General features: G+C 48.1%; 2 protein-coding genes and 1 pseudogene across 2 annotated transcripts; 1 reads left to right on the plus strand and 2 right to left on the minus strand.

The window, feature by feature from the left end:
• Positions 1 to 763: 763 nt before the first annotated feature.
• Positions 764 to 53346, minus strand: CHST13 (carbohydrate sulfotransferase 13). Its single transcript, XM_066246256.1, has 4 exons — positions 53266 to 53346; positions 41037 to 41289; positions 7145 to 7227; positions 764 to 2271 (listed from the first exon to the last, which is right to left on the minus strand). Exons 1-4 carry the CDS (start codon positions 53344 to 53346, stop codon positions 1426 to 1428), a joined length of 1263 nt encoding a protein of 420 aa, XP_066102353.1. The 3' UTR covers positions 764 to 1425.
• Positions 51217 to 51280, minus strand: LOC136315802 (U6 spliceosomal RNA; annotated as a pseudogene).
• A 5850-nt stretch (positions 53347 to 59196) lies between the features above and the next one.
• UROC1 (urocanate hydratase 1) lies at positions 59197 to 114830 on the plus strand. The gene is made up of 21 exons (XM_066246416.1): positions 59197 to 59291; positions 60096 to 60351; positions 67084 to 67214; positions 69412 to 69505; positions 70706 to 70765; positions 71099 to 71227; positions 71363 to 71424; positions 80296 to 80362; positions 80452 to 80595; positions 81710 to 81798; positions 84943 to 85005; positions 85377 to 85556; positions 85864 to 85961; positions 87050 to 87122; positions 88654 to 88775; positions 90843 to 90913; positions 94238 to 94336; positions 96611 to 96710; positions 100169 to 100250; positions 109627 to 109726; positions 110912 to 114830. Exons 2-21 carry the CDS (start codon positions 60226 to 60228, stop codon positions 111050 to 111052), a joined length of 2031 nt encoding a protein of 676 aa, XP_066102513.1. The 5' UTR covers positions 59197 to 59291; positions 60096 to 60225; the 3' UTR covers positions 111053 to 114830.
• Positions 114831 to 123582: the final 8752 nt, after the last annotated feature.

A 123582-nucleotide genomic window follows, 5' to 3' on the forward strand; every position in this document is an offset into this window, starting at 1 on the left:
TAAGCTGCCAGTCTCTGCCCAGCTCAGCATGGCACTCATGAGTCCCCACCATAGGGTATGGAGGCACCACAGCTGGTCTGGCCTCACCCTGCCAAGCTGCCTTTCTGAGTTGTGTTCTGATTTCAGTTTTTCAAAACCTCAAGCATGCCCTGCCCTGTTCTTTCCAAAGTTCTGGTATTTTTATTTATCAGCCAAGGACACTGAGAAAGGACCCCATATATATAACCAGTCACTAAGGAGACATTCAGTTCCTCCTAAGGGACCCCCATGGCTGGCTGTCTCCCCAAAGCTGGAGGGGTGGATCCTCATTGCCAAGCACCCAACACATGCTGCAACACACACACACACACACACACACACACACACACACACACACACACACGGAAAGTGGCCCAGGGCACAGGGCTTCACTGCACTGCTTTGGGCTTTAATCTCTGGCCCAGGCAGAGTGAAAGGTTAGATTTTCCCCAGGCTGAGACTGTTTTCCCCACAACCCCACAATTTAGCACCTCCCACATGATGCGCTCCCTCCATACCCCTGTCCCCATGTCGCCCCTCACACTTGTGCTGTGCTGTGGAGGTAAGCCAGGCTCTCTACCGATCCTATCTGATTTTCATAAGCACCTGGCATTCTTAGGCCATGTGGCAGCAGGGGACACTGAGGCTCAGAGACTCAGTGAGATGTCAAGATCAGACAGTCCCACACCCCAGAGCAAATGGCAAAATGAAGTGGAAAAACTCCAAACTGTCAGAAAGTAACAAAACACATTTATTTCAATAACATGAGTCCAATAAAACCTGCCTTCATAGTGCACCTTGGGCTCTGTGCACACAAAGGCAACCTAGCATCCTGCCAGACTAAGGTTGGGGTCAAGGCTGGGCCAGCAACAGGAAAGGTGGCCTGCTCTGTGACAGGCAGAGTGAAGGCAGCTCACAGCTGGCTCCTGTGCCATGCCCGTGGACAAGGACAGCCCCAGCCCGTCCTGCAGGGGAGGGCCCGTCTCCTTGGCCAGGACTGCCCTTACCAGAGTGGGTAGGGTGGGAAGGGTAGGCCGCCTTGAGCCAGCATTCTGCTCTGCAGCACCACGGCCAGGATCAGGAACAGAGCTGACAAAAAATGGCCTCTCTGCAAGTTAAAACGCTATGGCCCAGTCTTCACCCACGCAGATTCTAGGGAAGCACCTGCCAGCTAGAGTAGTTAGAGGAAGCAAGCATCAATCCACAGACAGGGCACGTGGTAGGCACAGATGTACAATGCCTGAGAGGGCTGCACCCAAACCCAGCCAGGTGTGGTATCAGCTCAGTCACACACAGTGGTTGTAAGAGTGGGGTTCCCTGGATCCGTCAGCAATGCCCACTCTCGGGCCACCCACCCCTGAGCCTGAAGCCTCGGCAGTGTGCCGGGCCCTGCAGGGGCGCCGCAGGCTAGTGCAGCCGCAGGTAGGCGGGGGCAGAGTAGTTGAAGAGCAGGTAGTCCATCCTGTAGAGGTCAAAGAGGCGCTGCTGGTAGAAGGGGCTGATGTCCTGGAAGAGGCGCACGGCCAGATCGCGCGTGGTGGCGGCCTTGGCCCGGGGCGGTGGCGCTGGGAAGCGCAGACCCGGCGCGCCCACCAGGCCCAGCACGAAGGCCGCATCCTCTGCCAGGGTCTCGAACTTACCCACGACGTCGTAGCGCAGGCGACACGGGTGGCAGAGCGCGTGGGCGCGCTCCCAATGCTCGTTGAAGGGCTCCTCGCGGCGCGTGCGCGGGTCCAGCAGGTAGGCCAGGAACTCGGCGAAGCGCACGTCGTGGCCGCGGGCCAGCGCGTCGGGGCGCGGGCGCGGCCGCAGGCGCCGCACGATGCGCGTGCCGTAGCGGCGCTGGAAGACGGCGCTGGCGGGCCGCGCCAGCTTGTTGTGGTAGGCGGAGGCCAGGCGCTCGAAGGGCTCGCGCACGAACAGGAAGGCCAGGTAGGCGCGCAGGCGCCGGTTGATTTCCGCGGGGCTGAAGTCGGCCAGGGAGCGCAGGCGGCCGGGCGCGTGCGCCTCGGGAGCCGGGATGGCCTGAGGGTCCCCGCCCCCGGGGCGGCTCAGAGCCAGCAGCACGCGCTTCCAGTTGGTGCAGGCCACCTTGGGCACGTAGCAGTAGAGCAGGCCGTGCGTGTCGTCCACCAGCACGTGGCGCAGGTCCTCCGGCTGCAGCAGGCGCTGCCGGCGTGTGTGGCGGCTGCAGGCGCGGCGCAGCAGATCGCGCCGCTGCCGGTGCACCTCAGCCAGGGCCGAGCTTGGACCCTGGGGACGACAGGGTTTGGGGAACGGGCTGCTGCTGGACGTAGGCGGCCAGCAGCCTGTGTGAGCCAGGGCTCAGCAGCAAGTAGGGAACCTGGCCTAGAGCCCCAGAGCTGCCACGCATCACTGTATGATTTGGGGCCTAGGCCTTTGGCCTGGATCTGGATTGGGGGGGAAGGAATCTAACTGCAGAGGCAGGTGGAATGATGTGACTAGTCACTTGTTGGATACTCAGGATTGAGAAGGTCCTGATAACGAATATGACAGGATCAGAGTAAGACTGATAAAGAAGTCTGACTTCAAAAGACTCACCTTGGGAGCAAACTGAATATCTGCTGTTTACGAGAAGTAGTATAGTGTATATAAGAATGGTAGTGATAATCCCATATAAATAGAGTTGAAAATGCAGCCACTTGCAAGCTATTAGGATTTTTTTTTGTTTAATAATAAAACTAGCTAATTCTGTATTTATGAATTAGCATGTTCCTTTGGGTCTTGATTTCTTCACCCACCCAGTCCTCCCCCCAACAGATTCTAATCTCAGTACTTTGGGAGGAAGCTTGCTCTCTCTAAGCCTGTTCCTCTGTGAAACAATAACATCTAGCATTTATCTAGCACTGTTGTGTACCAGGCACCGTGCCGTGCCCTTTATGGCTCTATGAATTAGATAATATTAGGAGCAGTACACTTGGGTGCCGCCCTTCCTACCTACCCTGCTCAGCTATAGCAACACCCAGGCCAGTACCTCCAGCAATTCACCCGCGTTTCTTCAAGTCCTTCCTGCCCTAAACAGGATCTTCACCTCCAAGACTAACCCGACAAACCCCTGCCCCCCTCTTTGGTAGTTTTTTTGTCTAAGATTTCTTAGAAGAAAGTATATTTAATTTCTAAATATTGCATGAAAAACCTTTAGATAATAAGATGAATATTGGTAAGGGTGTGGGAAACCAGAACCCTCATTCATTGCTTGTGAGAAGGTGAAATGGAATGATGTGGAAAGCAGTTTGGCAGCTCCTCAGAAGAGGTAAATGGCCAGCAGTTCCACTCTGAGGTACGAGGTACGTACCCGAGGTAACTTAAAGCATAAGTTACACCCAAACCTGTACACAAATGTTTACAGCACCATTATTCATAATAGCCAAGGAATGGAAACAACCCAAATGCCCATCCATTGGGTGAATAGATAAACAGTATCTATGTGGTCAATCCATACAATGGAATACTATTCAGTTACAAAAAGGAACAAAGTTCTGATACATATGCGAAAACATGGATAAACCCTGAAAACATCGTTCACATTAAGTAAAAGAAGCCAGACCTGCAAGGCCACATGGATGATTCCATTTATATACCGTATTTCCCCATGTATAAGATGCTCCCATGTATGAGACACACACCTTAATTTGGGGGCCCAAAATTTGAAAAAGAATGTATTACATAAAGTTATTGAACTCAAGTTGTATTCATCATAACATTCATACAACTCCTCATCACTGTCAAATGCAAGTAAAAACAAAAACAAAAACAAAAAAACTACAACCACTGTGTAAGACACACCTAGTTATTAGACCCCAGTTTTTTTGGGAAAAGGTGCGTCTTATACATGGGGAAATATGGTACGTGTCCAGAATAAATTCATAGAGACAGAAAGTAAATTGGTGGTTATCATGGACTAGGGGTGGAGAAAATGGAGAGTGACTGCTAATGGGTAGTGGGTTTCTTTTTGGAGTGATGAAAATGTTCTGAAATTAGATGGGGGTGAATTTTGTGGTATGTGAGTTATATCTCAGTTAAGAAAAAGCCTTCATAATGTTTCCATTTCAGAGAAGGCCAAAGCAGCATCTGCAGTCGTGGGACTATCCACGCAGTGCCTGCACGAGGAAATCTGACACTGTGGGAGGGAGTGGGGATAGTGTGGGCAGGCGTGGGCGTGTGTGGATGCGCCTTTACAGGTATCCCACAGACATCCAACATACATTAAGAGCAAAAGCTACAGTAAAGAATGGGACTTAACATGACACACACTTTGGATTTAAAAAGGGTAAGGAAGGAAATAAAACAGTTTCAAAAAAGGATGAATTGTGGGGACTCTCTTTTAGATATATGCTGAAATAATCACAGAATCAACTAGGCTGGGATTTGCTTCAAAATAATACCAGGTAGGAGGGGGACTGGGAGTGTGAAGATGGACAGGAGTTGATCGTTGTTTAGACGGGGTGATAGAAATGTGTGTGTTCATTATACTATTCTCTCTACTTCTGCATATGTTTGAATTTTTCAAAATGAAAAGTTAAAGAGAAGAAGGATAATGTACCTGTAAGTGAGATTTTGAAAAGGAGCATAAGCACATGCTAGAGCATATGATGCTACATACATGCCCAGAACGTGTCTGGAAGGCCTCACAGGGAACTGGGCACTTCCACGGGTACCTGGGGACCAGTGTGAGAAGGAGAGGTGCCCTGCACTGTGCACTCTTTGGGGATGTCGAATGCCCTATAGTGCTTATATCACTTTTTAAAAAGTCTCACTGTGGGGGTGGCTGCCAAGGTCAGCCATGGCTGCAGGGGGTCTGAAGGCACTTGGAGGGTTGCATTCTGAGCCTGTGAGGCACAGTCTGGCTCCCTGTGGGTGCCAGAAGAGGACTGTCCCCAGGGGCTCCACAGCCAAGGTCTGCTTTCAGCTTCCAGATGACCCAGCGTGTTTCCTGTGGCAGGGAATGGTGGCCATCTGTCCACCTGTGAGTCTCCCTGCTCCCTTGCCAGCAGACCCCAACTGTGTTAGACCAGATACCCAGCCTGAGTTACACCTTCATTAAAGGGACAGGTCCAGGGGTGGGCATGTGGTTTGTTTCTGGCCGGGGCAATGTAAGGGGAAGTCTGCTGGATGGCTCCCAGGAAAGACTCCTTCAGGAGAAAAAGTGAGGGCTCCTGAAGGAAGAAAATCCTTTGCCTCACTCCTTCCCCTTCTGCTAATCTGTGAGGAGATATCAGCGCCGGGCTGGCATTCAGCTTACAACCATGAGGCGGCAAGGCTGTGGCAGAAGCCAACATCCACTGGATGTTGGTGGGCAAAGTGTTGCCACTGTCAATGGGGATGCTGCTCTCTGAGTATCTTGAGAAGTACACACAAACTATTCTAATGGCTTAATGTAGTCTCAGTCGGCTTTTATGTTATTTGCAGTCCCCTGAATACCTACATAGTCAATGCTATCTCCAGTTTACAGGTTAAAACACTGAGGCTTAGAGGAAATGAGTTCTCTGGTAGTGAAGCTCCAGCTCAGGTCCCTCAGGACTCAAAAGCCAGAGCTGTGTCTGCTGGCCTGGAGCTGCATCCAGCAGCGACACCTTCATCCTTCCCAGCCTGGCTACACTCAGCTGCTTGGATCTTTAGCCTGGCTTTAGTCTCTGTGACCCCTACGATCTTCTGAGGGTCCTTAGCTTCCCTGTGCCTCAGTCTCCTCATCTGTAAACAGGGATAACAACAGCCACACCTTACAGGGTTGCTGTGAGGACTGAGTTCACTGAACTAGAAAGCCTGGTACACAGTTAGCACTGGTCGGCCAGGGTGTTTTTCTTACTAGTATTTCTCTAGCTGCAAGGTGCTGTTTCCAGGTCTTGACACCCCAAGGTCACTGGGTCCTTAAGATGTGAGGGGTCTGAGCCAGCCCATCTGCCTCTCAAAAGTCTGTGGAGCTAGTGGAACTGGGGACCTGATAAGAGCCTAGCCTGCCCTTGACTCGCTGTGTGGCCCAGAGCAACCCAGTCACCCTCTCTGAACAAAGGCCTGCCTACCTGTAACCCAAGGGCATAGTCCAGATGAGCTCCACGTGCCCCTTCAGTTCAGTCCTTGGGGATTCAGTGAGAAGCCACTTTCCCAAACCCAGTTTGATCATTGTCCCTGGTTTAAAACCTTCCATGGCTCCCTATTATCTTTGCCTTCCCCACTAGACCACCCCAGGCCATTGCCCACCCCTGGTTTGCCTCGCGCCCCTTCTCTCTTCTGCTCACTTCCAGCTACTCTGTCCCTACTGTTTGCTTCCCAGCTCTTCCTCTGCAGGTCCCAGCTGCACTGTCCCTTTCTCAGAGAGGGCCTCTCTCCACTTATCTGGACTAGGACCGTTGTACCACATACTTCCCCTTTAGACATGAATCAGTCACAGGTCAGCGGAAGTGGTGATAAGATAGTATCTTCCCCCCCACTGGAATGTCAGTTGCACAAGGGCAGGAAACCAGCCTATCTTGTGGCCAGCTTCCTGAGCAGTCTGCATACAGTAGGTGCTCAATACTTGCTGCCTGAATCAGTGCCTCTGAGTGTGGCTATTTGGGGGGGGGTAAGCCAGGGGGTATTGCTCTCAGTAGGAAACAACTGTATGTGTTTGGGGCACTGTGTGGTCCTGGTGGGTCCAACAACAGAAGTGAGGTTCATGGCCCAGTAATCCAGTTGGTCCATTGCTTAAGGACATGGCAGGGGGTGCTCCTTCTTGTTTCCCTATTGTAGATGGTACTAAACTTGAGGGTTCACTTAGTTTCTCCCCACTGGCCTGTCAATTCCCTGAGGGTAGGCTAAGTATCTGTTTCACTCTCTTTCATATCCATAACTCAGAAAAGTACCTTGCAGAGTGGGCCAGTCTATTATTATTCAGTAGATGATAGATGGATGAGGGGGAGACAACAGTTAGCTCAGTTTGCCCCCAAAATTTGCCCTTGTCACCTCCCCAGGAATTCTAGTCTCTGAAAAGATCCTGTATTTGCAGAGGATGACTTTCTGTGCCCAGTGCGGGTACCAGACCCATGACAGCTGGTCTACACTGGAGCTCTCAGGTTCCTTTGTCTGGAAGCAAAGGGCAAAGTCCCAGGGTGGATGTCTGTCCACCTACCTGGTCCAAGTCATAGAGCATCTGCAGAGGACTCCTCCTCTTCCCACCAAGCCAGATGGAGCCCAGGGCCCTGTTTTCAGTTTCTGTGGAGCATAAAAAAATAGGGGTGTCATTGCTTCATCAGACGAACTGGTTTTGGCACTAGGAGGCTCAGCCAGCTCATCTAGGGCACCATTAATCCATTTCTGAGACTTAATTCCCCTCCTGTCCCACCTGCCTTGGGATGGGTGGGAAGTTGATGGAGTGTGAAGAAGCACTGACAGGGTGTTAATTGACCAGGGCAGAATGTTATGCTGCTTCCATATTCTACCCTGTAGAGTTGGAGGGTGGCAGGTAGGAGGGGATGAGAGGAAAGGTAGTACCGAGCCCATAGACCTCTGGGAAAGGCCTGACCACTCAACCTCATCTACCTCAATCTGCCCTCATTTCATGCCCCACCCCTACAATCCCCATGACCAAGGATCCCTGGAGGTTCAATTAGCTACCTGTCTGTCCAGAGAGAACTGGGAAGTAGTTGAGGGAGCACAACCTAACTGCAGGTTCTCCATCTCATCCAATGTGGACTCCTACAGCAATCTGTACTTTTATTAGCAGTGTGCTTGCTTCCTCATGGTAGGTAATAGGTTTAGGTGTCTCTCAGACTGGATTTCCCTGAGGGCATAAGTACTATCTGTTTCAGTGCCAAATTCCTCAATCTTCCTAAAACTATCAAAAACACAGCTTGCTAATTTTATTCTTCACTCAAAATGTGTTTTAAAGACTATCTTCTTAAACATATTCAAGTAGTATGAATTAATGATATTTTTAGGACTATAATCAATATAGGTGAGGAAAGGTTCAAGACCTTCTTGATCATATTTTTCTTATATATGATCATGCTTATTAATAAACTAATAAAGTGTAACACAATCTTTACAAAAATCACCAATATTGGAAAATCTTTAGACCAAGAAGAATAAATGAAGACCCAAATTAATAAAAACAAGAATGAAAGAGGACACATTAGTACCAGACCTTATAAAAATAAGAGGGGAATATAAGAGTATAATATGAGGGAGGCAGCAAGATGGTGATGGAGTAGGTGGACATACCAACTTCTACCTCCCAGAACCAAAGAGGGTTACAACTTAATTTTAAGAGCCATCATCTGGAAAAACCAACTTTAGACTAAACTAAGAGGACTCTTTAACCAAGGAACACTGAAGAAGCCACACTGAGACTGGTAGGAAAAGCAGAAATGCTGAGAGGGCTGTCCAGCTCCCAGGAGCAAATGGTAGCCTGGAGAGACTCCTATGGCGAGAAGTGAGCTTAGCGGAGAGGGGAGAGCCCTGGGCCCCAGGAACAAAGCCCCAGCCTGCAGCCCCAGAGCCTAGAAGAAGTGTATGGATAGTATTTAGCTGCAAAACAAGTCAAGATACTGTTTGTGAGAAAGAGACAGATTTCTCAGACCCAGGATTCTTCTTAAAGGGATTACACAGAAAATCTCTTTCACAACCATTCACCCGGGGGATGGGGAGAGATGAGAGGACCGGAGTAGCAGGAAGAGAGTGTAATCTAGGAGGTACAGGGAGAAACACTTTGAGAGACAGCCACCCTAAACCCTGGGCTCAGTCACCCCCCAAAATCTAAAGTGAATATTTCCCCTGGAACTAGCAATACCAGCAAAAGGAAGCAGGACACCAGCCAAAAAAGCTCTTCTGAGGCACTCAGAGCAGAGTTGCTAAGAAGAAGGGAGCCTTCAGGAATATAGTATTGAGTGCTAGGGTCTGAGCTGCATTGCCCCCACCCACACTGCTGAGGGCTTGCAGGAGGGCTGGTGGTGGTGGGACGTGGAAGTGCACTCCCATGGGTGGGGGTGGAAGCCAGGCCAGCCATGACTGAGGCCCAGTTTGAGCTCAGCCTCGCTGGGCAGGGGCGAAGGGAATGCACAAAAGTGGTCTGGGCCAGCTGCAGGGCAGGGCAAACAAGAGTGGTCCTGCCTGCATTCCCACCCACAGGGGAAAGGTGAAAGCCGTGAAACTACAGAGACCCACAGCTGAGCACGGGCGCGCAGCCCCACCTGGCACATGGAGCAGGGGCTTGTGGCCACGCACGTGCACAGCTCCACCTGCAGAGGCGGGGCGAAAGCCAGGGAACAGGCAGAGACCCGCAGCTGAGCAAGAGTATGCAGCCCTGCCCCGTGGTGCTGAGGCTTGCAACCCCGAAAGAGCACACAGGAGCAGCACCACCCATGGGGGTGGGGTGAAGGCCGAGGCCAGCCAAGGCTTGGAGCCCGGGCATGTGAACACAGCCCTTCCTGTGGAGGAGAGCTGGAAACTGCAGCAACAGCCACAGTGGGCTGGGGCAGGCGCCGGCAACGCCCATACCCAAACGCCCAAGGCAGCAGCAGAAGGGGTAGTGGTCCTGCAGACATACCATACCTAGGGAACACAGAGCCCATACCCATTGGACTCCAGTGGCCACACCCTTCTTGTACACAGACAAAATGGGAAGGCAGAGAAATGCAACTAAAATAAATCAAGAGAAATCCCCAGAAAAGGGCTTGAATGAGACAGATATAACCAAATTACAAGGTGCAGAATTTACAATGATGATTGTTAGGATGCTCAAAGATCTTAGAATAACAATAGATGGACATAACAAAAACCTAAATAAAAAAATAGTAAGTATAAAAAAGGACATTGAAATAATAAAAAAGTCAGAAATGACAAATACACTATCAGAAATGAGGACCACAGTTGAAGGAATTAAAAACAGGATGGATGAAGCTGAAGATCAAATCAGCAAGTTAAAGGACAAGATAAACGAAGGCACAGAAGCAGAGCAGCAAAAAGTAAAAAGACTCAAAAAATTCTGAGGGAACTCTAAGAGAGCTCTGTGACAACATGAAGAAAAATAATATCTGCATCATAATATCTGAAAAAGAAGAAAAAGAACAAGGGATAGAGACTTTCTTCAAACAAATCATAGCTAAAAACTTCCCTAAATTGATGCAGGAAAAAGTCACACAAGTTCAAGAAACACAGAGAACTCCATTAAAGAGAAACCCAAAGAAATCTACACCAAGACACATGATAATTAAAATACCAAAGCTAAGAGATAAAGAGAAAATATTAAAAGCTGCTAGAGAAAAAAAGGCTATCACCTACAAAGGAGCCCCCATAAGGATGACATCCAACTTCTCAACAGAAACACTTGAGGCCAGAAGGGAATAGCAAGAAATATTCAAAGTAATGCAGAACAAGAGCCTCCAACCAAGACTATTTTATCCAGCAAGGCTATTATTTAAAATTGAAGGAGAAATAAAAAGCTTCCCAGACAAAAAAATCCCCCAAAACTCGAGGAATTTATTACAACCAAATCAATGCTGCAAGAAATGTTAAGGGGCTGTTTTAAACAGGTCAAAGGGGGAAAACAATATAGCAAAAGAGGAATACAGCTTTAAAGAATAAAATGGCAATAAACAACTACATAGCAATAATAACCTTAAATGTAAATGGATTAAATGGTCCAATCTAAAGACATAGGGTAGCTGCATGGAGAAGAAAACAGGACCCATACATATGCTGTCTATAAGAGACACACCTTAAAACAAAAGATGCACATAAACTGAAGGTAAAAGGATGGAAAAAGATATTTCATGCAAATGGAAATGAAAAAAAGCTGGGGTAGCAATACTTATACCAACCAAAATGGACTTTAAAACAAAGGCTATAGTAAGAGATAAAGAAGGTCACTACATAATGATAAAGAGAGCAATCCAACAGGAAGATATAACCATTATAAATATCTACGTACCTAATATAGGAGCACCTGAATATATAAAGCAGACTTTGATGGATATAAAGGGTGAGATCAACAGCAATATTATAATAGTTGGGGATTTCAATACCACACTAATATCATTAGATACAGCCTCAAGAAAGAAAATTAACAAAGAAACAGCAGACTTAAAGGACACACTAGATCAACTGGATTTAATAGATATCTTCAGAACTATTCACCCTAAAGGAGCAGAATATACATTCTTTTCAAGTGCTCATGGTACATTCGCTAGGATAGACTATATGTTAGGGCATAAAAGTGGTCTCAACAAATTTAAGAAGATTGAAATTGTATCAGGCATTTTCTCTGATGACAATGGCATGAAACTAGAAATCAACCACAACAGAAAAACTGAAAAATACTCAAACACCTGGAAACTAAATAGCATGTTATTAAGTAATGAATGGGTTAATAATGAGATCAAAGAAGAAATAAAAAATTCCTAGAAATTAATGATAATGAGCATACAACAACTCAAAATTTATGTGGCACAGCAAAAGCAGTACTGAGAGGGAAGTTCATTGCATTACAGGCATACCTAAAGAAGCTAGAAAAAGCTCAAATAAACAACTTGACCCTGAATCTAAAAGAACTAGAAGAAGAACAGCAAGTAAAAGCCAGAGGTAGTAGAAGGAAGGAAATAATAAAGATCAGAGCAGAAATAAATGACTTAGAGGCTAAAGAAACAATACAGAGGATCAATGAAACCAGGAGCTGGTTCTTTGAAAAGGTAAACAAGATCAATGAACCTTTAACCAGACTCATCAAGAAAAAAAGAGAGAGGTCTAAAATAAATAAAATTAGAAATGAGAGTGGAGAAATAACAACTGACACACCAGAAATACAAAGGATTATAAGAAAATACTATGAAGAACTGTATGCCAAAAAAAATTAGACATCCTAGGTGAAATGAACAAATTCCTTGAAACATATAATCTTTAAAAAATCAATCTGGAGGAATCAGAAAACCTAAACAGACTGATTGCAACAAATGAGATTGAAACAGTTATCAAAAAACACCCAACAAACAAAAGCCCTGGGCCTGATGGCTTCACAAGTGAATTCTACCAAATATTCAAAGAAGAACTAACTCCTATCCTTCTCAAGCTATTTCAAAAAATTCAAGAGGAAGGAAGACTTCCAAGCTTCTTTTATGAGGCGAGTATAATTCTGATTCCAAAACCAGGCAAAGACAACACAAAGAAAGAAAATTATAGGCCAATATTCCTGATGAATTTAGATGCTAAAATCCTCAACAAAATATTAGCAAACTGGATCCAGCAATAAATGAAGAAAATCATACACCATGATCAAGTGGGATTTATTCTGGGGAGGCCAGGCTGGTACAATATTTGCAAATCAATCAGTGTGATTCATCACATAAACAAAAGGAAGGACAAAAACCACATTATAATTTCAATAGATGCAGAAAAAGCATTTGATAAAGATCCAGCACCCATTCATGATCAAAACTCTCAGCAAAGTGGGAATACAGGGAACATACCTCAAATGATAAAGGCCATCTATGACAAACCCACAGCCAACATCATACTTAATGGGCAAAAATTAAAAGCAATCCCCTTAAGATCAGGAACAAGGCAGGTGTGCCCCCTTTCACCACTCTTATTCAACATAGTTCTGGAAGTCCTAGCCACAGCAATCAGACAAGAAGAAGAAATAAAAGGCATCCAAATTGGAAAAGAAGAAGTAAAACTATCATTATTTGCTGATGATATGATATCGTATATAGAAAACCCTAAAGTCTCAGTCAAAAAACTACTAGCCCTGATAAGTGAATTCAGCAAGGTGGCAGGATATAAAATTAATACTCAGAAATCAGAGGCATTTTTATACACCATCAATGAACTGTCAGAAAGAGAAATTAAGGAAACAATCCCCTTCACTATTGCAACCAAAAAAAATAAATTACCTACGAGTAAATTTAACCAAGGAGATTAAAGACTTGTACTCAGAAAATTATAAAACATTGATAAAAGAAATCAAGGAAGATACAAACAAGTGGAAGCATATACCATGCACATGGTTAGGAAGAATAAACATAATTAAAATGTCTATATTACCCAAAGAAATTTATAAATTTAATGCAATATCAATTAAAATACCAATGACATACTTCAAAGATATAGAACACATATTCCAAAAATTTATATGGAACCAAAAAAGAAAACAAATAGCCTCAGCAATCTTGAAAAGGAAGAATAAAATAGGAGGTATCATACTTCCTGAAATCAGGTTATACTACAAGGCCATTGTGCTCAAAACAGCTTGGTACTGGCATAAGAACAGGCATATATATCAATGGAAAAGAACAGAGAACCCAGAAATAAACCCACACCTTTATAGACAACTGATATTTGACAAAGAGGGTAAGAGCATACAATGGAGCATGCTTCAACAAATGGTGTTGGGCAAATTGGACAGCTACCGGCAAAAAAAAATGAAACTAGACCACCAACTTACACCATTCACAACAATAAAAAAATGGATAAAAGACTTAAATGTAAGCCATGAAACTATAAGCATCTTAGAAGAAAACATAGGCAGTAAGCTCTCCGACATCTCTCGCAGCAATATATTTGCTGATTTATCTCCACGGGGAAGTGATATAAAAGACAGGATAAACAAATGGGACTATATCAAACTAAAAAGCTTCTGCACAGCTAAAGACAATAGAACAGAATAAAAAGACAAATACTACACAATGGGAGAACATATTTGACAATACATCTGATAAGGGGTTAATAACCAAAATTTATAAAGAACTTCTAAAACTCAACACCAGGAAGATAAACAATCCAGTCAAAAAATGGGCAAAAGAAATGAATAGACACTTTTCCAAAGAGGACATACAGATGACCAATAGGCATATGAAAAAATGCTCAACATCACTAATCATTAGAGAAATGCAAATTAAAACCACAATGAGATATCACCTCACACCAGTCAGAATGGCGCTCATCAACAAAACAACACAGAATAAGTGCTGGTGAGGATGTGGAGAAAAGGGAACCCTCCTGCACTGCTGGTGGGAATGCAGACTGGTGCAGCCACTGTGGAAAACAGTATGGAGATTCCTCAAAAAATTAAAAATCGAACTGCCTTTTGACCCACTTTTAGGAATATACCCCAAGAACACCATAGCAGTGTTTCAAAAGGGGAAATGCACCCCCATGTTTATGGCAGCATTGTTCACAATAGCGAAGATCTGGAAACAGCCCAAGTATCCGTCAGTGGACGAGTGGATTAAAAAGCTTTGGTACATTTACACAATGGAATACTATGGGGCCATGAAAAAGAAGGAAATCTTACCTTTTGTGACAACATGGATGGACCTGGAAGGTATTATGTTAAGTGAAATAAGCCAGGCAGAAAAAGAAAAATATCATATGACCTCACTCATTTGAGGAATCCAACAAACAATGTGAACTGAGGAACGGAATTGAGACAGAGGAGGGATCAAAGGGACCAGAAGAAAAGAGGAGAGAGAGATGGGGGATGATAGGATGGGATAAACCTGAAGGGAAGGGGGGACGGCGCTATGGAGAGGGGGGCAAGGGAGATGTTGAGGGGAATACAGGGGGTGGGGGGATGCATTTGGGGCAACTCTAGAATCTATGTAAACACAATAAATTAAAAAGTATAATATGAACAAGAGTAAATGACATAACCTATATGAATTGGAAAATTCCTAGAAAGACACAAATTCCTAAAATTGACTCAAGAAGAAATACAAAATCTCAACAGACTAATGACAAGTAAATAAACTGAATTAGTAATTTTTAAAAGGAAGCCACATTGAGACAGGTGGGGGGGGCAGAGATGTCTGGAGGCATATCTTGGCTGCAGAGGTCCCCAGTGAAAAGTGAAGATGTCCTAGATCCACATCAGTCCTCTTAGCCCAGAGCACCAGTGCTGGGAAGAAGAGTCACCATAAAATCTGGTAGGGACTCTGTTTGGGTGAGACAGAGGGCTGCTGTAGACACAGGCATCCTCTACAAAGGCCCAAGCACAGAACCACTCACTAGCAAACACTTGCCCTAAAACTCCAGAGAAGGGACAGCAGTTAGAAAAGCACCAGGGACATATAGAGCTTCAAGGTGAGAACAAGAGGGGCAGCTCCATGTGGCAGATTCCATTGTTACTTTGTTGAGGCCTTCTCTCACCCCTACACCTGGCAGGAGCTGGCAGGCACTATTGTTCTCTGTTGAGTCCTAAACCCCCTTCCACCAACCTACAGGAGCAGTCTGTAGCCAAATCTGAGTCTCTATCAACCTGCCTGTCAGCACTCAAAACACCCTAGTGATTCTCTAAGACCCCGCCCAGCCAACTCAGGCATCTACCTCTTCTAGCAGCTTTTCCTCACAAGCCACTCTCCTCAGACTGTGCTTAAAACTTTCCTAAAGTTTCTCAAAGGTCCACAAATCAAAAACAAGCATTGGCTTCCCTTGATAAGCCCTATACCTCTTTCTAAGCAGCTCCAATCCTGACACTTGAGGCAGCCAGCCTCATTTCTCAGCATAACCTTTCCCGGGCACCTTCAAACAAAATACAGGAAACTACCAACTGAAGATTACTCTGTAGCTCCTTCCAGGTGGCCCTCTGCCAGACACAGGCAGCAGCTGATCTGGTATGTGTGGGAGCCCCTCCCCAAAGGCTCTAGAACCAACATACCTTGTGTCTGGATTCAGACCACACTAGAGCACCACCCAATAAGCTTCAAAATTGACCCACCCATAGAGGAATTCAGCAGGCATCAGAGCCCCACTAAAAGTGAGTCTTGCTCCATGCAGTCAACACCACACAACAGCTCAACTGCTATAGTCTAAGGTCAGTCCTCACAGCAAGTTAGCGTGAGAGTCGATTCCTCCCACTGATGTGCCAACAAGCAGTCAAGGCTTGACTACAACAGGGGGGCACATACAAACCACTCAAGAAACACACCTGGACCACGTGGCTCAGGTGACTGAGAAGATCGCACCACTGGGCCCCACAGGACACCCATGACATAAAGCCACTCTACCAAGACCAGGAGATGTAGCAGAATTACCTAGTATATAGAAACAGACGCAGGGAGGCAGCCAAAATGAGGAGACAAAGAAACATGTTCCAAATAAAAGGACAGAACAAAACTCCAGAAAAAGAACTAAATAAAATGGAGACAACCTATCTACCAGATGCAGAGTTCAAAACACTCGATCTCAGTGAGAACTTCAACAAAAAGATAGGAGTCATAAAAATTGAGATAGAAAACATTAGAAATAATAAGTCAGAAGTCCTGGCCGGCTGGCTCAGTGGATTGAGTGTCAGCCCAGCCTATGGATGTCCCAGACTCAATTCCCAATCAGGGCACACAGGAGAAGCAATCATCTGCTTCTATCCCCTTCTTTCTCCCCCCTCTCTCCCTCTTCCCCTCCCATAGCCAGTGGTTTGATTGGTTTGAGCCTTGGCCCAGGTGAGGAGGATAGCTCAGTTGATTCTAGCATTGGCCTCAGATGGGGGTTGCCAGGTAATCCCAGTCAGGTCGGATGCCTGATTCTGTCTCACTATCTCCCCTCCTCTCACTTTAAAAAAAAGGAAAAACAAGCACCTGACAAGGCAGTGGTATAGTGGCTAGAGCATCAGACTGGGACTCAGATGACCCAGGTTCAAAACCCCAAGGTCGCTGGCTTGAATACGGGCTCATCTGGCTTGAGCAGGGGTCACTGGCTTAAACATGGGATCATAGACGTGACCCCATGGTCACAAGCTTGAGCCCAAAGGTCACTGGCTTGAAGCCCAAGGTTGCTGGCTTGAGCCCAAGGTTGCTGACTTAAGCAAGGGGTCACAAGCTCAGCTGCAGCCCCCTGGTAAAGGCACATATGAGAAAGCAATCAATGAACAACTAAGGAGCCACAATGAAGAATTGATGCTTCTCATCTCTCTCCCTTCCTGTCTGTCCCTATCTGTCCCCTACCCCCGTTTCTCTCACACAAAAAAATTTTTTTGAAGGAATCAACAATAGTTTAGATGAAGCAGAGGATTGAATCAGCAATTTGGAAGATAAGGTAGCAGAAAATACCCAATCAGAAGAAAACAGAAAAAATAAATTTTTTAAAATGAGAATGGTTTGAGGTGCTTCTGGAACAGCATCAAGTGTAACACTATTTCATCAGAGGGGTAGCAGAAGGAGAAGAGCAAGAGCAAGGTATTGAAAACCTATTGGAAGACATAATGACTAAAAACTTCCCTAACTAGGTAAAAGAAATAGACATGCAAACCCAGAAAGCACAGAGAATCTCAGATAATATGAACTGAAAGAGGATGCCACAGACACATGGTAATGAAAATGCCAAGGGTTAAAGACAAAGAGAGAATCTTAAAAGCATCAAGAGAAAAACAGTTATCTACAGGGGAGTTCCTCTAAGATTGACAGAGAATTATCAACAGAAACATTGCAGGCTAGAAGGGATTGGCACAAAATATTCAAAGTGGTGAACAGCAAGGATCTATAACCAAGATTACTCTACCCAGCAAGGCTATCATTTAAAATTGAAGGAGAGATAAAGAGCTTCTCAGGCAAGAAAAAGCTAAAGGAGTTCCTTGACATAAACCAGTATAACAATAAATGTTAAGAGACTTTTTGAAGAAGGATGAGGAGGAGGAGGAGGAGGAGAAGGGAATCTAAAATATAAATAAAAATATGATAATTACATTCATTCCTATCAATAATTAGTTTAAACATAATGAATTAAATACCCCAATCAAAAGACATGGGGGGCTGTATGGGTAAGAAAACAAGACCCATACATATGCTGCACATAAGTGGCTCACTTCAGATTGACACACACAGGCTGAAAGTAAACAGAAGGAAAAATATATTTTATGTGAATGGAAAGAAACAAAAAAAGCTGGGATAGCAAAACTTATATCAGACAAATAGACTTTAAAATGAAGACTATAACAAGACAGAGAAGGACACTTCATAATGGTAAAGGGGTCAAGCCAACAAGAGAATAAAACACGTGGTAAACATTTATGATTCAACATAGGAGCACCTAAATATATAAAACAAATATTGACTGACATATAAGGAGAGATAGACAGTAATATGGTCATAAGTGAGGACTTTAACACCCGTTGACATAGATCATCCAGACAAAAAACCAACAATGAAAACAGCAGCCTTAAATCACACATTAGACCAAATGGATGTAATCGATATTGTTAGAATATTTCACCCCAAAGCAGCAGAATATACATTCTTTTCAAGCACACATGGAAAGTTTCCAGGACATCTTGGTAGGCCACAAATAAATCAATAAATTTAAGAATATTGAAATCATATCAGGCATCTTCTCTGATCACAATGGTATAAAACTAGAAATCAATTACAAGATGAAAAATGAAAAACACTTGGAGGCTAAATAACATGCTTTGCTGTGCAGGAGGTGCAGTACAGAGTTGCAAGTACTCACGGATGGATTTTAGGGGGAAATTGATTATGATTAATAACAATAAAAAATTATCAAGGCAAAATCAAAAAGGAGTTTAAACTTATTTAACCTAAAGTAGAATAAAGAAAAAGAAATCAGTGAAACAATGAGCTACACAACATCACCAGGCAAAGAAACATCAGCCTGGACTCTAGCTCTATACAACATCACCAGATGAAGAAACATCAGCCTGGGTTACAGAGTAATAGCTAGTTAAAGCAATAGACTAAGAAAAAGAATTATGAGTATGTACAAATCTCACCAAACCATGGAGGAACACATCACCAGACCAGAAGTGTCAGCCTGGGCTCCAAAGTCAGCCACCTGCTATGCACATGATGAGGAAGAGTTGTCTAGAGCTTCAGGGGTGGTCCAAGACCCTACCTTTTTATGGGAAAATTTTAGCTGAAGGCTATTGCATGAAGGCCCTTTATGCATAGCCCATAGGAACAAAGAAAGGTTACCACATTCTGCAATAATTGACTAGGCCAGCAACCAAGTGATTAAGAGCATCCTTCCTGGTTTCCAGGGAAACTACAGTGGGATGTCTCATCCCACCCTGAGTAAATTACAGTCGTTCTTGCAGCCATTTTTGTAAGCATCATTGTTCATCTTCAATTGAGTTCAAATTCATATATTTTTTTTATACACTGTTCCTCCACACATGTTACTAAATAATAAATGAGTTAAGAAGGAAATCAAGATATTCAAATGGTGATGTAAGAGTAATGGCAGTTTGAGAGATACTCCTGATCTCTACCCTTGAAATTTTAACAAATCAACAAATCAACTATAATGCAGCAAAGCAACCCCAGCTAGGCTTGCAGGTTTGCCTGAAAGATCGCACTGAATGGGCTAGAGGCGGAAGGATTGAGAAGTGGAGAAGAAAATAAAACACATTTATGGTCTGCTCAGAGAGGAGAGGCACGGACCAACTTGGTTTGCCTGCAGTGGCTTCAGAGGGGAGAAACCCAAAGAGATGGGTTTTTCTCTGGCAGTGCTACAGACAGAGGAGAAGCCTGGAGTGACTGGGTCTCCTGCTGGGAGGAGTAGTGAAATTGAGGAGCAGGGGAGGAAATATTTATACTAAACCAAAGTGGCAACAGAATGAGGGATCATGGACTGTTCCCACAGTTTGACTGCATCCCGCACTAAACACAGGGACAGATAAGATCAAAGTGTGCCCCCTCCCAGTCTCCCAGATCTTGTCTTCTTCCCCTGAAGGGTACGGAGAGTGGCAGAGAAAGACCCCACAGCTAACTCAACAGAAGCACTCTCTCCCCTGAAGAACAGCGATATTCCGTGTCTGGTCCCCTGGTATGTTGAGATGTGGGAAGGAATGCCTGGAGACCTGAAATAACCATTGCTAAAGCTATAAAGCCTTCACAACACACCCCATTCTCCAACGTGACTTTAACCCCACCTACATCACTATGACAATAACGTCTCAGTGGAGGTCAGCCCAGGAATTTTACCAAGCTAAAACTTGTAATACAGGGATACCTACTAGAATAAAACAGACCAGCTTCTCAAAACTGAAATTTTTTTCTTTCTTTTTTTTCTTTTATGACTTTCATTTTCTTTATTTTTTATATTTTTATTCTTATATTTGTCAGTGTTTCGTTTTTTTATTTTTTTGTTTTTGTCTTTTTTTGTGTTTTTCTTGCATTATTATTAAAATTTTTTACATTGTATTTTTTCATTTTATTTTTTATTTCTTAGTTGTTTTTTGTTAGCAGTCTTAACAACACCACTTTCAAATGCCACCAGTGAAAAAGAATTTGAATACCATGGCTACACAAGACAGAGATGTAGTTCAGAAATAAAATGTAAAATGTACAGTAAAAATTTTTCAATCACATGGAAACCTTGGAGTTAAAATATAGAGAATTCAAAATTGAAGTTCTGAAAATACTAAATAAGATGCAAGAAAACACTAACAGTCAATTTAATAAGCTCAAAAAACAAATTATGAGCAAAATGAGTACTTCGCGAAGGAGATCAAAACTTTAAAAAAGAACAAAACAGCCTGACCTGTAGTGTAGCAGTGGATAAAGCATTGACCAGGAATGCTGAGGTTGCCGGTTTGAAACCCCAGGCTTGCCTGGTCAAGGCACATATGGGAGTTAATGCTTCCTGATCCTCCCCCTGTTCTCTCTGTCTCTCTCTTCTCTCTAATAAAAATGAATAAAAATAACAAAAAAAATTTTTTTTAAAAGAACAAAACAGAGATAAAGAACTCAATACATGAAAAATGAGTTAGCAGGTTAAAATAATAAAACAGGCTAGATAGAGGAAAGAATCAATGACATAAAAGACAGGCAACTGGCTTGAAGCCCAAGGTCGCTAACTTGAGCCCAAGGTTGCTGGCTTGAGCAAGGGGTCACTCAGTCTGCTGTAGCTCCCCCCCATTAATCAAGGCACATATGAGAAAGAAATCAATGAACAACTAAGGTACCACAATGAAGAATTGATGCTTTTCATCTCCTTTCCTGTCTGTCCCTATCTACCTCTTTCTCTGTCACAAAAAATAAATAAAAAGATTTAAAAAAAAATGAAGACATGCAACTAGAGATGCTAAGAGAGAGACTCATGAGTTAAAAAAAATGATAGAGGCCCTGGCCGGTTGGCTCAGTGGTAGAGCGTCGGCCTGGCGTGTGGGGGACCCAGGTTCGATTCCCGGCCAGGGCACATAGGAGAAGTACCCATTTGCTTCTCCACCCCCCCCCTCCTTCCTCTCTGTCTCTCTCTTCCCCTCCTGTAGCCAAGGCTCCATTGGAGCAAAGATGGCCCGGGCGCTGGGCATGGCTCCTTGGCCTCTGCCCCAGGCGCTAGAGTGGCTCTGGTCGCGGCAGAGCGATGCCCCAGAGGGGCAGAGCATCGCCCCCTGGTGGGCAGAGCGTTGCCCCTGGTGGGCGTGCCGGGTGGATCCCGGTCGGGCGCATGCGGGAGTCTGTCTGACTGTCTCTCCCCATTTCCAGCTTCAGAAAAATACCAAAAAAAAAATGATAGAGCTCTACAAGAATTATCTGACTTCATCAAAAAGAACAATATATGATTAGATATATTAGAAGAAGAAGAGAGGGAGAAGGGAATGCAGATCCTATTTAAACAAATAATGGAAGAGAATTTCCCAAGCCTATGGAAAGAGATGGAACCTGGAATCCAAGAAGCAAAAATAACACCAAGTTACCTCAATCCTAACAGAACTTCTCCAAGGCACACCATAATAAAATTGTCAAAAATCAATGTAGCCTGACCGGGTGGTGGTGCAGTGGATAGAGCGTGGAACTGGGATGCAGAGAACCCAGGTTCGAAACCTCGAGGTCACTGGCTTGAGCGTGGGCTCATTCAGCTTGAGCATGGGCTCACCAGCTTGAGCACCAGGTTGCTGGCTTGAGTGTGGGATCAGAGACATGAATCCATGCTTGCTGATTTGAGCCCAAAAGCTGTTGGCTTGAAGCCCAAGGTCACTGGCATGAGCCCAAGGTCGCTGGCTTGAGCAAAGGGTTACTCGGTCTGCTGTAGCCCATGGTCAAGGCACATATGAGAAAGCAATCAATGAACAACTAAGGTGTCGCAACGAAAAACTAATGATTGATGTTTCTCATCTCCCTCCGTTCCTGCCTGTCTGTCCCTATCTATCCCTCTCTCTGACTCTCTCTGTCTTTGTAAAAAAAAAAAAAAAAAAAGGAAAGAAAGAATCCTCAAGGCAGCTAGGGAAAAGAATAACATAACATATGAAGGAAGGCCCATTGGGTTATCATCAGACTTCTCAGAGGAAACTCTACAAGCCAGAAGAGAGTGGACCCAAATATTCAAAGTACAGAAAGAGAGGAATTACCAGCCAAGAATACTATATCAAAGTTATCCTTCAAATAGGAAGGAAAAATAAAAACTTTTGCAGATCTACAGAAGCTGAGGGAATTTATCACTAGAAAATCCTCACTGTAGGAAATACTCAAGGAAATTATTTGACCAGCTATAAAGAAAAAAACAAAACAAATCAAAACTACAAGTAAGAGTTCCAACAAGGTCACAATAAAAACAAGGATAATCTGTGATAACCAATAACATAAACGAGGAGAGGATAAAGATCTACAGTAGCAAAGGAGGATGGAGTGCAGAAGCACTCATAAGACAAAGGACTCTTATACATAAGAACATGTTTCTATTAATAACCAAATGTTAACCACCCATGAAAAAATGAAAAAGAAGAAACGGGAAAGAAGTATGGAATACTACCAAACAAAACAACTGATAGAAACACAAAATTAAAGACCCAAACAAGACACAGAGCTACCAGATAACAAAACATAAAATAGCTATAGGAAATCCTCAAGTCTCAATAATTAACCTAAATGTAAATGGACTAAACTCACCAATAAAGAGGCACAGTGTAACAGATAGGATCAAACAGCAAAACACAATCATATGCTGCCTACAAGAGACACATCTAAGCTGCAAGGACAAAAGTAGACTCAAAGTGAAAGGTTGGAAAACAATTCTCCAAGAAAATAATATCCAAAGGAAAGCAAGTGTAGCCATACTCATATCTGACAACACTGACTTCAAGACAACAAAGGTAACCAGAGACAAAGACGGACATTTGATAATGATAAAGGGGGCATTGTATCAAGAAGACATAACACTTCTTAATATATATGCACCAAACCAGGGAGCACCAAAATATATAAGACAGCTACTAACTTATTTAAACATAGAAGCAGACAAAAACACAATCATACTTGGAGATTTCAACACACCATTGACGGCTTTAGATAGATCATCCAAAAAGAAAATCAAAGAAATATCAGCTTTAAACAACACTCTGGATCAAATGGACATAATAGACATTTACAGGATATTTCATTCCAAAGTGTCAGATTATACATTCTTCTCCAGTGTGCATGGAACAGTCTCAAGGATAGACCATATGCTGGACCACAAAACTAATATCAACAAATTCAGGAAGGTTGAAATTATACCAAGTATATTTTCTGATCATAAGGCTTTGAAATTAGAATTCAACTGTAAAAAGGTAGTAAATAAACCCACAAAAAATGTGGAAATTAAACAACATACTTCTAAAAAATGACTGGGTCAAAGAAAAAATAAAGGCAGAGGTCAAAAGATATATACAGACAAATGAAAATGACAGCACAACAAATCAAAATTTCTGGGATGCAGCAAAGTAATAAGAAGAAATTTTACATCATTACAGCCTTATATCAAGAAACAAGAGAGATCCTAAGTAAACAACCTAACATCACATCTTAAGAAACTAGAAAAAGAAGAAGAAAGCCAATCCAAAGTCAGCAGAAGAAAGGAAACAGTAAAAACTAGAGCAGAACTAAATGAAATAGAGAATGAAAAAACTATAGAAAAAAAATAATACAAGAAAGAGCTGGTTCTTTGATAAGATCAATAAAATGGACAAACCCCTGGCTAGACTCACTAAGGAAAAAAGAGGAAGGACTCATATAGACATAATCTGAAATAAAAGAAGAGAAATTACTTTATACATCATAGATACACAAAGGATCATAGTAGAATATTATGAAAGATTATATGCCACCAAATTCAACAACCTGGAGGAAAGGGATAAATTCCTAGAACAATACAATCTTCCTAGATTGAATCATGAAGAAGTGGAAAACCTAAATAGATCTTTAAGCAGGGAGGAAATAGAAACAACTATCAAAAATCTCCCCAGAAACAACAGTCCAGGACCAGATGGCTACACTAGTGAATTCTACCAAACATTCAAAGAAGATTTGGTACCCATCCTTCTCAAAGTCTTCCAAAAAATTGAAGAAGCAATACTCCCCAACACATTTTATGAGGTCAACATAAACCTCGTACCAAAACCTGGCAAGGACACCCAAAAAAAGAAAACTATAAATCAGTATCTCTAATGAATACAAATGCAAAAATCCTCAACAAAATACTAGCAAATCTGAATACAACAATACATTAAAAAAATAATACATCACAATGAAGTGGGATTCATTTCAGGAGCACAAAGATGGTTCAACGAATGGAAATCAATCAATATAATACATTATATCAACAAAACAAAGAATAAAAATAATATAATCCTATTAATAGATGCTGAAAAGGCATTTGATAAGATACAACGTCCCTTTATGTTTAAAACACTCAATAAAATTAGAATAGAAGGAAAATACCTCAACATAATAAAGGCCATATATGACAAAACATTAGCTAATATCATACTACATGGTGAAAAAAATGAAGGCTTTTCCTCTAAAATCAGGAACAAAACAAAGTTTCCCACTCTCTCCACTCTTATTCAACATAGTTCTGGATGTTTTAGCCAGAGTGATCAGGCAAGAGAAAGAAATAAAAAGCATCCATAATGGGAAAGAAGAAGTAAAGGTATCACTTTTTGCAGACGACATGATCCTGGATATAGAAAACCCCCAAAGACTACCAAAAAACAATTAGAAACAATAACCCAATACAGTAAAGTCACAGGATACAAAATCAATGTACAAAAGCCTATTGCTTTTCTACATGCCAACAATGAAACTTTGAAAAATGAACTAGAAAAACCCCAATTCCTTTTATAATTGCAAAAACAAAAAAATACATAGGAACAAACTTAATAAAGGATGTAAAGTATCTATATACTGAAAATTAAAATACATTATTAAAAGAAATTGAAAAAGACAATGAAATGGAACAATATTCCATGTTCATGAATTGGAAGAATCAACATAGAATGGCCATATTACCCAAAGCAATATACAAATGTAATGTAATCCCCATCAAAATCTCAATGTCATTTTTTAAGAAAACAGGACAAAAAGATCACCAGGTTTGTATGGAACCATTAAAAAAACCCAAATAGCCAAAGCAATCCTGAGGAAAAAGAATGAAACAGAGTATCACACTACTTGACTTTAAATTATACTATAGAGCCACGATAATCAAAACGGCATGGTATTGGCCAGAAATCAGACATACAGACCAAGAGAACAGAATTAAGAACCCAGAAAAAAAAACATATCTATATGAGCAAACAATCTTTGACCAAAGAGCCAAAAACACACAATGGAGAAGAGAAAGCCTCTTTAAGTGCTGGGAAAATTAGAAAGCCACATGCAAGAGTGAAACTTGACTACAATTTGTCCCCATGCAGAAAAATCAATTCAAAATGAATCAAAGACCTAAATATAAGATCTGAAAGAATAAATTACATAGAAAACATAGGTACTAAACTTATGGACTTTGGCCATAGAGAACATTTTATTAATTTGACCCCAAAGGCAAGGGAAGTAAAAGCAAAAATAAATGAACGAGACTACATTAAACTCAAAAGCTTCTGCACAGCAAAAGAAACCGATAACAAAACAAAAAGACAGCCAATCAAATGGGAGATGATATTCACAAACAACAGTTCTGATAAGGGGTTAATATCCAAAATATATGAAGAACTCACAAAGTTCAGCAACAAACAAGCAAAGAATCCAATTAAAAAATGGGGAGAGGACCTGAACAGAAACTTCTCTAATGAAGCCATGCCAACAACAAATAGATATATGAAAAGATGGTCATTGTTGCTAGCTTTTTAGAGAAATGCAAATCAAAACTACAATGAGATACCATCTTACACCTGTTAGATTGGATGTTATTCACAAGACAGGTAATAACAAGTGTTGGAGAGGCTCTGGAGAAAAAGGAACTCTTATTCACTGCTACTGGGAATGCAAACTGGTACTACCATTATGGAAGACAGTATGGAAGTTCCTCAAAAAAACAAGTCTAGAACTACCATATTACCCAGCAATTCCTCTACAGAGTATCCAAAAAAACTCAAAAGCATTAGTACGCAAAGTCACATGCACTCCCATGTTCATCACAGCATTGTTCACAGTGGCCAAGGCATGGAAACAACCAAAGTGTCCCTTGATAAGAGGATTGGAAATGGAAGATGTGGTACATCTATACAATGGAATACTACTCAGTCATAAGAAATGGTGGTACATTGCCATTTATGACAACATGGATGGACCTTGAGAGCATTATACTAAGTGAAATAAGTTTAACAGAAAATGCTAAAAACTATGATTTCACACTTAGCTGAGATATAAAACTGAGACTCATGGACATAGATAAAAGTGAAGTGGTTACCAGGGGGAGTGAAGTGGGGGAGAGGAGTAAAGAGGGACAAATATATGATGACGAAAAATTATTTGACTTTGGGTGATGAGGACACATGCAATCAACAGTTCAAATTCTGTAGAGATATTTATCTGAAACCTATGTGTTCTAATGCAGTGGTCCCCAACCTTTTTTGGGCCACAGACCGGTTTAATGTCAGAAAATATTTTCACCGACCGGCCTTTAGGGTGGGACGGATAAATGCACAAAATAAAATTATGCGACCGGCGTAAAAACTGTGGTATTTTAAAATATAATTGTCAAACTTACGAGACAAGTGTCAAGAGTGAGTCTTAGACGGATGTAACAGAGGGAATCTGGTCATTTTTTAAAAAATAAAACATCGTTCAGACTTAAATATAAATAAAACAGAAATAATGTAAGTTATTTATTCTTTCTCTGTGGACTGGTACCAAATGGCCAACGGACCGGTACCGGTCCACGGCCTGGGGGTTGGGGACCACTGGTCTAATGGACCAAGATCACCCCATTAAATTTAATTTCTAAATTAAAAATTGGTGAAAAAGGTTAAGTAGTGCATATGTACAATGGAATATGACTCAGCCATAAATAAAAACAATGAAGTCTTGCCATATGCAACAGCATAGATGGACCTCTAGGGTAGGATATTGTGCTGAGTGAAATAAGTCAGACAGAGAAAGACAAATGCTGAATAATTTCACTTACACATGGAATCTAAAAAAAGAAAATAAATGAACAAGTAAAACAGGAACAAATGCATAGATACTGAGAACATATTGATGTTTGCCAGATGGGAGGGGGCTTAGAGTGATGGGTGAAAAGAGAAAGAGATTAAAATGTATGCATTGGTAGTTACAAAATAACCATAGGGATATAAATTACAGCATAAGGAATATAGTCGATAATATTGTAATAAGTTTGATGAGTACTAGATCTATCAGGGTGATCACTTCATAAGTTGTAGAAATGTCTAATCACTATGTTATACACTTGAAAGATATTATGAATTTTAACTGAAAAATAATAAATTTTTAATATAAAAGTTTATACATCATAAGCAAGTGGGATTTACTCCTTGGATGCACAGATGATTTTCCGTAAGAAAATCAACCAATTTAGTATACCACATTAACAGAAATAAGGGGAAAAAACCACTCAAGTGATGCCAAAAAGCATCTGACAAAATCCAACACACTTTCATGGTAAAAACACTTTAAAAACAAGGAGTAGAAGTAAACTTCCTTTGCCTGACCAGGCAGTAGTGCAGTGGATGGAGTGTCAAACTGGGATGCAGAGGACCCAGGTTGGAAACCCTGAGGTCGCCAGCTTGAACGTGAGCTCATCTGACTTGAGCGCGGGCTCACAAGCTTGAGTGCAGGGTCGCTGACTTGAGCATGGGATCATAGACATGTCCTCGTGGTCTCTGGCTTGAAGCCCAAGGTCTCTGCCTTGAACAACGGGTCACTGGCTCGACTATAGCCCCCGGGGTCAAGGCACAAATGTGAAAGCAATCAGTGAACAACTAAGGAGATTAAGGAGCCACAATGAAGAATTGATGCTTCTCATCTCTCTCCCTTCCTGTCTGTGCCTATCTGTCCCTCTCTCGGTCTCTCTCTCTCTGTCTCTGCCACACAAAAAAGTAAATTTCTTCAACATAATAAAAGTCATATATGAAAACCCACAGTGAACACCATAATCAATGGTGAACGACTGAAATCTTTCCTTCTAATATCAGGGACATGGTAACAATGTTCACTTTCACCATTTCTATTCAATATTCTAGCCAGAGTGATTAGGCAAGAAAAATAAATAAAGGGCATTCAAACTAGAAGGAAGTAGTAAAATGATCTCTGTTTGCAGATTATATGATCTAATATATAGAAAACCCTAAAGCTTCCAGAAATAAAGATCTGTGAGAACTAATAAGTTTACCAAATTAGGAGGCTACAAATCAACACATAAAAATCACTTGCATTTCTGTATACTAAAATAAAAAATCTGAAAAGGAAATTACAAACAATTCCATTTACAATAGCATCAAAAATAACTAGGAATAAATGTAACCAAATATGTCAAAGACAAATGAAAACTACAAAACACTTTTTAAGGAAATTAAAAGAAGATATAAATGGAAACACATTCTATGTTCATGGATTAAAGACTTAGTACTGTTAAACATCAATACTATGAAAATCATCTACAGATTTAATGCAATCTCTATCAAAATGCCAATGACATTTTGTGCAGAAATAGAAAAACCCATCCTAATATTCATATAGAATCACCAGGGACCCCTAATAGCCAAAAAGAAAAAGAAAAAAATTGGAGAACTCATGCTTCCTGATTTCAAAAGTTAATACAAGGCTACAGTGAACCAAACAGTGTCATACTGGCATAAAGACAGATGTACACACCAATGGAATAGAATATAAAGACCAGAAATAAAGCTCACATGGATATGATTTTTAGAAAGTGTGCCTAGACCTACAGTGCCAATGACAATCTTTTCAACAAATGGTGCTGGGAAAACTGGATACTCAAATACAAAAGAATAAAGTTGGACCCTTACCTAAACTCAAAATAGATCAATGACCTAACGGAAGACCTAAAAGCATAGAACTCGTAAAAGTACTATGGACAGTGGATATGGGGACGATTCCTTGGATATGACATCAAAGGCGCAAAAGAAAAACTAGGTAAGTTGTATTTTGTGAAAAAACTTTAAATTTGTAAACCAGCCTGACCAGGCAGTGGCACAGTAGTTAGAGTGTCGCACTGGGAAACAGAGAATCCAGGTTCAAGACCCCGAGGTCGCTGGCTTGAGCACGGGCTCATTTGGTTTGAGCAAGTCTCACCAGCTTGAGCCCAAGGTCACTGGCTTGAGCAAGGGGTCACTCGCTCTGCTGTAGCCCCCCGGACTAAGCACATATGAGAAAGCAATCAATGAACAACTAAGGTGCCACAATGAAGAATTGATGCTTCTCATCTCCCTTCCTGTCTGTCTGTCCCTTTCTATCCCTCTCACTGTCTCTGTCTCTGTCACACACACACACACACACACACAAATTGTAAACCAAAGGACACTATTCATGGAGTAAAAAGGCAACCCACAGAACAGGAGAAAATATTTGCAAATTGTATACCTGGTAAATAATATATAGAGAACTCTTAAAACTCAGCAATCTAAAAACAAACATTCAAAAGTGGGCAAAAGACTTGAAAACACATTTTTCCAAAGAATATATGGCTAATAAACAGATGAAAAGATGCTCAACATCACTAATAATTATGGAAATACAAGTCAAAACTATAAAGAGATACCTGACAGCTATTATTATGGCTTCTATTAAAATAACAAAAAATGTGTTGGCATGGATATGTAGAGATTGGAACTCCTGTGCGCTGCTTTTGGGAATGTAAAATGATGCAGCTGCTGTGGAGAACAGTATAGAGGGTTCTCAACAAGAATAAAATTACCACATAATTCAGCAATTCCACCTTTGGGTATACACCCCAAAGAATTGAAAGCAGGTGGCAAAGAGATATTTGTACACCCATGTTCATTGCAACATTACTCACAATAGCTAAAATGTGGAAGCAACCCAAGTTTCCATTAACTGATGAATGATAAACAAAATGTAGTCTATACATACAGTAGAACATTATCCACCTTTGAAAAGGAAGGGAATTCTGATAGATGGAGCACATGGATGAACCCTGAGAGCATTATGCTAAGGGAAATAAACTAGTCACACACACACACACACACAAAAAAAAACATTGTATTATTCCTGTTATGTGAATACCTAGAGTAGTCAAATTCATAGAGACACACAAGTGGATTGGTGGTTGCCAGGGGTTGGGGGTTGGGAACTGGGAAAATGGGGAGAGACTGATAATGGCTAACGTTCTGGAATTATACAGTGGTGATATTGCACAACTTTTGAATATGCTAAAAACCACTGAATTGTACTCTTTAAAATAGTAAATTTATGGAATAGTAAATTATATGGAATGAGAATTATATTGCAATGAAAATAAAAATATAGCTCATAAAAAATATGTCCAAGAAAATTTAATGTGAATCTAATTTAAAATTTTAAACATATCCAATGGCTATCTTGATATATTCTTTTAAAAATATATTCTTGACTTCATAAGAATATTAAATATAAGAATTTGGGAACATATAAGAAAAAAAATATATTCACAAGAAGAATGAATGTTTCCAGGAGCTATGGTTTCAACAAAATAGTTTAAAGTGCTGCTCAGAAGAATACATTCATTCAAAAGATTCAAGAGTTTTCTTTAAATTTTTGGTGAACAAATAAACTTGGATAATTTGATGAACTGCTCTGTTTACAAACTGACCATGAGCAATAGTTCTAACACTTTAGTCTCAGTGGACCTGTTAAAACACAGGTTGCTAGGCCCCATACCCAGAGTGTCTGCCCAACAGGTCTGGGGCATGGCCCGAGAACATGCATTTCTGCAGTTCCCAGGTGAGGCTGCAGCACTAGAGCAGTGCTTGTGAGAGCAGCACCTGGACCAAGGTGTACACTAACAGGCTCAGTGTGCACCTGGACCAAGGCGTGCACCGTAACAGGCTCAGTGTGCACCTGGACCAAGGCGTGCGCCGTCACAGGCTCAGGGTGCGCCTGGACCAAGGCGTGCGCCGTCACAGGCTCAGCGTGCGCCTGGACCAAGGCGTGCGCCGTAACAGGCTCAGTGTGCGCCTGGACCAAGGTGTACACTAACAGGCTCAGTGTGTGCCTGGACTAAGGTGTGCACCGTAACAGGCTCAGTGTGTGCCTGGACCAAGGTGTACACTAACAGGCTCAGTGTGCGCCTGGACCAAGGCGTGCACCGTAACAGGCTCAGTGTGCGCCTGGACCAAGGTGTGCACCGTAACAGGCTCAGTGTGCGCCTGGACCAAGGTGTACACTAACAGGCTCAGCGTGCGCCTGGACCAAGGTGTACACTAACAGGCTCAGTGTGCGCCTGGACCAAGGTGTGCACCGTAACAGGCTCAGGGTGCGCCTGGACCAAGGTGTGCACCGTAACAGGCTCAGTGTGCACCTGAAGCCTGCTGTCCAGGACCCTGACCACACTTCTGGCAGCCTTGGGCCCCTCTCTACTCCAGTGTCCCCAGGGCACATGAAAGAGATGAGACCCTCTGGGATGGCCTGCGTCTTGGGATTCATCAGTGGTCCCAGAACTTGAACTTCTGTCTCTAAACCCAGGTCCAGGGATCTCTGTGGCAGCTGGACATGTCCCAGGAATGCTACTGTCATCCAAGAATGAGCTGACAGAAGAGGGCAGCGATTGGCTAGTGCAGGCGTGGCCAACAGTTTTTGCCCCCGGGCCAGATTAGAAAGAAAACTTTTTTCATAGGCCAGATGAAATATTAAAATTTAAAAATGTTAAATACAAAAATGATTCATTTAAGTAAACAAAATTTTATTATGTAATTTGTTTATGAATAAATGTGAGTGAAAAAAATTTTAATATACAATATTATTTTAATAAAAATATAATTACATACCGTATAAACATCCAAACTATATCACAATCAATCAAAACAATATTTAATGAATAGAATGAGCTTGAGCGGGTTATAACACAAATAAAACAATTATTTTGTTTTACAAACAGCCTGGACACGTTTTCAGTTATCAACTGCAGCTATTGTCTATGCTACAGTGCCACTTGATTCAGCACACTTGACCACAAAAATAACGAATTGTTTGACCTTGGGTGCGCACTGGCAAACTCCACCTAAAAGAATGTGGATTTCACATCACCACTAAACATCAAACAGTTCACATCGAGTACAGACGAGTACAAAAGTTGTAAATATTTATAATGGAATTTTTTTTTAAATAAAGAAGTATAGCGAATCCATTCGACCAATTATTGAAAGTTAACCCTAGATTAGTCACAAGCGGAATTCTTTTCTGCGTATCACTATCTTCTTAAATATCTCTATTTCCAATAATCAAAGACACTTCCGCAACTGAGTAGCTGAGGTTTTAAAGTAGCGGAGAATATTAATAATTTAATCGCGGGCTGCATATACTCAGTACACTGGCCGGATCCGGCCTGTGGGCCGTATGTTGGCCACGCCTGAGCTAGTCCCTCAGAGGCTCCAAGGTAGGGGCTGGTAGGCCAGGCCACCACCGCTGACCCGAGTGTGGCCGCAGCCACTGGGAACTTCTGACCCCACAGTGCCACAGATTTCTCACAGCCCTGGGGGGGGGGGGAGCTTTCTCCGTGTTTCGTAGATGGAAAAGTGGAGGGACCAAGAGGAGCTACCTCTGGCGTGAGGTCACCCAGGGACAAGTTCCTCCTGGGGCCACAACTGGGAATTCAGGAAGGGCTGCTGCCCACCAGGGGTTGTGGGAAGAAGAACCCCAAATAACAGAGAAGAAACCTAGGTCCATCTTTACTCCAGGGCTCCCTAGCTCGGAGCCTTCCAGAAACACCAGCCCTTGGGTATGGCCTGTCATTTCCTGGGCAGACCACAGCCTGCAGGAAATTAGGTCCCATACCAAACCTCAGGGCCAGTGGGTGGAGGGCACAAGGAGGCAGACACCAGAGAGAGGCCCCGAGTAGCTGTGGCCAGTGATTACAGGGCGAAGCCACCCCCGCCCAGCTCCAGCACACAGATCAGAGACCACCGGGATGAGCCAACCAGCTACAGAGAGGGACTGATGGGTCTACTCTAGGGAGTCAGAAGGGAATGCTTTGAAGATCCCAGGGTCCAGTCGGAACTGGCCCCAAACAGGGCCACCTGGAAGCCTCCCCCGACCTCTGCTATCTTCACCCAGGCCCCCACCCCCACCCCCTGGCCTGTTTTTCTTCCCTGGCCCAGAACACTGTGGAGCAGACAGAGCAGGATCAGCCGGGTAGGCAGGCCCCAGTCTCATGGTCAGGGAGGGGCCTGGGCCTAAGCCAGCCAGAGACAGCCCAGAGCAACCACAGGCAGAAGCACATGGGCTTCTGCTTGGAACAAAGAAACGAAAATAGCAGGAGTTTATGGACAGAAAGGGAGAGAGAAGAGGGAGAGGGAAATAGGAGGGAGGGAAGGAGGGACCGGGGTGCCAAAGACACAGACAGACCGAGACAGAGAGAGAACGACACGGGGGACAGAAGCTAGGAGGAGAGGAGGAGGAACAGAGCAGAATCGTGGAGATAACAGCAGGATATTGAAACAGCTCCAACAAACGAGCTGGGTGTGAAGGGGAGGCAAGCAATGGGGAATGCACCCCATTATAACGCAGTCGGAGAGAGCCAGTGGTCTGTGCCCACAGGGTCCAGGCCATCGTCACCAGGCAGCCTAGACTGCGGAGAGGCTGTGGTCCCAACCCAGTGGGCAAACGTGAGGATCCATCCAACACCCTGTGGCGCCCACTGTGTGTGGGCCAGAGGCTCCTAGGATTGCACAGCAGTCGGCAACCCAGGTCAGGCTTTGGCCTGGATAGGGAAGCCAGGCCCAAAGAATTCTGGGTGGGCACCATGCAGTATACTCAGTGATTTATGCACATTAATGCTTTCTCCTACTGGGTAGGAACTATTATTATCCCCACCTGGCAGACGGGAAAACTGAGGATCAGAAAGGCAAAGAAACATGCCTGAGGCCTCACAGTAAGGAGTCAGGACTTGACGCCAGTCACACACAGCATGTGTGTCCTTCATGCGAGCTGTGTCATCCTGCCTCTCAAGTCCCACTCTGCCCTGCACAGGACCCGTTCGCGCAGCACCCACAGGCCAGTGGGCAGAACACCACACAGAGAAAGCACAGACACTTTGCACGCTCAACCCCAAGGAGAGGCTCAGCTGTCCCGCTGGGCGGGAGGGTACAGTCCTGCATGGGGTGAGGCTTCATCATTTTGGGAAACACTGATGACCCCCAGTCTGGTAAGCAAAGATTATGACACACGGCTTCTGGTTAATGAGTTCTAGCTGGGCTAGTGTTGCAAGACCAGCGAGGCGGGAACCCCAGGCCCGCCTGCCCGGGTCTGCCCTCCCCCCATGGGGACCTAGGCCTTCTAGGGTGACCTATGCCCCTAGGTCAGGGACATTTCCTCTGGTGATCAGGCTGACCAAGGAACATGTTTCAATCCCTTTGTAAGTAAAAAGCAATTCTGCCTCTTTTTCTTTCTTTCTTTTTTTCTGGAAAGAAAAAGAGACCTCTCCACTTATACTTAAAATTCAAACTCCACATGGAATAGATAGCTATCTGATCAGCTCATTCTTGAGTATTAGTCACATCAGCGCTGCCTCCAGAGCCATCAAGAAGTCCCAGTTCTGCTTCTTCCAAAGCAGCCAGCCCAGGGCACACCTGCCCACTATGCCCAGCAGAATCCCGGCTGGTTTCCTGTTTCCACTTGCTCCATCTTAGTGATCTTAAAACCTACATAGCTTCCCACTGACAGACAGAACATTTCCAGGTCCTTCCCAGGGCCCCCTGGGTGCATCTCCCACCCTCCCCAGCTCGCTTGCTCAGCACCAGCCACACTGCACATACTGTATTAGATCCATTTCTACGTCAGGGCCTTTGCACTAACTATTCCTTCCACCTGGGAAGCTCATCCGGGAAACTTGACACTGGGCATATGCTTTGTGTTCAGATCTCAATTCAAATGCCCCCCACACCCACACACACACACCAGGATTTTCCCCAGTCTCTCCTTTGAATGCGTTCACACTTATTACTGCTGAAATGACTGGGCTCTAACTTATAGTACCTTTTCAGCTTCTACCCCACCACTCCCTCTGCCCACCACCCATCCTTGAACACATCAGGCTATTTCACACCTTTAGATTTTTGCCTGTGCCGTTCCCTCTGTTCACAATTCTCTTTCTTCATTTTCCCACCTGGCAAACTCCTATGCAGCCTTAAAAACCCAACCCAAATACCCCGGCCCTGTAGAGTAGAAAGCATAAGGGTTTAGGATAGACTAGCATTTGTTCTGGTCCCACACTTCCTAGCTGAGCAAAGCACTTCATTTCTTCTGATCTTAGTTTCTACCCCTGCAAAATGGGACTACCAATCCCTACTCTGGTGAGCCCTCCCTCTTGCCAGCCTGCCTTTTTCAAGTAGTCTCGAGGTCTGAACCCTCTGGCAGTATGTGGGAATGGAGAGCAGGGTGGTGAGCATCTACTGATTAGACTCCCAGTGGCCTGTCCCCTGCCTTCTGCAAGCCTACACATTTCCCTCCAGGAGCAAACTTGCTTACATTCCGTCCACGGGGTTCTGATGGGCTGTCCTCCACCCTTACCTGCCGGAATAGGCATGTGACTAGTCCTGTCCATTCAGAGCATCCCATCCCTTTCTGTCACAGCGATTTTCTCAGCAGTGAGCATTATGTGACCCAATCCAGGCCAATGAGACATATCTTTGGGACCCTGGCTGGAGTTGTTACTAAGCACCCTCTTTTTGGCTGTGGGAGCTGAGAGAGAAATCACCATAGAGAAAAGTCAAACTCAGAGGTGGAGACCTGGTTTGAGACCCTGGATCCATCCATGCCTGAAGGCAGCCACATCTGGCTTCAATCAGTCTTAGTTGGCTTGTCCTCACTGAACCGCTGTCTTCTGGGTGGCTCCCAGTCTCTGATTCTTCTCTTGCCTGTGAGAAGGCAGAGGCCAAGACTGGGGAAGGCCTGAGCAAGGGCATTAAGGGCGAGCCTATGGGCTGGGTCCCTGCATGTGGTTGAGTGCAAGGCAGTGGACACAGAGCAGCTGGGGGCAAGATGTCTGCTCAGGCCTCCAGCTTCCGCTGCAACAGCCCCTGCAGGCTGACTCTGCCCCTAACTCTGCAACGAGGTGCTGCCGCTGAGTCCAAGGGGCCCTGCTCAGCTCCAGAGCCAAGCCAGTCTCGGTCCTCATTCACCTCCTCCGCACCAGCACCTTGGCTCCCACTAGTCACTGGGCGTTTCTGCAATTTATTCCGTAAAGGACCAAAATATTGGTATTTCATTATAAACGATGGATGACTGAGGGCCGCAATGCTGCAGAACTATGAGGAGCTGTGACGGTCGTGGACCCTGTGCTCAGCCTGTAGTTGTCCATATGGGACTATGTCTCCAGGTGCTATGGTACCAGAGGGATCAAGAGAGGGTAGAGGGATGGGGAATGGGATTGGGGAAAAGGGGCCAGGGTCCCAACCTGAGGTTCCTGGGTCATCCCCCCTGGAGACTCTCCCCCAGGAGGGAAGGTCTCTGTAAACACACATTAGCCCTGGACTTAGACAGGAAGCTCTGGGCTGTAAGAGAACAGGCGTGACCTGGAGGAAGGGGAGAGCAGGTAGACAGCCTGCAAGGAGGTGGTCGGCCCCTCTGGGAACAAGTCCTCTCCTCCCTCCAACCTCGTTCTGCACCCTTCCTTCTCCTCCCCCGCCCCACGGTTTTCCAGCAGCGGACAGAAGCCGGCCAGGCTCCAGCGGAACCACCGTTACTTCCTACATCAGGGAAGGTGCTCAAGCCCTGAGAAGCCAGGGAGGGGAAGGAGAGTCAGAACGGGCTGGGCTGGGGTGGCGGTGGGCCTTGTGGGCCAGCTGGTGGGGGTCTAGTGTACAGCTTGGTGGCACTCTTCAGGTGTGCCTCAGGGGTGGATGATGCAGGCTGGAGATGTGCATTTTTAATACAAAAAACGTAAGCTCTATGAGGTCAGGGGTATTATAGTTGTGTTTCCAGTGCTAGACAGAGGCCTGGCACAAGCAGGTGCCCGGCAAATATGCAGTCAACAAACAGTGTTACGAAGAAGCACAGTTGCAAAGAGTAGACGACAACGAGGGTGACAGTGGAGCCACCTCTGGGGTCCTGGAGGTGAAGGTGGGGTGCAGCAGAAGGTGGGCAGCTGTCAAACCTTCCCCCAACAGACTCCCCACCCCCAGGATCAGGAGGACCAGGCGGACGGTGGGGTCTTGGGGGCTGAGGGGTGCTGGGGTGAGCTGCTCCAGACCTCCGCACTGGCAGAGGGGCGGCAGGACCCCCAGCACTGAGCTGGCAGCCTTTCAGGAGTCCCACGCCCAACTGAGGCACTTTCTGCTTTGGAGGAGGGACAGCGCCAGACCTGGCTGCCTGAAATGAGATACTGGAATTGCTCCTGGCTTCTGGCCCTTTAAGAGGCCACAAACCACAGCCTTCACCCCCTTCCAACTCGGGCCACGACTGTAAGAAAACAGAGATGCTGAATGCCCTGTTGAGGCCACTCCCAAAGGTCCTGGACAGCGGGGTCCACTTCCAGCACAGTGGGCCGGCAGAAGGCCTTTCCCCCAGCTGTCTGCCCTCCCAGCCTGCCATGGCCGGCAGAAGGCCTTTCCCCCCAGCTGTCTGCCCTCCCAGCCTGCCACGGCCCTGCAGGTTCTCCATGAGCAGATACTCACTGGTTTCTGAGTTTATGGCTTTAGCTCTTGGCTTGGGAGGGAGAAGAGCCGGCAGGCTAGTGGGGGTAAGTTAGTTTGATTAATGCCTGCTTGTCCAGGGTCACCCTGAAAACTGTGATGGCTGGAAAACAGGCCATGGAGAAAGGTCTAGGACAGGGGTCCCCAAACTTTTTACACAGGGGGCCAGTTCACTGTCCCTCAGACCGTTGGAGGGCCGGACTATAAAAAAAAAACTATGAACAAATCCCTATGCACACTGCACATATCTTATTTTAAAGTAAAAAAAAAACAAAAACAAAAGCAGGAACAAATACAATATTTAAAATAAAGAACAAGTAAATTTAAATCAACAAACTGACCAGTATTTCAATGGGAACAATGGACCTGCTTTTGGCTAATGAGATGGTCAATGTGCTCCTCTCACTGACCACCAATGAAAGAGGTACCCCTTCCGGAAGTGCAGCGGGGCCGGATAAATGGCCTCAGGGGGCCGCATGTGTTTGGGGACCCCTGGTCTAGGATCCAGCAGGAGCAGAGAGGGACGTCGGGAGGCAGGAGGGGCTGTGCCCTGGCCCATTCCAGCCCGGGGTGTGTGAGAGCAGGGGTCAGGAAGTGTCTGCCTGAGCAGATCTGGTGAGGCCGGCCGCTGGGTGAGAGGATCGTGGCCAAGGGCATTCACACGGCAGAGTAGCCCAAGTGTGGGGGCACAGCCTAGGCAAGGGCAGGAGGGGGGGAGCCATCCTCTCTAACACCTGCTCTCCCAGGAGAGGGAGGAGAGGGCAGGAGGAACAAAGAGACTAGCACCTTGGCTTTTTTCTTCTGTCAACCCTGGGTGGAGGACAGGCAAAAGAGATGTGTCCAGGGGGAGACACAAGGCCACACAGACACTCACCTCACAGGTGAGAGTCAGCCAAACAGGCACCCTCTGCAGATACTGCCAGGGCACACACCCCACACACGGCACCTTCGATGCGGTGGCACCCTCTCTCTCACCAGCACCAGGGCTGAGCCCGGCGGCTGGGAGCCACTGTGCCTTGCCCGAGCCCAGTTCCTGGGCAGAGGTGTGTCTATAAACGATGACATGGACAGACACTGTCATGTCCACAGACACCGGCACTACAGCCCGTACTGTGCCAGCCCGAGCCCAGTTCCTGGGCAGAGGTGTGTCTATAAACGATGACATGGACAGACACTGTCATGTCCACAGACACCGGCACTACAGCCCGTACTGTGCCAGCCCGAGCCCAGTTCCTGGGCAGAGGTGTGTCTATAAATGACGGCATGGACAGACACTGTCATGTCCACAGGGGACACTCCACTCAGCTAGGACATAGGAGCACTGGCCATGAGCCAAGAGCACTACCCCCAGATGGCCAGCCAGGTCACGGAGAGGGGGAGGGGAGGGGATAGAAAGAATGACCGCAGCTCCCACCCGTGGGCTTCGGGAGGTGTCCAGGTCTGGCCAGCTGTATCTAAACATGGAGGGAATGGTGTGAGTGGCAGGGTGACTGGGGAGCCCTGAGGAGGCTTCTCCAAACCCGGGTCTCCAATCCAGAGGCAGTCAGGGAGGTTTGAGGGTGAGCAGGAAAAAGAAGACCCTCACCTCAGGAGGGAGGGAGCACGGTGCCACCTTCATCATGACGGTGCCATGAGGAAGAGTCCAGGGGCAGGACCTCTCTGTGTGCTATCTCATTCAGCGCACCAGAAGCCCCGCAGGAAAGAACTCGCGCCCCACGTCAGAGAGGGGAGTACTGAGGTCTTGAGAGGGGAGGGCATAGGGCGCCCAGCACAGAAGGCTTTGGGATGACCCTCTCCCACACCTCCCTAGACCCAGATGAGCCCCTCCATGGGTAAGTGCTGCCCCCAAACAGTCTCTTCAGCCTTATCGTTGGGCCACCCCAACTCCACTGCTCAGTGGTCCCCACCCGCCCTGGGGTGTTTTTACTTACTCTCTAGGACCCCTCTGAGAGTATTCTCACAGGGTATTCTCCAAGGATGTTCACAGAGCCCACATCGGGTGAGGAGGAGAGTGCAGCCCTCACCCCAAACACACACGCACACGCGCGCGCACACACATCAGAAAAGGCAAACAGGCCTGACCTGTGGCGGCGCAGTGGATAAAGCGTCAACCTGGAAACACTGAGGTCGCCGGTTCAAAACCCTAGGCTTGCCTGGTCAAGGCGCATATGGGAGTTGATGCTTCCTGCTTCTCCCCCCCTCCCCTCTCTATAATGAATAAATAAAATCTTTAAAAAAATAAAATAAAATAAAAGGCAAACAGAGACTGGGTCAGTAGACCAAGCCAGTGGCTCAGCGCCTCAAAGCCGGGGCGGGCTGTGCAGCCAGCAGGTTAGCCATCACCCCCAGTCCTCCACTTCTCTGGCTGTTCCTCCGAGAAACGGGCAGGTGAGGGGGTCTGAGCAGATGATGTGAATAGAGTCTCAGCATGCGTCTCGCCCGGAGCGGTTCTGACTGGCTGCCTCGGTTTCCCCAACCAGACCATGAAGCAGATGCAAAGGAGCCCCAAGTCCCCGGCAGTGTGACTCTGAGGGTGGAGCAGGTGCTCCAGGCAGCAGCGCTGATCGCTCAGAGGGACCACCCTGGGAACGCAGGGGCATCAAGCTTCCTCCCACGCGTGTACGGCTCACCCGGCGTGGGCTTCCAGCGCTAAGAGGATGGGGTGAGGTAAAGGAAGCTTGTCTTTCCAGGTGGGCCAAACGCGCTCCGCCACACACCACTGACCCGAGTCGCCAGGCACTGGCCGTGAAGCCAAACAGTCTCCCCTCCCCGGCGTTGGGAGACCTGCTCCTGAAGGGAGCAAGACCTTGGGGGTAGCAGGGCACAGGGGGCATCTAGAGACTTTCTAGGTCCATCCCTACCCCTACCCGACCGCTACTCCTACTCCTACCCCTACCCTTAGCCCTACCCCTAGCTCAGGAGCAGGCAGCAGGTGCCCCTGCTCTGTCCAAGGGTCTGGCCTCAATGGGGCGGCCCTGGCCCGGCTGGCACTCACCCGGCAGCAGGGCGCGGGTTGCGACTCCCAGGAGCAGGAGCGCAGCACTCAGACTCGATGCCGCCAAGATTCGCCGCCAGCAGCGCCTCCCCATCCTGTGCCGGCCCGGGGCACTGCAGTCCCGGTGTCCTGCGGGCGGCGGTGCTGGCCCAAGCCCGCCCCCACTGGCCCGCCGGCCGTACCAAGGCGCGCAGAGAAGGGGTGCCAGGGCCTTCTCGCGTGGCAGCAGGGACGCAGCGCTGGCCTCTGGGGACTGGAGAGGTGGGTAAGGGCGGGTCTGTGGGCTGAGTCCAGTCTCAACGCCCCTCCCCGCCCACACAAACGATCAAGCAGGGCAGCTGTCCGGAGTGGAAAGGGTGGAGGCTAGATAGAGGGAGCTCTGTCGCCCCTTCTCTTTGCTGTGCAAGCCGGGGGCTGTACAAGACTCCTCAGGAGTTCTCATCCTTGGGATGAGGTCTGAGAGGGTCCCTCCCTTCCCCCAAGACCACCGTGGAGTCTGTTTTCCACAGGTGTCTCCCGATCTTGCCTGAACTGTGGCTCATGCAGGTCCCAGCCAGACTCGGGGAAGAGAGGTAAAGGTCTCAGTTCACGTCCTGCATGGGCATCAGGACCACTGTGCCCCACTGGTCATCCACAACTGTTTCAGACTCCAGGTGAACACTCAGAATTCGCTGAGTGAAGAGATGCGAGTGAAGTCTGACCTTAGGAAGATAAACCCATCCAGTTGCCCTGTGGGATGAGGAGACCAGGACTGACCCCAGGGTCTTGCTGCCCAGAGGGCAGGCCAGCAGGGGACCAGAGGGCGCCACTGGTGCTGTACAGGTGTGTGCACGTGGACTGAGCCAACACTTAGCAGTTGAGTGTGTGGGCAAAGCTCCTACAGTAGTGTACAGCCAGTAGCCGCGGCCACCATCACAGCCGCCTGGCTTATGCAGGTTCGCTTTGGATTCGGACTTTCAGTAATGAAACAACGAAGCCAAGAACTGGCGAGCCATCATCATTATCCTAGCTTGCACCTGGTGGGCAAGAAATATACACAGTGGGAAAACACTTTCCTTTCCATTCAGGGCTCCCAAAGCCACTGACTTATCCGAGTTTCCTAGAATCAAAGTTTTCTACCTCACCAGCCTTATTCACCTCTGTTCCCCATCTCCTTCTCTCTGCACAAACTCTGCACAAACTGGCTTCTCCTTCAGCACTCTGCCATCTTGGCTGCTTCTCCTCTCCTCCATGTGGCCTTTCTCTGCTCTCTCCTCTAATGCTAATCTCAGGAACCAGAGAGAGGAAGCTCCTGGTCTGCCCCATTTTATAGTGTAGAAATCAAAACCTTTAATTCAATATACAAACAAAGAAGTCTCTGATACAAAGTCACTTAGGGTGGGAAAGCCTTAGTTAGTCTTAAAACTAAGCCTTAGGGTATAACGACCCTGCCTGCTTACAGCCTGTCTCCCACACCCAATGCAAACTATAAGTGAGGAAACCTATATATCATATAATATTTACAAACTTATTTGACCAACAAGTAGAGTCCAATTTTATTTTTTCTCTGTATTTTTCTGAAGTTGGAAACAGGGAGGCAGTCAGACAGACTCCCGCATGCACCCAACCAGGATCCACCTGGCATGCCTACCAGGGGACGATGCTCTGCCCATCTGGGGCATCGCTCTATTGCAACCAGAGCCATTCTAGTGCCTGAGGCAGAGGCCACAGAGCCATCCTCAACGCCCGGGCCAACTTTGCTCCAATGGAGCCTTGGGCTGCGGGAGGGGAAGAGAGAGACAGAGAGGAAGGAGAGGGGGAGGGGTGGAGAAGCAGATGGGTGCTTCTCCTGTGTGCCCTGGCTGGGAATCAAACCCGGGACTCCTGCACGCCAGGCCGATGCTCTACCACTGAGCCAACCAGCCAGGGTGAGTCCAATTTTTTAACGACTCTTTAAAAATCTGGTGATTGCAAACCCTGCTGGTGTCACTTACTCACCTACTGGTTGCGTGAAATCAGGAACTCACCCTAACCTCTCTGTGCTCCAGTTCACGGTTCGATAAGGCTAATACCAGGACACATCCAACAGTCTTGCAAGGACTAAATGAGGTACAGGACATTAGTGAGTGCCATCTAAGTATTAAATCTTAGTATTGCAGGAATCAAAAGAGGACAAAAATGTCCAGACAACTTGATGAAGGAGGTAGGATTTATTTAGCCGGCAGAGCAGCGTGACCCTCAAAGAGGCAACAAAACACGTGCTTCCGAAACTAGAGTTCTTACATCTTGTATACCTTTATAGCTTTAGCTGTCACGTGACAAATGCCTGATTTCTATGAATTCTTTATTTGCAGACCTACAGGACTTTCATATCTTAGGGAGGGGAAGGGGACAGGTGGCCAGAGGGTCTGTCCTTGATAATCCTATCACTCATTCTTCTTGCTGGAGCTGCAAGTTCATTTCAAGGAACTGATAACAAGCAAGGTCCACATCTGTGATTTGTTATTTTTCAAACTTCTCTGTCTGCCCTTGTTCCCTCCGTCCTGAACACTGAGATCACAGGCTGGAGCGTAAGACCCCAGACATTGCAGGCCCCCTCTCCTCTGCATTCTTCTGGCTTCTCCTCCTTCATTAGTGTTTGTTGACTTTATAGTTACAGCCTGTTTCTGGCAGGTTACAGTGGTAATAATAAAAATTCCTTCCTACTACATTTAAGTTTTTTGGGGGTGAAGTGTTTGGTTTTGTGTGTGTGTGTGTGTGTGTGTGTGTGTGTGACAGAGACAGAGAGAGGGACAGAGACAGACAAGAAGGAAGAGAGATAAGCATCAATTCTTTGTTGCGACACCTTAGTTGTTCATTGATTGCTTTCTCATATGTGCCTTGATGGGGGGAGGGGCTACAGCAGACCGAGTAACCCCTTGCTCGAGCCAGCGACCTTGGGCTCAAGCTGGTGAGCCTTGCTCAAACCAGATGAGCCTGCGCTCAAGCTGGCAACCTCAGTTTCTCGAACCTGGGTCCTCTGTGTCCCAGCCAGACACTCTATCCACTGTCGGGCTTTCAAACCCGGGTCCTCTGCATCCCAGTCAGTTGCTTTCTCCACTGTGCCACTGCCTGGTCAGGCTACATTTAAGTTTTAATTATTTTTATTTATTTATTCATTTTAGAGGAGAGAGACAGAGAGAGAGAGAGAGAGAGAGAGAGAAGGGAGGAGCAGGAAGCTTCAACTCCCATATGTGCCTTGACCAGGCAAGCCTAGGGTTTTGAACCGGCAACCTCAGCATTCTAGGTCGAGGCATTATCCACTGCGCCATCACAGGTCAGGCCTACATTTTAATTTTAAAGGTCTATTTAAGGAAGCATATTAAGTAAATAATAGTTCTTTTGGCTTAAAGATATAATTCCAAACGGTGATGATAGGTCTCAAATAGCAGAGGGGTGAAAAACCTAGCTCTCAGATAAAACTGGAAGCTCTTTATTATGCCTTTATAGGTGACTTGGACAGAGAGCAGGCCACAGTGAGGGCTGCTGCTGCTCTGGACCCAGGATCCAGGGTTCCAGGTCATTCGCACTCTCAGCAGGCCCCAATCTAATATACACCTGCATTGCTGAGCCTCCCCCACAAAGCAGCATTCTCTGTAAGCCCCAGCCACTCCAGATCCATAGAACAGGAGTCTCTGCCTCCTGGCCCGCCACCTGGTGGTCAGAGTTGAGAACATCTTTGCCTATTCCTGTACAGAAAAATCCGTTGAAACCCGTGGTAAAGCCCCAATATTGGGGTCTTGGGGTGGGATGGTGAATATGCCCCACCGGCAGCCCAGTGCCTTAGTAGCTTGCCTGAGAGGATGCCCTCTGCAGCCTCTGTCCTCTCACAGGGGCTCCAGTGCATTCATGCACTTACTCATTCAACACACACTGAATACTGGCTTTGTGCTAAGGCTCCAGTGGTGAGAACAAGGCAGATACGCTCTCCTCCCTGATGGGAGTTTTAATTATAGGTGGGAAAGGCAGAGAAAACAGGAATAAGTAGGTAGAATTATGGCAGGTGGCAAATGGTGCTGTGGAGGAAAGAACGCAGAATAAAGGGATGGGATATGTGCATGTGGCACACACAGGGACGTAGCTGGCAGGCCTCAGGGAGGAAGTGACTTTGAGCAGAGGTGTGAATTGGGGAGGAGGGCCAAGCAAATATGAGGATAGGGAGGAGGAGGAGCTTTCTAAGTAGAGTAACGGCCCTTGTGAGGACCCTGAGGAGGTGATTGGGTTGCTGTCACTAAGTAACAAACTGCCCTGAATTTTAGCAGCTTTAAACAACCGTTTACATTATCTTCACAATGTTGTGGGTCAGAAGTTAAGGAAGGGAATCAGTTGGGTGCTTTTCACTAGGGGTCTCATGCTGCTGCACCTGAAGGGCAGCTGGGACTGGTCATCTGGAGGCTGGCCACCTGGCTTTCCCTGAGGGCTCCCTTCACAGGAGTTCACTGGGGGTGGACCGGAGGAGCCTGGGGTCCTGGCTGCCTGGGCTTGGCTCGCAGCACCTGCCTGTCTTTCTTTAATCCTTACTAGTTGTTTGTTGGTCAAATAAGTTTGTAAATGTGATAGATATATTTGCTCGCTTGTGACTTATATTGGGTGTGGGGGACAGGCTATAAGCAGGCCAGGTCGTTGTAGCCTGAGGTTTGGTTTTGGGACTAAGCTTTTCCCCACACCCTTGACTGATTGTATGATCTGGGTGGTGCACTCTCATGAGGAATCCAATTATGCCTCAGATAAGTGACTTTGTATCAGAGACTTCCTTATTTGTATATTGAATTGAGGGTTTTTGGTTTTCTACACTATAAAGTGGGACAGACCAGGAGCTTGCTCACACAGTTTCTGCTATCACGATTGCAGGGGCTTCCCTGATCCCTTGCCCTTCATGGGAAAAGCTGGTTTTCTGCTTTTCCCTTGTCTTCTTTTGTGGCTTGCCTGTCTTGGTGAGACAGAAATAAACAGAATGGCCCACCATCCTCCAACTCCACCATTTCTTTACCGTCTGCCTGAATCCAATGGGAACTTGCATGTGAATGGCCACGATGGCGGCTCCTGGCCTTACAACTGGCGTAGTTGGCAGGATTCGGAGATCGGTATGGGGCCGCCACCCTTGATGGGTGGGGTAGAGTACTGGTTGCTGCTTTGGCTCCCCATGGCTGTCCTTTTAGGGGCCATGGGCTGCGTGTTTTTTACTCAAGAGGAAACCAGGAGTTCTGTGCAAGAAGCTGCCCAAGGTTGAAAGCTTCAGTATGAATTGCAAATAGAACGGCAGAAAAGGCTGGAATTGGAGTGAGCACTGGAGAAGGAATGACGGGCTCACGAGTTGCAGTTTACCCTGGAAGCTGAACGTTTGCACCGGCAGTTGTTGGAGAAACAGTTGCGGATTCAAGAGCTCGAGTCTCAGCTTCTGGCCAAAAGCCAGCAGCCACAGGAGCCTAAACGGTCGCCAAAGGAGCAGCAACATCCGTGCTGGTGGATTGGCTTTGAGTCAACGGGAGCAGGCGCTTGCAACTCCTCTTCTGAGGATGAGAAGGCTCAGTTTGAAGCTGCCGTATGCACACTGAGAGCCTGACCAGTGGTCGCCAAGAAGGTAAAAACCCAGCAGCAAAGAGTCACTCAGGGGCAGCCACAGCCTCCTGCCTAGGTAATGGAACACTCTGTGATCCAGCTCTATACCCAGGCCGAGTTGATGGAGTTGGGGGCACAATTTAGGCAGAAACCTACTGAATCCCTGGTAGCCTGGTTACTACAATTATGGGATATAGGGGTGGATGGCATCATGCTCTCCGGAACAAAGATGGAGAAATTGGCCGCCATTACCACACACTCTTCCTTGAGGCAGTGTCTTCAGAATTGCCATGGCAATCCAGGAGACCATACCCTCTTAGAATGGGTGATGGCTGCCATTCGTATGGTCTGGCAGAATGCTGGAGAATTGCTGGGGGCAATGAGTTGGTGGCAGTGCTACAGTGAGTTAGTAAAGGTCCTTTGGGAACTAGGTATGAAGAATGCTGTTTTCAACCCTAGGTCCCGTGGGCCAGACGAGGAAGTGTTTATGGCAAAAATGAGGGAATTTGTCCTTGCTAGCGCCCCATCAACTCTTTTGGGGTCACTTGTGGCTATCTTGGGCCGCTATGTGGGGCAGCCCATCAGTGCAGTTACACAGATGGTAGCAGATTTGGGAGAGCTGGAGGCTGCTCGGGATCATAAAGCAATGAGGGCTGCTGGATGTGTTGCCCCCCTCCCCCAACTAACAAGGGAAACGGGCCTCTAAAGGTTACCCGAACGCAGATGTGGGTAGATTTGATTGCGGCTGGAGCTGATAAGGGGAAATTGGATGACCAGTCTAATAAAATTCTTTTGGAGCTTTGGCAGCAGCTTAAACCAGAACAGAAGTTCCAGCCACTGAGACGAAAGGCCCCAGTAGTTACCAATAAAACGTTTGGTGCACGCACAGCTCGGTTACAAGATTATATGATAGAGACAGCTGAGGGAGAGGAGAACTCCCAAGACCCGTTGTACCAGTTTGAATAGGACAAGGGCCGAGGGATGGGTGGGGACTGGAGGCCACACGTGGAACTGGCTATCCACTGGTCCTCTTCCAATGTACAACGGGTGTTGGCCTTGGTGGATACAGGTGCAGAATGTTCCCTCCTCTATGGGAACCCAGAGCGGTTTGCTGGGACCCCAGTGGCCATTGACGGTTATGGGGGCCAAACTGTTCAAGTGAAGCCAATAACTATTCCATTGGGGATAGGAAGACTGCCTCCTAAGCCATATAAGGTGTATGTATCTCTTATTCCTGAATATATTTTGGGGGTGGATGTCTTGCAAGGACTGTGGTTGGAAACTACAGCTGGGGAGTTCCGGCTGTGGATCAGGGTTGTGAAGGCCGTATTGCGGGGACACACATCACATTCCCCTTTGCAATTACCCACACCTCTGCGTGTGACTAACACCAAGCAGTACCGCCTGCCAGGTGGTTATGAAGAAGTCACAGGGACAATCCTTGAACTAGAAAAGGTGGGGATCATCCAGCCAGCACACAGTCCTTACAACTCCCCAGTATGGCCTGTGCGCAAAGCAGATGGAACCTGGAGAATGACAGTAGATTACAGGGAACTTAATAAAGTTGTTCCCTCTTTGCACGCTGCTGTTCCCTCGATAGCTAACATGATAGATTGGCTAAGCCATGAGTTGGGGACATACCACTTTGTGGCAGACTTGGCCAATGCTTTTTTCTCTATTGATATAGCTGCAGAGAGTCAAGACCAATTTGCCTTCAGTTGGGAAGGGAGACAATGGACCTTTACAGTGTTACCCCAGGGCTACTCGCATAGCTCCATCTGTGTCATGGGCTGGTGGCTGCTGACCTGGCTAAATGGAAACAGCCAGAGGTAGTCCGCATGTACCATTATATTGATGATATTATGCTAACTAGTGATTCTCTTTCAGATTTGGAGCAAGCAGTTCCTACCCTGCTATCCCATTTGAAAGCATGTGGCTGGGTGGTCAATGAGAACAAATTACAAGGACCTGGGTTATCTGTTAAATTCTTGGGAGTTGTCTGGAAGGGTAAGACAAAAGTTATCCCTGACGCAGTTGTAGATAAGATTCAAGCATACCCCGTGCCCACTATGGTTACAGTAGTTATTAGGTTTGTTGGGGTATTGGCGAGCATTTATACCCCATTTGGCTCAGTTACTACGTCCCTTGTACAACCTTATTTGAAAGGGGGTTCGCTGGGATTGGACTGAGTAGGCGCAAGGTTCATTTGCAGCTGCTAAGAGAGCTGTCAAGGTGGCACAGGCCTTGAATGTGTTTGATCCTGCCAGGCCCTGTGAGCTGGATGTTCATATAACCCTAGAGAGGTTTGGATGGGGCTTGTGGCAGCGGACAGAGTGCCTATGGCAACCTATTGGGTTTTGGTCCCAATTGTGGAAAGGTGCTGAAGTTTGTTACTCATTAGTGGAGAAGCAGCTGGCAGCTGTGTATGCTGCTCTCCTGGCCACTGAGAGTATTACAACCACAACACCAGTTACAGTCAAAACAACATACCCTATAGCTGGATGGGTGAGAGATTGGGCAACTAAACCACGCAGTGGTATGGCCCAAATGTCCACCCTGGCCAAGTGGGGTACATACCTGCAACAACGCTGTGCTCTTAACACCAGTCCGTTGAGGGCAGAACTTCAGGAAGTCTTGGGTCCAGTCACCTATGTGACCTTTGAGTCAAGTGCAACTGGGGTTCAGGAGGCAGAACCTGAAGTCAGTCCCTACCAGGAGGGGCAGGTGCCCATCCCCGAGGATGCCTGGTATACTGATGGTTCCAGCAGGGGCCAACCTGCCAAATGGATGGTTATAGCCTTCCATCTGGCCACTGAGACTATTTGGATGGACACGGGTACAGGCCAAAGCAGACAATGGGCAGAATTAAGAGCTGTTTGGCTAGTTGCCCATAATGAAGCTTTACCTCTGGTGATCTGTACTGATAGCTGGGCTATCTATCGTGGACTGACCCTTTGGATTGCTACTTGGCACATTAACCAGTGGATGGTAATGCACCATCCACTATGGGGTCAGACCATGTGGCAGGATTTATGGGAAATAGGATACCAGAAGCAGGTGACAGTATATCATGTCACAGGGCATGCCCCTCTAGCCCATCCTGGGAATGATGAGGTAGATACGATGGCAAGGGTGTGATGGTTGGAGACTGCACCTGCAGGTGACGTGGCGCAGTGGCTCCACCAGCACCTGCTCCATGCAGGACAGAAAACTATATGGGCTACGGTTAAGGCTTGGAACTTGCCTGTGTCCTATGCAGAGGTACTTGCAGCCTGTGAGCAATGTGCAGTATGTTCCAAGGAGCATCCTCAGAGATCACTGGTGTCACTGGACAGATCCAGAGGGGTCATGTTCCACTGACACGATGGCAGATAGACATCATTGGACCCTTACCAAAGTCAGAAGGGTAGCAGTATGCAGTCACTTGTGTAGATACTGCCACCGGGCTGCTTGCTGCTTACCCCACTTGTAACCCTGACCAGAGGGCAGTCATGCAGGCTCTGGACCACCTGAGTGCTGCATACGGGCGACCGCTGGTCCTTGAAAGTGACAATGGTACCCACGTCACTGGTTCAATGGTGAGGCAACGGGCTCAAAAGCTGGGGGTGGACTGGAAGTACCATGTTCCCTGCCACCCCCAGGCTGCTGGTATCATTGAGCGGTATAACAGACTCTTAAAACAGGGATTGTGACAAGAAGGGGACACCGGCTCTCTTACTGGATGGACACGCCGCTTATGGACAGTACTCTGGATTTTGAATGAGCGACCTCGACAGGGGAGCCCTGCTCCAGTAGAGGCCCTCCTGCATCGGACAGCTGCCCCCATTCAGTTGCAGATACGCACCAAGGACATTTTACTCAAGCCAGGTTTCGGACAGCAGGGCAACGTGCTCTTGCCTGCTCCAACAGCCCTTCTTGCGCAGGGGTGTTGGGCGGATAAAATGTATTATGCTCACTTTGTTAAAGATGCCGTGGCCCAGGTGATATTAATGTGTGTTGGGGGCAGACAGGATCATTGTAGCCTGGGGCTTGGTTTTGGGATTAAGCCTCTCCCACCCGTCTTGATGTGGGGTGGTACAATCCAATCATGCCTCAGAGAAGTGACTGTATTAGAGACTTCCCTATTTTGTATATTGGATTAAGGGTTTAGATTTCTACACTATAAAATGGGGACAGAGCGGGAGTTTGTGCTCTTGGTTCCTGGGATGATTAGAGGAGAGAGCAGAGCAGAAGGAGGCCACGTGGAGTAGGCCAGGAGAAGCAGCCAAGATGGCGGAGTGCTGAGTGAGATGCCAGTTTGTACAGAGTTTGTATCTGGGATAAGGAAGGAGATGGGGAACTGAGGAGAATAAGGCTGGTGAGCTAGAAACCTTTGATTCTAGGAAACTCGGATAAGTCAGTGGCTTTGTGAGCACTGAATGTGATTGGGTTTTGGAGCCCAGTGTGTGTTTTTACTTGCCCGCCAGGTGCAAGCTAGGATTAAAGACTATGGCCCACCAGTTTGTGGCTCCGTTGTTTCTTTACCAACTGTCTGAATCCAATGCGAACTTGCATGGGCTGGGCTGCTATGATGGTGGCCCTGGCCATGGCCACTGGCTTTACAAGGGGCCATGCTAATCTTCTCTGTATCATTCCAATTTTAGTATATGTGCTGCCGAAGTGAGCACTCCAACAGCCCTTCTTAAAGGACAACGGCTAAGATGGACTTGGCCCTGGACTGTACAGGCACCCATCTGAGACAGGTGGCCTTGTTGGCATCATGGGGAAAGGGGCTAGAGGTAGACCTCCAGTTAACTCCTTGGGCAACCAGCACCTGGCCACCTAGGGTAGAAGTATATTATCCCTTGAGTGCTCAAGGGGACAGCATTATGAAGGGCACCTTCATAATTTCTTTATGGCCAATAATGAGTTCTCCTATTTTACTACACATAGAACCAGCAGATGCTGGTGTATTGGCCAATAAGGTTTGGTATGCCCGCTCAGGGTGGCCTCTGGTGCCAGCTACGGTGCTGTCTGCAGATAAAACTCTGGCCTGTATTCTGCCAGAGGGAAAAGATTTGCCTCTCTTGGTACCACTGACAGCTCTCTCATTTCGCCCATAGCTTTTGATTTGTTAATCCTATTGCTGTAGTTAGTACTGTTTCTGTTTATGCAATGGATCCCACTCCTTGCACAGTGACCATCATGGAAGATACCTGGGGTTTACATTGTGAAGCGAGCAAAAGGGGTGGGATGTTGGTCAAATAAGTTTGTAAATGTGATAGATATGTTTGCTCGCTTGTGATTTATATTGGGTGTGGGGGACAGGCTATAAGCAGGCCAGGTCGTTGTAGCCTGAGGTTTGGTTTTAAGACTAAGCTTTCCCCACACCCTTGACTGATTGTATGATCTGGGTGGTGCACTCTCATGAGGAATCCAATTATGCCTCAGATAAGTGACTTTGTATCGGAGACTTCCTTGTTTGTATATTGGATTGAGGGTTTTTGGTTTTCTACACTATAAAGTGGGACAGACCAGGAGCTTGCTCACAGTTTCTGCTATCACGATTGCAGGGGCTTCCCTGATCCCTTGCCTTTCATGGGAAAAGCTGGTTTTCTGCTTTTCCCTTGTCTTCTTTTGTGGTTTGCCTGTCTTGGTGAGACACCAGTAAATAGAATGGCCCACCATCCTCCGACTCCGCCATTTCTTTACCGTCTTCCCGAATCCAATGGGAACCTGAATGTGAATGGCCACAATGGCGGCTCCTGGCCTTACACTAGTTTTAACATTTTATTTATTTGGTTTATCCAATAATCAAACTTTAAAAACACCAGAGGGTTTTTTTTTTTAATTAAGGTGATATTCACATAACAAAAGTAGTCTTTTTAAAGTGTACAATTCAGCGGCATTTAGTACATTAACAATTGTTCGGTAGATAAAATATATACATATTATGCTCACTTTGTTAAAGATGGTGCTGCCCACATGGAAGCCATCACCCAGGTGATATTAATGTGTGTTGGGGGAGAGCTGTGGGCAAACAAGATCCTTGTAGCCTGGGGCTTGCTTTTAAGACTAAGCCGTTCCTACCCTTTTTGATGTGGGGTGGTACAATCCCATCATGCCCCAGATAAGTGACTTTGTATTAGAGACTTCCCTATTTTGTATATTGGATTAAAGGTTTGGATTTCTACACTATAAAATAGGGGCATATTAGGAGCTTGCTCTCTTAGTTCCTGAGATTAGCATTAGATAGGAGAGAGCAGAGAGGAGAGCAGAGAAAGGCCACATGGAGGAGGCCAGGAGAAGCAGGCAAGATGGCGAAGTGTTGAGTGAGAAGCCAGTTTGTGCAGGGAGAAGGAAGGAGATGGGGAACAGAGGTGAATAAGTCTGGTGAGCTAGAAACCTTTGATTCTAGGAAACTCAGATAAGTCAGTAGCTTTGTGAGCACTGAATGTGAGTGGGTTTTGGAGCCCAGTGTGTGTTTTTACTTGCCCACGCGGGTGCAAGTTAGAATTAAAGATGATGGCCCACCAGTTTTTGGCTCCATTGTTTCTTTACCGACTGTCCAAATCCAATGTGAACCTGCATGGGCCAGGCGGCCGCTATGATGGTGGCCCTGGCCACTGGCTTTACAATGGCCCATCAGTTTTTGGTTCCGTTGTTTCTTTACCGACTGTCCAAATCCAATGCAAACCTGCATAGGCCAGGCAGCTGTGATGGTGGCCTTGGAGACTGGCATCACATTTGGCATAGTCGGCAGGATTCAATGCAGATCAGCAAGGAGCCACCACCACCTTTGAGTGGTGGAGTAGAGGACTGGCTGCTGTTATGGTTCCCATAGCTGTCCTTTTTGGGACCATAGACTGGCTGACTTTTACAGCCATGTGTAAGGAAACCAAGAGCTCTGTGGAAGAGGCTGCCCAGGGCCTGCAAACCAGGCAGTGGAAGGAGCTGGAGAAAATGCAGGAGAAACAGATGCTGACCCTGGAGCTGGAGGAAGTGCTGGAGGAGGAGGCCGATTAGGTTTGCGAGATTCGCCCGGAAATGGAGCAGCTGCTAGAGGAGGATTCACAGGTTCATGAGTTGCAGATTGCCCTGGATGTTGTGGAGAGCCAGCAGCGGTGGGAGGCTGGGGCTGAGGCTGGAACTGGAGCTGCAAAGTCTGCGGAGCAGAAGGCAGCAGCAGCCCGGGACTTGAGCCCGGCAGTGGGAGCTGGTGTTTTCAGTTCCTCTTTGGAGGAGGAGGAGAATCTGGCTGGAGTGGCGATCCACAGTCTCCAGAAGGTGAGAGCCCAGCAGCAAGGAATACTTATCATGTTCCTGATAGGTCTGTGATTTGGGGACATAAAAGTGGATGCCATCATGCTCTCCAGAGAAGAGATGGAAATGCTGACTGCCATTGTCATGTGCTCCTCTTTGGGACGGTGTAAGACCTGCCAGGACGGTGGGGATGAGGGGGGTGGCTGATGCCCCATGTGCATGGACTGATTTCCTGGACTACAACCGGAGTGGGCACTGGCTCCTTTGTTGGATGGACTTACGGATTATGGATTTTGGACAATGTGAAGTACCCTGATGGGGGTGGGGGGCGGCTTTGCTGGAAGCACTCCCCTGCCCCGGGAATCTTTTCCCATGGCTAGAAAGAAGGCTGAGGACATTTTATGCTTTGGGCAAAGTGCTCAGAGACTGGTGAAATGTACCTTTGTAATTGTTTAAATTGTATGATTTGTCATGTTGTTGTAATTTGTGTAATGTTCCTAATTTCCTTGCACAGGGATGCCGGTGATGCAGATTGTGGGTAGTAAAGTGAGCATAGGGGTGGATTGTTGGGTAGATAAAATATATTATGCTCACTTTGTTAAAGATGGCGCTGCCCACATGGAAGCCCATCACCCAGGTGATATTAATGTGTATTGGGGGCGGGCTGTGGGCAGGCAGGATCCTCGTAGCGTGGGGCTTGGTTTTAGAACTAAGCCTTTCCCACCCTTTTTGATGTGGGGTGGTACAATCCCATCATGTCTCAGATAAGTGACTGTATTAGAGACTTCCCTATTTTGTATATTGGATTAAAGGTTTTGATTTCTACACTATAAAATGGGGGCAGAATAGGAGCTTGCTCTCTTGGTTCCTGAGATTATCATTGGAGAAGAGAGCAGAGAGGAGAGCAGAGAAAGGCCACGTGGAGGAGTCCAGGAGAAGCAGCCAAGATGGTGAAGTGTTGAGTGAGAAGCCAGTTTGTGCAGAGTTTGTGCAGGGAGAAGGAAGGAGATGGGGAACAGAGGTGAATAAGTCTGGTGAGCTAGAAACCTTTGATTCTAGGAAACTCAGATAAGTCAGTAGCTTTGTGAGCACTGAATGTAAGTGGGTTTTGGAGCCCAGTGTGTGTTTTTACTTGCCCGCCCGGTACAAGCTAGGATTAAAGATGATGGCCCATCAGTTTTTGGCTCCATTGTTTCTTTACCAACTGTTCGAATCCAGTGCAAACCTGCATGGACCAGGTGGTTGTGATAGTGGTCATGGCCACTGGCTTCACAGCACTCAAGGAATAATACACCTCTATCTTAGGTGGCAGTTTTCATATTCCTAATGGAATAGTTATTGGCTTTACTTGAACAGTTTGGCCCCCATAACTGTCAATAGCCACTGGGGTCCCAGCAAACCGCTCTGGGTTCCCATAGTAGAGGGAACATTCTGCACCTGTATCTACCAAGGCCAACACCCATTGTACATTGAAAGGGGACCAGTGGAGAGCCGGTTCCACGTGTGGCTTCCAGTCCCGCCAATCCCTGTTAGACTGGTCCCCTTGGCCCTTTTCCTATTCGAACTGGTACAATGGGTCTTGGGAGTTCTCTCCCTCAGCCATCTCTATCATATAATCTTGTAACTGAGCTGCCTGTGCACCAAACGTTTTATTGGTAGCTGCTGGGGCCTTTTGTCTCAGTGGCTGGAACTTCTGTTCTGGTTTAAGCTGCCGCCAAAGCTCCAAAAGAATTTTATTAGACTGGCCATCCAATTTCCCCTTATCTGCTCCAGCCGCAATCAAATCTTCCTGCATCTGTGTTCGGGTAACCTTTATAGGCCCCTTTCCCTTGTTAGTTGGGGGGGCAACATATCCAGCAGCCCTCATTGCTTTATGATCCCGAGCAGCCTCCAGCTCTCCCAAATCTGCTACCATCTGTGTAACTGCATTGATGGGCTGCCCCACATAGGGGCCCAAAATAGCCACAAGTGACCCAAAAAGGGCTGACGGGGTGCTAGCAAGGATAAATTCCCTCATTTTTACCATAAACACTTCCTTGTCTGGCCCAGGAATCCCCAGGTTGAAAACACATTTTTCATACCTAGTTCCCGAAGGACCTTTACTAACTCACTGTAGCACTGCCACCGACTCATTGCCCCGGGCAGCTCTCCAGCATTCTGCCAGACCATACGAATGGCGGCCATCACCCATTCTAAGAGGGTCTGGTCTCCTGGGTTGCCATGGCAGTTCTGAAGACACTGCCTCAAGGAAGAGTATGTGGTAATGGCGACCAATTTCTCCATCTCTGTTCCGGAGAGCATGGTGTCCCCTATGTCCCATAATCATAGTAACCAGACTACCAGGGATTCAGTAGGTTTCTGCCTAAATTTCACCCCCAACTCCATCAGCTCTGCCTGGGTATAGGGCAGACCAGAGAGTGTTCCATTACCTGGGCAGGAGGCTGTGGCTGCCCCTGAGGGACTTTTTGTTGCTGGGTTTTTACCTTCTTGGTGACCACTGGTCGGGCTCTCAGTGTGCATATGGCAGCTTCAGCCTGAGCCTTCTCATCCTCAGAAGAGGAGTTGCAAGCGCCTGCTACCGCTGACTCAAAGCCAATCCACCGGCACAGATGCTGCTGCTCCTTTGGTGACCGTTTAGGCTCCTGTGGCTGCTGGCTTTTGGCCAGAAGCTGAGACTTGAGCTCTTGAATCTGCAGTAGTTTCTCCAACAACTGCCGGTGCAAATGTTCAGCTTCCAGGGCAAACTGCAACTCGCCAGCCCGTCATTCCTTCTCCAGTGCTCGCTCCAATTCCAGCCTTTTCTGCCGTTCTATTTGCAATTCATACTGAAGCTTTCAACCTTGGGCAGCTTCTCGCACAGAACTCCTGGTTTCCTCTTGAGTAAAAAACATGCAGCCCATGGCCCCTAAAAGGACAGCCATGGGGAGCCAAAGCAGCATCCAGTACTCTACTCCAACCCTCAAGGGTGGTGTCTCCATACCGATCTCCAAATCCTGCTGCAAACTACGCCAGTTGTAAGGCCAGGGCTCGCCACCACTGCCATCGTGGCCATTCACATGGAGGTTCTCATTGAATTCAGGCAGACAGTAAAGAAATGGCGGACTCAAGAACTGGTGGACCATTATATTTAATCCTAGCTCACACCCGGCAGGCGAGAAATACACACAGTGGGAAAACACTTCCCTTTCTATTCAGGGCTCCCAAAGCCACTGACTCATCCAAGTATTTCTAGAATCAAAGGTTCTACCTCACCAGCCTTATTCACCTCTGTTCCCCATCTCCTTCTCTCTGCACAAACTGGCTTCTCCTTCAGCACTCCACCATCTTGACTGCCTCTCCTATGCAATGCTAATTTCAGGAACCGAGAGAGAGAGAAAGAGAGAGCACCCCTGGTCTGCCCCATTTTATAGTGTAGAAATCAAAACCTTTAAGCCAATGTACAAATAAGGAAGTCTCTGATACAAAGCCACTTATCTGAGGCATAAATGGGATTCCTCATGAGAGTACACCACCCCACATCATGCAACAGTCAAGGGTGTGGGGAAAAGCTTAGTTTTGAGAAGACCTTAATATCAGAAGGGAGGGAAAGGCTTAGTCTTAAAACTAAGCCTTAGGCTATAATGACTTTGTCAGCTTACAGCCTGTCTCCTACACCCAAAGCGAGCAAACATATATATCATATTTACAAACTTATCTGACCAACTTCAGGCAGATATTACACTCTATATACTCATACACTCCCTCCTTGGGCAGCAGCCTTCTGGCTTCCCTGCCGAATCACAGAGAGCACTCCCTGAGAGCCAGCGCTTCCCAGGCACCTCTGCTGCTGATGCCGCACTGCATCTCTGCCGCGAGTCCACACACGTGAGTGGATAGATAATGGACAGTGTAAAGCCAATATCCAGGGCCACCATCACAGCCGCCTGGCCCATGCAGATTCGCATTGAATTCAGACAGTCGGTAAGGAAACAATGGAGCCAAAAACTGGTGGGCCATCATCTTTAATCCTAGCTTGCACCCGGTGGGCAAGTAAAAACACACACTAGGCTCCAAAACCCACTCATTCAGTGCTCACAAAGCTACTGACTTATCCGAGTTTCCTAGAATCAAAGGTTTCTAGCTCACCAGCCTTATTCACCTCTGTTCCCCATCTCCTTCCTTTTCTCTGCACAAACTGGCTTTTCCTTCAGCACTCTGCCATCTTGGCTGCTTCTCCTGGTCTCCTCCACGTGGCCTTCTCTGCTCTCCTCTCTGCTCTGTCCTCTAATGCTAATAATCTCAGGAACCGAGAGAGCAAGCTCCTGGTCTGTCCCCATTTTATAGTGTAGTAATCAAAACCTTTAATCCAATATACAAAATAGGGAAGTCTCTAATACAGGGGTCCCCAAACTTTTTACACAGGGGGCCAGTTCACTGTCCCTCAGACCGTTGGAGGGCTAGACTAAAAAAAAAACTATGAACGAATTCCTATGCACACTGCACATATCTTATTTTAAAGTAAAAATCAAAACGGGAACAAATACAATATTTAAAATAAAGAACAAGTAAATTTAAATCAACAAACTGACCAATATTTCAATGGGAACTATGCTCCTCTCACTGACCACCAATGAAAGAGGTGCCCCTTCTGGAAGTGCGGCGGGGGCCGGATAAATGGCCTCAGGGAGCCGCATGTGGCCCGCGGGCCGTAGTTTGGGGACCCCTGCTCTAATACAAAGTCACTTGCCCAAAAAGGGTGGAAAAGGCTTAGTCCTAAAACCAAACCCCAGGCTACAAGGATCCTGCCTGCCCACAGCCTACCCTCAACACACATTAATATCACCTGGGCGACGGGCTTCCATGTGGGCAACGCCATCTTTAACAAAGTGAGCATAATATATTTTATCTGCCCAACAGACAGCACACAAAAGTGTGTTTCTGCTTGCTTCCCCTGGGAAGCAGCCTCTCTGCTGGTGAGGACCCCCAACAACAGCACACTCACTGCTCCGGCCAGAGCGGGACTAGCCGAGGAAAGGGCTACAGCCAGACCTCTGAGTTCCAATGGTCTAAGTCCTAGCTCCACCTGTGACTAATCGTATGGCCTTGGGCAAGTCCTGTCACCTCTCCAGACCCCAGTTTCCACGTCCATTCGATGGGACAGTGAAGCCAACAGGCCGTAAGAGGACGAGGTGAACTGGCTCCAGTGGTATACTCAGCAGAGTGAGTCCTTGGCAGGTGTTAGCTGCTCTTTCCATTCTCCAGTGCAGGCCCTGCGGTGGGTGGTGACATAATCGATTTTTGCCTCCTGCAGCCTGAGTGGTTAATTAACACCCACTTGTGTAGACTGGCACATGTCCCAAGGCCACAGGACTGGTCAGAATCTGAGCTGGGGATGTTGGGCTAGGATACCTCATGCCCCAGTCAGGACCCCTGGCCTCAAGCCCTGCAAAGGAAAAGGTAAGAAGTTGAGCCCCATTCCTGCTGGGAACCTTTGTCTCTGGGTGGCTCACACCTCAGTGTGCAGCTTCCCCGGACCACTGGGATTCCACCGCCTCTGGGTGGCTCACACCTCAGTGTGCAGCTTCCCCGGACCACTGGGATTCCACCGCCTCTGGGTGGCTCACCCCTCAGTGTGCAGCTTCCCCGGACCACTGGGATTCCACCGCCTCTGGGTGGCTCACACCTCAGTGTGCAGCTTCCCCGGACCACTGGGATTCCACTGCAGCTACTTCCTGGCTGTGTGAGGGAGACCAGGCCTCAGTTTCCCATCCATAGCACAGGGCTAAGGAGGAGCGAGGAGCACTTTCTCACAGAGTCAGTAATGGAACTGGGGATGAGGACCATCTCTAGACATGGCCCTCCATAGAACTCTGGGAAGGGGTGAAATAGCATGCCCCAGGGTAGAAGCTGGGTGGGCTCCTCCCAGGTTTGTCACCCGCCAACACACACACACACACACATACACGACCCGGGAAAGGGGTATAATGGGCAATGCTTGCTTTCTACATCCATGCCTCACTCTGTACCTAATTCAATATATGGCTCCCATCACCAAGACAGAAACTCCAATAGAGCCATACTAGCACCCAAAGTCATATCCTAGAATCACAACCCACTCAAGCCCCACTAACAGGACAAATGAACCCTCATCTAGCCCCCTCCTGTGTACGAAGCCTGCTTCTCCCTAGAACACTGCCTCTGTCCCCTCTGGTTGGCCCAGTGGCCAGTGACTCTATAACCTGCACGTGTCTCCTTCTGTAGGCCCTCGGCCCAATGAGGGGCTGGAGGAGGTGGCTCTGGGGCTGGAGGTTCCCTCCCAGCCAGACCTGGACTGCCCAGTCTCTCCCTGGCCTTCCCATAGAGCCAGCCTCCACCTCAGTCTCGGCCAGACATGTCTAGCCTCCAGGAGCTGTGCTCTGGCCTGCCCCTGCGGCCCCTTCCGGAGAACCAGGGACGCTGGGCTGGGGTGCCACATGCCCCAGTCAGGACCCCTGGCCTCAGCCCTGCGGAGGAGAAGGTAAGAGGTTGAGCCCCATTCCTGCTGGGACCCTTTGCCACCCTATGGGTGGTCTGGGTGGGCATGCCCTACTTCCTACTCTGTCTGCAGGAGCTGAAGCCCAGGGTCTCCAGGAGCTCCCCGTGAGGGTGTGGTGGGGGGAGGCCTGGGTGCCAGACTTCGTAACACCCCACATCCCTCATTTTCTTCCCATGGCCACTTTGGGTATGGTATTAGGGTCTCCATTTACAAGGACCCTGAAGCTCAAGGTCACCCAGCCAGTAAGTGGAGGTACTGTGATGCCTCAAGTTCAAGGAGGACTGGAGCCAGCGTCAAGGGCCCCCAAAGCACAGCAGGGAACATGTACCTTCCTGACCCAGACTCAGAGAGAACTTTCAAGTTCTAACCGGTAGTCGGTCCACTCTTGTATCTGTTTATGGGGGACACTCTCCCCCCCAAATCTTCAGATGGGTCTGCAGCTTCCCGGCTAGAACCCTAACGAAGACACTAGAGCAGGGGTGGAGGGTAGGGGTGTTACCAGTGAGAGTGGCGGGGAGGCCATTCACCCCTGCTTGATCTCCCACAGTCCCTCCAGCCAGCGCCTCAGGTAAGTCACTGACCCTTTGGGGACCAGCTTGTGTCCTCTGTAAGGTGGGGATGAAGATAATTACAACACATGGGAATAGAGGTGACCAGATGAAATGAAATACACAGTTGTATCAACAATTTTCTCCTCCACTGTCTTGACTCAAAAATTACTCATCAATTTCAGGAACAGTCAGGGGAAAGTAGAACGTATTAAGCACACAGATTTAGAGAGGAATCCCCGCACCTCACCGGGGACAAAGACTGCTACCCTTCGAGGGCCCCTACACTTTCTGCAAGTGCCCCCCACAAAGGAGACAGTGGAGCCCTGGGGGGCGCTGCGGAGCGGTGGGGGCGGGGAGCTGCAGGGAGGCTGGGAAGAGAGGGCCTTGGGGAAGGGTGGGGGCAGGGAGCTCCGCCCCTCTCTTCTCACCCCTTTCCAAGCCGTCATTGTCATCGTCATCGCTTGCCTTATCTGGCCCAGCTCCGCTGTGTCAAAGCAAAGGTTCTTGTTTTCTCCCACTCAGTCAACTCCCTGCTGGCCACCAATGCCTTGACCTTTGACAAAGAGGGCGTGAAGGGCTCCACCACCGGCACATCTCAGGTGACACCTGGTGGTTCTGTGCTGGTAATCAGCTCCCATGGCATCTTGTGCTGAGAAGCCTGGGAGCTGAGGCGCAAGGGCAACTTCAGCTTTGCCCGTGTTTGTTGTTATTTTCCTGAAGACCGCAAAGCCCTTGGAGAAGGGGTGACTTGATTTGGGGAGTTTGAGCTGTTGAAGAGGCTAGATCACCTGTCTGGATGCCGCGGTTGGCCAGCCTTCCGCATTTATCTTTACCTACCCTCCCCCCCACCCTTCCTGCTAATATTTGATTTTAAGTCCCACAGTTCCTAACACAGATCTCCTATATAAGTTGAAGTTTCCTAGGTGATAGGAGCTAGCAGCATCTTTGGTTCTAAGGAGGTTGCTCTAGGCGGGCTCCTGGATGAGGGATGGTCACTAGAAACACCAAGCCACAATTTGAAACGCTTGAGATTTTCAGTCGGACCACCATACTCCAGAGAGAGGATAGGGTTTGGGTAATGAGTTAATCATTAATCACACCCCTGTGCTGAAGTCAAACCCGAAGAGTGGGGGCTTCCGGGAGGACGCAGAAGCTTCACAACCCTGCCCCAGACCTCGCCCTGTGTATCTATCTCTCCATCTGGTTTTTCCTCTGTAGCCTTTTTCATATCTTTTATTATATAACAAACCAGTAAGTATGGTGTTTCCCTGAATTCTGTGAGCCACTCTAGCAAATTATCACACCCTTGGAGGGGGTCATGGGAATCCCGATTTATGGCTGGTTGGTGAGAAGTAAGGTGACAACCTGGACTCGCAGTTGGCATCTGTAAAGTGTGTGGGAGGGCAGTCATGTGGCTTGACCCCTGGATCTGTGGGGTCAGGTAAACAGTGTCAGAATTGAGTTGACTTGTAGGACACCCAACTGGTGGTGTCAGAGACTTGGCCGGTGTGGGGGAAAACTGCACACACAGTCCCGGAAGTATTCTCTGTGGGAGCTATCTCTCCGCCGAGAAGCGCGAGGGTGTTTCCTAGGCAGTTTACAAGCCCAACAGCGGCTTCAGCAGCGGCCCCTTGATACTTTCCCTTTGGCTCGTTTTCTATATTTTTATTCAAATTTTTATATGTTTCTTTGACTTTTGACATAACCTTTGAAAAAGTCACTTTATGGGATAAGCAAGTTAAATATTATAAAAGTGTAAGTTCCACCACTTCACTTCCCTGAGTCACCATTGTTTTGTTTTGGTTTTTTTTTTTTTGGATTATAGAGGACTCATGACTTTATCAGATGAGTAATGGGGAGCTTATGAAGATTTCTGGGTGGAGAAATGACCTGCTGCTTAGCAATACTCTCCCAGAGAGTGTAGAGGTTTCTGCAGAGTTCCCACAGCGGCGGGTGGTCTGGAGCCGGCAGTTGGCAACGCAGAGGGCCATGTGTGTGGTAGGTGAGCACAGGGCATGGCACGGAGGGGTGCCAGACACTGCTCTAGGTATGCGGTATGCCAGTCCAGTTAGTCCCCAAGACAGCCCTATGAGGTACAGGCCGTCAGCGCACCCGCAGTGTGCAGAGAGGGGTTGGGAGCTCCGGGGGACAGGGTGTGTGTGCAGGGTGTGTGTGTGTGTGTGTGTGACAGGGTGTGTGTGGTGTGTGTGTGTGTGTGTGTACACATGCGCGCGTGCATGCGTGCGCTCTGCAGCAGACACTCCCGTGCAGACCGAGGCTTAGAAGGGAGGAACACTGTAGTCTCTCCGGGGAGGCTCCCTGCCTGAGCCACAGTTTGAACTCAGGAAGTCTGGCTCCAGTTTAGACCAGAGCTGGCTAAGGGCACTAATAGGGCTGGGTTAGAGGGTACAGGGATGGGGTTGATTCAAACAAGGCTGAACCAATTTGGATTATGGCTGTCATTGTGTATGAAACCTTCCAAGTGGGTGAGGTTTGCCCCATAGGATCACTGCCAGGTTAGAATGAAAGGAAGGCACAGGCCAAATTCATTCTCTCTCTCTCTCTCTCTCTCTCTCTCTCTCACACACACACACACACACACACACACACACCGTTTTGGGAGCTAAAAGTCAGCAGCTGGTATCCTCGTAGGTGACCAGCCACCAAGCAGGAAATGTTTGGTCCTGGCAGAAATAACTTCCAGGAGACAGTTCTGTCCCCATCTTGTTAGTTTCCTAGGTCTCCTGGAACCAGTCTCCACAGGCGCAGTGGCTAAGACAGCCCAAATCTCTCATCCTGCAATTCTGGGTGTCGGAAATCTGAAATGGGTTTCACTGGGCTAAAAGCAAGAAATATTAGTGGAAAGGCACTGATATTGAAACCATATCTGTTCCTTTGCTCTCTTCCTGAGTATCGTGACTCTCATCTGGGGACTCAAATGTGACATATCAGACGGTCCTGGTTTATGTTTACGTGTTTTAAAAGTTTATAATGTACCTTTAGTAGCATTACATATATTATAAAATATCAAGTTAAAAATAAGTAAATAAACGCAGCCAGGCTGGTTCCTTCCGGAGGCTCCCGGGGAGAACCTGTTTCTGCGCCTTTTCCAGCTCCTGGAGCATCCAGACCTCCTGGACTTCTGTGTTCCTCGGCCCCTGGCCTCTTCCTCCATCCTCACAGCCACCAGCCCAGCAAACTCAAATCTGTGTTTCTGACTCTGACCCTCTGCTTCCTTCTTACAAGGACTCATGTGTTTACACTGGGCCCACCTGAGTAATGCAGGATGTTTTTCCATCTCAAACACCTGCATTTAATCTTATTTTGTAAAGTCTCGTTTGCCATATAATGTAACGTATTCACAGGTTCCAGGGGTTAGGACTAGGCTAGGACATCTTTCGGGTCCATTATTCTGCTTATATGAATTAATCCTTTGGATCTAAGAAAAAAAAGACCACTGAGCTTGTTAGGCAAGGTGGGGGGTGGAGAGGTATCTAGAATATTCTACCCAACTTATGTGTCTTGAATATGTCTTGTTTCACTAATGAGAACCCACTCGTCCCATGCGTCATCCATCAGTAGGCCCCAGCCTCGCCCGTGGGAGTCCCTCCTACCCTGTGCTGGGCAGCGTGCCCTCTGGTGTGCACTGAGATGTGGGAGCAGAAGCACTTGTGTTGGTATTACCTGATTGGCATGCCAGCTGAATACCCCCCCCAGAGTGTGAATTCCCATGTGGGGCTTCCACTAGCTCTCCATGGTGGCATATAGCATTAAACTGCAGCCTGAAAACAAGGGAGTTGCAAAGCTGGGCATGGGCAGGAAGCAAGAACTGCTCCCCAGAGCCTGGGTCTTGAAAGACCAGGTGGGTAGAGGTCTGGCTCTGCATGCTGGGCAGTGTGTACTGTCTCATTTATTTTTTTTTAACCTTTTTTTTTTTAACAGGGACAGAGAGGGAGTCATCAGAGAGAGGGATAGATGAGGGATAGATAGGTACAGACAGATAGGAACAGAGAGAGATGAGAAGCATCAATCATCAGTTTCTCGTTGCAACACTTTAGTTGTTCATTGATAGCTTTCTTTTTTTTTTTTTTTCTGAAGCAGGAAACGGGGAGAGACAGACAGACTCCCGCATGCGCCCGACCGGGATCCACCCGGCACGCCCACCAGGGGGCGATGCTCTGCCCCTCCGGGGCGTCGCTCTGCGGTGACCAGGGCCACTCTAGCGCCTGGGGCAGAGGCCAAGGAGCCATCCCCAGCACCCAGGCCATCTTTGCTCCAATGGAGCCTTGGCTGCAGGAGGAGAAGAGAGAGACAGAGAGGAAGGGGGGGGGGTGGAGAAGCAAATGGGCGCTTTTCCTATGTGCCCTGTCCGGAAATCGAACCCGGGTGCCCCACACGCCAGGCCGACGCTCTACCGCTGAGCCAACCGTCCAGGGCCTGATTGCTTTCTTATATGTGCCTTGACCGCGGGCCTTCAGCAGACCGAGTGACCCCTTGCTCGAGCCAGCGACCTTGGGTCCAAGCTGGTGAGCTTTTTGCTCAAGCCAGATGAGCCTGTGCTCAAGCTGGCAATGTCGGGGTCTTGAACCTGGGTCTTCTGCATCCCAGTCCAACGCTCTATCCACTGCGCCACTGCCTGGTCAGGCTGTACTGTCTCATTTAATCCTTTCAACTACACAGCCCAGTCGACCGTGATGAAAGATGAGGAAACTGGGACAGGGATGACCTGCCCAAGCTCACACAGTGAGCAGGTAGCAGGGCCAGGCCCAGATTCAGCTGCGCCTACTGTTCTATGCTTGTACGGAGGTGGCCGACAACATCCCTCCGGCCAGCCTGCACTCACTGAGCCTCCTGCCCTGCCGAGGTTCCCAGGGTCCATGGGAACTTGGGTCATTCCCTAGGCCTGCCCAGGCCTGTTGCAATGCCTTGGGCAACTCCCAAAATCTGTCCGAACACCAGTTTTTTTCATCTTAATGCTGAAAACTACTCCCCATCTGAAACTTGGGAGTATTGAATGCAGGCCAGCAAATAGAGCTGCTTCTTTTTAACTGTTTTCACCCAAGAAATAATTACTACATGCCTATTTTGTAACTCTGGACATAGGGGATAAAGTTATTGAACAAAAATGGAAAAGAAGAGAATTTTCCTAAATTAAGTACAAACAAAATTGCAGCTAAAAAGACATAGTTTATACTTGATGTAGAATAGTTCATAGTAAGACATATCTAGGCTAAATCATGAAGTAATGAAAAATTCAATAGTGATAAAATCTTATACAGGGGAAATAGGTAAATAGATTTTGTGCTCTATTTAGGATTCGGGAAATATATACCCCCTTTATATTTATGGCACAACAGGTCATTTTAGAATAGATTAAATTTCTTACAGTCTTTAAATACATTTCATATAATAGCTGAGTCATTTCTATTAACTCACACAATCCAAAACCTGCTAATTTTGATAGAAAACTTTGTTGTGTTTATGAATTACTGGTTATCTGAACAATGTTGCAAAAAAGCATTTGACACCGTTAAACCAGGCCTTCCTCATCTCGCTCCTTGGGTGAGTAAGTGCAAAGACCCTGGAGCAAGACTGAAACCATCAGGGATGTCCAGAGAGGAGTGATAGGGTTGGAGGAGAATGTGGCAGTTTGGGCTCCTTTCCTTAGTTGGATCAAGAGCTCTTAGAAGGCTTCGCCTCTTTCTGGCTCTAGATTGTGGACCAGACCTTCCTGGATCTGGCAGAATCTCAGTCCCAGAGCTGCAAGTATAACGTCAGGCTACTCGCCCAGTTGGGGCCGAGTGCTTCTCTGCACTGGTCCGCGGGGCCCGTGGGCTCCTGGCAGGTCTCTTCTCACTCCCTTTGATTCCGCATCTCCCCTGTAGGCACAAACCTCAGGGCAGGGCCCCGTCTGGTCCTTGCCTGGAGTTAAGCAGCCTGGTCCCCAGTACACAAAGCTTTTCTTGGGAAGGCTTCATGCAGGAGGTGACGTTGTAGATGGGCCCAGGCTGAGAGCTCGGCAGTCTCTGGGCAGAAAGAACCACGGGTTTCTAAACGGCACAGGGGCAAATCCAGGCGGGGTAGGATGGATCGTCACGGAAGCTGTGAGATGCGTGGCCTGGAGCCGCCACCCCTGCTGCCCCTGACCACTCTCCTTCTCCAGCTGGCGCTGAGGAACGCCCTACGTTACTTCCCCCCGGATGTCCAGGAGCTGCTGGCCCCTGAATTTGCCCAGGAGCTGCGACTGTACGGGCACATCTACATGTACCGGTTCTGCCCCCGCCTTGAAATGAGGTGAGTGCTGGCGGGTGCAGCTTCAGAGGAAGCCTGAGTGGGAAGAGAGAGACCTTGAAGGGATCACGCCAGAGGTCAGGAGCCCCGCAGAGTCAGCAGGGAAGGGAAATTGAGACTGGCTGTCTATACTAGGTGGCCATAGATGTAGCATGCTGAGTCAAAGCCCCTCACACAGAGAAAGGAGGTGGCAGTGTTATCACCTGTGGGGCTCTGCATACTACAGTTGATGCCCCCCAAACTGGTCAGAAGAAGGGACAATCCTAATCAGATGGGTTCCTCTGGCCCACTGTCAAATTCTGGAGCCAAACTGTATACAAAATCCCTTTCTAAACCCTGTGTTCTGTTGTCTTGCCAGAGGGTAAGGAGAGATTTAGAGGGTGGCTCGGCCAGCGTCTTCAAATAGCTCGGGCTCGCCATCGTGCTGAATTGTGCACAGTCCTGGCGACCCTGCGGACCTGAGTGGCTGGGCTTCGCCCCATGTTGCACAGCAGCAGTCTGGGGTGGGGCAGGAGGATCTGCCTGTCATAGTTCCCAGATGCCACTGCACAGCAGCAGTCTGGGGTGGGGCAGGAGGATCTGCCCGTCACAGTTCCCAGATGCCACCGCACAGCAGCAGTCTGGGGTGGGGCAGGAGGATCTGCCTGTCACAGTTCCCAGATGCCACTGCACAGCAGCAGTCTGGGGTGGGGCAGGAGGATCTGCCTGTCTCAGTTCCCAGATGCCACTGCACAGCAGCAGTCTGGGGTGGGGCAGGAGGACCTGCCCGTCACAGTTCCCAGATGCCACCGCACAGCAGCAGTCTGGGGTGGGGCAGGAGGATCTGCCTGTCACAGTTCCCAGATGCCACTGCACAGCAGCAGTCTGGGGTGGGGCAGGAGGACCTGCCCGTCACAGTCCCCAGATGCCACCGCACAGCAGCAGTCTGGGGTGGGGCAGGAGGACCTGCCTGTCATAGTTCCCAGATGCCACTGCACAGCAGCAGTCTGGGGTGGGGCAGGAGGATCTGCCCGTCACAGTTCCCAGATGCCACTGCACAGCAGCAGTCTGGGGTGGGGCAGGAGGACCTGCCTGTCATAGTTCCCAGATGCCACTGCACAGCAGCAGTCTGGGGTGGGGCAGGAGGATCTGCCTGTCACAGTTCCCAGATGCCACTGCACAGCAGCAGTCTGGGGTGGGGCAGGAGGCTCTGCCTGTCACAGTTCCCAGATGCCACTGCACAGCAGCAGTCTGGGGTGGGGCAGGAGGCTCTGCCTGTCACAGTTCCCAGATGCCACTGCACAGCAGCAGTCTGGGGTGGGGCAGGAGGCTCTGCCTGTCACAGTTCCCAGATGCCACTGCACAGCAGCAGTCTGGGGTGGGGCAGGAGGATCTGCCTGTCACAGTTCCCAGATGCCACTGCACAGCAGCAGTCTGGGGTGGGGCAGGAGGATCTGCCCGTCACAGTTCCCAGATGCCACTGCACAGCAGCAGTCTGGGGTGGGGCAGGAGGACCTGCCTGTCATAGTTCCCAGATGCCACTGCACAGCAGCAGTCTGGGGTGGGGCAGGAGGATCTGCCTGTCACAGTTCCCAGATGCCACTGCACAGCAGCAGTCTGGGGTGGGGCAGGAGGATCTGCCCGTCACAGTTCCCAGATGCCACTGCACAGCAGCAGTCTGGGGTGGGGCAGGAGGATCTGCCCGTCACAGTTCCCAGATGCCACTGCCCCGCCCAGAGGTCACACTCAGTACGCATCCTTGCTCTTGCATGTGCCAGAAGCCCAGCCTTGTGTGGGACCTCTCCGGGGAACGGCATGAACCCAGTAAAGCAGGAACCACATTTCCTCTCTCCTGTTGGAGCCTGATGCCTGGTACCGGCTCTAGAATTGGTGCCCAGGGGCACAGGCGGTGTGAAAGAAAGAATAAACTGCGTCCAGAGTAGAGGCTTCTGGAAAGTAGATACAAGCTTTGCTTCAAAGTCATCATTCTCCCAGTTGGAGCCTGCCGAGAAGGGAGGGAGGGCGGCCCAGGGTGGAATGGAGCCAATGACCTGGACCTAGGAGGGTGGGGGTGCAAAGCATGTGTGAGCACCAGAGCTGGTTGACCTTGGTTCCGGCTGAGAGCTCCCAGGCAACTTTGGCAGCAGGACAGGGGGTCTCGCTGTCCACACCTGGGTGCCCTCCCATCGTCACACCCGGTGTCTGGACTCTCCCCTTGCAGGGCCTACCCACTGAAGCAGTACCCCTGCCAGACAAAAGCTGCAGCGGCCATCATGCACATGATCATGAACAACCTGGACCCGGCCGTGGCCCAGGTAAGAGCCAGGGAAACCGAAGCATGGGAGCCAGCTCTGTCCGTGAGAACTGTGCTGTGAGACCCGTGTGGAATTCATTGAAGATTTGTGTTTAGAAATAAGGATAGATTCCCAGATAGCACCAACGCCAGGACATCAACATTGGTATAGTAGGAACATGTGTATTATTAAATTTTTTAATAGCTACATGAAAAAGTAAAAAGAAACAGATTTAATACTGTTTTATTTATCCTGATATATCTGTAATATCATTTTAACATGCAATCAGTAAAAATATTATTGAGATATTTTACAAGTTTTTCTTACTAAGTCTTTGAAACCAGAAATGAATTTTACACTGACTGTGTCGATAGCCTTGCAGGTGTTAGCCTGGCCCCCTGTGCCTGTCGTGGGCCGCCTCCTGGAGAGCCAGTCTGAGCCTCAGGCCCCTTATTTGAGGAAGGACAGTACTTGCGGTGTTAGCCTGGCCCCCTGAGCCTGTCGTGGGCCGCCTCCTGGAGAGCCAGTCTGTGCCTCGGGCCCCATATTTGAGGAAGGACAGTACTTGCAGGTGTTAGCCTGGCCCCCTGTGCCTGTCGTGGGCCTCGTCCTGGAGAGCCAGTCTGTGCCTCAGGCCCCTTATTTGAGGAAGGACAGTACTTGCAGGTGTTAGCCTGGCCCCCTGTGCCTGTCGTGGGCCGCCTCCTGGAGAGCCAGTCTGTGCCTCGGGCCCCATATTTGAGGAAGGACAGTACTTGCGGGTGTTAGCCTGGCCCCCTGTGCCTGTCGTGGGCCGCCTCCTGGAGAGCCAGTCTGTGCCTCGGGCCCCATATTTGAGGAAGGACAGTGCTTGTGGGTGAATCTCTGAGGCAATATGGTCCTAGAATTTGACTACCCAGCCTAGTGAGAGCTTCCTGAGCAGTGGCCCTGCCCCCAAAACCTGATCACAGGTGGACCCCTGCCATTGACCCCAGACTGAGTTCCCAGAGTGACCCCAGACCTAGCTCTGTCCCTCATCCCAAGCCAAGCCCTTGCCCTAGTCACAGGTGGACCGATGTTCCTGCAAAGATGGCTGTCCCTGGACTTAGCCCCTCTGGCTTCTTCCTCTGCTGCACCCCTCCTTAAAGGGCTGTCAGCCACTTTGCCCCATACAGCCCCCTGCAGGGAAGGGGACCCGCCCTTCCCAGGCCACCATCTCAAATGACACCGTGTCGTCTACAGTTTCCCCAGGAACTTGTGACCTATGGAGGAAATGGACAGGTGTTCAGCAACTGGGCTCAGGTATGCAGAACATGAGGCCTGGACCCTGTGCCCAGACCTTTCCCTCAACCGCGTCCTCTGGCCTGGACTCAGGGCTCAGCTCTCTGCCTGCCTGCTGCCTGAGATCACAGCACGACAATTCGGGGATGTTGAAGGCCCTGAAGGAAGGAGTGGTGTTACTGGAGGCACCAGGAGCCACTAGGCTTGGGAGGATGGAGCGCTGGGCAGGAGCGCTGGGCAGGAGCACTGGGCAGGAGCACTGGGCAGGACCGCTGAGGCCGGGGAGCTCTGGGAGCCTGGGTGGTGCCAGGGGGCCCATGGTGGGTCCCCTCCATGCTTTGCTCTCCCCTGCAGTTCTGGCTGACAATGTCCTACTTGTCGCGGATGACAGAGGAGCAGACCCTGGTCATGTACAGTGGACACCCACTGGGCCTCTTCCCAAGCAGCCCTGGAGCGCCCAGGCTGGTCATCACCAACGGGATGGTGGGTGCTGGGGAGCCGGGCGCGGTGCTGGCCCCGGGGCAGCGGGGAGAGCCAGGTGCCCCTGACACCACCTACCCATCATTTCCAAGGGAGCTGTGCTGTCCCTAGCCCTTGGCTCCTGTCCCTCTTTTCCAGGTCATTCCCAACTACTCTTCCAGAGCGGAGTATGAGAAGCTCTTTGCTGTGGGGGTGACCATGTAAGTATTTCAGTTGACAGCTGATCATTTGGTAAATATCACATATTTTCACTTGCATTGTAACACAATGGCAGCAGTATTAAATACAATTTTGAAAAATACAATCACAGCACTGTAGCAGTTTCATATTTACATATTCCCTAGTAGTTTTGTGAATATGCCTACAATTTTTATATACTATAAGCAAATGGGCATACAATTTGAATCCTGCTTTTCCCAACATTTTATTATGAACAATTTGTAACATACAGAAAATTGAAAGAATTAACTGTGAATACCCAAAATTTCATAATTAATATACTACTAAACTCATTTTATCCTGTGTCTGTCAATCTGTCTGTCCCTTTACCCATCCATCTGTTCAATTCAGTTTTTTTTTGCTGTTCTTTTGTTTTTGTTTTTTAGAGAGTGAGTCAGAGAGAAGTATAGATAGGAACAGACAGACAGGAACGGAGAGAGATGAGAAGCATCAATCATTAGCTTTTTGTTGCGAGACCTTAGTTGTTCATTGATTGCTTTCTCATATGTGCCTTGACTGCGGGCCTTCAGCAGACCGAGTAACCCCTTGCTCAAGCCAGCGACCTTGGGTCCAAGCTGGTGAGCTTTGCTCAAGCCAGATGAGCCCACGCTCAAGCTGGCAACCACGGGGCCTCGAACCTGGGTCCTCTGCATCCCAGTCCGACGCTCTATGCACTGCGCTACCACCTGGTCAGGCTGTCCAATTCAGTTTTGATGCATGTCAAAGTAAGCTGTAAATATTAATTGGAATTTAATATTGTTCTTAAGGGTTTGTTTGGGACGTAAAATTTACATGTAATGACATGCACATATCTTACGTATATCATTTAATGAGTTCTAAGAAATGCATGCACCTGAGAAGTGCAAACCCCATCAAGATGCAGAATACTACCATTTCATTTGTTGTAAAATTAATACATGCTCCAGGTTGACTACTTTTCCCTCAGACATTATAAAAGGAGATACAATGTAAAAGAAATCCCTCTCCCATCCTAGACTTCCTAATTCACAGTGTCCCTTGTGTCCTTTAAAACAGTTCTTATGCATGTGGTTACAAATATAAATGATTAGACCGTGGTGATGGCTCCGCACTTGCCTCTTTGGCAATACAGCTTGGAGCCTGTTCCATCTCAGGAAACAGGGGTTAGACTTATTCTTTTTTTACCTGTAGTATTCAATGGCACCATAATTCATTTAGCTCACTTTCCTCCTGATTTGGGTTGTTGCCAGTTCTTTGGGAGTATAAAGAATGCTACAATGAATGAGTGCCCTTTGCGGATCTCTGGGAGTGATGATAACCACGTAAAATATGATCAAGTCTGTGGTATTGGGAACCTAATTAGTCAGGCCATGGGTGAATACTTTATAATATGATTATAATAGTCACCACCATTTGTTGTTCTAGGATTTATAGAGTTTTTTCTTTTTATTCATTCATTCATTCATTCATTCATTCATCCATCTTCTAATTGAGCTTATTGAGGTGACACTGGTTAACATAATTATTCAGGTTTCAGGTGCCCAATTCTACAACGCATCTCCGTACACTGCATTGTGTGTTCACACCTCCAATTCCGTCTTCGTCCACCACCAGTAACGCCCTCTGCTCTCCTCCATCTCCACCCTACCCCTGGCAGTCACCACACTGCTGTCCGTGTCCATGACTTATTTTCTTTTGTCCTTTTAGCCCAATCCTTCCACACCCCTCATGAAACTCCCCAAACAGCTGTCAGCCTGCTCTCTGTTATGAGTCTGTCTCTATTTTGCTTGTTAGTTCATTTTGTTCATTAGATTCCACATATGAGTAAAATCATATGTCACTTGTCTTTCTCTGACTGGCTTATATTACTTAGCAAAATGCTCTTCAGTTGTTTCCAAAGGTTGTTTCAAAAGGTAAGATTTCCTTCTTTTTTATGGTTGCATAGTATTCAATTGTGTAAATGTACCATATTGTTTTTATCTACTCATCTACTGATGGGCACTTGGGCTGTTTCCAGATCTTGGCTATTATAAATACTGTGTCAATGAACATAGGGGTGCATATATTTTTTTGAATCAATGTTTCAGGATTCTTAGAATATATTCCAAGAAGTGGAATCACTGGATCAAAAACAGTTCTATCTTTAATTTTCTGAGGAAACTCCATACTGCTTTCCACAGTGGCTGTACCATCTGCACTCCCACCAGCAGTACATGAGGGTTTCCTTTTTTCTACACCCTTGCCAACATTTGCTGTTTGTTGATTTATTGATGATAGCCATTCTGACAGGTGTCAGATGATATCTCATTGTGGTTTGATGTGCATTTTTCTGATGGTTAGTGACATTGAGCATCTTTTCATATATCTATTGGCCATATATATGTCTTCTTTAGACTCTTTAGAAAAGTGTCTATTTGGGTTCTTTGCACCTTTTTTAATTGGACTGTTTCTTTTCTGGTGTTGCATTTTATAAGTTTATTATAAATTTTGAATATTAATTCTTTATTAGATGTATTGGCAAATAAGTTCTCCCATTCAGGAGGTTATCTTTTCATTTTGTTGATGGTTTCCTTTGGTCTGAGAAAAGTTTTTAGTTTGATGTGGTCCAATTCATTTATTTTTCCTTTGTTTCTCTTGCCCGAGAAGATGTATCAGAAAAAATATTGCTACGAGAAATGGTCAAGGTTTTGCTGCCTATGTTTTCTTCTAGGATTTTTATGGATTCTAGTGTAATATTTAAATCATTTTTTATGTGTATTTTATGATTTTAGAGAGAGGAGGGGAGGGAGTGAGAGAAAGGCACACTGATCTGTTCGTATGTGTGCCCTGATCAACGGTCTAACCAGCAACCTCTGAGCTTCAGGACGATGCTTTAACCAACTAAGCTATCCAGCCAGAGCTAATATTTAAATCTTTAATTCATTTTGAGTTTATTCTTGTGTATGGTGTAAGAAGGTGATCTAATTTTACTTTTTTACATGTATTTGTCCAATTTTTCCAATACCATATATTTACCCTGTTAAATGTTCTTGCCTTCTTTGTCAAATATTAATTGACCAGGTAGGTATAGGTTGAATTCTAGACTCTCTATTCTGTTCCATTTAACTATGTGCCTGTTTTTATACCCCAATCATGTTGTTTTGATTACTGTGGCCTTGTAGTATAACTTGATATCATGTAGTGTGATTTCTCCAACTTTGTTCTTTTTTCTCAAGATTGCTCTGGAATCTTTTTTTGGTTCCATATAAATTTTTGGAATATTTGTTCTAGATCTGTGAAGTATATACCATTGGTATTTTAATAGGAATTGCATTGAATCTATAAATTGTTTTGGGTAGTATGGACATTTTAATGATGTTAATTCTTTCTATCCATGAACATGGTACATGCTTCCACTTATTAGTATCTTCCTCAAGTTTTTTTTCAATGTCTTATCATTTTCTAAGTACAATTTTTTTACCTCCTTGGTTAAATCTATTCCTAGTACTTTACTGTTTTGTTGCAATAATAAATGGGATTGTTTCCTCAGTTTCTCTTTCTGACAGTTCATTTTTGGTGTATAAAAATTCCATTGGTTTCTGGATATTAATTTTATATCCTGCCTCTTTGCCAAATTCACTTATTAACTCTAGTAGTTTTTTGGCAGAGACTTTAGGGTTTTCTATATACAATATCATGTCATCAATCAATAATGACAGTTTATGTACAATGTCATGTCATCAATCAAAAATGACAGTTTTACCTCTTTCTTTCCAATTTGGATGACTTTTATTTCTTCTTCTTGTCTGATTGCTGTGCTAGGACTTCCAGTACTATATTGAATGAGAGTGGTTGTAGCTAGCATCCCTGTCTTGGTTCTGATTTTATTTAAAAAAAATTTTTTTTGCTATTGATTTGGAGAGAGGTGGGGGAGGGGGAAGAGGGGAAAAGGGAGAGAAAGAGAAATAGAGAGGCATCAACTCATTGTTTTACTTAGTTGTTCCATTTAGTTGTGCACTCATTGGTGGCCTCATGTATGTGCTCTGACTCACAACTTCAGTGTACCAGTATGATGCTCTGTCCACTGAGTCACTTAGCTAGGGTTTGTCCTTGATCTTAAGGAAAACACTTGTAGTTTTTTCCCATTGAGTATGATGTTGGCTGTGGGTTTCTCATATATGGCCTTTATAATGTTAAGCTATGTTCCCTCTATTCTCACTTTGCTGAGAATTTTTTAACAAAAATGGGTGCTGGATTTTATTAAATTCTTTTTCTGCACCTACTGATATAAACACATGATTTTTGTCCTTCATTTGATTTATATGGTGTATCTGTTTATTCATTTATGGATATTGTACCAACCTTGCATCCCCAGAATAAATCCCACTTTGTCATGGTGTTTGACTTCTTTAATGTATTGCTGAATTCTGTTTGCTAATATTTTGTTGAAGATATTAGCATCTATATTCATCAGGGATATTGACCTATAAATTTTCCTTCTTTGTAGTATCTTTATCTGATGTTGGAATAAATATAATGCTGGCCTCATAAAATGAGCTTGGGAGTCTTCCTTCCTCTTGAATTTTTTGGAATAGCTTGAGAAGGATAGGTGTTAATTCTCCTTTGAGTTTTTAGTAAAATTCACCAGTGAAGCCATCTGGTCTGGAAGTTTTGTTTGTTGGGAGTTTTTTGATTATTGCTTCAATTTCACTAGCTATAATCTGTCTATTCAGATTCTCTGATTCTTCCAGATTCAGTTTTGAAAGATTGTATGTTTCTAGAAGTTTATCCATTTTGTCCAGATTGTTCAATTTGGTGGCATATAGTTCATAATACTTTCTTACAATTCTTTGTATTTCTTTGGTGTCAATTGTTACTTCTCTTTCATCTCTTATTTTATTTTGGTCTCCTCTCTTTTTTGCTTGATGAGTCTGGTTAAAGGTTTGTCAATCTTATTTATCTTCTCAAAGAACCAGCTCTTGGTTTCATTGATCTTAATTTTTATTGTTTCTTGTAAGACTTTGTTTCATTTATTTCTGCTCAGATCTTCATTATTTCCTTTATTTTACTCACTTTGGGCTTTGTGTTTTTCAAATTCCTTTAGAATTTAAAAGTTAGATTGTGGCCCTGGCCGGTTGGCTCAGCGGTAGAGCGTTGGCCTGGCGTGCAGGAGTCCTGGGTTCGATTCCTGGCCAGGGCACACAGGAGAGGTGCCCATTTGCTTCTCCACCCTTCCCCCTCCCCTTCCTCTCTGTCTCTCTCTTCCCCTCCCACAGCGAGGCTCCATTGGAGCAAAGATGGCCCGGGCGCTGGGGATGGCTCTGTGGTCTCTGCCTCAGGCGTCAAAATGGCTCTAGATGCAACAGAGCGACACACCAGAGGGGCAAAGCATCACCCCCTGGTGGGCATGCTGGGTGGATCCCGGTCGGGCGCATGCGAGAGTCTGTCTGACTGCCTCCCCGTTTCCAGCTTCGGAAAAATGAAAAAAAAAAAAGTTAGATTGTTTATTTGAGATTTTTCTTTTTTTCTTGAGGTAGGCTATAAAACAATGAATCTCCTTATGTCTGTTTTCACTGTGTCCCATAGATTTTGGATTGCTATGTTCTCATTTTCCTTAGGATTTATAAGTTCAGTCTCCTACATAATCCTCTAGAATAGGTACTCTTATTACCATATTTTGTAGACGAAGAAACTGAAGCTCAGAAACCCAATTCCTTTTCTGTCAGTCATTGGTAGTCATGCTTGCTGTTGTTAATATTACGAGGCCTGAGGAACCTCTGCTGTACCAGTGGAAGCAGCCACAGGGTCAGAGGAATGGGGTCCACTGATGGCTCCTTTACCTCTTGTGACCTCCAGCTAGTCACTGTGCTTCTGTTTCATAGATACAGAATGGAAGTTGAGAGGGTGGAGCTATAGTCAGATCTGGTCTGGCTGCACCTGACTGCTGTGGGCAGTTTAACTAAAGAGAAGATTGCAAATTGTTAGCGGAAGTAGGAAAAAGTTTAAATGTACTGCATGAAGAATCTGATAACTACGAACTAAAGCAAAGCCTTTTCACTATTGGGCTGACAAAAATGAAACTACAGATAACACCCAGTTGCTAAGGAGAATGTGAGGAAACAGGCAGTCACAGATTGTAGGTAGGGTCTAGGTCAGTACAACAGGCTGGAGGTGGCTGGGAGGGCTACATCTAGTGACTGGAATGAAGGAACTTTGACCCCACAATTTTACCTCCAAGAGTTATCTTGGGAGTAGCATGCAGCAGATCAGTTAAGCACAAAGAATCGAGTCAGAAGGTCTTAAAATCAGTTTCCAGTTCTGTTCTAGTATAACTTTGGAACTTGGATCCTATCAGTAAAGAAGGGATATTAGTAAGAGTATGAGAATTAATTTAATAATGAAGGTGACACCCTTAGCATGTGACACTCTGCTTGAGTGGAGGCAGACCCACCAAGGAGCACAGCCTAGGAGGGTCCGGGTGGGGGGTTGGTGGCTTCACCTGTCTCTCTAGATGAATGTTTATTATATTAACACTATTCTCTTATGTTGTGTTAATAGCCATATGACCTTTCAAGGTAAGGGTACTGCATCCCTACTTTTTGGAAGAGTAAACAAAGGTTCTGAGTAGTCCAATGCCTTGCCTAAATTAAGAGATAAGCTTGATATTTAGACAGATCTGAGAATCAGGATCCACCCCTGATCCAGAAGAGAAAAAGGGCTGGAGAAATTGTTGGCCACAGGAATCCAATAGAAAAGAGATATCAACTTGAAAGTTACAAGGGAGATAAGCAAGTGGCAGTAAGCCTTGATGCTCTCCTTACCTTAAGAAGAGTACAGCGTGACCTGTGGTGGTGCAGTGGATAAAGTGTCAACCTGGAAATGCTGAGGTTGCCGGTTCAAAACCCTGGGCTTGCCTGGTCAAGGCACATATGGGAGTTGATGCTTTCTGCTCCTCCCCCTTCTCTCTCTCTCTCTCTCTCTCTCTCTCCCCTCTCTATAATGAATAAATAAAATCTTTAAAAAAAAAGAAGAAGAGTGCAGTAGCCTGACCAGGCCTCACCAGGCAGTGGCGCAGTGGATAGAGCATCAGACTGGGATGCAGAAAGACCGAGGTTCGAGACCCTGAGGTCACCAGCTTGAGTGCGGGCTCATCTGGTTTGAGCAAAGCTCACCAGCTTGGACCCAAGGTCGCTGGCTCGAGCAAGGGGTTACTCGGTCTGCTGTAGCCCCACGGTCAAGGCACATATGAGAAAGCAATCAATGAACAACTAAGGTGTCGCAACAAAAAACTGATGATTGATGCTTCTTATCTCTTTTCGTTCCTGTCTGTCTGTCCCTATCTGTCCCTCTCTCTGACTCTCTCTCTGTCCCTGTAAAAAAAAAAAAAAGAATAAGAAGAAGAGTGCAGTTAAGGCAACAGCAAAATGTTGTCATTCCCCCATTACATTGCCATCAATTCAAATGTGTGATAATTATGAATAATGCCATCAATTCAAACAGGCATGGCCATGCATTGCTTGACAGTCACTTTGGAATCTGACAGTAACTTAATATTTTCAATGCTGGCATCTGACAACCCAGCACTCCTCCTTCCTGCTGTCTACCTAGGGAGGCAGATAAGAGATGACTCACCGCAGGATTATTCCCGTTATTCCTGTAGCAAAGTTGGAGCCATCCCAATGATCAACAGGGGAGAGAACATGCGGCTTCTGACGCTGCATCTACTTGGAGCCACACAAAGGAGCGAGCAGGATCTGTAAACGCTCATGTGGAAAGGGCCCCGCAGGCCTGTGTCTAGGGGGAAAACAAGCTGCAGAAACAACACCTGCAGAATGAGGCCATTTATGTAACTAACACTACGCATGCAAAACAACGCTGTGAATGGGTTCCCTGAAGTCTAACTTACACACGGCGCAGTGCACAAATCTGGAGCGTGCCTCGCTGTGCCAGCCCCTCCAGCTGGAGACCAAGCCGTCTCTGCTTCCCAGAGCTCCCAGCCTTCCTTGCAGCAGGCAGATTCCCCAGATGGAGGTCACTGAATGAACGTAACCCTGCAGAATGTACTCCTTCGTGGCTGGCTTCAACGCTGGGCCCGTCACACGCAGAATGACTATGTCTTTTTTCTTTTCTGTGTAGCGTTCCATTCCTGCAAGTCATTTCTCTTTCCTCCTGGTGATGGACTTCTCAGCTATTTCAGGGTTTGTGCACTGCAAATCAAGTTGGTGTGAACAGTGGTGCACATGCTTTACGTGAGCATAAGCCCGGAAGGTGGAAGTGCTGGGCCCTGTTCACCTTTTGTCAATATGGCTAACTAGTCCCCAGGGTGATTTTGCCAACAATACTATAGTTTTTAAAAGGACACTTGTTTAGCCTGACCAGGCAGTGGCGCAGTGGATAGTGTCGGACTGGGATGCAGAGAACCCAGGTTCGAGACCCTGAGGTCGCCAGCTTGAGCGCAGGCTCATCTGGTTTGAGCAAAAAGCTCACCAGCTTGGACCCAAGGTCGCTGGCTCAAGCAAGGGGTTACTCGGTCTGCTGAAGGCCCACAGTCAAGGCACGTATGAGGAAGCAGTCAGTGAGCAACTAAGGTGTCACAATGAAAAACTGATGATTGATACTTCTCATCTCTCTCCGTTCCTGTCTGTCTGTCCCAATCTATCCCTCTTTCTGACTCTCTCTGTCCCTGTAAAAAAAAAAAAAAAGGACACTTGTTTATAAAAGGTCTAAGAGGCCAAAGGTGACCAGAAATGGAGGGTTGTACCTTTTCCTAAAATGTTTTGTTTTCAAAGAATATGTATTAATGCACTTTGGGGTAATTAAAAATGAATTTTTAATCATCTAAAGTGGTTAGCTGGTACTGGGCTTACCCTCCTGCTTGCCTTCTCTGTGGTCAGGTATGGCCAGATGACAGCAGGCAGTTATTGCTACATCGGTCCCCAGGGAATCGTCCACGGCACAGTGGTGAGAAACAGGGGTCACACCTAGCCTCAGGGGATGGACGGTGGACATGCTGGGAGTGGACAGTGAGCCCCCAACTCCTCTCCCTACAGCTCACCGTACTGAATGCTGGGCGTCGCTACCTGGGCGTTCAGGACCTGGCTGGGAAAGTCTTTGTCACCTCTGGACTGGGCGGAATGAGTGGGGCTCAGGCCAAAGCCGCAGTCATCGTTGGGTGCATCGGTGTGATAGCAGAGGTGAGCAGGCCAGGGGAGCTGAGTCCTCGTCCCCATCCACCTTTCCCCTTCCTTCTGGAGTCACGCACCCTCACAGCCCTCTCTTCTTTCACCCTCTCCTGTGCCCTCTCCGCAAAGCCTCCCCAGGTAGGTTCCCAGGGAAGCATATATTGCTATCTCCTGCCTTCAAAGTGCCCATCATGTTACATGGTCCGTGCCGGTCAATGCTGTCCCATGAAACTGACCTTCTGTGGGCATCACTTCCGTTACCCCACAGAATGCCTGGGATATAGCTGAGGGATAATAAAGGTTTGTGAATAAATGAAGATAGACTCCCCCAACTCAAACATTTCACAGTCAAGTGGGGGGAGCAGTTGAATTGCCCATCAGTAGAGGGCAGGGTCGCTGCTGCTTCTCAGCGGCTGTCACAGCTTTCTCTGGCAGTGCCAAGGACAGGAACGGAGGCAGGCAGAGGAGGTGAGCAGCTCTAAGAAAAGCCTTGGCGATATACACCAGCGTGAAGTGCACTTAGTTGCTACTGTACCTGTGACGTACATAGCTGTACTTGTTAGGAACCCTTTGGCTGCAGGTAAAGAAAGCCGAGCAATGGCAGCTCACGTAAATATGGTTTTATTTTTCTCATGTAATCAACACCGTTGGCATTGGCTCAGAAGCTCAGTGATGTCAAGACCAATATCTCTAGATTATTTTGGGCTTCCCTGTGGGAACAAAATGGCTGCCCCAGCCCCAGACATCCCTTCTATATTCAAAGGCAGGGAGAAGGGAGAAGGAGAAGTACTAGTTGTGACTGACTCTGTTTCAGGGGGAAAAAAAAAGGCAGTCGCAACACTCTGGTCAGTATTGGATCCAATGGATGTTCTTACCCACCAGGGAGCTGGAGACAGTGGACAAGATATTTGTAGTTGGCTTGGACACGGTTCGTCTCCTGAGGCTGAGCACAGAGCCACCCTACACAGGGTCTGTTGATAGGAAGGCAGGAGGGAGCGTGGATATTGGCAAGCAGCTTCTGGTGTCTGCTCTGACACTGTGTTAGGAAAGTGGGGGCCCTACACGGGAGGCTGGAACCCAGCGGAGGGCGACACCCTGGGATGATCTGTGCCCTTCACGATCGCAGGTGGATAAAGCAGCCCTCATGAAACGTCACCAGCAAGGTTGGCTGATGGAAGTGACTGACAGCTTGGACCAGTGCATCGGGAGACTCAGGTACAAAGCTTGACCAGTGAGCATCAAGAGTGGGGAGACCTTGCCTGACCTGTGGTGGCGCAGTGGATAAAGCGTCGACCTGGAAATGCTGAGGTCTCTGGTTCGAAACCCTGGGCTTGCCTGGTCAAGGCACATATGGGAGTTGATGCTTCCAGCTCCTCCCCCCTTCTTTCTCTCTGTCTCTCCTCTCTCTCTCTCTCTCTCTCTCTCTCTCTCTCTCTCTCTGTCTCTCCCTCTCCTCTCTAAAATGAATAAAAAAATAAAATAAAATAAAAGTGGGGAGACCACAGCACGGGGCCCAGGGGCTTGCTTGTTCTGCATGGATCTGTTCAACGTCTGACATTTGGCCACAGATGGCCACCCTGCTAAATAACCACCCAGAGGTGGTAGAGTAGGAAGGATCAAATTTTTTTTTAAAGATTTTATTTATTGATTTCAGAGAAAGAGAAAGAGAGAGAAAAAAGGGGGTGGGAGGAGCAGGAAGCATCAACTCGTAGTAGCTGCTTTTCGTATGCGCCTTGAAGGGGCAAGCCTGAGGTTTTGAACGGGAGACCTCAGCATTCCAGGTCAAATGCTCAACCCACTGCACCACCACAGGTCAGGCAGAAGGGATCTTCTAATGTCTATTTCTTGCTGGTCATTATTGCTGGTGTGTAGGAAACCCCTAAGTTTAAGTACTTTGGTGGTCAAGCACGTGGTTCTAGCAGATTTTTCAATCATCCTCTCGTTTTTCCTCAATACTCAGCCACAGTTTTGCAAAGAATGTGCCTGTGTTTCTCACTGTTGTGACTTCGGTGCTCCTCACAGAGCCTGGCACATAGTAGGTGCTCATTGAAACCATCGGGGAAACATGAACCTTTGAAAGATGGAGGTTTCCCTCAGTGTGGCTCCATCAGTGTCAGTATAAGTCGGTCTTCCTCCCCACTTTCACTAAGATGGCCTGCGTAGTGTCCAGAGCAGCCGTTCCCTCCTGCTTGGTGTCATCGAGGTATCTTAGTGGGAACGAGGGAGGACTTCCCTGAGGCTGCTGCCAAGATGTCCTTTTGGAAGCAGGCTGTCAACTGATTTGCTTTACAGAACTGAGCCTGTGTGGGGAGGATGCGCCGGCGCAATGGCTCTCCGCAGCTACAATGTTCTAATCAAAGGGGGCTCATGTGAAAATGTTCAAGTATACACGGAATTTGATAAATATTCCTATTTCTAAGACGGGATATGATTTGACATAGATCTTTCTAAAATACTAGTTAGACCACGTTGCACCCCTGTGTGAAACTTTTAGTTAACTCTCCATTAATTATAGGAGAGCCTGACCTGTGGTGGCGCAGTGGATAAAGTGTCAACCTGGAATGCTGAGGTCACCAATTCAAAACCCTGCACTTGTCTGGCCAAGGCATATATGGGAGTTGATGCTTCCTGCTCCTCCCTCCCTTTCTCTCTCCTCTCTAAAATGAATAAATTAAAAAAAAAATCATAGGAGAAATTCCAAACCCTACTGTGTCGCTAAAGGCTCTTGCCTGATTTGGCTCTTACTCCTGTCGATGCTGGTTAGCACCCTGAACACACACACTTGTACATTCTGCACACATGCCCATATACACATCTGAATGCACACACACACTCACACCCACACTTCCAACCATGCTGATAGTCTTGTCATCTCTAAATATAACTCTTCCATCTGCCTTCTCCCTCTTGTCACTCACAAAAAACTTGGACCAGCTTATTTCCTTAATCTCTACAGCCACACACACACACAATCATTTCGCATCAGTTTAACAAACCGCCTTAAGCTACCTGTCTCATCCCATTTCTACGCCCTAAACTGCAGAAGACACAGGTCGGAAGGGCGTGGTCCTCCCGGGGGCTCGTGGTTCCGGTTCCAGCCCTTCAGCGGAGAGATGCAGCCCTCCCTCTCTGTCATCCCTCACCGCTCTGGACTGTGCGCCCTCTCACTGCTTTGTGCTCCTTGCACACCTGGGAGAGAGGGGCACCCAGCTCCGGCTGGCATCTCTGCCAAGCAAGGCCTTCAGTCCAGGGGTCCCCAAACTTTTTTTTTTTTTTGTATTTTTCTGAAGCTGGAAACCGGGAGAGACAGTCAGACAGACTCCCGCATGCGCCCGACCGGGATCCACCCGGCACGCCCACCAGGGGGCGACGCTCTGCCCACCAGGGGGCGACGCTCTGCCCCTCTGGGGCGTCGCTCTGCCGTGACCAGAGCCACTCTAGCGCCTGGGGCAGAGGCCAAGGAGCCATCCCCAGCGCCCGGGCCATCCCTGCTCCAATGGAGCCTCGGCTGTGGGAGGGGAAGAGAGAGACAGAGAGGAAGGAAGGGGGGAGGGGTGGAGAAGCAAATGGGCGCTTCTCCTATGTGCCCTGGCCGGGAATCAAACCCGGGTCCCCCACATGCCAGGCCGACGCTCTATCACTGAGCCAACCAGCCAGGGCCAGGGGTCCCCAAACTTTTTACACAGGGGGCCAGCTCACTGTCCCTCAGACCGTTGGAGGGCTGCCACATACAGTGCCCCTCTCACTGACCACCAATGAAAGAGGTGCCCCTTCCAGAAGTGCAGCGGGGGCAGGATAAATGGCCTCAGGGGGCCGCATGCGGCCCGCGGGCCGTAGTTTGGGGACGCCTGCTTCAGTCCGTCTGTGTCTTTGAGGGGGTGCCACACTCCCTCACCGCCTCACCCACTGTTGCTTTCTGATGCCTCTCAGATCTGCGAGAGCTTTCATGGATTCTAATCTTTGTTCCCCAAAATATACTTTTATTTTCTTGTACTTTTATTTTTCCAAGTAATGTTTAGAATTGACTTTAGTGACTTTTATGATTCAAGGATCAACTTGAGTGAGTCCTAGGAAGGTCCTTATTAGAGTTATTAGAGGCCTAATTCTAAGTATTGTCTCAGAAAGGGTTGTCACCGTTGTCATCTCAGTTCTCCTGTCCGGAACACTCAAGTCTGCCGTTTCCCTTGTGGCCCGAGTTCTCAAAGAACGAGCCTCAGGCACTGAACTTGCGCACGATACTCTCGGTAGCCTCTCGGGTCTTCCGCGGTCTAGCCGTCTGGGTGGACCCTGTGTGTAGGTCGAGTGCACAGCTGTGGGCAGTTGTGATGGGGCTCTCTGTTCTGTTCTTGTGCCCTTTAGGGAAGCAAGGAAAAAAAAAGAAGTGCTCAGCCTTGGTTACCACGGCAATGTGGTAGATCTCTGGTAAGTGCAGGGGTGAGAATCGGTAGGCTTGGGGACCCATGTGACCCTCTCTCTCCAGCCAAGGTCCCAATAGCTGCCAAGGTGCTCCTGGAACACAAAGCTTCGAGTATTGGCTTGAGGCTCTGCTTTCTGCTTTCCCCACCTGGATCCTGGTCCGAACTCATAGCAGCCTTCCCACAGGTGTTCTCTGCGGGAGAAGGGTGTGCGGGGGTGGATGTAGGATCAGTCTCGGCCTCTGGCTACTGGATGTGTGGTCTGGAAACCATGCTACAATCCCCTCCTGGCTGGGTGCTAAACTCGGGTGGCGGTTGCTGCCGGCCCCTGCCCTGGGCAGGTGCCATCCCGCACTGACGAGCCAACATCTTCTCCAGGGAGCGCTTGGTCCACGAATTGGACGTGACAGGGGAGCTCTTGGCGGACCTGGGATCAGACCAGACATCCTGCCACAACCCGTTCAACGGTGGCTACTACCCTGTGCAGCTCGGCTTTGCGGAGGCTCAGAGCCTCATGGCGTCGGATCCGGCCACGTTCAGGGGCTTGGTCCAGGAAAGGTGATGCAGCTCCCAAGGCTGTGCGGGGTGCGGGGCGGGGGTGGCAGAGGGGAATGCGCACTGGAAGGAGCTTTTGGACGGAGCAGCTGCGGCCTCTGCCTGGTTCTCCAGTGGCCAGCTGAGTGGCCTTAGGTACGACCCTGACCCTCTCTGAGCCTCTGTCTGCCCCTCTGTCAGAGTGAGTGGAAGTCAGCAGAGCCGGCTGGGGTCCATGGGGTGAGGCTGGCAGGTGACAGGGATGGGGCAGAGAGATTTTCAGAGTCTCATTGGTGGGCAGAACTGACAGCTGACTACTGGCCTGTTGCAGCCTGAGGAGGCAAATCTCAGCCATCAACAGACTGGCCAAGGAGAACTTCTTCTTTTGGGACTATGGCAACGCCTTCCTCTTGGAGGCCCAGAGAGCAGGTGAGAGAAGGGAGGCTTGTTTGGGGGCCCCCTCCTCCCGGGCTGGCAGTGGGCACACTCCCTTCCCTCCAGGCAGGTGTGGCCTGGTGGGTGCCCAGGGGAGGCAGAGCCATGGTATGCAGGCTTTGTTGTGCCCTTACCTGGTTTTCTGGAAGCTGGCTCTGCCTGCTTGACCTCTCTGTCCTCAGTTTCTCCATTTGCCTTAGAAATATAAAGTGAAGTGCCACCTTGACCAGGCGGTGGCGCAGTGGATAGAGCGCTGGACTGGGATGTGGAGAATCCAGGTTCGAGACCCTGAGGTCACCAGCTTGAGTGCGGGCTCATCTGGTTTGAACAAAAGCTCACCAGCTTGGACCCAAGGTCACTGGCTCGAGCAAGGGGTTACTCGGTCTGCTGTAGCCCCACGGACAAGGCACATATGAGAAAGCAATCAATGAACAACTAAGGTGTCGCAACAAAAAACTGATGATTGATGCTTCTCATCTCTCTCCGTTCCTGTCTGTCTGTCCCTATCTATCCCTCTCTCTGACGTTCTGTCTCTGTAAAAAAAGAAAGAAGAAAGAAAGAAAGAAAGAAAGAAAGAAAGAAAGAAAGAAAAAATGCCATAAAGAGAGGTGATGCAATGCTCGGGTATGAGCTCCATTGCAAAAAATTGCAGCTTTACTTTTTTATGAAGGAAAGTTCTTTCTGTAAAACAAGTGATTCATTCATGGATTATAGTTTAGATTAAGGTACAAAAGATACTCACTGGAAAGTCTCCCTCCCAGCCGCTCTCTGGCACCAGCCTCCCTCCCGTCCCTCCCTAGAGCCCGGGCTCTGGGGTGCCCGTCTGGACACAGATGCGTGCAGCACGCACGGGCATGTGCACACACTGCCTTGCCTACTCCGCCCGCCAGGGCTGCACTCGCTGTCTCTTCTTTTCCCTGAAAGGAGACTCACAATGCTTTGCTCTCAGGAGAGAGCACCTCTGCAATCCTTCCTCGGTTCTGTCTCAGTTTCCATCGGGACGGTGGTGTCTGTCCTGACCTTGGGGTGTGGCCTGCCAGCCTCGCCCCTCCGGGTGACTCTGTGTGGTGCTCTGTCCGCAGGAGCTGACGTGGAGAAGAAAGGGGCGGAGAGGACTGAGTTCCGCTACCCCTCGTACGTCCAGCACATCATGGGGTAAGTGACGAGGCCCCGCACAGTGTCTGGTCCTGGACATTCAGGTCAGAAAAGCCCCTCCTCTGTCCAGGGCTGAGGCCCCAGAGTGGCCGCCACACCAGGTCGTGGGATTTCACCACAGAATGCAGGTGAAGAGAAACCGAGACCACGGGAGACTTTGTACAAAGCCCCAAAGAAAAGACAAGTAGGCTGAACGGGCCTGGAGCCAAGGTCACTTCCTGATGAATCCCCCAACATTCAATACCCATGAGCCTACATGCTGTCCACCCCATGGCCAGGGCCCTGCGCCTGAGAGAGCGGCTGATGGCTTGATCCATGGAGGCCAAGACCTACCGGCCCCTGAAGCCCTCGTGCCCACCTGGTGTTGTAGGGGAGGTCTGGGGAGACCAGTGGCCCAGGACAAGTGGGGAGGAGTGGGACCAAGAGGGAGGCTGGCTGAGGGTGGAGGCTTGGAGGCGTGTCCCTTAAGGCTTAGGGGACAGGGCAGGGAAGGCCTCAGGATGCTTAAGGAAGGCTCCCAACCCGCAATGTGGCAGGGTGGGCCTAGAGAGGGAGGAAGGTGAGAAGGCAAACATCTCCTCGGGTGGACGTGGGCGGGGCAGAGCCAGAGGGGCTGGGCCAGAGCGCTGTGCAAAGGCCACAGTCCAGGGGCCCTCTGGGGCCTCCCTGGGGAGGGATGCAGGGGGGTAGCCCAGGAGGGCCCCGGGCAGTGTTGGAGGGCTCAGGCTGTGGCCTCCCTGTGCATGGAGTTTACGTAGGAAGGTCAGTTTGCCTAAGGCAAATTCGACCTCCTCCCCATATTTACTATTTCTCTCAACTGTTTTTAGTTTTTGCTGACTGTTCATTTGTTTATAACAGCAGTTTTCATAATTTCTGCTTGTCTGTGTCCCAGCTCTCTACTCCTGCAGCTAGAGTTGTTTCAACTCTGAGAGGAGAATCAGAGACCTAGAGGGAGGGACAGCCCTGAGGGGACAGAAGGGGACCGAGGGGCGAGGGGGGCAGCGGAAGAGGGAGACATGGGAGGGTGAGGGAAGGGAAGAAGGGCCCCGGGAGGGGGTGGAGAGCGAGGGAGGGGCACTGAGGGAGGATTGAGAAGGGACTCAACTGGAGGAGGAAGGAGGGGCTAGGGGAGGGGCTAGGGGAGGGGCTAAGGGGAGGGGCTAAGGGGAGGGGCTAAGGGGAGGGGCTAAGGGGAGGGGCTAAGGGGAGGGGGGTGGACAGGGAGAGGGGGACCCAGTGAGAGAGGGGCCGGAGGATAGAGAGGAACCGGAGGAGGCAGGGCCTCTGAAACTTCCTGTTCACTTAGTGACTTAGGGGATGCCAGCAACAATTCTGGACATTGAAGCCCCCCTCTTTTACTACATGTGTCCACACACAGTGGCCCCCAACAAACCCCAACTTGCACACAGCCTTCCCCCCTTCTTGGTTCTAGAACATATGCCAGCCTCCTCTCCTTGGGCCATAGTGATCCTGGCCCAGCCAGAGAGATACAGCCCGCTTGGGAAGATGACTAGGCATCTTGTCCTTGCAGGGATATCTTCTCCCAGGGCTTCGGGCCTTTCCGCTGGGTATGCACATCAGGGGAACCCCAGGACCTGGCCGTCACAGATCAGCTGGCCACATCTGTGCTGGAAGAAGCCATTGCTGGCGGAGGTAAGGCTGTCAGGCTAGACCATGCTCCAGGGTGGGCGGCCCCCAGAATCTCCCACAGAGAGCCTGCCTGCCTGGCAGTGCAAGGCAGTCCTCGCTGCCCCGCCTCACCCCCCTACCCTGCCTGGCCCCGGAGAAGAGGCATGCACCATTCCCAAGTGTGCCTGTTAGCAGTGCTTCTGGCTCTCTCTCCATGGCTGCCTGCTGTGCCCTCTGAGCCTCGGTCCTCCACATGGACCAGGCCTACTCAACCAATGTCACATCAGAGCCTCTCCGATCTGTCTGTGGCTTTTCTAATAAAGAACCTTGGTTCTGCCTTCTCAGGTGGGTGGGGAGGTTGTTTAACCACAGTCCCTTCTTGTGTAGTGGACTCGGCATGTCGCTTATCACTTGAAGAAGAGAGGCAGCTATTGTATGAGACTTCCTCAGTTGTCAGAGCCTACCCTCTCCTCTCTGCAGCTTTTGCACAGGTCCAGGGTAGCCTTCCCTCCAGGTGGTTTCCTGCGTGGGTTGCTCAGCCTTAGCTTCTTGCTTTAAACGCCCAGGGGCATTTTCACCCTGCTATCCACAGCTGGCTCCGGAGGGTGCAGGGAACCTGGGTAACAGGGACCCAGGGCTGGAGAACCAGGCTGAGGGCGAGGAGAGTCACCGCTATGGGAGGAGCCAGGCAAGGAGAGAGGCCTTCTGGAGAGGAAAGGGGAAGCAGGGCCTTCACTCAGGAACCTGGTCAGAGGCCTCCTGAGGCCTCCTGGTGTTAGAATAACTGTATAGCGCTCAGTAGGTAGCTGATGCGTGTTCTATAACCAGCCCCTGAGAAGCCCTGAGCTGTTGCATCTGTTCATGGCCAATCTCTAAATACTCTGAGAGGCTTGTTTCAAATGGGGCTCCACCTAGAACAGTGCAGTGTTTCCACTAGGCAGAAAACCTCGAGAGCATAGATCCTCCTAAGGTAGTAAATTAAGAAGTGATGCCTGACCAGGCAGTGGTGCAGTGGATAGAACATTGACCTGGGACACTGAGGACCCAGGTTTGAAACCCTGAGGTTGCCGACTTGAGCACAAGCTCACCAGCTTGAGGGAGGAGTCTCAGGCTTGAGTGAGGGATCATAGACATGACTCCATGGTTGCTGGCTTGAGCAAATGGTCACTGGCTCAGCTGGAGCCCCTGGTCAAGGCTCATATGTGAAAGCAATCAATGAACAACTAAGCTGCCTCAATGAAGAATTGATGCTTCTCACCTCTCTCCCTTCCTCCCTCCCCCCCCCTCTCTCTCTCTCTCACTTTCTCTCTCTCTCTCTCTCTCTCTCTCTCACACACACACACACACACCAAAGATGATGAGTTATGAGCATTATTTTAATTTTTAATACACTTTTTAAAAGTGTAAGTTCATTTAATTGGAATTCAACAATGCCTGTATTAACCACCGACTCACACAATTCCTGAAGATTTAACAGTCTGGTCTCAAGAGCTGGTGGGAGCTGCGTGTGAGCTCCAGGGCTGTCATCCATCTCTGCACGCCCTCCAAGCTTTAGCCAACTGGCCTGTCTTACTTGTATAGGCAAGCTTCTTCTCACCTCAGGGCCTTTGCACTTGCTGTTCCCTCTGCCTAAAGTGCTGTTTTCTCAGATCTTCATGTAACTAGTTCCTCCTTAGTATTTAGGACATAGTTTGACCATCACCTCCTCAGACAGGACTTTGGCCCTCCTGATTCCTGACCCAGCAGGCTAGTGACTACCTCACCGCACTCTTATTTTCTTCACACTCGGTGGCGTCTCTGTTTCTGCGCCTGGAATGGCAGTCAATAGATGTTTGTCGAGGGAAGGAATGTATCAGACAGTGGGCTCTACACTGCTTTGCATTACTTCACATGACTATTGGCATTGCTGGTTCTCAGAATCAGATGGCCAACCACGCTGAGGAGGGAGACTCCCTGCCCCGAGTCTGGGCTCCAGTCATGGGTGAAGAACAGGTGCCTGTCGAGCATCCTGTGAGAGGGAGGGTCTGTGCCGCACCTTGGGTCAGGGGCCCCTGGTGTCTGTGACACTCCTCCCCTTCTCTCTTCCTGCAGTGAATCTAGCTGTGAAGCAGCAGTATGTGGACAATATTCGCTGGATCCGAGAGGCTGCCAAGCACCAGCTGGTGAGGACTTGGCCTGGTGGGGGGCAGGGGTAGGCCACAGCACTGCCCCCTTGGCCAGTAGATGTGAGATCTGAGAGGGTGCCAGCACTCCCTGTAAGACTGCTTAGGTGGCAGACCCACTAGAGCAGGGGTCCCCAAACTATGGCCCGCGAGCCACATGCGGCCCCCTGAGGCCATTTATCCGGCCCCCGCTGCACTTCCGGAAGGGGCACCTCTTTCATTGGTGGTCAGTGAGAGGAGCACATTGACCATCTCATTAGCCAAAAGCAGGCCCATAGTTCCCATTGAAATACTGGTCAATATATTGATTTAAATTTACTTGTTCTTTATTTTAAATATTGTATTTGTTCCTGTTTTTGTTTTTTTTTACTTTAAAATAAGATATGTGCAGTATGCATAGGGATTTGTTCATAGTTTTTTTTTTGTTTGTTTGTTTGTTTGTTTTGTATTTTTCTGAAGCTGGAAACAGGGAGAGACAGTCAGACAGACTCCCACATGCACCCGACCGGGATCCACCCTGCACGCCCACCAGGGGCGACGCTCTGCCCACCAGGGGGCGATGCTCTGCCCCTCTGGGGCGTCGCTCTGCCGTGACCAGAGCCACTCTAGCGCCTGGGGCAGAGGCCAAGGAGCCATCCCCAGCGCCCGGGCCATCTTTGCTCCAATGGAGCCTTGGCTGCGGGAGGGGTAGAGAGAGACAGAGAGGAAGGAGGGGGTGGGGTGGAGAAGCAATGGGCACTTCTCCTGTGTGCCCTGGCCGGGAATCGAACCCGGGTCCCCCACACGCCAGGCCGACGCTCTACCGCTGAGCCAACCGGCCAGGGCCTGTTCATAGTTTTTTTTATAGTCCGGCCCTCCAACGGTCTGAGGGACAGTGAACTGGCCCCCTGTGTAAAAAGTTTGGGGACCCCTGCACTAGAGTCAGTAGCTACCTCACCCAGGGGGCTGCTGGACAGAGAAGTTGGGGACCTTTCAAAAGGTGGCCTAGACAGTGACCAGGGACAGTCAAGTCACTCTTTACCCAGTGACTCTACAAGTTGTTCTCTTGAGAGACAGCCCGAGAGGTGGGCCTCTTGGCCACTCAGCTGTATGACTGGGCAAGTGGCTCAGCCTGTCCGAGCCTCCTGTCTCATCCGTACAGTGGAGATGCTGGGGCCGGGGCGTGCACCTGGCTGTGGTGGCATGCTTGGGATGGGCCTGGTGTGGCTGTCCGTACAGTGGAGATGCTGGGGCCGGGGCGTGCACCTGGCTGTGGTGGCATGCTTGGGATGGGCCCGGTGTGGCTGTCCGCACAGTGGAGATGCTGGGGCCGGGGCGTGCACCTGGCTGTGGTGGCATGCTTGGGATGGGCCCGGTGTGGCTGTCCGTACAGTGGAGATGCTGGGGCCGGGGCGTGCACCTGGCTGTGGTGGCATGCTTGGGATGGGCCCGGTGTGGCTGTCCGCACAGTGGAGATGCTGGGGCCGGGGCGTGCACCTGGCTGTGGTGGCATGCTTGGGATGGGCCTGGTGTGGCTGTCGGTGCAGGAGGCACTGACAGGGCCAGGGCTGCCTTGACCTCGTTTCTGTGACTGACTGCGCTCAGGTGAGTGTGAAAACAAATGTGACGCAGGAAAGTGGAGACTGCTCTGCAGTAATGATCAGAACAGTGTCTCTGAGCAGCTGACTTGTGAGTTCAGGTCTAAGTGCTTGGCGTTGGGGGCTGAGGGAGCGGCCACGGAAGTCAGGGAAGGCAGAGGGACCAGCCAGTGCACAGGCAGCCTTGCTGTACGCAGGAGAAAAGGAAAACTTGGCATTTGGTTCATATGCCTTTGGCCACAGCTGGGGTCAGATAACCAGGAGGAGAACTCACCAGGACCCAGGAGAAAAGGAAAACTTGGCATTTGGTTCATATGCCTTTGGCCACAGCTGGGGTCAGATAACCAGGAGGAGAACTCACCTGCTTTGAGCACCGCCCCCTTGCCTGTGCTTCTAAGGTCCCGTGACATCCATCCGAACACTGCTTCCTCGCCCAGTGGTCTGTACTCATGTTTTGGCCACAAAAGCCTTTGTGCAGACAGAGATCTCTGTGACCAGCCAGAGTGTGAGATGCCCAAGGCTGTGGACTGTTTATGTTTTATTTATAATATAACTTTCCCAAAAAGGATTTAAGGCAACTGGTGTGAGTCAAGTAAGGCGTTGACTGGAAAGCCACAAGGAAGAAAGAGGCACTAGGCTAACCATCTAAGAAAGTGCCGAGGCTGAGCTCCGCATCTGGGCCCCTGGCCAGGCGCAAGGCTCCTCCCATCTATGCTCCGTTTCCGGACAGGCTGGCCAAACAGTGAGGGAAACACCTGTACCCTCCTTGGAGAAGCCAGGGTTTCTCAGCCTCAGCACTACTGACATCAGGTTCCGACTTTTTTTTTCAATTTTTTTTTTTTTTTAGATTTTATTTATTGATTTTTAGATAGAGAAGGGAGAGAAAGAGAGAGAGAAAGAGAAAGAGAAAGAGGGGGAAATTAGGAAGCATCAACTCATAATAGCTGCTTCCTGTATGTGCCCTGACCAGGCAAGCCCAGGGTTTCGAACAGGCGACCTCAGTGTTCCAATGCATTATCCACTGTGCCAGTACTGGCCAGGCTCGTTTTCAATTCTTATAAAGTATGCATTAACATGCAATTTACCATTTCAACCATTTTTAAGGTACAATTCAGCAGCTTTATGTACATGCCCATTACTGGGCAACCATCACCACCATCATCTTCAGAACTTAGTCTAACATCCCAAACTACGACTGTGTTCATTAAAGAACAGGTTCCCATTCCTCTCTCCCCAGAGGTTCTGCATTGTGACGTTTGAGTGTGTAGCTACTCAGCCGTGCCACCTACCAGCGGGGTGACCATGGGCAGGCTGCTCAGCCTCTCTGGACCTCAGTGTCCTCATCTGTAAAATTGAACCTACAGTGAGGATAATAGCATCTTCCTCATAAAACTCACCAGTGAGTGCCTGGGTAAAGTTCTTGGAGCTGTGCCAGGCACGATCAGAAACTGTGGTGTTGTTATTAGTACTGGAAGGACTTGAGCAGGGTAATGCTCATAATAGGTAATAGCCCTGGAAATGAGTAAGTTAGGGTCCCAGAGGCAGGTGGATGGCCACGGGAGGGGTTGATAGGCTAGATGTGGGGGCTCACCTCGGGCCCGCAGACTTTAGGGCTACTATGTACCTTGAGGCCCCTCCAGGACCTCCTTGGAGGCTACCATCTGGCTGCTGGTGGGACACGTCACCCATGTCTCTCCCGAGTATCACCGAGTCACTGAGGTGCCTCCTTTTCCCTTTCTCCCCCCAGGTGGTGGGCTCCCAGGCGAGGATCCTGTACTCAGACCAGAAGGGCCGTGTGGCCATTGCTGTGGCCTTTAACCAAGCCATCGCTCGTGGGAAGATCAAGGTGACATTTCCTGTGCTGCTGGTGGGGGCCTCCCTGTGGCTTCTTTCTGTCAGTGCCCACTCTGCCCCAGGGTCCCATGCTCTATGAATGTGTCAGCTGAGGGTCTGATAGCTGGAGGCAGGGAGTGATGAGGTCTGTCCACAAACCCAGGCTCTGACGCTGGTCCCCGTGTGACTTTGGGCAAGTTAAGTGCCCTCTTTGAGCCTCAGTTTCCCTCCTATTAAAGGAGAATCATATTAACCTCAAAGCATGGGTGTGAGGATTGAGTTGGCCTCCCCACAAGTATTTCATATCTCTTTGCTGAATGATCTTTTTCAAACTGTGACAAACTTCCTATTTTTCTCTGAGTCAGCCCAGCCCATCTTGGAGGACACGGAGCCCTGAACACACTCATTTGATGGGGCCTCTTGCCCCTCCGTTTTGTAGGCTCACATGCGGAGTTCTGGTGACAGCCCTGGGTTTAGAAACACCAGGAATATTAATGACTGGACATGAAAAGGACATCAGAATTGATGAAAGTGAAGGCTGTCCCTGTGGAGGGTTCTGGGTGGCACTGGGCCTCTCTCAGTGAGTGCTGCCAGAGCACCACTGCTCAGCGTGTCCTGAAAGCCCACGGTACTACTAGGAGGAAGGCTGGTGTGGCTCTGCCCAACCTCCCTCTGAGCACACTCCCATCCAGGCTGGGGTCAGAGGTCGGCGCTGAGATCTAGGTGTTTTAATCCTCCCTCCTCCCTCCCCCTCCCTCCCCCATCCCTCCCTTCCCTCATCCCTCCCTCCTTCCTTCCTTCCTTCCTTCCTTCCTTCCTTCCTTCCTTCCTTCCTTCCTTCCTTCCTCCCTCCCTCCCTCCCTCCCTCCCTCCCTTCCTTCCTTCCTTCCTTCCTTCCTTCCTTCCTCCCTCCCTCCCTTCCCTCCTTCCTTCCTTCCTTCCTTCCTCCCTCCCTCCCTCCCTCCCTCCCTTCCTTCCTTCCTTCCATCCATCCATCCATTGATTGAATGCTTTCTCCGTGCCAGGCTTGTTCTAAGCACTGAGGGGTGATGTGGCAAAAAGCAGGGTCCCTGCCTCACCTGTTTACTAATGAAGAGAAACTATCAACACACACCTAAATTCAGGGAGATTTTATATGGTGACAAACACTGTGAAGAAAATAAGTTGAGGTGGCAAAATGGGGGTCATGAGGTACAGTGAGCAATGACTTTAGGTGGGATGGTCAGGACAGGCCGTGCTGAGTTCCTGGTGCAGAACTGAGGCCTGGATACCCAGGAGGTGCCAGGATACCCTGGGCAGGTGGTGCCAGGGCAGAGGTGGAGAGGGGGGAGCAAACTTGGCCTGGTCAAGAAAAGGAGCCGAGATCCTCTTGATTCAGGACACAGGGAGTTACCTTTTGGCAGGCTACCTCCTCCTACATGGGGAGCCCGTGAACTTCCGTGCCCACAGGGGAGGGCTGGGAAAAGCAACACTCAACGGTGTCACAGACTCAGGGGCCAGGCTGCCTGAGGGGAAGGCCCAGACTCTAGTCTGCTGTGTGTGGGCTTAGATCCCAGCCTGCCTACTTACTACTGGCTCTGTGACATTGGACAAGTTTCTTAGCCTCTCTGAGCCTCAGTTTTCCTTTCTATAAAATGGGTGTGATAACAGTCATGCCTACGTGAACGGGGTTGTTGACAAGACTCAGTGAAGTAACACATACATAGCAATTTGGGGGCCCCTGGGTGTATAGAAAGTGTCCAAATAAGCAAAATCTATTAGTAGCTGTAAGGCTGGTGGTCACAGCCATGCAGATTCTCATTGAATTCTGGCAAACAGTCAAGGAACTGTGGAGCCGGGAAACGGTGAGCCACACCAATTTACTGGAGGCTCGAAATGACAGACAAGCCAAAAGAAGGAAGAGAATGGAAAAAAAAAAAAAAACAAAAAGAAAGGAAAACCTGTTTTTTCCCAGAGGAGGGGAAGGGATTAGGAAACCAATCTCACCTCTCAGCGGAGGGCACGATCTCTTCTCGTGGCTCCCTGAGGGGAGCACTTCTATCCTTACAATAGTACTGTCACATGCTCTTACACTAATTGCCCAAAGGGCTCACAGTTGGTAAACACAGCTGTTTCTCCCTCAGTAGCTGCAAGATGTCAAAATCATCTGTGCTTTCTCTTGCTAAAGGTCTGTTTTCCAGGGGGCGGTATCTGAAGGGCTTCTAATACGGCCTGATCCAACTCTGCCCTCCGCCAGGCAGGTGCGGTGGACACTGTTGGCTGACATCTCACATCTTTGCACCTGCAGGCGCCAGTGGTCCTGAGCCGAGACCACCATGATGTGAGTGGCACAGACAGTCCCTTTAGGGAGACCTCCAACATTTATGATGGCTCTGCCTTCTGTGCAGGTGAGGAAGACAAACAATTAAAGAGAAAATTTTTTTAATGTTGGCTTTGGGTTTTATTTAAAAATCAATTGATCCAGTTAATTAGTCACGTTACAAAAAATGTGCTGGCCTTTGAGAGGATTGGCATAGACAGGGTGACCAGCCCAGCACAGAGTATATTCCGGGCATAGGAGCCCTGGGTTTTAAATTGGGCCAGTACTAGGCAAACTGGGACAGTTGGGTGTCCTAGACTTGGGTGTGCTTCTGCCCTCATCACTTAAAGTCTCTGAACCTCAATGTCCTCAGCTGTAAAATGAAAATAACAATAGTACCTACTTGAAAGGCTTGTTGTTATGAAGAATGAATTGAATGAATACACATCCAGCATTACATCAGGGTCCCATAACCAGTGTTCAGTAAAAATTAGCTGTTGCTACCGTCATCACTGATAGTGCTACTACAACTGTTATAATTATCAATATCATCATAATGGTTGATGAGTTCTATTCCTGGGGTAGCTTTCTTATTTCTGGCACCTGAGGGCTCCTTCTGTTATGGACAGTATCCCAAGGGAGGGAGGGGGACATTCAGGAAATTTTTTTTTCCAAAGAATAAGTCTACTTTATTGAAGTTATCAAATTTATAGGACTACAGTTGTATTCCTTTATTAGCTTTTTAATGTCTATATCAGTGGTAGTCAACCCGGTCCCTACCACCCATTAGTGGGCGTTCCAGCTTTCATGGTGGGCGGTAGCGGAGCAACCAAAGTATATATATAAACAAAAAGATAGATTTAACTATAGTAAGTTGTTTTATAAAGATTTATTCTGCCAAACAGCGAAAATCTGACATAAAGTACTTGGTAAGTAATTATTATTATATGCTTTAACTTGCTGTAACTCTGCTTTATAAATTTTATAAAGTAAAATTACTTCCCTACTTTATAAATTACCATTACTGTGGAACCGGTGGGTGGTTAGAAAATTTTACTACTAACAGATACAAAAGTGGGCGGTAGGTATAAAAAGGTTGACACCCCTGGTCTATAGGGTCAGTTGTGATGTCCTCTCCTGTGATGTCATTCTTAATAATGACTAGTTGTGTCTTCTTTCTTTTTTATTGGTCAGTTTGGCTAGACACTTATTAATTTTATAGATCTTCTCAAAGAAAAAGCTTTTCGTTTATTTGATTTTCTTTCAATTGATTTTCTGCTTCCAGTTTCATTGATTTTTGCTCCAATCTTCAGTATATCTTTTCTTCTACTTGCTTTGGGTTTAATTTGCTCTTCTTTCTTCAAGGTAGGAGCTGAGGTTACTGATTTGAGACCTTTTTCTTTTCTAATATAAGTACTTAACGCTATAAATTTATCTCTAAACATGCTTTAGCTGTATCCTACAATTTTTTAAATGATGCATTTTCATTTTCACCCATTTCAAAATATTAAAAAACTTTCTTTGAGACTTTTCCTCTGGTCCATGGGTTATTTAGAAGTATGTTATTTACAAGTATGGGGGGATTTTTCAGATATCCTTTCTGTTACTAACTTCTTATTTAATTTCATTGTTGTCTGAGAACTTACTGTGTGTTATTTCTGGGTTTTGTTTTTTATTTTAATTTGTTGTGGATTTCATGGCCCAGAATGTGGTCTCTCTTGGAGAACCTGAAAACATATCTTCATCTGTTACTTGGTGAATTCTTCTTAAAATGTCAGTTAGGTTAGGTTGTTTGATAATGCTGTTCAGGTCGCCTTTCTTCTAATTTTCTGCCTATTCTATGAATTATTGAGGGAGAAGTGCTGAAGTTTCTGACTCGGTTAGTGGATTTGTCAGTTCCTCCTTTCAGCTGCTACCCCTTTTGCCTCAGATGTTGTAAAGCACATTCATATGTTGTTAGGTGCACATTCATTCCAGTTCATTATATCCTTTTGGAGAATTGACCTCTTTATCATTATGTAATGTCTCTCTCTCTCTTTCTTAAAAAATTAATATTCCTGGCTCTGAAATTCTCTGTTATTAATTAACATAGTTAATATTTGTATCCTTTGACCACTGAAATAAATTACCACAAACTTAGTGCTTTAAAACAACATGAATGTGTTCTCCCACAGTTCTGAAGTCAGTTTTTTTTTAAATATTTTATTTATTGATTTTTAGAGAGAGGGGAGAGAGAGAGAGAGGGGGGGGGGAGCAGGAAGCATCAACTCCCATATGTGCCTTGACCAGGCAAGCCCAGGGTTTCGAACCGGCGACCTCAGTGTTCTGAAGTCAGTGTTAGTAGGCCAAAGTCAAGGTGTTGGCTCGGCCATGGCATCTGGGGAGACTCTAGGGGAGAAGCTGTTGCCTGGTGTTTTCCAGCTTCTACAGCTGCATTTCTTGGATTTCGTGGCTCAGGGTGCTTCCCAGCCTCCACAGCGCAGCACCAAGAAAACGCATTTTCAGTGTTTTTCTTGGTCTTCTCTTTGAGCGGCCAGTAGAGCTTCTGAAGGAAGAGCCTGCCAGAGGGTGCACACCCCTGTATCCGGGTGCCATGGCCTCACGGCCCCAGGGCTCGTGCTTGTTCTTGAGCACTTGGTGAGACACTTTGCAAGGCAGCGAGGTTGGGTTGTTTCCTTGTGCAAATGTCTGTCTCTCTGCAGATCTCAAATTACCTAGTTGCCCTGGAACCTCAGTTATCTGATGGGGTCAAGAAAAGTCATTAATTTGTGGTTTGTACCCCCACCCCAATTCTTTGTTTGTTTGTTTGTTTTAAGGGTGGGGGTGATGCTTTTTGGCTTTCTACATATCTAAGCTAAAATCACTACTACGGCCCTGGCTGGTGGGCTCAGTGGTAGAGCGTCGACCCAGCATGTGGATGTCCTGGGTTTGATTCCCAGTCAGACCACATAGAAGAGGCGACCTCTGTTTCTCTACCCCTCTCCTTTCTCTCTCTCTCTCTCTCTCTCTCTCTCTCTCTCTCTCTCTCTCTCCTGCAGCTATGGCTCGATTGGCTTGAGCAAGTTGGCCTCAGGTGCTGAGGATGGCTCCATACGCTCCACCTCAGGTGCAAAAAAATGGTTTTGGTTGCAGCAGAGCAAGGGTCCCAGATGGGCAGAGCATCACCCCCTAGTGGGCTTGCCGGGTGGATCCTGGTCAGGGTGCACGCGGGAGTCTGTCTGACTGCCTCCCTCCTCTCACTAAAATAAAAGTAAATAAAACCACTATTGCCTTCCTTCCGATTCTGTTTTATTTCTGCTTCTGGGCCCTTTTTCTGGCATTCAGTGCTAGAGACCATACCCATAGGGAAGGATAATAGTGAGCAAGTGGATTATCAATTTTTCCTGCTTTTGCTCAGCTGTGAAAACATAAATTATTGCTGTTTCTACAGTCATCTGTCCTTCAGGCCTGAAGGAACTGGTGCCCACTTGTGCGCTGGTGGGGGCCTGGCCTGGCCCCAGCCCACCTTATTCAGGGACTAATGGGCGGTGGTCTCTGTTTCCACAGACATGGCCGTGCAGAACTTCGTGGGCGACGCCTTCCGAGGAGCCACCTGGGTCGCTCTCCACAATGGCGGGGGTGTGGGCTGGTAAGAGAGTTTCAAAGAGCAGGGCGGTGGGGGTGCGGGCTCCTGTGGAAGGCACAGGGATTCCCTTGAGGGTCCCGGGGCTTGCCTCCCCCAAGTTCCCTCTGCTGAGGGCTGTGCCGTGATGGTGTCCTCCCGGGAGCTGGATGCTGGAGAGGCAGAACGTTGGGTGGGAAGCGTGGGGTGGGGGGGAGTGTCTTCCACAAACCACTTTTCCTTCTGGGATCTCCCCTGTCACACAGGACATGAAGGCTGTAAGAACAATGACTGCCCCCTTTATGGCAGTTTTCACTTTACAATCACAGATATTTTCTCAGGAATTCTCACAGGGCCGTCTTTTCATGTCACCCGAGATTCCCAGGGTAGATGTGCAGGGAGGCAGGGGTCACCTGAGTTCTGGGCTCCCCTGCATCCCTGGCTCAGGGCTCTGCCCTGGCAACTGCTCTTTCTAGTCTGCAGCATTAGGAGATCGGGGTTTTTTGGGAGGGTCTGATTCTGGCTGACAGTCACAGCTCTATCATAAAGATGTCCACAAGACTTCTACCTGCAACACATGCACGCTTCCTCACACCACTCAGCCGTCTTCTCCAACGCTACAATTCCACTCAATCCTGACACGACCTGCCTGGAGACAGCCTCAGACCCCAGTGGCTAGGTATGGCTCAGTCCCACGGACTGACCTCACCCCGCTTCAAACCGCACGCCCAGGCTGCTGGCAGCTTCTGACTGAACTGCTACGGATTGGAAGTTCCCACGACCCCCTTTTTTGAGTTCTACTAATTTGCTAGAGTGACTCAGAGAACTCAGGAAACCGTTTACTATGTTACCAGTTTGTTACAAAGGAGATTTGAGGATACAAATCAACAGTCAGACAAGAAGACACCCAACAAAAGAGATTCTGTCTTTGTGGAGTTTGAGACCGACACAGCGGCGTGTGGAAAGCGTTCTGGCTCCCCAGCCTGGTGGCTGGCTGAACCCCATCTTTTCTGGGTTTTATGGAGGCTTCATTACATAGGCATGATTGATGAAATCACTGGACATTTTTGATCAATTCAACTTTCAGTCCCGCCCTCTTCCCCGAAGGTCTGGGGGTGGGACTGAAAGTTCCAACCCCCTATTCAAGGTGGGTTCCCAGGCAACCAACTCTCATCCTTAGCTAGGGGTCCAGAAGTCACCTCATCAACATAACAAAAGACATCTTCATTGTTCTCAACACTGAGAATTCCAAAGGGTTTTAGGAATTCTGTGCTAGAAATGGGATGGAGACCAAATATATATTTCTTTTTTTTTTTTTTTTTTTTTTTTTTTTCATTTTTCTGAAGCTGGAAACAGGGAGAGACAGTCAGACAGACTCCCGCATGCGCCCGACTGGGATCCACCCGGCATGCCCACCAGGGGCGATGCTCTGCCCACCAGGGGGCGATGCTCTGCCCATCCTGGGCGTCGCCATGTTGCGACCCTCCTGGGTGTCGCCATGTTGCGACCAGAGCCACTCTAGCGCCTGGGGCAGAGGCCAAGGAGCCATCCCCAGCGCCCGGGCCATCTTTGCTCCAATGGAGCCTTGGCTGCGGGAGGGGAAGAGAGAGACAGAGAGGAAAGTGCGGCGGAGGGGTGGAGAAGCAAATGGGCGCTTCTCCTGTGTGCCCTGGCCGGGAATCGAACCCGGGTCCTCCGCACGCTAGGCTGACGCTCTACCACTGAGCCAACCGGCCAGGGCCAAATATATATTTCTTACTATCAACTTAAAAAAAACCTCCAAACCTGTAAGAATTTTTTATGAGTTTATTTGAGCCAAACTGTTGGACAATTGCCGGGAAGCAAAGTCTCAACGGATTGAGAAAATGCTCTGAAAAATGGCGGTTTCACCACTTATTTTACACATCAGAATCCAAGGGGAAGACTAGGGGCCTACAGGAAATTGATCGGTGATAGAGAGGCGGGAGAAAGCAAAAGGTGGATATTTCTGGGATTGGATAAAAGTGAAAATGTAGAAACTAAAACCTCTTACATAGGGAGGCACAAGATAGGTTAGGTTACTTAGCATGATAATAACAATGAAAGGGTTTGTTGGTTCCTGTTCTGGTAGGATGCCTGCCCTGAGGAGGCAGAAAAAGATACTCCTACAATTCAAAGGCATGTCATCAGATACATTATTGCAGATGCAAAAGGCAACAAACAGGCTTCAAAGCAAACATTGGTCAGATAGAGAATTAACTCCCTAGGACATGACTACCCACCACAAACCGCTTCTAGTTAAAAAGTTTCCATTTCAGACCATCCTGTGTGTTTACTTTAGGTCCCAGAGTCTGTAAGGACACCCATGTAGGCTTTCCCTGAGCTTGTCAGGTTCAGCATGTAGCCCCTTTTTTTGTCCACATTACTATAAATCGCAATATCACATCTACTGATAAGTATAATGAATAACTGTAAAGCCAGTAGCCACGGCCACCATCACAGCCGCCTGGCCCATGCAGGTTCACATTGGATTCAGACAGTCAATGGAGCCAAGAACTGGTGAGCCATTAGCTTTAATCCTAGCTTGCACCCAGCGGGCAAGTAAAAACACACACTGGGCTCCAAAACCCACTCATTCAGTGCTCACAAAGCTACTGACTTATCCGAGTTTTTCTAGAATCAAAGGTTTCTAGCTCACCAGCCTTATTCACCTCTGTTCCCCATCTCCTTCCTTCTCCCTGCACAGTCTGGCTTCTCCCTCAGCACTCCGCCATCTTGGCTGCTTCTCCTCTCCTCCACGTGGCCTTTCTCTGCTCTCCTCCAGCATGGGCTTCTCCTAGAACTTAATCACTCTTCTCCGGAACAATGTGATCTCTCTTGCTTTTAAAACCTTTTAGCAAGAAAGCCCTCCCCCAACACACATGAATACAATCACGCCCATCCCAAGCAAGAAGAGCAACTAGCATAACCTGGGCGATGAGCTTCCACGTGGGCAGCGCTGTCTTTAACAAAGTGAGCACAATACATATATTTTATCTGCCCAACAATAACTAATACTTATTGCATGTGGATCCCATTGCAAGCACTTTCTAGACTCTTTAAACCCACTTTTTATTTTTCTAGGCTCTTTTAAATCCACCCAGTCTTAGAAGAAAAAATGCATTTTACAGATGAGGAAACTGAGGTACCAAGAGGTTAAGATGCTGCAGGAGCGGCACTTGCACAAGGTCCGCCTCTGTGGGGTCACCTAGGGAAGCTCGCAGGACAAGCTGAATTCCTGGCTACCCAGCGCAGCAGGGGGCACCGCGGCTTCCAGGAGGCCAGCTCCCTGGGCCTGGCCAGCTCTGAACTGCCCTCGGAGCCCGTTTTGGCAAGAGCAAGCCTGACCTTGCCCCCCAGAGCCAAGTCTGTCAGCACTCGAGCTTCCCAGGGCATTCCAGCGGGCCTGCTTGGCCGGGATGTTGAGCTGCATGCAGCTTAGTCAGGTGGATCTCATTTATGGCAAATGTAACCAAATGCATGTCTTTTCTGATACGAAGGCTGGGGAGAACCAGGGCCAGAAAGGTGACTGGCTATGGGTTACCTGGCCTTTTGGCGCTAGGTTTTTGTTGTTGTTGTTTTTTATTTTTTTTATTTATTCATTTTAGAGAGGAGAGAGGGAGAGAGAGAGAGAGACAGAGAGAGAGACAGGGGGGAGGAGCTGGAAGCATCAACTCCCATATGTGCCTTGACCAGGCAAGCCCAGGGTTTCGAACCAGCGACCTCAGCATTTCTAGGTCAGTGCTTTATCCACTGCGCCACCACAGGCCAGGCCCTGGCGCTAGGTTTCCTAAGAGGGTTCTGGAGGAGAAGAGTGACTCTGAAGGAGGAGTAACTTGCCCAAGGCCACAGAGTTGATGGTAGAGCTGGGGCCTAGACCCAAACCTGTTGCCCCCAGGATCCACTCATCATGGCAATGGGACAGCAGAGGGCAAGAAGGGGCAGAGCAGAATAGCTGAGAGTCTACAGCAGGAGAGCCTCAGAGCAGGGAACAGCAGGGCCAGAACTCAGGCAGGACACGGCTCCCTCTAACCCCCTGTCGCCAGGACTCCCAGAACGGGGAAGGCAAATTCCCAAGTTGCTCCCGCCCCCAAGGCTTCTCCCAGGCTCTGCGAACAGCGACCCCAAACTGGCAAGACGCCGGCATCAACCCCTTGTATCCTTGGATGCTCTCGGAGGCTCTTTTGGGAACACCTCAAATCATGTTGAAGTCCATTAGACTCACACATACATAATTTAATCCATCAGATACTCCTGCAGAGCTTACTGCAACAATCAGCAGGGGAAATCAATAATGTGTCCCATGGCCATTCCTATTCCACAAGGAAACAACTTCCAACTCCAGCTTTCTTTCTTTCTTTGTTGAATGGCAATTTATATTTCTAAGTTGGAAGTTTACCTTGTTATTACTTGATGTGCTTCTAGTTTTGCGAATTGTTTCCTGGGTTCCTGTTTTTGTATTTTATGTTGCCTGATGGTCAGTGTCCTCTGTGTGCTGTTTTGCGCTCCTTCCGTGGCCCAGCCTGCCTCCTCGGAGCTCCTCTTTCTGAGTGTTCATTTCGTGTCAATCCCTGTGTCCAGCTGCCTGGGCCATCTGCTCATTTAGAGAGGGCTCCCTGGTTCTCTTGCCCGTGCAGGGAGGGTGTGGTCAGCTCTGCAAACTAGGTGGGAGGAATAGGGCTTCACTGCCGAGCTCTGGGCCTTTCTCTCGGTCCTGTGTTTCATGCTCACTCTCTCACCTTCTGATGTCCCTTCTGTACTCACTCCTAGATCCAGCCCCAGCGCCCATGTCTTTGAGGAATACATTGATGTACTCAGTCAACCATCTTTGCTCAGATACTGACATTTTTTCCACTTAGAGCAGTGGTTCCCAACCCCCGGGCCATGGACCGGTACCGATCCGTGGGCCATTTGGTACCGGTCCGCAGAGAAAGAATAAATAACTTACATTATTTCCGTTTTATTTATATTTAAGTCTGAATGATGTTTTATTTTTAAAAAATGACCAGATTCCCTCTGTTCCATCCATCTAAGACTCACTCTTGACGCTTGTCTCGGTCACATGATACATTTATCCGTCCCACCCTAAAGGCCGGTCCGTGAAAATATTTTCTGACATTAAACCGGTCCGTGGCCCAAAAAAGGTTGGGGACCACTGGCTTAGAGGACATCTCAAACTTGAACTTGCACAGAAGTCCCAGGAGGGCTTGTTAAAATGGAGATTCTGATGCGGCAGATCTGCAGGGTGGTGAATGCAGCGTCTCTAACCAGCTTCTGTGATGCTGTCCCTGCCGCCCGAGCAGCACACTCTCAGCAGCCAGAGCACTGAGGGCTCCTGCCATCTGCACACACAGACCTCCTCCTCCCTCCCACCACCAGGGCAGCAGGGAGCATCTCTGTGTGTACCATTAACATGACGAACACAATTACCATAAGTAGCAGCATGGCTTGTGAATTGGGTTTGTCTACACAAGTTGGGCGTTGAAGCTTTGTCTCTCATTGACAAAATGGTCATAATAACGGCCATCACTTTGTAGGCTAGTGGTGAAGATTAAATGAGGTAATAATAGCTAAGGCTCATATAGTACAGAATATGCATGAGCTCTTCCAAGAAATTTGCATGCTCGGTCACCTAATTACCACTACAGACCCATCTAAGGAAGAAGAAGTACCACCCAGCAAAGATAAGGAAGGAACTTTGCCTAGATGTCACAGTGACCCGGGGCTGCAGGAGACCTGGCCTGCGCACATGTGCCAATCCACCTCCAACCTCTTATAAAGGAGCCAGAACAGTGCCTGGTGTGTAGCATCTCCCCGCAGACGTTAACCTCTGTCCTGTGCCTGTCATTTGTAACCACAGGTTCAATAAACGTAGGCGTTTTAAACTTTGATAGCTACTATCCAATTTCATGATCTAAAATTCCTGTTGGCAATACCTCATCACAGTAACTGGGATCACTCACTGATGATAACATGGATTTACCAGCCTGGTGGGCAAGGAGTAACAATTTCTTGTTTTAATTTGACTTGCTCACTTGCAGTTTTTGTTTTTGAGTTGTGTGCCTTTTTCTTATTGATTTGCAAGCATTCTTCATCTGTTCTAGAATACGATGGATGTACTGGTTCGTGTCACTTGTCTCTGAACTTTGTTTAAAGCATCTGTACAGCTAGGTTTTCTGGGAGGCGGATGCTGAGGTGAGGTTGGGAGTGTGCAGAAGGGTTCTTGGGGAGCACCTCCTGGTAAAGGTGGAGGTGAGGCAGTGGGGCCGGGAGCCCTCAGCTTTCCTGTGGGCCTGACAGTCTTGCTGCTGGCCAGGAGCTCAAGAGCCATTGTAGGAGTCTCTTCGGGCAAAAATGGACAGGTGCCATGGTATTGCTCAGTCCCTACCTCAAGTGGGACCCTAAGTATGTAATTATTGTTGGGGGATGTGAGTGAACCACAGCTGGGCTTTCTGGAAAGGGATACCTGGACACCCCCTCTTCTCACAGGAGGGCTTTACATATTTATCCAGTGGCTTTTCTATTCTGGCCCTTTGTTTTTTTAAATGTCACTTTAAAAAAACTTCCCCCACTCCTGACTTAAACATTCTCCTAAACTTTCTTTATTTATCTTGTAACTTTAAATATTTCTTAGTACATAGGGATTTTGTTTTTCTTTACGTGTGATGCAGGGCTCTACTTTTATGTTTTTCTTAAAGGGCTCGTTGTCTCAACACTGAGTAACCCCAAATGCTGCACTGATAGCAACGCTGCCATTAGCACCCCGTTTTCTTAGGCTCAGCATGTTCAGGGTTCCCCCATGGGCGAAGTTTGCAGAAGACACCCAGAGCTGAACAGCTTTGGTCTCTGACCATCTGGGCATGCCAGATCCTAAAATGAAAGACATAGTTCTAATCTCAAAAAGACCTCTTTGGCTGAAGGACACATAGGAGACCTCACTTAATGACTTTTTTTTTTTTTTTTTTGTATTTTTCTGAAGCTGGAAACGGGGAGAGACAGTCAGACAGACTCCTGCATGCGCCCGACTGGGATCCACCCAGCACGCCCACCAGGGGCGATGCTCTGCCCACCAGGGGGCGATGCTCTGCCCCTCCGGGGCATCGCTCTGCCGCGACCAGAGCCACTCTAGAGCCTGGGGCAGAGGCCAAGGAGCCATCCCCAGCGCCCGGGCCATCTTTGCTCCAATGGAGCCTTGGCTGCAGGAGGGGAAGAGAGAGACAGAGAGGAAGGAGGGGGGGGGGGTGGAGAAGCAAATGGGCGCTTCTCCTATGTGCCCTGGCTGGGAATCGAACGCGGGTCCCCTGCACGCCAGGCCGACGCTCTACCGCTGAGCCAACCGGCCAGGGCCCTTGATGACTTTTGCTGCCTTCTGCTTTCTTCCCTGATAACCAGCATCAGCCTCTGACAGGTGAATGGTTATGAACTTAGATCTAGTCAGAGCATCCCACCCTGGAGGCTGATGGAGACGTGCTGGGAGTCTGCGTGCAGGCCCGGGGCCGGCCAGGTGTGGGCTGGCATCAACACTGGGCTCCCAGCCAGGCAGGAGCCGTGTCTGTGCCCAGAGCGGGAGCACTGGTGGCTCCTGGGGCAGAATGCTCCCCACTTTCTTGGGGGGAACTGATTGAAGTTGTTAGTAGAGTCTAGGCTGGGCAGAAAAGCAGGCCTGACAGTTCTGAAGGATCTGAGACTAGAGAAACTGAACGTCCCTTCTGGGTGTGGGAAGGAGAAAGAGCAAACTCATTGGCACTGGGTACTGAGAGGCCATATGCTGTAGTCCCAGGCATCCGTGTTTGGCAGTAGAACCCCAGAAGGTAATGACTAGACTGAGGGGTTTCCTGTGTGGGTAACTGAGGGGGTCACGTGAAGTATAGTGAGACAGCTGAGCCAGAACTGCAGTGGGATCCAGCAGGCATTGGAAATGATGTCAAGGGTGAGGATGGAGGTGTGGGGGTGCCAGGAAGGAGAGGGTCCTCGTGGCTAATGGAGAAAACCCACAGGGCAAATGTGCGAACAGTGTAATCGTATTAACATACTCACATAAGCCTGACCAGGAGGTGGAGCAGTGGATAGAGCATCGGACTGGGATGCAGAGGACCCAGGTTGGAAACCACGAGGTTGCTGGCTTGAGCACAGGCTCATCTGGTTTGAGCACGGCTCACTAGCTTGAGTCCAAGGTCACTGGCTTGAGCAAGGGGTCACTTGCTCTGCTGTAGCCCCCCCCCATTTTCCCACCCCCATCAAGGCACATATGAGAAAGCAATCAATGAACAATTAAGGTACCGCAATGAAGAATTGATGCTTCTCATCTCTGTTCCTTCTTGTCTGCCTGTACCTATCTGTCCCTCTCTTTGTCTCTCTCTCTCTCTCTCTCTCTGTCTCTATCACAAAAAACAAACAAACAAACAAAAACCATAGATAAGATTCAAATGACCTCTGTTAAGAAACAAATGGACACAAGAGCACATCATACCCGTGAGAGAAGGTGGTCAAAACAGAACTCAAAGAAATGCAATGACTAGAAAACAGGAAATGTTAGAAATAAAGGAACTCAGCTTTCAAATCAACCGATCAGGACCCCAAAATACATCTAAAGCAAGTAAAAGAAGAGATAAGGAAAACAGGAGCATAAGGAGAAAATCAGGAATAACAACTGAGTTGAGTGATACCAGAGACCCCCAAGGAAGCATACCTTTATAGGAAGCACTGTGAGAAGCACTGTGAGAAGCACAGGAGAAGGAGGTCACGTCACCCTCGGGAGGTCAGGCTTCAAGCAAGAGGTGACACGTGAGCGGATCCTGAAGGGGGGCTCGGGGCCCATGGAGTGAAGCACAGAGGCGTGAGCGGGACGCACAGAAGCGTGAGGCATCCACAGACTGTCAAGAGGGCACGGGCTCTGGCCCCAGGCACCGACGACAACACATCTTCCAGCAAGTCTTCCAGAACATTCCAACACTCGCATGTATTTCTGTCTGTCCTGTGAGAGTCAGAAGTGACCTGGGCCCTAGCCAGTTGGCTCAGTGGTAGAGCACTGGCCCGGCATGTGGATGTCCTGGGTTCGAGTCCAGGTCAGGGCACACCCCTCCCCCTTCTCTCTCTCCCTTCTGCTCCCACAGCCATAGCTTGGTTGGAGCACGTTGACCTGGGCGCTGAGGATGGCTCCATGGCCTAACCTTAGGCACTAAAATAGCTCCATTGCAGAGCAACAGAGCAATGCCCAGATGGGCAGAGCATTGCCCCATAGGGGGCTTGCCAGGTGGATACTGGTCAGTGCATATGCGGGAGTCTGTCTCTCTGCCTCCCCACTTCTCACTTAGAAAAAAAAATTTTTAAATAATAATATATTTTTTTAAAATGAAGTGACCTGGAAACTCTTTGCCTCTTGCAGGGGTGAGGTGATCAACGGTGGGTTCGGCCTCTTGCTGGATGGGAGCCCGGAGGCTGAGCAGAAGGCTAGGATGATGCTCAGTTGGGATGTCTCCAATGGAGTAAGTCACCCCAGATCTGTCTCTCCCCTGCTTTCCCTCTCCATCGGTGGCTCTCTGTCCCTTCTAACTGCGGACCTGAGTCAAGAGTGCTGCTCTTTTTACCCCAGAAATGGTCAGGAGCCCATCCTGCCATTCATCCTCATTCACGTCTCTCCTGGGCAGCGGCCCTCAGCGCTCCCGAGCAGTTTCTAGAGGCTTCTTTGCATCTCCTTGCCTTACTGTCCAGTTGAGCCTCTCTCCGCACAGGGGACTCCCGGCCTCCGACCCTGCCCTCCCAGTGAGAGCACCCTTATTGCTGATAGAAGAGGCCTTCTTCTAAAGCCTTACCTTTCCATCATCTGAGGCCAGTCAGGGAGCACAGGGCCTAAGCTAGGACAGCCTCTGGCTGGGCAGCAATGATTAGCTTTGCTGTGATCCAGGCGTTCTCAGAATGTGTGTGTATGTGGGGGGGGGGGGTCTCTATCCTCGCTAGGACCACAGCAGGGGGCAGCTGGGACGGAAAAACACACTGGCAGTTGGGTGCTAATGAGGAAGGGCATGTGCAGCCGTGAGCAAAATGGGGAGCAGGGCACCGGAGACCAGAGAGTTTAACACTGGGTGGCCCAGACAGTGGACGTGAGAGTGGAAGTAAAGGGGGTCTTGGAGGGCCCAACTCTCCGGGGGCCCCCAGCGGAGGGGCGGAGTCTTTATCCTGAAGCCAGTGAAGCAGAAAGAGGAGAACTGGAGGATGTGTGGGAGTTCCAGTGGACAGGGCTGGGCAAGAGTGGCGGCAGGGAGGCTGGGGAGGTCCTAGGACCATCACCCAGGGAGCGCTGGCTACGGAGGTGGAGAAAGGGAATGGACGTAGAGAGATTTTACAGCAGATCAGAGATGGGTGTTCACCCTATGAGACCAAAGAGGAGGGTGCTGAGATGACTCCTGGATGTCTGGCCTGTGTCCTGTGTGGAGTGGGGAGGCTGGGCGGAAGGATGGCCAGTTTTAGATTAGAGAGGCAGGTAAATAGTAATTGGGCCAACAGAGGAGGAGGTCAGATCCTTGGGTGGTGCCAGGACAGACTGACCTCTGACAGCACAGGGGGCCCCCCAGGGGTTTGAGCCCAGCCCCAGTGTATGCAGAATGTCTTGCTGGGAACCTGGTGATGTTGGCGCTGGCTGCTGCTTAGCCCTCTTCGCACCCTGCCGGCAGGTGGCGCGCCGCTGTTGGTCTGGGAACCGGAAGGCCTACGAAATCATCCGCGAGACCATGCAGGAGAACAAGGGCCTGGTGGTGACTCTCCCACATGAGGTGGCAGATGAGCACATGCTCCAGCAGGCCTTGTGGCCATGAGAGGGAGTCTGGGAGCCTGCCGTGGTCCCCTTGCCTCCCTGGTCCCTGTCCTCACCCTCACAGCCACACCACCCCTTCAGCCACACACCTCCCTCTCTCGGGTCAGCAGCTGTCCACTCAGGCCTCATCTGACCGCACTGCACTCTAGGGGGAGGGCGATTGCTCTCCCCATTCTATAGATGAGCCAGCTGAGGCCCAGAGAGGCAAAGCCATTTCTCTGTGACCACGTCACTCCCCTGGGAACCTGCGAGGGCAGTAAGAGTCTTGCCAGGAACTACATCAGGCGTCCCCAAACTATGGCCCCCTGAGGCCATTTATCCGGCCCCCCACCGCACTTCCGGAAGGGGCACCTCTTTCATTGGCTGTCAGAGAGAAGAGCACTGTATGTGGCGGTCCTCCAACGGTCTGAGGGACAGTGAACTGGCCCCCTGTGTAAAAAGTTTGGGGACCCCTGAACTACATCCTCAAGTCCGCTGGAGAGTAGACTCTGGGAGCTTTGGAGGTAGGCTTTTTGTGAGGACTGGCTGAACTGTGCATCAGCCAAGGCCCTTCTAAGCCTCTCGCTATTCCTTCTCCTTCCAGCGGGGCAGGCTTTCCCACGGCCCGGGTTTCCTCACTTAGGCTGCGTCCCGTCCACCGTGCAGCCACCCATGCAGCTCTCTTTCCATCTGCTAGCCTGTTCATTGGTCTATGCATGTTCCCGGCTCTGGGGACAAAGGAATATTGACCAGGTCCTGGGCTTGGAGGGACCCAGGGAGGAAGATAGGAAAAGAAAGGATTAACTAGAGAGCTATGAAAGCTGGCATGGGCAGGGTGGAGGCAGGGTGGGGGGATGGGGCAGACAGTGCTCTGCGCTAAAGGATAGTGATACTTTGTTGGGAAAAATAGGAGAGAGCAGGGATGCTGTCCGTGATCGATCACTTATGACAGAAGTCTGTTCAGGAGCTCTGGTGGGACCGGAAGTCCCATAGGAGCTGTGTGGGACCTGAGGCTGGATTCTTGCGCACCCTCACCCCTGCCAGACCCCAGAGCCCAGCCTCAATGAAGATGACACGTGCAAAGGGGATTATGTGGCCATGCTTTTCTAGGCCTTCATTTTGAAGCAGGTGCTTCTCTTTCTTTTAGGGGTGATGGTGGTTCTGCTTTATTACCCATCCACCCCCAAGTTATAAAAAGGAGCTAAGTGGAGAGATAAATTCCCTATCCCTCGTCTTTCACCCTTCTTACTGATACTGGGACCTGCCCCCTTTCCTGTGAACACACAGGGTCCTGGAGAAAACAAGGGAGACACTGTCCCTACAGCAGGCCCCTTAGCTGCACCGGGCCTGCTGGTTCTTCACGCCAGGAGACCCCCAGGACCTGGCTGTGCAAAGCAGGGCAGCTCTGGCCATGTACCTAATTCTTACTAGATTCTGGTCTTCGTGAAGCCCTTAGCCGGGCCCAGGACAGATTTAAAAGTGGCTTATATTAAACAAAGAATTAAGAAAGAGATTGGGGGATAGGTCTCTAAGCAGCCATAGAAAAGTTTTCACCCCTCCCCCTTCGTGTCTGCAGAAAGGGGGTCTAGCTGGATTCTGAGTCCTCAGTCACTCAACACTGTTTGTCTCCTCCCTGGGGGTCATGTTCCCTTTTCCCATACTTACAAAACCCCAATATACCCAGTAAAAGAGTTGACTTCCCAGCCTTCCTTGCAAGTAGTAGTGATAGTGATCACTGGCCACAAGATGAGGCGGAACCTGCTGCGTCGGACTTCTGGGGCAGCTGTTGTTTTTCTGATAAAAATGTACAGATGTGGCTGGCTTGGTTTTTGCCTTGGCCCCTTCTTCCTGCTAAAATCTCAGGTGTGATGCTGGAAGCACAGCAGCCACGCTGTGACCATGAGGCCAGCAGAGGCACAGGAAGAAGGCGTGTGGAAAGACACAGGGGCCTGGGATCTTGGCAGCTCATGGTGCTGCCATCCAGCATCAGCCAACCCCACTCCAGACTCCTTGGTCCTCAACTGTTCAAGCCATGTATCAACTTAAAAAAAAAGACTTCTAGACCTGTAAGAATTTTTTTATGAGTTTATTTGAGCCTGTATGGCCAGTATCTATGGCCACCATCACGGCCGCCTGGCCTGTGCAGGTTCGCATTGGATTCGAACAGACGGTAATGAAACAACGGAGCCAAGAACTGGTGGGCTATTACCTTTAATCCTAGCTTGCACCCAGCAGACAAGAAATACATATGGTAGGAAAATACTTCCCTTTCCATTCAGGGCTTCCAAAGCCACTGACTCATCTGAATTTCCTAGAATCAAAGGCTCCACTAGCCTTATTCACCTCTGTTCCCCATCTCCTTCTCTCTGCACAAACTCTGCACAGACTGGCTTCTCCTTCAGCACTCTGCCATCTTGACTGCTTCTCCTTGCAATCCTAATAGCAGGAACCGAGAGAGAGCAAGCCCCCGGTCTGCCCCATTTTATAGTGTAGAAATCAAAACCTTTAAGCCAATATACAAATAAGGAATTCTCTGATACAAAGCCACTTATCTGAGGCATAAATGAGATTCCTCATAAGACTACACCACCCCACATCATGCAAAGGTCAAGGGGGTGGGGAAAAGCTTAGTGTTGAGAAGATCTTAGTATTAAAAGGGTGGGAAAAGCTTAGTCTTAAAACTAAGCCTTAGGCCTGACCTGTGGTAGCGCAGTGGATAAAGCGTCGACCTGGATATGCTGAGGTCGCCCGTTCGAAACCCTGGGCTTGCCTGGTCAAGGCACATATGGGAGTTGATGCTTCCTGTTCCTCCCCACCTTCTCTCTCTCCTCTCTCTCTCTCCCACTCCCTCTCTCTCCTTTCTAAAATGAATAAAAAAACAAAAACAAAAACCCTAAGCCTTAGGCTATAAGGACCTTGCTTGCTTACAGCCTGTCCCCCACATCCAATGCAAACTATAAGCGAGCAAACATATATATCATATTTGCAAACTTATTTGACCCATATTTCAAACTGTCTACAACTACCAGCAAGCAAAGTCTTAAGAGATTGAGAAAATACTCTGGAAAATGGCAGTTTCACCACTTATTTTTGTTAAGCTTAATCCGGAGGGACTTGAAACATTGGAGACATGAACAAGGTCCGTCAATTACACACCAAGGCTTTATTGTCTAGCTTGGCCAAGCGGCGGCAACTCCGACAGAAATCTGAGGGAGAGCGCGCCGGCCCTTTGTTCTACTTTAGTTTTTATAGTTTCGCAAGTGGGAAGTATAGAAGCAAAAATTGCAATTAGGTGCCCTTTACCACTAGGATTATAGTCATATGTCCTTTAACATGATAGGACCATGTTCAATTTGCAAGCCATACATCATTTTGGAGAAAACAAAATTTACAAGTCAACACAATGATAGAAAGATGTCTCTTTACATATTAAAAGGCATTCCTATATTTTCTAATGTTTATCCGCCATCTCTCTGTCCAGAGTCACACATATTAACTATATGCATTCATATGGGAGAGGTAGTTTCCTGGGGACAAATGCCTGCAAATGGCTCATTACTATAAAAAAGGTTTATTTTGGCTTTTCTCTTCCTGCACCTGGCTAGCCATTCACCCCTTTCCCCACAGGTGTGGTGGAATGTCAGGGAACCCATGTTTTCCTTCCCTTTGCATTTACAATACAATGCCCAGGGCCATCCTGGTTTGATGCCAATCACACAGTACAGAGATTATTCACAAAATTTCTCTGCGCACCTTAACTCAAATTAATAAAATGTTCTTTAAGCCTCTTAAAATATTAATATTGATTCTGTAGCTTTTGGTACTTTACAACACCTGCGGGTGAGGTGGCGCAGTGGCTCCTCAGGGCTCCTCAATTTTATTCATCAGAATCAAAGGGGAAGGCATAAAGGGGTTACATGACTGTCGCAAACCAGCCTCAACAAGTCTATTCCGGGGTCTCGAGTGGGAAAAGGTATGAAATTGAATTAAAGATAGACAGAAACTTAAAGATATATACATACTGGATGGGTTCGGGAGGACGCCATGGCTTGCCAACAGTCACTACTGTTCCTGAGCTGCAACATGGCTTCCCCAGGAAAGACGTCCATCTTTATTCACGGAAAAACATGGTCCATTAGCAATTCAATTAAGTTTCCAAGGCAACTCAAAAACAACCCCCACCATACCATTCAATCTAACTTTACGCCAATAAGAAACTAGCTTCCAGTCTCTTCCGGAGAACATGGGTGGGACGAGCGAGAATCAAGCACAGCCTCCTGCAACTCAATCAGGCAGGTGAGGTGGGGGCTGGGCCCAACACCTCTGTCCCCTAGATATCCAGACCACAAAATACCCTGTTTATTTTTCAGTCTCCAACACATGACATTGATTGGTGACAGATTAGGGAGGCGGGAGAAAGCAGAGCAGAGAAATCTCTGGGATTAGATAGAAAGTAAAAGTGTACATGCTGAAACTTCTTTTATATAGACAGGAACAAGACAGTTAATAGTTGATGAGTCACATGAGAACAATAACAATAAGAAGGTTCCTGCTGCCTGACCAGGCAGTGGTGCAGCGGATAGAGCATTGGACTGGGATGCAGAGGACCTAGGTTCAAGACCCCGAGGTTGCCAGCTTGAGCGCAGGCTCATCTGGCTTGAGTAAAGCTCACCAGCTTGGACCCAAGGTCACTGGCTCAAGCAAGGGGTTACTCGGTCTGCTGAAGGCCCGTGGTCAATGCACATATGGGAAAGCATTCAATGAACAACTAAGGTGTTGCAATGAAAAACTGATGATTGATGCTTCTCATCTCTCTCCATTCTTGTCTGTCTATCCCTATCTATCCCTCTCTCTGACTCTCTCTCTCTGTCCCTGTGTAAAAAAGAAAAAGAAAAAAAAAAAAAAAAGAAGGTTCCTGCTGTGGAGGGATGCCTGCCCTTGTTGGTGGGCAGGAAAGACACATTATCAGGTTATCAGGTACCTTATCATAGATGCAAAAAGACAACAGACAGGCTTGAGTAAAGTAAGCATTTGTTATAAAGTACTGCACTCCAGATTCTGAAAGTCACTGTACCTCATTTCATCAAGTTCATGTAGAGACACCCAGTCCAGATGAATTTGGAAAAGTTTTATTGAAGGAGGAAATTTATTAAATATGCCGGCCGCATATATCTTACACGGGGCAGCAGTCCCAAATCATGTGTATCTATAATATTCTAGGGGCTGGTTATATACCCTTAATTATACATGGGCGGGGGAAAAGCCTGACATCATGGCATAAACTTATAAACTTTGTTTTCACCTATACAGGTTTGGGAAAAGGATGAAGGGGGGGGGGACATAATTCATTAGCAAGTTCACAACATTTGTCTATAGGAACCACAAAAAGAAGCCTCATACATTAAAACTTACAAGGCACCACAATGACAAAAATGTCACTCTATGTATCGAAAGACATTCCCACATCTGCCAGTGTTCATTTGCTATTCCTTTGTTCAGAGATATATACATTAACTACATGCTTTCAGGAGGGGAGGGGTAGTTTCCATGGGGACAAATGCCTGTAAATGGCCCATCAATATAAGAAAAGGTTTAATTTAATCTTTTCTCTTCCTGCACCTGGCTAGCTATTCATTCGCTTTCTTATAGGTGTGGGGGAAGGTCAGAGAATCCAAATCTCCTTCTCCTCTGCATTTACAATTCAGTGCCATCGGCCATCCTGGTTTTGATGCTAATCACACAAGCATAGAAATCACACTTACAAAATCTTTCTGCACGCCTTGCCCAAATTAATAGAATGTTCTTTAAGCTTCCTAAAATATTAATATTAATTCTGTAGCTTTTGGTACCTTACAACACATTGACCTTTGTTAGAGGAAACGATCAGCCTGGGACATGACCACCCACCATGAGCTGCTGTCAGTTAGATAGGTTTAATTTCAGACCATCCTGTGTGGTTCCCTTAAATCTCTGAGTCAGCAAGGCCCCCGTGCAGGCTCACCTGAGCTTGTCAGGCTCAGTCTGTGGCCCCAACTCATTCTTTGGATCCACACATCTCAGCATGGCTTCTTTTCCACACTACAAGCACAGCGTCTAAATCATCATAGCGTCTGTCAACAAGTCTTCATGGAAAGCCTTAGTTTCATTTCTTTCACGCTGCCGGCACGAGTTTCATTTCAGGGCTTGCGGCAGGTGACCAACCGCAAAGGAATGTCCGGTGAAGTCATGGATGGTTAAAATTGCTGACGATTGAAAAGCCACCAACATCCGTAATTAGTGGAAAGGCATCCCTGTGCCCAGCGATAGCAGCAGCCAATCAGCAAATGCCCCACTGCCCTTCCTACTTCCCTAAACCTAGCCCTTAAAACAGGGGTCCCCAAACTACGGCCCGCGGGCCGCATGCGGCCCCCTGAGACCATTTATTCGGCCCCCACCGCACTTTCAGAAGGGGCACCTTTTTCATTGGTGGTCAGTGAGAGGAGCATAGTTCCCATTGAAATACTGGTCAGTTTGTTGATTTAAATTTACTCGTTCTTTGTTTTAAATATTGTATTTGTTCCCGTTTTGTTTTTTACTTTAAAATAAGATATGTGCAATGTGCACAGGGATTTGTTCATATTTTTTTTATAGTCTGGCCCTCCAACAGTCTGAGGGACAGTGAACTGGCCCCCTGTGTAAAAAGTTTGGGGACCCCTGCCTTAAAACATAGCCTAAGTCTGTAGCCGGGGCTGCTCTCCCTTACGAGACAGCCTGGCAGGTTTCCTTTCATTAAAGCCTGTTACACTGGTCTTTCAGACTCCAATTGATTCTATCAGAAAGTACCTGGTGCATATAGCTGTGTGAACATTCCCTACTTCTAGGGAGTAACCAAGGAAATATGTTCAATTTTAAGACTAGGCTCTCCTTTTCTCACCCAGCACTTCCCCTTATTAAGGACAGGTAAGGCTCAATGGTCAGCTTTGGGCCAAGATCTCGGGTGACTTCTTTGCATGTGCAGGGGCCTCAGAACCCTTCTTGGCTCCATACCAAGCCATAATAGTGAGCAGGCCCCTTCACCGGGCCACAGCACCCCAGCCTGCTGCAGCTGCCAGCAGGGAGAAGGGATGACTGACGTCTAGATTGGGGCCACCATGGGGCTCAATGAGAAGTTGAGGTAGCTGACCGTAGCCTCAGTAGCTGTGGAGTGGATTATACAGCATGGCTGTCCAGTACGCCCAGTTTAGTCTTATTTGTAAGAAAGATTCTGAGATGTCCTAAATTAAATTATAGCTGGTAGAAAGACAAGGATGATTAACCAGTTGTATGGCCAGTAGCTGCTGCCATCATGGCTGTGAGGCCAGTATCCACGGCCACCATCACAGCAGCCTGGCCCATGCAGGTTTGCATTGGATTCAGACAGTCGGTAAAGAAACAACGGAGCCAAAAGCTGATGGGCCATCATCCTTAATCCTAACTTGCACCCGGCGTGCAAGTAAAAACACACACTGGGCTCCAAAACCCACTCATTCAGCACTCACAAAGCTACTGACTTATTCGAGTTTCCTAGAATAAAGGTTTCTAGCTCACCAGATTTATTCACCTCTGTTCCCCATCTCCTTCCTTCTCCCTGCACAAACTCTGCACAAACTGGTTTTTCCTTCAGCACTCCACCATCTTGGCTGCTTCTCCTGGCCTCCTCCATGTGGCCTTTCTCTGCTCTCCTCTCTAATGCTAATCTCAGGAACCGGGAGAGCAAGCTCCTGATCTGCCCCACTTTATAGTGCAGCAATCAAAACCTTTAATTCAATATACAAAATAGGGAAGTCTCTAATACAGTCATTTATCTGAGGTATGATGGGATTTCAACACCCCACTTCAAAAAGGGTGGGAAAGGTTTAGTCCTAAAACCAAGCCCCAGGCTACAAGGATCCTGCCTGCCCACAGCCCACTCCCAACACACATTAATATCACCTGGGTGATGGCTTCCATGTGGGCAGCGTCATCTTTAACAAAGTGAGCATAATATAGTTTATCTGCCCAAGAGTGGACATGCAGGTTCTCATTGCATTTAAGCAGATGGTAAAAAAAAAACAGTGGAGCCAAAAAATGGCGGGCCATTTTGTTTTTATTAAAGTGTCATACCGGCAGACGAGCAAATAGGCCGGGATGACCGCTTTCGGAGCTTCCAAAGCTCTGACACATTCTCCGGTTCCACAACTCAGAAAATCTTCAGTTCCACAACCTGGAAAATCTTCTCTGGTTCTTCCTGGAATCAAAGGCCCCCACCAGCTTCAGCAGAGCTCCCCAAACCCCTCAGCTCCAGTTTCACATCTGCACTCCTCTTCCTGCAAAACCTAGGCTGGGGGAAAAAATCCCTTCTCCAGCAAACATTAGCAATACAGGGACCCCTCCCAAGCAGGAAGGTAATCTTCAATCTGCAATCTGCTGCTCTGAGGGTAAGCACGCAGTGTTTCACAGACTACATACACATGGCGCTGCCCAGGCCAATGCAAGATATAAGCGAGCAAACCTAAAAAACATATTTTACAAACTTATTTGCCCAACATCAGTTAATAGTTTTGAGCCGCCTGACCTGTGGTGGCGCAGTGGATAAAGCATCGACCTGCAGTGCTGAGGTTGCTGGTTCAAAACCCTGGGCTTGCTTGGTCAAGGCACATACGGGAGTTGATGCTTCCTGCTCCTCCCCCTCTCCTCTCTCTCTCTCTTTATCTGTACTCTCTCTTTCTAAAAATGAATAAATAAAATCTAAAAAAAAAAATCGTTGTGAGCCAACTAACAAAAGGCTGATATATCTCTGAATGTATGCTGGAGCTTTGAATCAACTTCCATGTGGCTATCTAAAAAGAAACAGTTGACCACCAGACACCACTGAGTCCTGCTTATGCAGGAACTTTCTGGACTGTTGCCCACAATCAATCAAAAGTAGTAAATATTTTTTCCTTATGTACTGTGCACCTATCTTAGAACTGTCCCTGCTTCATTCTCGCCCTCTGCCTCTTTATCTATAGTCAATGTAAATTCTTTCAAAACAACTTCTTGCCTGACCAGGCAGTGGCGCAATAGATAGAGCGTTGGACTGGGATGTGGAGGACCTAGGTTTGAGACCCCGAGTTTGCCAGCTTGAGCGCTGGCTCATCTGGTTTGAGCAAGGCTCACCAGCTTGAGCCCAAGGTCACTGGCTTGAGCAAGGGGTCACTCGGTCTGCTGTAGCCCCCTCTCCCCCATCAAGGTGAATTTACTAGAAATTCTAACTGCCCTTATTTTGTCCCACCTGGCTGCCTGACCTCACCCTTACTTACTGGATAATCACCCCTGAGGCAGAAGAGTTCCAGAAAGCTGATCAACCACCCAAGAAGGAGCATTCCAGAAAGTTGAAATCCTAAAACCGTAAAAGGAAGCATACCAGAACTTTTGACTCAGCACCCCCTCAGGCTCTCCCAAACGCTTTAAAATTTGCCTCCTAGTCTGTAACCAGTGCTCTTCTCCCTGGGAGAAGTTCCCGGCAGGGTTCCTTTCTTCCTTTCAATAAAGCCTGTTCCTCTGGTCTTTTTGGACTCCCATGGATTCTAACACAAGGCACATATGAAAAATCAATCAATGAACAACTAAAGAACCTCAACGAAGAATTGATGTTTCTCATCTCTCTCCCTTCCTGTTTATTCCTATTTGTCCCTCTCTCTGACTTTCTCTGTCTCTGCCACAAAACAAACAGACAAAAAAAAAACAAAAAACAAAAAACAAAAAACAACAACTTCTTTAAAAGAGCCCTATCAGTTCCAGGATAATAGACATGTTGTTTTCCCTACCTAGCCCTGTTGCTGGTGGTTTAAACTGCACACCCAGCACCTGGTCCTTTTTCTGGCTAGCATATGGCTCAATAAAACCTTTCTTTCAGAAAAGCTTTAAGCTTTATTTTCTAAGTTTTTTATCACTAGAGATATGCAGTCCACTTAGATTTTTTTTTTTTTGTATTTTTCTGAAGTGAGAAGCAGGGAGGCAGAGAGACAGACTCCTGCATGTGCACGACCAGGATCCACCCAGCATGCCCACCAGGGGCGATGCTCTGCCCATCTGGGGTGTTGCGCCGTTGCAACCAGAGCCAATCTAGTGCCTGAGGTGGAGGCCATGGAGGCATCCTCAGTGCCGGGGCCAACTTTGCTCCAATGGAGCCTTGGCTGCGGGAGGGGAAGAGAGAGATAGAGAGGAAGGAGAAGGGGAGGGGTGGAGAAGCAGATGGGGACTTCTCCTGTGTGCCCTGGCCGGGAATTGAACCTGGGACCTCCACACGCCGAGCCAACGCTCTACCGCTGAGCTAGCCAGCCAGGGCCTAGAAATATTTTTATCAAAACGATTAAGATAGAAACAATTGGCTATGATGGGTGCGGGTATCAGCTGCCTTGAAAATTTGAGGATTTGAATGTCTCTGGGCCTCTCCCTGGGCAATCTCTGCTCCCAGGTTCCAGATGCTTTCCTTGCTGGCCAGCCCAGGCCAGTCAGGAGGGCTTGGTTCTCTTGCCCTTGGCTTTCCAGAGTAGATTCCTACATCAGGGACTGCGTGCTGGACTTGACCAGCAGCTGCATTTTTTTTGGCCTGCCCTTAAAACAATTTTTTTGACTTTGTCACCAATTTTTATAAATTGGGAGATTTCACTTAAAACTTCAGATAACATTTACTTGAAGAAATCAATAAATCAGGTGAGACTACGTCCTCATTGCCTCAGTGACAGCTGGAGGCCCCTTGGGGCTGGGCTTATTTTTTCCAATTTGCCAAAGTTCCTACCAATCCCTATTGTACTCCAATGCCAAATGTGTTTGTTTGTTCTTGGGCATGAGCTGCTGATTTCTTACACGTATGTGTCATGTGCATGGTCTCTGTTGGGACTTGAATCTGTATCTGTGTTAGGGTTCTCCAGAGAAACAGAACCAATAGGGAATAGATCTAGCTAGCTATACATATAACAGATAGATAGATATTGTTAGGTAAATAGAGGCAGGTCAATCTCATTCTATAGTTAGAAATCGGTTTGACGCTAGCTGATCACTGAACCCTGTGGGAAAAATGTGTTTATCAATCACTTGAAGACAGGCCAGTTAAGACAGTTACTGAGGCTGGTCCAGGAACTGAAAACTAGTGAGTTAACAGAAAACCCACCTGCTGATGAACTCTGCATTCCCCACCTTTCAGTATAGAAGAAAGTGCCTTTTCTCTGCTCTGGGCTGATGCGGCTTCGACTGCCTCACCCACTCTCACCCGGGAGTTTTTAATAAACTTTTACTGTTATACACTTTGGCCTCCTGTTCTTCGTGCCGCTCTGTGGTTCCCACCTTTCAGATATAAATGATATATGTATCATGCAGCCCCGTGATCTGCCACCTGCTAGCTGGAGACCCAGGAAAGCCATCGATGTGATTGAGCCTAAGTCTGAAGGCCTCAGGTCAGGGAAGCTGATGGTGTCAATCTGAGTTCCAGAACAGGTAAGACGAGAGGCGATGTCACAGCTTAATCAGTAAGGCAAGGAAAAGGGGACAACCTCCACCTTCCTCTGGTTTTTGTTCTATTCAGGCCCTCCACAATTGCCTGATGCCCACCTACTTTGAGGACAGTCACCGGTTTTATGAATTCATTCACTCAAATGCTAATCTCATCTGGAAAAAACCTCACAGACACACGCAGAAACGTGTTTAAAGTGGTCCACTCAAACTAAGATAAAATGAGTCATCACTGGGATCCTTGATAGAGGTTTTCACTATGAGAAATATATTTTTGATCTTCCTCCGTTTTCCAGTACAGAGCTTCTAAAACCTTTGGGATTCCCTAAGTGATAAGAGCAATAAAGGTGTTTTGATACTCAAAACAAATGCATTTCAAGCACATCTGACTTTATGTTTAAAAGGTGATTTTGTTTTTTTGTTTGTTTGTTTACAGAGACATAGAGAGAGTCAGAGGGAGGGATAGACAGGGACAGACAGACAGGAATGGAGAGAGATGAGAAGCATCAATCATTAGTTTTTCGTTGCACACTGTGACACCTTAGTTGTTCATTGATTGCTTTCTCATATGTGCCTTGACCGTGGGGCTACAGCAGACCGAGCAAACCCTTGCTCGAGCCAGTGACCTTGGGTCCAAGCTGGTGAGCTTTGCTCAAACCAGATGAGTCCATGCTCAAGCTGGTGACCTTGGAGTCTTGAACCTGGGTCCTCCGCATCCCAGTCTGAGGTTCTATCCACTGTACCACCGCCTGGTCAGGTTAAAAGGTGATTTTGGAAAGCACCTACTGGGTAGTGGGGAAAGAGGCTGGAGTTTGGATCAGTTGCCAGTGGCCAATGATTTAATCAACCATGTCTGTGTAAGGAAGCCCCCATAAAAAACCAAAAGGATGAGGTTTGGAGAGCTTCCAGGCTGGAGGCCACGTGGAGATTGGGAAGAGTGGTGGACTCAGAGCACGTGAGCCACTTGCCCTCCCCACGCCCTGCCCTATGCACCTCTTCCATCTGGCTGTTCCTGAGTCATGTCCCTTTATAATAGTAAACCTAAAAATAAAAAGCCAAAGC

The sequence above is a fragment of the Saccopteryx bilineata genome, chromosome 11 (assembly GCF_036850765.1).
Source record: "Saccopteryx bilineata isolate mSacBil1 chromosome 11, mSacBil1_pri_phased_curated, whole genome shotgun sequence".
Classification (NCBI taxonomy): Eukaryota; Metazoa; Chordata; class Mammalia; order Chiroptera; family Emballonuridae; genus Saccopteryx; species Saccopteryx bilineata.

Coding starts and splice junctions, on each gene's coding strand:
- CHST13 (XM_066246256.1), bottom strand. CDS start 53,346: ATGCCAAATGTGATGCCAGTCTCCAAGGCCACCATCACAGCTGCCTGG. Junction 41,290..53,265: donor GCATTGGATTTGGACAGTCG/GTAAAGAAACAA, acceptor CCACCTCTCCAG/TCCCCAGAGGCCAGCGCTGC. Junction 7,228..41,036: donor AACCCGCGCCCTGCTGCCGG/GTGAGTGCCAGC, acceptor TATGCTCCACAG/AAACTGAAAACAGGGCCCTG.
- UROC1 (XM_066246416.1), top strand. CDS start 60,226: ATGTCTAGCCTCCAGGAGCTGTGCTCTGGCCTGCCCCTGCGGCCCCTT. Junction 80,596..81,709: donor GCATCGGTGTGATAGCAGAG/GTGAGCAGGCCA, acceptor TCACGATCGCAG/GTGGATAAAGCAGCCCTCAT. Junction 81,799..84,942: donor CAGTGCATCGGGAGACTCAG/GTACAAAGCTTG, acceptor TGTGCCCTTTAG/GGAAGCAAGGAAAAAAAAAG.